At 35.5% G+C, this 124,969-nt stretch overlaps 1 protein-coding gene across 2 annotated transcripts; it reads right to left on the bottom strand.

Annotated features, from left to right (window-relative positions):
- Nucleotides 1–3,700: 3,700 nt before the first annotated feature.
- Nucleotides 3,701–119,664, bottom strand: RSPO3 (R-spondin 3). 2 transcript variants are annotated; one of them, XM_056818732.1, is made up of 6 exons: nt 118,355–119,664; nt 68,466–68,657; nt 64,872–65,018; nt 55,900–56,097; nt 7,482–7,651; nt 3,701–5,886 (listed from the first exon to the last, which is right to left on the bottom strand). In XM_056818732.1, the coding sequence occupies exons 1-6, from the start codon at nt 118,449–118,451 to the stop codon at nt 5,851–5,853; spliced, it is 840 nt and encodes a 279-aa protein (XP_056674710.1). In that variant the 5' UTR covers nt 118,452–119,664; the 3' UTR covers nt 3,701–5,850. The 2 variants fall into 2 exon arrangements, with proteins under 2 accessions (XP_056674710.1, XP_007484579.1); XM_007484517.3 differs by lacking the exon at nt 3,701–5,886 and having other exon boundaries at nt 6,322–7,651; nt 118,355–119,656.
- Between the last annotated feature and the right edge of the window lie 5,305 nt (nt 119,665–124,969).

Below are 124,969 nucleotides of genomic sequence, written 5' to 3'. Positions count from 1 at the left end.
TTCTAGATAATTGGTATTTTTATTTTTGTATTTTATTTCATTTTTTAACTTAACCATTGCTTGAAAGATAATTAAGACAAAGACAGATGTCCTTCAAATAGGGAGTGAAGAAAAACCTAAAGGTCTCTCTCTCTCTCTCTCTCTCTCTCTCTCTCTCTCTCTCTCTCTCTCTCTCTCTCTCTACATATATATATATATATATATATACATATATATATATATATATGTAGATAGATAGATATAGATATATATCTTTGTTCTATGGTGACCACCATTTCTTTTGAAGCCTACTTTCTCTCATCTTCCTGCTTTGCGCCAACCAACTCTTTCCCCTCTTCAGTCATTTCATGTTCTCTTGTACTAATATTATTGATAATCTAGAACAGCCACCAAAAGCTATTTGGAATTGTAAGGTATACTTCTAACACATTTCATGCTTCATTATGATGCTTATATTTTCAAAAGGTACACTAATGTCTTTGGCAGAACCTACCAAACTGGAAGTGGTTTGGTTATAGTTCCAGCATGAATTCTTTGTCTATCATTTGACTAACAGCTAAGTGAAATTTAGGGTGATCTATGACTAAATTAGCTTGCAGTTGATTTTTATTGTGGTGGTTGTTCTTAACACCCTTAAAGTCCAACTATTAGAAATTTGTACATCTATACTGGCAGCTGAATAGTCCACACAGATGATATCAAAGATCTTTGAGGTGCTAATAAAGTATCTAAGAAAATCTTGGAACAGCAGAGGTGAATGACCATCGTGAGAGACTTCTCTGTACAACTGAACATTCTTTGTGGTTGAACAATTCTTTTTCAAGGTTCTTCTTTGACTGTACTTTGTAAGCCTAGTCTAGTGAAAAGAATACTGAATGGGAGATAGAAATACAAATCCCATCTCTGACAAGGAACTCTATGACATAAGTGAGCTACATCACTTGTGGAAGCTGTCATTTTCTCAACCTTGGAATAAGAATAATATTCTTGCTATATGCCACAAAATGATGCTGAAATAAAGCACTTTTAAATTTTTACAAGACTGTACCAATGTGAGCTCTATGATCCCATGACCTCTTAAGAGAGGGGAGCATTAAGCTGAAAGATTTAGGTCCTTAAATGAAGGGAAGATAAACAAAAATTACAGAAGTTTTCACCAAATTATAATATAGCATTGACAGTTGGTTTCATTGTCTATATGATTGACTGTCACAATGCCTAATAGCTATATATGATAGCAAATAGTTAATTCCTGAGTCAAAGAACCTGGGAACATAAACAGTATTAGGAAACCCCAATAGAGGAGAAATTGGGATGAAGAACAGAGTTTCTCTGTGAAGGTAGGACTGATTTTATCTGGTCATTAACATTGTGTCTCTGCAGAGAGGTATTCTTTTTCCCATGAAGAGTCAGACCCAGGAGAATGAATGAGAGATAATGAAGGCTTGGTGCCTAATGAAATGATAATTGATTTTCATGGTCAATCCATGAAAGATTACAAGTTATACTGAGGAGTGCTGGCTGAGGGGGGCTGGGAGGAAAGGAAGTGCCATTGCAAAGTAATGATTATTTTCCTATGTTAATAATAAAAATTAAAACTTGTTTTTAATATGAATTTAATATGAATCCTGCTGTACATGTTGTATCCCCTTGTTAAGAACATAAGCTTCTAAAAGACAGGGAGTGCTTCATTTTTGTTCTTGTATACTAAATGAACAAGACAGATCTCTAAGACTTTGGGTGCCAAGTAGATGGTGACTTACAATGGTGGAAGGAAGTTCTCTATTCTAATGAAATCAGAGTGCTAGTCCCTCTTCCCAGGTATATTTGGATATATATATATATATATATATATATCCAAAGCATGTGTGTCTGACTAGACGTAGATGTGGGTTTTGATGAATGTGGCTACAAGGAGGCATGCATGTGAGCTTGAGGGCAGGGTTTATGTTTGGTGGGAGTTGTATGCTTCTTGGCTATTGGTGTCCTGACATGGATCTAGAAAGGTCTCTCAAATGTTGGGCATCTTCTTTATGGAGGATTTATGAGAGGACATGGACAAGAATTAAATAGGATGAAAAAAGTTTAATTGATTTGATTTCTGCACTATTGGCCACCTCACCTGAATGAGAATATATCAAAGTATGAGACTTGGGATTGTTGAAATCAGAAGATTAAACTGTGTCATCACTGGATGTGAGGTAGATGGAAACATGTGAATGTCATTAAGAGAGATTTGTTTTTAGCAAGACTTCTTTTCTAGATAGGCTCATGACTTTTTGCTTAAAACCCTTACCCTCTGTCTTAGAATCAATTAGTTCTGACAGAAGAGTGGCAAGGGTTAGGCAATGGTGACTCAGTGTCTTGCCCAGGGTCACACAGTTAGGAAGTATCTGAGGTCACATTTGAACCCAAGACTTCTCATCTCTGGGCTTGACTCTATCTACTGAGCCACCTAGTTGCTTCCCCCATGAATTTTTAATAATAATAGTAGCTAAAGTTGATTCAACACCTTAGAATTTACATATATGATATATCACATATGTGATATATCATCATAATCCTCTGCTTTAGGCACTGTTATCATTATTATTATTCCTATTTTACAGATGAAAGAGGATCTGAGACTCACGAGGGTCACATAGCTCATAAATGCCAGAGGCAGGATTTGAACTAATATGTTCTTGCCTTCAAGTCCAACACTTTAATTACTCCATATCCCATCTATCTTGATGTCTTTTGCTTCTTGGGCAGTGGTAGAACAGATTTTCTATGAGAGAATTAGTTAGTGGTGAGGAAGATAGTGGTGGTGATGGCCCCAGCCAAGTTTGCTATTGTTTCCCTTTTACTTGCAAATAAAAGGTTTGCATAAACAATTTCCTTTCCAGCTCCCCTCCTTCCTTACCTCCCTTTACCTTCATGGAAATACTATCTCTCAGACGATAGGAAACAGAAGGTAGAAGAGGAGAATGCTGGAGTTTTAGGCAGATCCAGAACTAAAACCTTACCCAGAATTGGATGTCCATTATAATTGCTCCTGTAGCTATGCATTATAGTTGACTGATTCAAAGAACTGTCACATAATTAGGGGGTGATTTGATTATCTCTGGCCACACAACTAATCAATGTAAAGAGGAGCAGGAAAATATAGCATACAATAAAATAATAATTCATTGTCTATGGAGTGAGAACTGTTATTAATTTCCTGAATCAACAAACATTCAATGAATACCTACTATGTGCCGCATCTGAAAACACTGAAAGATCATTCTTAAATTGGTTTCAATGACGCTGTCACAGATAACAATTCCTATCAATAATTACATATATATGATCATATGTCACGTATAGCAATAAGACTAGCTCTTTTGTGTGACTTGTGGAATCAGTCTGATTGTTTTATATCCACATCTTATGTATGCCTGCATTCATATATGATAAAGTTAGACCTGAAACCTAGTTGAGATCAGTCTTCCTTAATATTAGCCATAGTTCTTGGTTCATATCCAACCATTGTTCAGTAATCATGAGTTTCCTGTTTAGCTGATCCTAGTATTAGGAAGTTTTGCTTTAACATAGAATTACGTATACTTTATGATAGAACTTGAGTCCATAATTGACAATAACAAATTAATAAAGTCTACATGTGTGAACATTTTAATTCTCAAACTAATAGTTTGTTTATTTAAATGAAAATGAATGTCAACAAACAATGGTGTTTATTGAGTCTACTAAAGCGATAAATGATGTTTTTATTTACCCTTTTGTTCCCAATGCTAATTGTATTTTTTAAACACCCTTTTGATGTGCTAAGGATTTCCAAGAAGAACAACAGCTGTTATTTAAAGAGCTTCAAGAAACAGTCAAACTGAAAGCCTAGGATTTTTTTTTTTTATGGAGAAACTGATTGACTAAGCTTGGAGGTAGCTTTAGTGTCTTGGCTAAAGACACTTGGTTTTGGAGTTAGAGAACCCTAAGGTTTGAATTCTATCTCTGCTCTGCTAAATTTGTGAACTTGGATAGGCTATTTCATCCATTAGGACAGTAGAGTAGATAATCACCAAGATGCTTTCCAACTTGAAATCCTGACATCTTTTGAAGAAGTGCCATCTTTACACTCTTGACATCATAAAGTAGGAACAGGGTAGAATGACAAGTAAAGGAAGAAAAAACAACTTTATTCCCTGCCTCTATCACTGAAAGACTTTAGTCAATTGCTAGATTTTAGGAACTGGGTAGAAGACTAGTGTGGACAAGCATGGTAACTGCAGCTGAAGTCAAAGGGGTAGGTACAGAGAGCAATATCTGACCTTTATTAGCATCTGGTCCAATCAGGAAAAATCAAGGGCAGGAATATAGTTGAAGGGCACAGTAGACAATGGCCAGCAAATTAAAACATATTTATCAATGGCTTATAGCAGATTATTGATTGAGATTAATTTGAGACCTCATCCATGAATAGGCACATATTATATAGGGAGAAGAGAGAGGAAGTAGAAGTAGGAAGAAAGAAAAAGATGCAGTATTTACAAATTTATCTTACTTGGAAATCCATATTTTACTTAATATTTTTACAAAATAGTGTTAGATTTTTCTTTGTTCAGCTTTAATGAGAGTAAGATTATTAAACTGCCTTTGATTATAAGCATCTTGGAGACAGTAATTTTTAAATTTATCTCTTGGTATGCCTTGTGTCTAGCAGATAGTGGGTATACTTAATAAATACTTGTTGATTGATAGAATCCAATTTCAATTGAAAAAGCAAACTGCCTTGAAAGACATAGAGAATGAGCCAAACTACTTGTCTGAGAGAAAAAGCATTAATGTTTGCCAAGATAATGTTCAGTTTTATCTTACTAATCTATTCCAATCCAACGAGCATTTATCAGGTGCTTTCTATGTGTAAGGTATTATACCATAGACTAGAGGACACAAAGACAAAAATGATATACTCACTGCTTGCATTCAGTTCACCTATACTATAGAGTAACTGAATAAGGCTAGGAAACTAGCAGATATTCAGTGCAGGCTTATTGAAAGTCTAAATAAATCTGTGGATAAAGAAAGGAACCTAACTCATTTGAGAAATGATACTAAAGTAATAGAACAGCTAGAAGAGGGTATCATGTGAGACCAAGCTAAAGTGCTAAACTTGGGGCCATAGTCCTTTTCCATATGCTTCTTTAGAGCAATGCTATATTCTCCCTCAGAGTTAGCATAGAAATCTTCTTTGGAGATAAAAGAGGTATTATATTTTGAATATCGATTATAATTAATAGTGACACCTGTAAGACAATGGATGAACATGCTGAAATAAGAAAGAAGTAAAGCATTTTAAAGTTTTATGCCTTGGTAATGGAAACATAATATACATGCATGATATATAGGTACATGTATGTATGCATATAAAATACACAAATGTATTTTATATGTATAGTTATATACACATGTATTTATATGCAATATCTACATATGTGGATAGTATATACATATTATGCCTATATACACATGTCATGTATATGATATAGGTGTACTCCACAAATATATTATGCATGTGTATATGCACATGTTTACATCTGTATTACATACACATATGTGTGAAACACATTATATGGGCAGAACAGATGGAGAAGTGCCTTGGTACTAACAACCAAAAGCCAAATTTATTTTAAAGTCTTCCGAAAGCAGCAACCTTGACAGGGTTAAGAAGAATGATTGAGCAGGTATTTTATCCCATCTATTACAAAAAGAAGGTCAATATAGATGAGTATAATTCTGTGCTCCATACTCAGTGATGTTCCATCCTGGAGTTGGCTGTCTCCTCTCAATAACACTGGCTGATTCCTTCAGTTATGGTGATGTCAATCCCCCAAAGAGATCCATAGACTGAGAAAATATGGAGAAGAAAAGGCCAAATGATGAAGCAATAGAAAGAGTTGGCATATGAGGAAAGATACTAAGTTAAGAAGCAACTTTAAGTCATCTAAGAAAGGAGAGGAAATACATAGTGGGCTTAGTAGTCATTATTTAGAATAATTTTGTAATTAGGATTTATACCTGGGCTAGTATAACTTGGATTAATGAAATGAAATTAAGAAAAAACCTTAATAAATACTTCTTAACAAATTATAAAACTTTAGATGTCTAAATGAAAATAGTTTTTTTTTTTTTTAAGAAAAGGAGGCAGTAATGCATTCTAGATTGGAGAGGAAATAGATTAGTTGACTTGGCAGGGATACATGAATGAAAGAATACATTTTCCCTTAATGAAACCAATGGTTAATATTACATTTTAAAATAAAACAAAAAAATAAGCAGAACTTGAAAAACTATCAACAAATATATTTATTATGGTGGCTTTTACCCCCCACTAGATATACCTTGTTAAAGAATTAATATCCTTGGATTCCTCATGGGTCATAAAGCTGATAAGGAAGCATTTTCCCCCCAATGTGAGAGGGAAAAAAGACACAACTGCAAAAACATGTTACAATTTTCTGTGCTCTATTTTCTGTTCTTTATTAATTCAGCCTTTTCTCCTACAAATATGGGTTTGTTTGTTGTAAGTAAGGTTTGTAGTGTAGATACATTTCGCAGTTTATATGACTCCGGGGACAGCCCAGACAGGAGCCCTGATGAAGGAGAAACCCGTCATATATCCTTAGAGATTAGAGTGCTGCTCCACTGGAGCAGAACCACTGGTCCTTCACAGTTTTGTGAAGCACAAAAATACTCTCCATCCCAGCAGTTTCTTCCACTTTTTTCCTCTCCCCATTTCCACATAATTGTTACTATCCACTCTAGGGTTTCTTGCAGTCAAGAGTACAGGATAAGTACAAGGGAACCAATTTTAAAACAGTTCAGTTCTGATAAACCACAGGACAGAAAATATCAGGGCCTAATTCTGAATATCTTTTTCAAGAAAACAACAAAGAGCTGTTGAACTTTAGATTTCCACTGTCCTTTGATAGTTTTTGTCTCTTCCTTCTCTGATCCCCAACTCCCATTTTTGTGGTACACCATTTATTTTGAAGGGATACTGTGCCTTGACTTAGTAGACATCTCTTTTGCTTCTTACTTAAAACAATAGCCTGAAAATTATTTTACAAAGAAAAAATGTTGCTTCTCCAGATGCCATCATTATAATGTTATATCTTTTAGCCTGTTAATAATTATGTACAAAAAATTCTTAGGTCTCTTTTACAAATGCACAGAAGCGTATAGGATAATCCCTTGAAAGTATCCCTTCTTTAGATTTCTTTGTACTCATGGCTCATGAATGTCTTGGTTATTAACTATGTTTGTATGGAGAGTATAGGAACTATCTGGAATGTTGTTTAGATGTAACAGTAATTGGTAACATTTTCCACTTGTGGTTCTAATGGCTAGAGCACCTGTCCTGGGAATCTGGTGGAGATAGCAGCATCATAAGTCTAAAACAATCACATGAGACCTTTTTAGTGTACAGTGCTGACTAATACCGATTTCTGTTGTTTATCTTGGACTTTTCGTTTCTTCTGCTGCTGTTTGTCTTTATTTTCCCGTTGATCTCGGGATTCTGAACTGGGATCCTGGCCTTTGTTCTCAGGTCTTGTTTCCTTATTTTCTTCTTTATTTAGCTTTTTTCTTTTTCTCTCTCTTCCTTTCTTTCCTAAAAACAAAAGATATACAAGTCCATTTAAAAAATAAAAAAGCAAACCCACATACACATTTATATTTACTTAATAGTTCAGCTATGTTAAGTTTTACAAAATCCAATTAACTCAGTGGGTTATGTGCAATGAATCTTCTGTATCAGATGTTTCCCTAGTTGTAAAGATATTCACTATTTCACCAAAAAAAAAAAATAGCTGGTTAATCTAAGGCAAGTCAAAAGGCATTTACTGAAGACTTTGTTGTTCCGTTGTTTCAATCATGTCTGATTCAACATGACCTTGCTTGGGTTTTTCTTGGCAAAAATATTGGAGTGGTTTCCTTTTCTAGCTCATTTTATAGATGGGGAAACTGAGGCAAAAAGGGTGACTTACCCAGAGTCACACAGCTAGTATGTGTCTGAGGGCAGAATGAAACAAAGAAAGCTGAGTCTTTCCGACTCCATCCCTAGCACTCTGTCCACTATGCTACCTAACTGCTTATTTTGTGGCCACTAGGCACTGTGCTAAACTCTTTTTTTAAACCCTTACCTTCCATCTTAGAATCAATACTGGGCATTTGTTCCAAGGCAGAAAAGTGGTAAGAGCGAGGCAATGGAAATCACACAGCTGGTAAGTGTCTGAGGTCAGATTTGAACCCAGGACCTCAAGTCTCTGGGTCTGGCTCTCAATCCACTGAGCCACCCAGCTGCCCCCACTGTGGTAAACCCTTGAAAGATTCAATATTCTTGACCCTCAAGGCGTTCACATTCCAATGGGGTAGAGAACATATAAATTGCTTTGGACATATAATATCTTTCTTATATCTCATTATTCAATCCTCGTCATTGTCTGTCTCTCTATTTTTATATGTAAAGAAGGATCAATAGTTAACCAAGTTCTTCTTCCTGAAAGCATTTCTCCCTTCATGGTTTAGGTTAGTTTTTCTTAAAAAGAGGCAAAACTGTCCCCAGGACTTGATTAGTCTTTTTGTCTACTTTGGCTTGTCTTTCTTATTGTATCTGGTTGTATTGATGTGGCTTCCTATTCACCTAAGTACCTAAAAGGCCCATTCACATTAATGGTTTGCTCTTAGCAACAGGTAAATTGGAAATAATCTTGGAGGGGAAGCACTAGCATGGAGAGGGCTTGAGAAGGTCTTTTGTGGAAAGTAGAGTGTGAGCTGAGACATGAAGGAAGTTAGGAAGCTGAAAGGTAGAGATGATGCTGACACTGAATATTGGCAGTTTTTCCTGATCTTTTGAACCTGATGTTATAGGACTTCATTCAAGTGTATCTAGTTTATGGAAAATGTCACATTTTAATATAACCGTTTAAAAAAATACTTCTTAAAAAAACACAAATCTAAAGAATATATGGATATTTGCTTGCCAATTCTGAGGGAAAACTGTTATCCTATTTCTTAAAATTACATCTGTAATACCATTAGCAATTTACATTTTCTAACTTATTCATTATGTGCATATGTAACATGCTTCTGGATAAGAATTTATTCATATGCTGAAAGCCTGAAAGTAGAAATAACAGTGAATATAAGTATGTTTTTATTATATAAACTTGTGTTGATATTATTTTCTCTTATCATTTTAACTTAAGTTAACATTTCTCCATTTATGATCTTTTAAATAATCCCTAATTCTCTTCTTGCAATACTAGTCAAAAATGTATCCCATAAGACTCATCTTTCTGTTATCAATCAGCAAATCTTGACTGAGTTCATTCTATATGCAAAGCAATGAGGGATAGGGTGTTTTGGGTAGAGAAGAATAAAGAGATAAAAGATATGATCCTTGCCCTGAATAAAGAAGACAGGTACACATGAAAAGATAGTTAACAGTACTAGGTAGCTTGATGATGGAACACTTTTGTTAAAGGTATCCAGAAGAAGCAAAGCTTACTCTAGACTGGAGTGTACAGGGATAGATGACTTGAATTGATGGAGAATTTTGTACTTGAACCAGGCTTTTAAAAATGGGCAAGTGTACAAGAAATCATAAGCAGGATGATTTCAGAAAAAGCTAGAAAGATCCACATGACCTGACACAAAGCAAAATAAGTAGAACTCAGAGAGCATTATACACAGTAACAGCTATATTGTATGATGATTAACTGTGAACAATTTAGTTACTCTCAACAATACAGTGATCTGGGATAATTCTGAAGGACTTATGTCAAAGAATGCTATCCACCTACAGAGAAAGAACTCTTGGAGTCAGATGCAGATGAAAACATACTATCTTCTACATTAGATTATTTGTAGTTTTATTTCGGAGTTTTGGCTTTATGTCAGTATTCTCTTATAACAATGACCAATATGGAAATATATTTTGCATGGTAATACATGTATAATCCTAATACTATCACTTACCTCATCTCCAAGAGGTGGGGAGAGAAGGGAAGAAGGGAGACAATTTGGATCTTATAATTTTGGGAAATGTATGTGGAAAATTGTTATTGCATATAATTGGGAAAATAAAATCTTTGAATAAAAATGTTATGGGGAATAATTAATAAAATCAATAAAAATATAAAAAATAAAAAAAGAATAGTCAAGGGGCAAGTAAGTGGCTCAGTGGATAGAGATTCAGGCCAGGAGATGCAAGGCCTTTGGTTCAAATCTGGCTTCAGACATTTCTTAGCAATGTGACCTGGGCAAGTCACATCCTCAATTATCTAGCTTTTACTGTTCTTTTGTTTAGAACTGATACTTAGTATTGATTCTAAGACTTAAGGTAAGGTATATATATATAAAAGAATGGACAAGAGTCAGATAAATGTAAAGGAAAGAAATTCCTGTCAGAAGGAACTTTATAAGCAAAGATATAGAGATGTGTATACCCTGGGAAGATGTATTTTGACAAGTGGATCCATGAAAGTGAGTAGAACAAGTTGGAGAGCTAGGTCAAGGCCTTGATTTCTGTATCTAGGATTTTAGATTATATACAGTTTGATGCATTTAATTTATATGAATAGTAACAAAGTTTTAGTTCTGACTACCACTTAATAGTTGACTGACTTTAGGCAAGTCACTTAATCCCTCTGATCCCATTCCCTTTTCTATAAAATGCAGACCATAGTGACTGTCCTTAACTCATAAGTATTTTTCAAATCTGAAGGTGGCATGTAATTGAGAATTATTACTATCATTATGCAGTATGGTAGGACCAATATTTACTAATGTCTCTGCCATATAGGCTAGAGTAGTTTCCCCCTAAATCTTAATGAATCCATACTTTATATTTCATTAGACCAGGCATCTAAGGTTTTCAGTCCATGAGGAATGGGAGATTCAGCTGTGCTGACCTGGTACCAGTGAGGCAAATGTGGAGGGCAAGGAGTTTTGCCCACTTAATTCAGTGCTATATCTTTGATGAATATTCTTTCCATGTTATTGTTGAGTAAACTTCCTTTGATCAAATATTACATGGCCTATGAACGTCCCATTTTGTTCTAAACTCTAATGAACCTATGGAACGACCAAAGTCAGGCTGGACCAGAACATGTAGCTAATGGAGTCTATTTAATTCTTTTCAATGTGATTAAAATTATAGCCAAATATTTCTGTGGTCTATGAAGCACTTAATATAACTGACTTTCCCCACTTAGTTGGATTTATTGTTATGTAGATAGTTTTTGAGAACATCAAAATAAAAATGTAGCATTGATATAGCTTATGAGTCTTTTGATTTAATATTTATTTCAGACTAAACACTAGCTAAGTATATATTCTGGGTTCTGAAAGTAAAATAGCATGGCATAAGAGGTAGGGGAGAATTGGTAAGGAAAGCTATATACTATCAGATTTGGTTAATGTTTTAGTTAATTTTAGTGAACTTTTTTCTTCTTTGTTATAGGGGATGGCTTTCTGGGTAGAGGAGGAAAGATAGAAAAGATACTTGGAAACAAAGGTGAAAAACCAAAAAATAAAATTAAAAAGCTTTAAAAAATTACAACATACAGATCTATCTAAATATTAATTTAGTTTTTTCTACATGAAGTCATTGTCTCAAATGTTTTGACAAGTATTGCTGTATAGCAGTAATACATTTTATTAAAATGAAATATTTGTATATGCTGAAAAATGTCAAATAGTCTTGCCTTAGTTGATGAGTGTGAGTCAGCAATGTTAATACTGTGTACACTGCCATCTTTAGAGATACATACCACTTTCTATGTGGATACAACTTCTCTTCCTGACTCCATGACTTATAATAATGAAGAGCTACTTTTCCATTGTGTTTTTAGTAATATACTCCATTTCAGAAGGATTTTCTTTTCTTTATTAAAACCTACTCCAGTAAGTTTGTCTTATCTCTCACTGAGTTTCGAGCTGCAGCAAACTAGTTAGGAGGTTTGGGAATATGGGGCTGGACCATAAATAAAACCAAGTCTACTGGTTTCACTATCTTACTGAATTGAAACATTTTGTTCACTGAATATCAACTCTACCATTCTTATAAAGGTATAAAGGATGTTAGTTTATTAATGTAAAATATATAAAATAATGTAAAAGTATCTTAGATGAATAACCAGTAGGAAATAAGCACATTGTCCATTGTTGTTGTTCAATAATTCGCAAAATATAGATGAAACACTTAAATTTTTCCTAAAGAAATATCTCTTTGATGACATGTAAAATCCCTCAATAAAAGAAAAATGTCTGAAGTGACCTTCTGACTCATATTTATGGCTAGTTCACACTTTAGTTTAAACTTTTACTTTAAAATGGTGCTGGTGAGGGGCATACAGGTGCAAGAGGGATGTGGATAAAGAAAATAGAAAAGAGAAGTAATACACATAATCATTGACATTTCCCTTTCAGAGAATGACATATCCTTAGGAATTGCAGTCCATAACTCCAGAATAGCTGGCTCAACTTGGGAGCTATAGTAATGTATATTATCAATAGTGAAGGAACAGCAAAAGAAAAAAATGGAAGTATTCTAGGATTAAATAGAGGCATACTAGGACTGATTCAAGGACTTTGGTCCAAACAGGGAACTATGGAAGTGAGAATCAGTGAGCAAAAGGGGCTCAAAGAATTATGAGAAGGCACAAATAAAGACTAGCTTTTTATTGCTACTGTGACTAATTGTTATATATGACTAAGAGACATTGGAAGACCACATTTTATTCAGAATTGGAAATAAATATCCTATAGAAGGTAATAGAGCAGTATATGGGGGGAAACAGGCTACTAAATATAACCAACAGAAAATTTGAAAGAAGAATAGGAGTTAGTTATACCATTAGTATGATAGAAAAAGAAGATGGATTAATCATATGTCAAGGGCGAGAGAGGATAGGTAGATAACCCAAGTGTTCAACTGGTATCCTCATCATACCTAGAGAAATCAAGAAAGGCCCTAGTAGATTGGGAGGACACCAGCAAGAACCATAAAAGATGGGCAGGCATGGATGAGTAGTGATCTGCATTTTGGAAGGCATATTCTAGTTGCTGAGAGCATTTACATGAGCCCTGCGGGTTGTGCTAGTTCAGAACAGAGGTTCAACTTTAGTGATACAGAATTCTTTCTCTATGCAAAAGGACTCAGTCAGGATAGTACTAATTGGCTGGAGGACTGAATAAGTCCATGGAGAAGACTAATGATCACTAGAGGGAAAAGTTTAATTGTTTATAGGCTATGGAATTATTCCTTTGAATTATCTGTTGTGTGAAATAAAAATCTTTCTTTTGAAATAATCTTGAAGTACTACAAAAATGTCAGCTATCTTGTTACAACTATAATCATATTTGTGATTTTGTTAGCCTGAGTGCTTGCATAGGATCTGAGGGCATTTTTTTTTTGGCAAAAACATAAACATGATCCAAATTCTGATTTTCCAGGAGGAAATCTGAGTGGAACATGGCCTAAAGACTGATCATTCAGAAAACTCTCATGATTAAACTAAGTTAATATGAGCAAATTACATAAATATAGGATTTTTCTAAAAATATGGTTAGTGTTATAGGCTGGAAATACTAAATGCAAATGCTCTTTTGCATAAATTCTATGTTTTAGTGCTTCAGGGATAGTGGAATTTGTAACATAAAGACCTATATTTGAATCCTAATTCAAATGAATGCCTATATGATCCTGGACAATTCATACAATCTTTCTGGTGGTTCTCTATAAAATAAGGTTGTATTTGATGACCAATTAGTTTATTTGAAGCTCTAAAACCCATGAGGACTTCACATTTAGAACTTTTAAAATATTAAAGTAGAATGTAAACTCCTCAAGGGCAATAAGCGGTTTGCATCTTTGTATCACTGGCTTCTAGCTTAGGGCCTGGCACATAGTAGGTATTTAAAAAATATTTTTCCAATTGAATTGAACCTGGGAACCAGATGTAATGAGATTAACACCCTTTGTCTTCCTAGAAATTTAGCATTACTTGGACTCTACAAACTTGTACCCAACTGTGGTAATAATCAAAATAAGGAAGTGTTCAATATGTAGTCTGTTTTAAGAGAGATGAAAAGGTTAAATTATTTAACATTTATATTCTGAAGAACTTATTAGAGGTGTTCAAATTTGATTCTAAAGAAAGAAAAAATGTCAGCAAAAATCTTATTCCTAAGTTCTGTAAAAACTATTGACCCCAAACGAAATGTTATTTTGATGGAAATCATCCAGAAGTTTAGTGTTTGACATTGTTCTCTTGATGATAGTCCAACATCTTACAGCTGTGAGCCCAACCATCATGTTTTGGACACATTAGAAATGTACTTTTTTCATTCTTTGCTCACAGATTGATTTATATTTTTCTTAGCCACTTGTGACAACATACTCAACATGTAATGGATTTCTGCTTATTAGCAAACTGATATGATTATTCTTTAAGACAGGCAGATACATTTTTGGAAGTTGCCTGAAACTCAGTATTATTGCTCTATTATCCAAGGAATAACTATTTAGTCTAAGAGGTGGTTGGGGGGAGGGAAGGGGCTGAATTTAAGTAACAGGAAACTAGCACATTGGATAGAGTTACTGTTGAGCAGACAGCTATTGCACAATATAGAAATAGGATTTTATTTTTCCTGATAGTCTGTGCATTAGTTGTGGGAAATATCAAATTCCCTTTTGCACTGATACATCCAAGAATGTAAAATCAAATAAAAGTGCTTAATAGTAGAAATATAGCTGTAGTAGATTAAACATCACATTTAATTTAGGTTAATTTAGCCAATATAAAACTGGTAGACTAAAAGGGGGGCATCTCTACTATTTATTGATGTAGTAAATTTTCATTGATAGGCAAGTGGTATTTCTAAACATTTTTGTAGTTTTGCAAATGAGGCATCTACTTTTTCTTAAAGCATTATTTGTATATATGTACCATTCCAGTAACTGTGGGTTGATGTTATTGTTGTTGTTGTTGTTTTGCCAGAGATAGGGGTGTGGGGTCCTCTGACAATTGAGATAATCTTCATCTTTGCCTTGGTTTTCCAGCAATAGGGTGGAGTTTGAGCAAAATCCCATAAAAGGGGAAACTCCCCTTAGCACTGAAATAATATTTAATCATGTGGTCAGTGAAAGGGATTTCTCTTTCAGCTTTAGTTTTTAAAACATTACTTGGGAGACCAACCTTTCTCCATTTGCTAAGATTAGATTCTAAAATTATTTATTATACTCTTACCATGTGACCATCCCTGAATGAGGCCCTAGAGATGCAAGGATAAAAAAATCCAAAACAGTTCTTAATCTGAAGGAGTTTATAATTCTACTGGCTTAGACTAGAATTGTAAACCAGCATAATAGGACATAGAAGCAGCAGAAAAAACAACAACAACAACAACAAAAACCCAACAAAAACTTGAAAATAAATAAAATATTTCAGACTATGAATCTATTTTCTAAGTACTTAAACACACATAGACTCTCCATTCTGTATCCTCAAATTAGACACCATTAAGACAACAAGAAGGCATAACCAGGTGATATAGGATTATTTCATCTCACAAGGTTGCATAGTTAATTTCAATAGTTTTATTTCTATGAGAAAGACATTCTTTACTAAAGAAAGTAAAATATGTTTACTGATTTACCAGCAACTGGAGACTTAACTTTCAAGAAATCACTTTAAAAACAGTGAGGGTTTTGAAGAGACCTATTTGGAATAATCGCCAAGCAATGATTTTGTGGGTTTTAAAATAATTGACAATGTGTATGATGCTCTGAATTATAGTTAACAATGTTTGTATCCTAATCCCTTGCTATGTATGAAAGTAGACAGAACAAAGACTTGCTCTTAGCTCAACTTTGTTATCTCCATCAGCCCTTGAAATCGTGCCTGATACCTAGTAGGCAATAAATGTTTTCCAATAAATGTATGAAATAAGAGCATAATGAGGGACTCACTCTACAAAATGTATACCCTTATTTTCTCCATCCCATCATGCTGAGATCTACATATGGTATAAAAATCTCAAATGAGGGAAAAGACTCATCAGAATAAAAAGTAGAACTTGATTAATTTCCTAGTTTATAATAGCAAGTGTTCATAAAATGTAAGTGTTTCACTTAGAACTCAATCCCAGACCAGTTGAATTAGAAAGAAACCTATTATTTTAGAAAAAAGAAGCTGTCCTTAAGGTTATCTAAGTCACTTATTGAGAATGACAGAATTATGAATATAAATTAATATTTTTTTCTTTATGTTTACAAGTATTTGTATTGAAACTGATGGAGCTTTGAGTATTTCTATGACCAGACTTTTGTTGATTACCACTAGGGGGAGCCTTGGAACTTTAGCCATTCTGGAGTAAATTGGGAAACATCTATTTTGCTCCAAAAGAAAAAAAAATCCCTAAACTCAAAATATATTCCACATGCCAGAAATCCCAGTGAGTAAACAGTATCAAATCTGTGACTCAAACCAATTAAAGCTGGCTTCGTTAAAAAGCCAAAATGTGCTGCTAAGTCTTTTCTCTTCACTGTTACCAGTAATATCACATCCCAGGCCTGTGGTCCCTTCCTGAAATGCCCAAACAGAGCAAAGTGGGAGGAGGGCTTAGCATAAGGACTTCAGTTGTATGTGTACATGCAGGAAAGTTTTCTTTCTTTCTCTCATCCTTCCTTCCTTCCTTCCTTCCTTCCTTCCTTCTTCTTTTTCTTTCTTTCTTTCTCTTTCTTTCTTTCTTTCTTTCTTTCTTTCTTTCTTTCTTTCTTTCTTTCTTTCTTTCTTTCTTTCTTTCTTTCTTTCTTTCTTTCTTTCTTTCTTTCTTTCTTTCTTTCTTTCTTTCTTTCTTTCTTTCTTTCTTTCTTTCTTTCTTTCTCTCTCTTTCTTTCTTTCTTTCTTTCTTTCTTTCTTTCTTTCTTTCTTTCTTTCTTTCTTTCTTTCTTTCTTTCTTTCTTTCTTTCTTTCTTTCTTTCTTTCTTTCTTTCTTTCTTTCTTTCTTTCTTTCTTTCTTTCTTTCTTTCTTTCTTTCTTTCTTTCTTTCTTTCTTTCTTTTCTCAGTAGAAAGAATTTATAACCAAGGGTTATAACTGTGGTTGTCTCTTTAGTGGTTATGATCTATTGTGCAGATACATATTTAAAGTCATGGACTAAAGAAACATAGGGCAGCTTGACCTAGTAGTTAGATCAGACAGCTGAGAGCCAACAATGCTAAATTCTCTTCTCAGCCATATTATTATGTTGTGGAATTTAATTCAACAAAGCTTTGTTAAGGCCTACTAGGTGCATAACTAGAAGAGTTAAAATGTCTAGCTAAGATGTGACCCTGTTGTCTTGGAGTTTATAATCTAGTAAGAAGATACGACAATTATAAAAGATTTATTGCAAAAAAAAAAAAGGCCAACATAAATCTACCAGAGAAGTACATAATGCAGTTATATGTGTTTTGGGGGTAGGATAAATAGACTGGAAGGAGGAAGATCAAGGAGGACTTCCTGAGAGCTTTGACATTTACTCCCAACTAACTTGATTTCAATAGTTCCCTTTTGATCTTTAGGATAAAATAAAACTACATATAAAGTTCTAATTGATATTTCAAGGCTGATTATACATGACTCCCTTTCAGATACTCTCTTCATTTTAGTAAAAATGGCCCATTAAATACACTATCCCCATACTAAGATATAGTGAATATAGTTTGTTTCCTATCTCCAAGCTTTTGTACAAGCTGTGTCTCATGCCTGGAAGGTGCTCCCTTTTTTACTTCTGATTCTTGAAACCCCTCTAGTTCCCTTCAATTTTCAGCTAGAGTTACTTCCCATGAGAAACCTTTCCTTAATCCACCAGACATTAGTGCTCTCTGCCTCCATCTATTACTTTTTCTATATTTTGTATTTATACTGCCTCCATCTATTACTTTTTCTATATTTTGTATTTATATATATATATATATACATATATATATATAGTTATGTCCAAGAAGAATTTAGCTCTCTATGTGCAATGACTTTCTTTTTATTTTTCTTTTGTCTTTTATCTCATAGCTAGTATAGTGGCTTGGCACATGATAGGTGTTTAATAAACTCGTGTCAAATGGAATTTAAATACCAAATACCTGCTCCACCATTTTATTTTAACTAAAGTTTTCCCAGCATGTGAAGTGTTAACATAATGAATTAGGATGGTTGCTTCCAATGGGGTGGGTTATTCTGAAACCCAGTATGTAAAATGCTAGTAATCATTGGCTACTCTTTTAGTTGGTACTCAATGTAGTCAGCATTCAACAAACACCTACTATGTGCAAGGTCCTGATGATTGAAAGGCAAAAATAAAAGTCTGTCCTCAAGAAGCTTATATTCTCCTACATATTAATTATTTAACCTCACAGGTAGTTCTAGTTGTACATAGAAAAGTAATTTCATTCATAGAATTATCAGTTCTTGTAAACAGCAAATAAATGGTTGCTAATGAAAGACAGAGAGAGTCAGAGACACAGAGATACAGATGGAGACAGAGACAGAAAGAATGAAAAGTATTTGAGGCATAGGGAGAGGCAACCTGGCTTAGAGAGCTAGCCTCTTTAGGAAAGATCAACTTTTTACTTCTCATGCATACTTGTTGTTTGACAGTGGGTAAGTCACTTAAAGTCTCTGTGCTCCAGAAAGCTCTCTAATCAAGGCTGTCATTTATTTTTTCCAAGTAAAAGTATTTATATTTTATTTCTTCAATTGCATGCAAAAACAACTTTTACTATTCATTAAAATTTTTTTGAGTTCCAAATTTTTAACTGAAGAGAAAGTAGTAGAGTACATCTTGACAAATTATTTTTTATTTATTATTAACAAATTTTATTTATTAACAAATTACTTTTATTCATTTTGTTAAACATTTACCAATTATGGTTTAATTTTCTTCAAGCTGTACTTGAAAGTGTCATTGGAATGTGACCCTTGGGCCATGCATGAGTTTGACACCTTGGTATAGATTATGGAGAAATTCAGAAAAATGAAGGATCATTGAGGGTGATGGTAGTCCTATTAGGTTTCCTGGAGGAGATCAATCTTGAAGGGAGATAGAGGATTTGGTCTGGCCAAAAGTGTATTGGAGGACCTCCCTTAAGCAAAAGCCCAGAGCTGAATGTGCATGCACAGTAAGAAAACCAGCCTATGTATGACTGTGCTCTTGTAACAATGACTAATATGGATAGTTCCAAATTGCCCTCCAGAATGGTTGGATCAATTCAGAACTTCACCAGCAATGCATTAATGTCCCAACTTTGCCACATCCCCTCCAGCATTCATTACTTTCCTTAGGTCTGACTTCTTGACTCCAGACCAGGCACTCTATCCAGTGCACCATTTATCTGCACCACATTATAGGTTACTATATGATGTTAATATACATTAAAATTATTATTTTGTTTAGGATTTTGCTTGAATTTTATAATTTTTTAATATAAGTTCCTTGGAAGTAACCTCTTTAGCAGTTATCAAGACCTACCATCTTATTGTTTAGATGAGAAATCTGAGCTCTAGATAAGTCTTCAGTATATTAGAGTGGAAAATATTAGATTCTGAACCAAGGACCTAGATTTGAATCTCTACTCTGTTTCTTTAATACCTGTGAGACCTTAGGAGAGATATTTAGTTTTTCTTTGCCTAACTTTCCTTTTCGAAAAATAATAGAGTTGGACTAGATGGATTTCCAGCTCTAAATTTACTTCTATTTCTAATTCACCCAGGTCTCAGGATAGTAAGTAACAAAATCAAGACTGGAAACCAGGTCTTTTGACTCCAGATGCAGCCTTCCCCCAATCCCCCCTACAATATGCTGATTCATTTAGAATTAGAATATTTTCCTTTTTCCGACTATCTGGGCTGTGTGCCCAAGCATTGTCCCAAGTTTGTTCTGCCACTGAAGATATTTCCCTATACAAGGTTCAACCATCTCTATTCACATCATATTCCAGGATGATTGATTGATTTATGGCTAATTATACACTTGAGCCATATCTTTGGACTTGTGCTTTAAAGGGGAGAATATACTCACAGAGAGGGAAGAACAAGAGCTGAGAAATGCAGCTGCTTTAGGATCCAGATGTACAGCCTCCAGGGAACTAGTCTGAGTCACTGGGTATACCCTGTTTCTAACTGTGATTCAGAATTGCAGTTTTCTTCTAGTCTTTTTGTCTGTACTCTTTTAAGGGTCAAGACCAAGAGTGAGGTTTAGGTGTTATGACTCAAATTCAATTGAATTGAATCCGACTGTATGCAAAGCACCATAGAGTAAGACATCAGGGATCCAAAGACAAAAAGGAAATAGATTCTTCCCTCAAGGGCATCATATTTTACTGGAGAGATACAAAATATAGACAGGTAAATATAATTTCTATATTAACAAGAGATTGGCCAGTGACCCCAATTCTTATGAACAATGCATAAAATTGCCTGAATTTTGGAAAATGCATGTGCATTATTTTTAATCAAGGCTGTTATTTATTTTTTCCAAGTAAAAGTATTTATATTTTATTTCTTCAATTGCATGCAAAAACAACTTTTACTATTCATTTAAAATTTTTTTGAGTTCCAAATTCTCTTCTCTTCTCTTCTCTTCTCTTCTCTTCTCTTCTCTTCTCTTCTCTTCTCTTCTCTTCTCTTCTCTTCTCTTCTCTTCTCTTCTCTTCTCTTCTCTTCTCTCTCTCTCTCTCTCTCTCTCTCTCTCTCTCTCTCTCTCTCTCTGCTACACACTTTTAAAGAAGGAAAGCATTTTGGTACAAATTATACATGTTGATTCAGTTGCAGATATATCTTATCTGGTGCTGGTCTGCTAACAAAGTATGAAGAGATGTCTCCTTGACTGTCTGGGGGCTAGAACAAGGTAATGGGGCATTCAAAGACACTAGTTGACAAGAACTTCCTTGTTTCCTCCTGATGGTGTTATTTTCTTCCTCGTAACCTTCCAATTAAAGAAGAGATAATGATTTAAGGGCTTCACTATCCCAGGTCAACATAGAACCTCTAAATAAAGGTCTTCATTCTTTGCCTCATTATTTGTTCTTTGGTTTGGGGTGAAGGAATTTGGAGATGGAGGTTTGGGAGTAGAATCTCCAGGAGAGGTTTGCAGTCAGAAAAATCCTCAACAGCCATGGCACATTTGGAAATAAACTCGATGGACCAATACTATGTGGAAACTGTATTGTCCGAGACTTCTTAGATAATGAAATTGTATACAGGAGTGTTCCTCAGATGTATTTGGGGGGAAATATTTATACATTGGAGCCTGCTCTGTCTTTGAAGTAAATATTATTTGTAAAAAGCTGAACAGTATTAATTGTCTAATTAAAATTAGAGTGCTAGGAATTGATGGCTAATAGTGGGAAGGTCACATTGGAATGGGGAATTAAGACTATAGCATTGAAGAAAAGATACCCTAACACCTTAGAGGTAACTCTCTTCAAATAATGAAGAGGTAGTGAAGCCAACCTTACTTGGTGAGCCTCTCCAGAGTAACTGCTACTTATACAAATATAACAAATTAATTTTGAGAGAGAGACAAGGAGAGTGAGAAAGTGAGAGAAAGTAAGAGAGAGTGAGAGACAGAGATAGAAACAGAGACAGAAAAATACTAATAACTGAGGAAAATCAGAAATGGCTTCATATAAGGGGATGGTATCTGTGATTTTTCTTTGAAGAAACCTAGAGATTTCATGAGAACATGAAGAAGTATATTCCAGATACTTAGATTATAGATTTAGAACTGGAGAGGACCTTAAGAGTCATCAAATCCAACCTTCTCATTTTAAAGATGAGAAAACTGAGGCCTAGAGAAATAAAGTTAATTGTTTATAGTCACATAGGTTGTTAAGTGGCAGTCAGGATTCAAACACACTTCCTCTCACTATAAATACAGTATTATTTCCCATTGTGTTATGCTGTCTGTTCCACAGCTTTGTGAAGGATCCATTGGGAAAAGACTAGCCAGGACTCAATCTTCAAATGTTAATGGTGATATTTCCACCTCATGTGGAAAGGTTATTTGAATGCCTGGACAAAGTCCTCATGAGTATATGACCATGAGGACAAATTTTTGTGCATGGCCTCTAGGTCTACAAAACTCCTTAATATGTTTATGATCCTCCGGGATCTAACTACACTTTATTAAATTTATTAAAACTTAATTAAATATTTTCCCAAGATAAATATTAGATTTTGTGATGAAAATATCTTTAGTCTTGTTAGTTAATATCTTCAGCAAGACATTAATATGTTCTGAGTGAGTCACTGAGATTTTGAGTAATTATCTCCAGTGTAAAACTATATCAATTTATTTTGAATTTCCATTTGAAGTCAGGGGTTGATCACAATATGTTCTCCATTAATTTCACAAGGATCATGTTCACATTTATGTTAATAAGACTTTTTACCATAAGATAATTAAATTTAGCAGCAAGTTCTTAACTGGCCTTGCAATGAGGACTTGTATTCTACAAAGAAATTAAATTCTTTAGTTTCTGAATATAATATTTTATTTTAGAAACTGAAGCTTAAATACTTTGGCCACATAATGAGAAGATAAGACTCATTGGCAAAGATCCTGATGTTGGGAAAGATCGAAGGCAAAAGGAGAAGAAAATGGCATAGGATGAGATGGCTAGATAGTGACATGGAAACAATAATATGAACTTGGACAGAATTTGAGAGAAGTGGAGGACAGAAGAAGCCTGATGTTCATGGTCCATGGGAGTCATAAAAAGTCAGCTGTAACTGAAGGATTGAACACCACCACCATCACTCCCTGGAACTACTCTAGGCTCTAGTAGTCCAGCTTTGGCCTTATCTTGAGATATCAAGGTTACACAGCACTTCCAGGCCATTTTCATATCATACTGTGTCTTCCTCCCACTACCCTCCAATTCTGCTTCATATGTATTGTTTTCTCTTAAAATGTAAGCCTCTTGAGGACAGTAAATATCTATCTTGCTTGTATTTTTGTCTCCAGTGCTTAATATAGTACCTGGCACTTAATAAATGTGACTGACTTAATAAGTGTTTGGTCTATCTGACCTATAACTCAATCTGTATTTCTGTCTGTCTGTCTGTCTGTCTGTCTGTCTGTCTATCTATCTATCTATCTATCTATCTATCTATCTATCTATCTACCTATCATTTTAAGGCCCCAAACTAATCTGTCATAATTAACTGCATATGTTTTAAAAATGATATAGCTTATCTAAACATTTTAAAATATATAGATTGGCCTTGAAATGGTACTCAAAATTCTAAGTACAATGACAATCTAATCAAAAACAATCACCCCTGTATTTCATTTTCTTCATCTATAAAAATGAAAGGTGTTGGACTGGGTCACCTTTAAGTACTCTAATAGATCATAAATCTGTGACTCCATGATTCTAAGACTGTTTTCCATTAATTTGCTTTCCCTGTTTATCATGTATCAAGGTAGGATAACATAGATTTTTTCTCTAAATACAAGGATTCCCAGAAATATCCTGAAGTTCATTTATTTATATCTAATTCATTGACCTTTTTCATAACTCAAGTTTAAATGCCATCCATAATTAATTATAAGCCAAATCTTTTTTGATTTATTCTTACTTATACATTACCATTGCCAGGGAAAGAGAGTCTAACAATGTTCCACCTGACAACTATCATTAGAAAGCATCCAGCTTAGTAGACCTAGAGGTACCTTTGTCATTCTTCCTTCTCCATAGATATGCATTCTTCCAGTCTCTTGTGATTGAAGTACACTATCCGGCACCTGTTTGTTTATGCTCAACATCCCTCAAAAGTTTGCTCTGCTGAGAGTCTGTAAGTCTCAGATATTATTTTCATCTTTGATGAAATGGGGCCTTCCAATTAAAAGGGAAATCCTTCATTTTGAAAGGTTGAACAGGATGCTACTTGAAAATTCTTCTAGCTGGATAAATTGGCTGAAAAAAAAAGGCTAAAGGAAGACAATTTTCTGGGCATTTTTTTTTCATTTGATTGTTATACTGCTACATTTCCACTTACTCCAAGTCCTTGTCTCTTAAGATTGTTCTTTCTACTTGGGAAAAGGAATAGTGTTAGCCCTCCTTTTCTTTGTATTTCTGTCCCTCAGATGTCTTAACTGCCATATTTGCAGAGAATCCTTCTGTAAGAAATGGCGATGTTTTTCTATGCTTTTTTTTTTGCCTTTTTTAATGAATCATTTGACTTGGCTTTCTTTTCTCAATCCTGCAGTCCACTGTTTCTTTTCTTTGAAGTAAATATATATTCTATGGGAAAAATAATTGAATCCTAAATTAATTTATGAGAGGGAAGGGAAGAGAAGACTAATAAACCCCAAATTCAGAGTGTTTAATGTCATCCTAGGATCCTTGATTTTGAACTAGAAGGAGACTTAAAGAACTAGCTTAAGGCTCTTATTTTGTATGTGGGGAAACTGAAGCTCAGATTTGATTTGTCAAAAGCCACAGGCGTATTAAGTGAGAGAATCTGGATTTGAACCCTGTTCCTCTGATTTAAGTACTAGCGCATGCCGTTGCATTGTTTTTCTGTTTGGCTGAAACTATTGTATCCCTTCTGAGTAATGCCTCTTAAAGACATTTCCTAATATTTATTTTTTTTAGTTACAGGTTGTGTTTCCTGCCTAAAAAGGAGAGCTACTATTTTTTTTGGTTGTCCGACTAGGATTTATTCCAAAGCCTGTTTTCACTTTGCTTTTGTGGAATTCCCTTGAATTGTTTTCTCTTGGCTGAGTTCTACTACAGGTTCTATTGTGTCATTGATTAGGCTTTAAAAAACAAGTGCTTTGAAAATCTAAGCAGAGTGAACCATAAAATCTCATTAATTGGAAATTTTATAAGAAAATCAACTAAGGAAAGTGTTTACTAGGTGACTGTGAACAAGGTTGCAAGTGGGTCATCTTTAATCTTCAGAAGATAACATTGCTTTTAAAGGAGTTCAACACAATAGCTCATAGAATTAGAATAATAGACCTGGTAAAGAACCAAGAGATCATATGGCTCACCTCCTTAATTTCTTTCTAGTCAAATGATTATTGTTCATTTATGTCTGTGTCTTCTTTTTTTTTTAATTTACACAAGATTAGCAGGACATCTGGTTAACAGTTTGTTGGCATTGTTTCTACTCAAAGAATCTCAGATTGGGAAGAGGGCTTCAAAAACCATTTTTCCAAACCATACCTCAACACAAATCTCCTTGATAATGTCTCTGGCAAGTGATCTCTTCCATAGAACTAGCCTTTAATTGAAGACTTATAGTGAGTAGAACTCACTATCTCTGAAAGCAACAAATTTTTTTAGATGGCATTAATTATTAGAGAAAATTTCCTTAGATCAAATTGAAATTTGCCTCTTCCAATGTCTTCTTATTGATCTTAGCTCTATACCCACTTCCTGCTTCTAATATTGTTCTACTTTTTCCCGATCCCCAAAATGGACTTGGGGTAGGAGGAAGCAATATCTCAAGTCCAATTACTTTTTCACATGAGAGTCCTATGGTGATTGAATATAGTTTTTATGTCTAGTCCCTTAAGTCTTGGTTTCTCCTTTGTAAATATTTTTATTTCCTTCATTCAGTTCTCAAAGAGCAAGATCACAAGACCCTTCAATATTCTGGTTACCCTCTTATAGATGCTCTTCACCTTATGAATGGCCTTCCTAAAATATGTGGCCCAGAACTGAACATAGTATTCCAGGTGTGGTTTAACCAGAGCAGAATATAGTGGGACAAGCACTTCATTATAATTTAATTCAGATTGTCTATGAATACAAAACACTTTTCCTCATGAGTACACCAGACCAGCATGATTTCACTGGGCTTTTCCTTTTAGCATGTGTGTATGTATGAATGAGGATTGGCAGTTTGGGGTGGTGGAGGGGTAAGGGATGGTGGGACATGTGCAACAAATGTGTGTGTACAAATGTATGCATATATAAACATATATGCATGTGTTATTTATAGCATTGTCCCCTACTACAGATGGAAAATCTCTTCTGCTTGATTTTAAAATATTAATTCAAAAATAGATCCTTCCTTCTGATTCAGTTTTGAATGATATAGAAGGGAGTTTAAGTCCTGCCCACAGCTTTCTGCCAAATGAGTCCCAGCCAACATTGTCCTTTCTGTTATTCTTCAAATGGAGACTAGCTGTACAGAGGCCAATTTGCCTGCCTGTCAGAGATGGTCCCAGAAATAACTGAGTATATAAAAATTTATTATCTTCCCAACCCCATTTCTGGGTACTTCCCAACTTCATTTAGTGTCATTATCTCTATCCTCAATCACCCCTTCCTATCAATGTTCAATGTCCTCTCAAAATCTGAGCTAAAATGAACACCCTAATTTGGGAAACTAGAATCTAGGACAATACTAAATAACTAGAGGCTCTAAAGATGCTCTGAGATTTGGGATCCAGGTCAAAGGAGCCCTTTATTGAAAAATTACTTTAAAAAACAACTAATTTTTGTGATGTCAAAAAACTGGAAAATGACGAGTTGTCCCTTGATTGGGGAATGACTGAATAAATTGCGGTATATGATGGTGATGGAGTACTATTGTGCTGAAAGGAATGATGAACTGGAGGATCTCCATATGAACTGGGAGAACCTCAATGAACTTATGCAGAGTGAAATGAGAAGAACCAGAAGAACATTGTACACAGAAAGTAAAACACTGCAGAACAATTCAACGCAATGGACTTTGCTATTAGTAGCAAGGCAACAAGCCAGGACACTCCTGAAGGACTTATGCAAAAGAATGCTATCTGCACTGAAAGAACTATGGGAGTAGAAATGCAGAAGCAAAAAAAAAAATGACATCACTTATCACACGTATATATGGGTATATGATTTGGGATTTAGGCTTTTAAAAAAATAGCTCTATAGCAAAAATGAATAATATGGAAATAGGTACCAAGAGATAACATTTGTACAACCCAGCGGAATTGCTTGATGGATATTGGGAGTGGGGAGGGAAAAGGGAAGAGTAAAGAAAATGAATCATGGAAATATGGGAAAATATTTTTAAATAAATAAATAAAATAAAGCTATAAAAAACAACTCATTTTCCTCTGGCACTTTGAAAATATGTACTTGTTTTTGTGTGTAAATGCATATGCTTCTGTGAACATTCTGGTTTAATTCACAGTGATAATGTCACTGCGAAAAGATAAATTTCTCCTTTAGGGTTTCAACTCAGTCATTGAACAGAGATTGAATCATTCTAATAACGATGAATTCTTGTCTCTAGATTTTCTAATAGCATCCTCTTTCTTCTTTTCCACCTCTCCAACTTGGTCACTGTGAAAGTGGAAAGAGATAATTGGGCACTGAAGATTATTTTGTATTTCTGTCCATTTCTTGGATTTCTGTGATTAGCAACAACAAAAACTTCTATCACCCATTGGCCAACTTTGTGGTAATGAACCTTGATATTCTTATCTGAGACAGTTTTTGAAGGGCAGATTCATGGTCTGTTACTAGATTCAAATAAAAGCCTTCCCATACTGGTAATCTATGGCAGAAATTCTATTTACATATCCTTGTGGACCCAGTGATTACCTCTATGGCATGAAGAGGCATCAGGCTAAGACTTTCATATCATCAGTAATAATTAGTGTCTGAGAAACAGTATAAAAGCAATATACAACCAGAAAAAGAAATGACTCATACAGTAAGAATGACAGACAATAGAAGGATAGCCCTGAAATGGTGTGGAGAAGAGAATGGAGAAGGGGAGAGAGGAGCAGGGAGGGGAGGAAGGGTAAAGGAAAGCTCAAATAAGATGATGTGGGTAAAGCATTTTGAAAACATTTAAATCCCAACATAAATGCCAACTAACAATATTATCATTGGTCAAAAAATATGTATAATTATCCAGTATGAGAAGAAATAAAGTGATTTCTGTGCAGGCAATATGGTATAGTGCCAAGGTGTTGGCTTTACTCAATCACTAGGAAAACAAATAAATATTCATTACTTAATTGATATCTGTAACTAAGGATCAAGTGCAATTATGCTAGGAATAGGAAGCATATTTAGAGTGATCTGAGAGAAAGCATGCTTTAATGGCATAATTAACAGAATAATAACCAGAAATAGATTGGGAGAGAGGAATGTTGGTGTACTGAGGAGAAGTCTCATCCTGAAGTCAAGAAGACCTAGGTTTGAATTTTGTCTCTGGTAATTATTAGTAGCTTTATGACCCTGGGAAAGTCCCTTAACCTTTCAATGTTCCCAGGCAGTGGACTAAGATTCTAAATTACAGAATGAGTGTAGATTTGCATCAGTGGGCAGGAGTCTTCACAATGGAATTTCTCTACGCTGATGAAATCACCAATGTGGTGCTAAGACTTTAACTCTATTTTTTGCCCACCTCCATCCCCCAGTTGAAAAACTTGGGAGTTTTGGGTTTTAATTTTTTTAGATGTGCAATCTTTTCAGATGAAGACTATCTAGAATGGATAGCACATCTGGTTTTTATTTATTTCCCTCTTTTAATAAAGTACCTTCCTTCTGTGCAGGTTTCTTAGATAAGTGGAATGTGAAGCAGTAGAGGATAAGAAAGAAAGCAAAACAATTGAAGGCAGAGAAAGGGCTTTAAAGCAAGATAGACAAATTCTGAATTTCATAGATTCTTGTCTTTGTTGTAACTCTTTGATTCCATACTCTTTTGGGGGCCCCTTTTTGATCAGCGGAACCTGAACAACCTTAGTCTGGTTCTTGGGTGCTGTAATTTGGGTTAGGTTTATGTTATCCTGACAAATACTTAGCAAGGAGCATTGTTACAGAGGGACAGGGAAAAGTCATATGTCTGCATACATTTCTAGAATAAAGAGTGTGAAAGCAGAACTTGTACAGGACTGTTGTTGCTTCTACTATCCCTTGTAGTTTACTAATGGCACAAATGGAGTGTGGATGGGGAGTGGTGAGGGCTATGTTCCTGCCAACACTTGAAGCTATTGATCTTTCAACCCTTTCATGACACACAGAATGAATATTGGAATATTGTGAACCAGCAAAGAAGACTTTCCTTTCCTCTATCCAAATCCTAAGTTTTCTTCAAAGTTCAGCTTGAAAGCTACATCCCACGGTACTTGATCTGAGTCTTAAAGGGAGCAAGGAGTTCCGAAAGGTAGAATTGAGGAGGCAGTACCTTTCAGATATGGAGGATAGAGTACTCAAAAGCACAGAGGCAAAGGTTGAGATGCTGAGTTGGGAACAGCAGTTAGGTTTGCACAATTACTGCAAATGTAGAGTACACAAAGAAAAGCAATATGAACTAAGTCAGGAAAAATAGTCTAAAGCTAGATTGGCCTTAAATGCCAAATACAGGTGTTGCGAATTTTATATGGAAGGCAATAAGGAACCATTGAAGATTCTTGCTCAATTATGCAGCCAGACCCATGTTTTTTAGGAATATTGTTTCAATAGCTGTGTGAGAGGCTGAGAGAATAAAAATAAAGCTTTCTATTATATAAATGAATTATATGTATATTTTAATAGATGAATTATATTTTAAAAAGCCACCTCCCACGTGAAACCTTTCTTGATTATCTCTAGCTGATAATGCCCATGAAATTACTTTATTTTGTGTACAATTGAACTATGTATATATGTACCCCCCCCACAATATAATGTGGGTTCTTTCAAGGCAAGGACTGGTTCATCTTTGTCTTTGTTATCTTTGTTAATGTTTTTGGAAATTTTCTGAGTCTCATTTTTCTCATTTATAAAATGGAAAGAATAATAACATCTTTCTTCTTACCATATGATTGCTGTTTGGAGCTAATATTTTAAGTAAAAGCAATTTGAAAATTTTAAATTACTATACAAATGTATGAGGAGAAAAAGGACATATTTGGAGAGAAGTCCTATTAGCTGAGAAATAGGGCACCTATTTGGTCAAAGCAGACACTCTCAAAACTATTAGTCCCTTGAAGTGTTTTAGAAGAATTTTCCCATTTAGTCATTTTTGTCATGTTCTGAAACAGATATGTATATACAAAGTAAGATTTTAAAGGAGCCATATACTATTATAACATTTTAAATACTTTTATAATTTGATACTTATTTAAGGACAATTTAGTTAATAAAAAAGTAGTGTAGTAGTAGGTAACTCATCAACAACTTCTATTTTCTCTTGCTAGATTTTCCTTAGTCACTGTTAAATTACTTTGTCAGTCTCCTTTCATTGTTCTTGTTAAAATAATCTTTGTTTCTGTTGGTGATATAATTCAGTAAATAAAATCATTCCATATGAGGTACTGGGCTATGATATCACCACAGCTGCTAAGCAGTAAGGGGATGAAATTTACCCATGTTTCTGTTGCATTTAGTTTCACATTTACAGCATTTACTTTCTTCTTTGATTAATGTACATTATCCACTGTCCAAAAGGTATAAACGCTAGATTTAGTTTGTGTTTGCCTTTATTGTACTTTTAAGAAAAATGAACTTTCCTGATTTGGTAAGGGGAAAATAGTAATGAGAGGAATCAAACAGTGCTGGGAAGACTCAGCAGAATTTATCAGTTATACTTCATAGAAAGAGTCACAATTTCATGGGGCCAATTGCTAAAAATCAGCAATGTCAAGTGATGCTCATCTGTGGGCAAGCCTTGAGTCACCTAGAGTACATTAATAGTTCTTATGTAAATTTTGAGGAGTCAACTAATTTCCAAGAAGCATGATCCATTTTCTGGAATGGTTCTGACTTAGTAATGCTCTCAGATTTCAGTTCATAAACATATGTCAAAAACGGTCTTAAAGATATCTATCCTAATGCTCCAGTGTAATATGAGTGAGATCATCCTGCTCATTTACAGCACCAAACTCATCCCTCCATTCTTTTAGGAACATCAATACTTCAACCCCTTCTCTGGAAACATTCCTGAAGTGAAGGTGGAGAAATGAACTCTTTTGATGATCCAGATTTATAAATGATGTATTGTTCACAGTCAATTGTTAGAAATTATTCACAGTCCACCTTTTAAATAGCTATACATTCCCTATCAAGTAATACTGAACCAGAACCTGGAATAGGTTTTACTTATCAAAGGTCTACCTAATTTAGACACAAATTGTCAGCTAATTTTGGAAACATAGTATTGAATAGGTGCCTGGGTTTTCTTGCTACTTTTCTGCATATGTGAAGCAGATTGAGGGAGGGTGTGTATTATCAGTGCCAGTTTGTAAATTGGAATTCTTATTAAGCAGAAATACATCTGGAATATATCATCAGCATTACCAGCTTTAAGACAAATAGAAGAATGTGAAAACATGAAGTCTTTTTTTTTAATGGAATTATGCCTTTGTAGTGGTAGAAAAAAAGAAATTAAATAAACACTCATCCTCTTTATATCCAAGACAGGATATCATTGTAGAATAGCAGAAATTCATATTAGCTTGCCTACCCCCCTACTCCTTGCATGCATAGCCATTATCATTCTAGTCCTCCCAATAGTCTTTCTTGAGGTCAGAGAGTTTTGCCCTTTTCAGAGAATTTGTTCAGTTACTTCAGCTTTTTGAGTTCACCAGAAATGAAGACGTGATGCTGTATAATGTCAGAATTGTATGTTTAGTCTGCCTTTCTAGAAATAATCAAGAAAAGTTATACGTGAAAAGACACAGATGTCAGTTACCTTTTTAGTCACTATCACAAAAGTTTCTAGTGTAACATTTAGAGAAAATAGCAGACATCTTGAAATAGTTCATTTTTACACATATATGTATATTAGTGATCACATTTCTAAAAAGTGCTACAACAGCAGTATCATACTCAAATAGAGAAAGATCCATGTAACAGCAGACTGATTTATAAAACCAGAAATTAACATTTTCTGTGTTTTATCATCTTTCTATTTATTGTGTTAAAATTTCTTGAAGACATTTTAATCTGGTTCCAGCTGCACTCAGAGTTTTCTGTCCCTTTCAGATAGACATTTGGACACCTCTGATTTACATCTAATATCTAAGGCTCTTGATAATGAACACTTATAAAGCATAGAAGCTAAAGATTCTCTCTCTGAAATCAACTATTAACATAGATCTCTCTGCTATGTTCTTTTTAAAAATTCAGAAAAAAAATGTTATTCTCACAATCTATTCAAGGTTCCACTTAAGCATTTTGCAATGAAGACTGTTATTTTCTTGAGGGCTCAGAATGGTTTCAATCACTTCCTGAAAGGTGGTTAAAATCTAACTGCAGTATGCCACAATGTTTATCTTGGGATGCTGACCCCTATTTCTTATGATATACAAGAATAATGGCTCAAACGCAAGCTGTCATAAGATACTCTTCCACTGTGATTCTAGTAACAAAGATATTGGCATGTTCAATCTTGAGACTTCATTATTTCCCAGCCTAAAGTAACTTTTTTCTTTTCTTTCTCAAATAAAATGCAAAATCCATGATTAGTTTAAATATGGTAACTTCTGGTATTTATCACTGTGATATAACTAGTTAATCACTCATTATTTGGAATCAAGATTACTGGGAATAAAAGATCTCCTGGAATATGAGCTAAATTCTCGTTAGAAGCCTAGGGAATGTTGTTTAGCCATTTGACATACTTTCATTTGAGCAGGACTGTGTCATACAAATAACGAGATTAATCATCAATGCTTTCAAAGTTATGTCATTACTCTATTTTAGGGATTAATTTTAGGACCTAATATTTACCACCCTTCTAGAATTCCTTCTTCGTGCCAGGGATTACAAAGTGACTTTTTAGGGAAAATACTATACTTTTTTTTGAAGGTCATATTCTTTTTTGGGTCCTATATCACTCTGCTTTTTCTTAGTTTTATTTTATTTCTAACAAATGAGATGCAAAGAGGATATCTATTTCTTTTATTTTCCTTATTACATTTCCTTTTTTAAAAAAAATTTTGGTCACTTTGTCTTTTCTGCCTTTAAAGTCTATTTCTAACAAACCACCAGTCCTATCTTTTATGATCACCTTTCTCCACTTTTCATTTGCTTTTACTGTCAACCCTAATAGAAGCTAGTTCTTGTGCCTAGTATTTCTTACTGGTATCAAAACACATTCTTTTTCCAAAGAGAACAGCTATATATTGTAGTTATCTTGATGCATCACTGCCCCCTGCTGTCCCAGAGGATAAACTGTATGCATTCATGTGCCCATAGATGCCAACCTGTGTGTGTGTAAACCGAGGCCTTTACAGCTTAAGAACACGTATGCCTGTTAATCAAATATAAATGAAATGATACCCAGAATTTCCTCTGTCAATTAAAGATGGATGTGGAGTTGAGATCTGTATGCCATAACTGGAACTTGGTACCCTGAGATGAGTAGGGCTTTACATTCATAAGTAGATTTTGGTTTTGTTAGCTTATATTTTTTTCTCCCCAAGAGCTAACTGACAAATTAGAATCATTTTGTGACTTTTTTTGGCTGTCACATAATGAGCAATTGGATCCATTACGAGTTTGGGATCCAAGCACCCAAATAAGCATCCTTTTCATGAGCAAGAAATTACTGAAATTGTTTCTCAGTTTACAGACTACCTGCAAAAGGTCATAGGCTTTAGATCTGAAAAGGACCTTTAAATCATTTAGTATCATATATTCATTTTGCAGATGAGGTGAAATAATTCAATCAAGGTCATATAGCTCTTAAGTCAAATTGCAGAGTAAGAGTTCAAAGCCAAGTCCTCTGACTCTACATTCAATTCTCTTTCATTTCATAGGGCATTATGTGAATATGTGCTCTACTTCCTAGGCTTTCAGAGGCAGATCCCCTCTTTTTTGGACTATTGCAATTGCTTTCTAATATCTTCCTTCTTTTTCTCCTTCCAAGTTTTCATTCACACAGATCCTAGAATAATCTTCCTTCTGGTTAGATGTAGACTTGTCACTAGATCTCTATTGTTTTTCAGAAAATCTTCTAAGACTTTTGCCTAATGTTTAAGGTGCTTCACAATCTGAAAAATAAATGCCTTTCTAGTCTTTTCATATTAATACGTCCATGCATTTTATCAGCCAAACTAATCTAATATCTCTTGCCAAGAATATATCAAAGATATATTCTTTATATATATATATATGTATATATATATATATACACACACTTTTGCTCACTTTCCCCTGTGAACGAAATGCCTTTTCTTATTTTCTTTGCTTTTTGAATTCCCCTACTCATTCTTTTAAAGTTCATTTATACAGAATCATTTGTGTAGTGGAAAGAGAACTAACTTTGGAATGAGAGAATCAGGGTTTGATTTTTAATGATCGTTTGCAACTCACAACATCTTAGGGCCTCTTTTTCATGAGCTGAAAAATGATGGAGTTCAATTGACTGATTTCTAAAGCCTTCCTGATCAAAAATCCTAACTACCACTTCCTACAGAAATCCTTGAAATCTTCATTGATTGTTCCGCTTTCCATTTTGATGCTTAAATATTACATAATGATTTGTTAGATAAATAGCTAATAGAGTTTTAATGTAAAATTGTATACTATAATTATCTTTTAATGTCTTTTTTCTCACTAGATTGCAGACTCCATGATGGCAAGGATCATGCCTTTTATTCAAACTTCATAATTCTTTTTTTTTGCTTAAATTTTTTTTAGAATATTTTTCCACAGTTACATGATTCATGATTTTTGCCACCCCTCTTCTTTCCCCCTTCCTGGAGCTGACAAGCAATTCCACTGGGTTATACATGTATCATTGTTCAAAACCTATTTCCATGTTATTCATATTTGCAATAGAGTGATCATTTAAAGCCAAACCCCCATAAAACCACATGAAAAACATATGATCGATCACAAGGTTCAATGAGGATATGATTGGAGTTTGGGCTTTAAAAAACTTCATAATTCTTCCATAGCATAGTGCCTTGGTCAGAGTAGGCACTCAATAAGTATTTGTTAGATGCTTATTGTTAAAGCTTGTTGACTATTAAAGAAAGAGCAATTCCATGGAATTTCTAGTAAAAAAAATGGAGCCTATGAAACTCATGGTGGAGGATAATTTAGTATGTGAATGAATTAATAAATTGTTGTTTTTGAGGATTCTTAGTGATTAGCAAGAACTTGTAAAAAAAAGCATTTTCTTTCCCATAATGCCACTTTGGAAAAAGGAAAATACTTTCAACACCATCTTTCCTCTGTGATTCAAAGAAGTCAATTTAAATCTTGTGTCAAATTTAATAGATAAAATCTAAAGCATGACATTTCTTCTTTAATGTATAGTTTTTATAATGAATAGTTTATACTACAAATACTCTATCATCATAAATGTTTTAAATGCTTTTTTGTGAACTTCCAAACAAAGAGAAGTGATGATGAAATGGAAAGATTACTGAACATGGAGAAGAGGGTTATATTCTAGTTTCAACTCCATTATTAAAACATTGAGTGACCTTAGACTAGTCCTGTTACTTGGCTGAGCTTGAGTTATCTTATCCAAAAAATGATAGGGTTGGGCTAGGTCATCTGTAAAGATCTCTTCCAGTTCTAATATTCTGTGGTTCTAAGCATCTTTCCCCTGTTTAGAGGCATGAGAGTACATAATGTTCTTTAAAAATTCTATTGTCTAAATCTGTCTGGCTACATTAATAGAGTCCTGAAAAATAGCTAAGCCAAACAAGCAGAGTTGCAGGACAGAAGGAAAAGGGGCAAGGCAATGGACATTTAAAGACTATTCACAAGAAAGAAAAGCACATGTCCCCCAATTTCAATTCTCTCCACTTTCCTTTTCTGCTTAGTCACTGCTCTGCCTCCCACTCAGGGATTAGCTGCGTGACCCCTGGAGATGAATGGTATTCCACTTAATTTCAGCCAACACAATCTGGACAAGCTCAGGTTTAGTGAACTTCCTCTTGGGTGGTTTTAATTTGTTTTAGCAACATTAAAGTAGCTCATAAATCTATATTTATTATATCAATGCATAACATACTGTAATTAAATATGAAATGCTAAAGACCAAGTTAAGGTGATATAAGGGTTTATTACAAACTTATTTTTTGCCAGTTCCATAGCTGCAAAAATCATTCTAGATCTCACTTTTGCCTTTCTCAAGGTCTGCAGTAACTTAGTTTGCACTATACAAAATCTAGTTAGCAATATTTGCATGTGGCTATTTGATAAATAATTTTAATGATGATGATGAAGATGATGTGTATGATATTCTTTTCCATGAACCAAGAGACTCAGGTAAATGGTAGAGAAAGCCCTAATTTGGACAATAATGGACAATTGGGCATTTGCCATGTGGAAAGCATCTGTCTGCATTAGAACTTCTGGCAAGGTATTATGTATGAATCCACTCATTAGAAATATCCAAGTTTTACATTGAAAAGAAATCATGTTGGTATCCATGGGTTAGTTTTTTTTCTCCTAAATATGCATTTTATTTAAAGAGATATCTGGGGGCAGCCCAGGTAGCACAGTGGATTGAGAGGCAGGCCTAGAGATGGGAGGTCCTGGGTTCAAGTCGGGCCTCAGATACTTCCCAGCTGTGTGACCCTGGGCAAGTCACTTGACCCCCATTGCCTAGCCCTTAACACTCTTCTGCCTTGGAGCCAATACATGGTATTGACTCCAAGATGAAAGGTAAGGATTAAAAAAAAAGTAACAGAAATTCAAAGGACTTTTATTTGAGGAAAGCTTTCTTTCTTTAGCAGGCCTTACATTCCCCAAAGACATGTACTATGTTCAGCCTTAGAGTATAATCCTAAATGGGACACAATAAGGGAAAAGAACTCATAGCTAATAGGAAATCAAATAGTACTACCCTATAGTAAGCCTTCCTTCCCCAGGAATTTATATAGTCCTCCAGCATTTGCCTGCTACGAATATAATAGAGTCTGAATATAATAAATGTTTGTTCGATTGATTTGAATTTAGGTGAATTGCCATCAACACTCTTCTAAGCACCAGAGCAGACCCTCTAACTCTTGGAAGTAAGCCTTCCACTCTCACCTATTTTTCTAGAGAAGTGATGTAAGTGCCAGTATTGAGTAAAGATTTGAGGCCTGTCTCTTACTTGGCCAGGACCATGTAATAACAATCTTAAAAGAACAGAGGAATTAAAAAAAATAACAGACAAAAACCTAGTTGTTCTAAGGTCTTATTTGGTCTGGAAATGAGATTGTTGGTTGTTAAATGGTAGATTGATAGCCTGAAGAAGGATCTTGAATGGAATAAGAGCAAGTTAAATGTGATGTTTTTATTCAATTTTATTTCCCTTAGCTATTACTCAGTAAATCTACAATCACTTGTCAAAGGTCCAAGAAGGCAGAAGTTTGGCATGGTAAGACCACCTGGATAATGAGTTTGTGAATTTGGAACTTGTGATAATTCATGTAGGGATGGACTGAATTTGATTTTGTACTATCTGGAGGAAAAGAATTTGTTAAGAAAATTAACAACAGAAATGGGAACTAAGGGAACTGGTTAACCCATGCAAAAGGGAAAAAAATGACCAAGAACTTTATAAGCATCACAGTTTTATTAATTATTGGTCATACTTATTCATTTATTAAATCAACTTGACAACAATTTATTAGATTAGCTTGAGTTACTATTTGAATGTAAAGGTATTAAAATACTACTCCTTTAAACAATATTTCAATTTGCAGACTGCCTTTCAGATCTTCCCCAATTAACTTTATGAATGAGATTTTGCAATACTTCAGCAATCCCCAAATAAATAAAGGAATAAATACTGAAAGCTTTGGACTTTTATCATTAATGAAAGACTCAATATTCTCTATTCTTGTGGTGGAAAGAACAAGAGTGAAATAGGCTTTTGCCGAAGATGAAGGCATGAAGAAAAGAGAAATTTTACCCAAGTACATGAATAAATTAAGTAAGGTACTGATTGTCTGAAAAGAAAAGTTCATATACTGGTACTGAGAAGAAAAAGATAGTGGAAATCATATGTTTGGGGTGGTATAGTATTAAATTACATTGTACTTATGTTGTGTGTGTGTATATATATATATTACATATATATATACATATATATATATCAATTGAATGCAAACTTCTTGAAATTAGGACTTTTTTCTGTCTTTGTATCCCTCACTCTGAGGACAGTGATCCACAAATAGTAGGTGCTTAATAAATGCATGTTGATTAATTAATGGGTTTGAGAAAAAAATTACTTCCTCTTACTGGAGAAGCAATGAAACATTGGAGTAAGTTTTTTTGCAGAAGATTCTGAAATCATTTTTTTGGTTGAACTTTAAAAATAGGAGGAATGATTTTTATGATTTAACTGTGGTCCTTTTTGAAGTGCAGGAAATTGACAACATAGCCTCTAAAAGTCTTTTACAATTACTGGTCTGCAGTTCTGTGTTGTTTGTGAATTAAAAATAAGCTAAGTGCAAAAAAAAAAACAATAAAAGAAACCCTTCATAGAACTATAAGCCACTTGTACTATATATTCCTCAAAACTAGCCAAGTAAAATTCAATAAAATGCTTCAAAATAAAATCCAACATGGGGTTAAGAAAAAATATAAACAATCTACAAAATAAGCTCTGACAAAAGAAAAATATAGTAGCTCCTGTGTTTCTGATTCTCTGGCTCTACACTGGACACATTCCATTACTGAGTAGCAAAAATGACTAAAGTAGCTGAGGATGGAATGGGGTGGTGCTGAATAATGGCGTCAAGTTGTCAAGACTATGGTGGCATTGTGGCAATCTGAAAAGTTACAGCTGTCATCTTCCTACAGGACAGTGAAATGAAATTTGGGTCCAGGGCAGTAGCAGCTCTGTAGTGGATTTGGCTCTGACCCTTACTTTTTGATATGCTTATTCTTCCAGTGTCTCCTTAATACCTATTGGGTCTCTGTGAACAGGAGGGTAATTCACCACACCAAAACTGCCACAAGTACCACATTTTTTAAAACAAACACAAAGGCAAGGCCAAAATTGCAACCACAAATTTGTACTTTGTTTCCATTAGGACATCTCTGAATGTGCAAATCTCTAATTATTTTTTCAGTGCTTTGGAGGATTTTATAAGCTCCTAGAAGGTTTTTGCAACATATTTAATTCTGAAAATCTGTGTGTAATTTAAGGAAAACATGTCCATGTGTTTCTGACTAACTCGCCATTAAGTTTCTTTTGTAAACTCAATTGCATGTCCAAGAAGGATTTAAAACCCAATCTAGCTTTTGACTTTTCCCAAGAGCAAGGTAACATAACACATGCCCTATAATGTTTGGGCTCATCTCTAAGATTTCAATCTCATAATTACTACAAGGTTAAATCTAATAGGAGGAGAAGAAAACACTTCCATTTAAGCCACTTTTCTTTCGACACCAAGTATTTCCATGAATGCCATGCACCCAGGTGGATGAGAGATGCCATGTTCAGATTAAACTATTTGTATGCATAGCCCCCTTTCTTCCCATCCTAATGCCCCCTAAAGCTAAAAAATTCCTGGTGAAAATTTGTACTGCACCCTAACCTCAACCTAGTGTGCCTTTAGCAGATGTCTGCAGCATCTGAAATCAGCATGTGATTTGTACCATATATTCGTGCGTTCCCACTACACAGACTAAAAGTCATTCTGCATTTCTTTGCTTGCACATGTACACTGTGTTCTGTCTTGGAACTCTACCCACTTACAGCATGCCTCGAGCTTGTAAGCCTCTTGGGGTACAGCTTTTGCTCCTCATCTGGCATATTTACTTATTGTTTAACACTTAGGATAGCAAAGAGGACTTGTGAGTACAGTTGAAAATCCCAGGCTTGGAAATGGAGCTTTATGAAGGTCGACACCCCTGTCTTACAGTAGTAGGATGAAGTGTTCAGTTTCTTTGTTTTTTTTTTTAAGAAAATAGTTTGTTTTTCTAAAACAATAAGAATCCTGTTAAAATATAGCCCTGTGAGAAACTGTGGAGGCATTTCCAGCTTTATAGACTGATTCTAAGTCTTTGTTTAGATGAACAGATACCATGGAGCTTGGTTATTTACTGCATTTGAATATGACAGGGACTTATGAAAACCCTTTGTCTTTAATAGCAGCAGGAATTAAGGCATTGCTTAGTCACTGGACTGACTCCTTGAATGACAAAATGGGCGCAAACAATCCTACGTGTCAACCTAGGATAGAAATAGAAACATTTTTAAGTTCTAACTTAGTCATATTTCCCCTAGTTAGGATCCTCTCCTCTCTCCTTTAAAATATTTTGCATTTGTCATTTTATTTATTTTTAAAACTCTTGTGACATTTTAAAATCAATACTAAGCATTGGTTTCAAGGCAGAAGAATGGTAAGGGTTAGGCAATTGACGTTAAGTAACTTGCAAAGGGTCACACAGGCAGGCAGTGTCTGAGGCTAGATTTGAAACCAGGACCTCTTGTTTCCAGACCTGGCTCTCTATCTACTGAGACACCTCTATATACAAAGTTGTCACTTCTTAACCTCATTTTCTCATCTGAGGTTGGACTCAATGGCATCTAATGTTTCTTTCCAGCAACATGTCCACCATCTTTTAAGTTGTTATGTTTATTGTATTTAGCTTAGCCAAACTCATAAATTTGTTTAAGTTAGGGAAAGGAACTGACATAATTCAAACATTAGTCTTGCTGATGTGGAAATGTCTAATTTTTTTTAATGACTCCATGAAACCAACATCACCATTTAAAATGCCTGACAGCCTTTGTATTACATTTATGTTAATAGGTGGTGATTGCAAAGCTATATTATTTTCTAGGTTTTCTTTTTCCTCCATTGGATTTCTTTTAACTTTCCTATACAATCCTTCTGTTCTTTTTCCCCCCTAGAGAATCCTAGAAATATTTTACTTCCTATAAGCTTCATACCATGTTCTCTGGCTAACACGACCATTGAGATCAGAGAGGAAAGCTGGTCCTCAGAAATTAGTTGAGTCAATGAAAAATTTTCAGAACTGAAATGCAAAACTTTTCTTCTCTCCTTTATGTCAATTGTTATACCATTTGCTGGGGCCCCATGGACAAGGGATCTTAAAGCAAATGAGTCTTAATCTGTGAGATCCAAAATTAAGGGACTCTATGCACATGATTCTTCAACCTTTGTCCCTAAGAAATTTTAGACTGTATTTCTAATTTTCCAATGTAAATTAATTGCCTTTCAATATCAATCAACAATTTTAACATATTGGGCTCCTTATTTTATGAAAAGAATGCCTGCTTTTCCTAAGGAATACTGAAGATTCACAGTTAGAGGAACATGGATCACACACTGGTAGTTTTATTATTTTTATTACTGTACTGAATATATTCAAGTCTTTTGGGTCTTGATATAACCCCTTTTGGATTTAGCAATATATGTTTCTAGTTAAGCAATAAACATCTGTCATCTGCCATTCATTAATATAAATTACAAATGGTTATTGGCTTAAAGGATCCACGTCTAGAGGCTGAGATTTTTCTAAATTTGTCCTCCTTAGGGTTTGTATAAAAAGTGTTTGGAGTAGTTCTTGTCAGTTCTTCCCCAACTAGAAGTATAGCATACAGTCTAACATTTTAGATTATATACTTAGTCATTCAAAGAGGATAGAAAAGGAAATTATAGCAATCCTGAGAACATTATGTTAAGGAGGTCAGGCAAGCTAATAAAAAGGAAAGATGCTATCTGAAATGATATGGAACTATCCATTAGATATGACTGCCAATGAAAGATGGTGCAATTTATGTTTCTGGAATGTTGTAACATTTCATTTCCGGAAGCCTGTTTTTCTTTTTAATTTGACATTGGAAGGGGACTTTCAGCAAATGGGTAGCTACATGTATGAGCTTATGAAGAAAATCAACCAATACTTAAATATGCCTAGATCTCTACAGGTTATTCTTCCCAGTTTTGCTTCTTTCTCCAACATGATATATCACAAATAGTGTATTAATTTCATAAATTCATTAAGCATCACCACACAATGTGATAGGGCATTCCTATTTGATTTATCTTCTGTCAAAAGAGGCTGAACTTTGCTAATAAAGGCCTACTGTCCATAACTTTATAACTACTGCAATTTCTGATCTTAGTATGAATTTAGGTAGAGAACCTAGGTAGACTCCACTTATGGAACTTATGTGCCAGCCCTTCAAAAATGGCATCCTGAAATGTCTCCTCCATGTAATTTTCTCTCTCTGTCCTTAGCATTCTATTTTGGTACCTCTTTCTTTACTACCCTATTCAGTACCCTCTTTTGGCCACCTGCCTAAAGTTACTTCCTCTCCCAATTTTAAACTCTTCCTTTCATTCTTCCTAACCCATAAGTGAAAAAAAAAGCCTTACCATTTCAGTAAACAAAAGTCAAATTTCCATTGAAAGGAAGAATTTTGGCACCCATTTGTGAGACTTCTTTTTGTCTTTATGATAAAATAAGTATTCTCCATCTTTGAAGGCATTCAAAAACTCTTCACAAGCAGATTTCAAACCTCATTTCAAAGCTTATTTTACATTATTTTTCTTAATGTACTTTATGTTCTAGTCAAACTGAGCTACTTGCCATTCCTTGAATATGGCATTCATTTTTTTTTTGGCTCCATGCCTTTATACAGGCTATCTCCTCTGCATGGAATGTACTTTTTCCTCAATTATGCCTCTAAGTGTCCCTAGTTTCTTTCAAGGCTAAGGATTATAGCTCCTTATTGAAAAGTCCTCCCTGGGCTACCTAGTAGCTGATGATTGGAATGCAGAAGACACTTAATATGACTATGACTTCCCTCCTCAAATTTTTATTTATTTATCCTTTCAACATGCTATATTCTCTATACTTAACCTGCATTCACTACACTTGCTTTTAAAAGTAGTCTGACAACTATATTTCAATAATTGATTTGCCTTGTAATCTTATGGATTTCATATTTTATACATTTAAAAACATTTTTTTGAAGAGAGGTCAATAGTCTTCACCAGAGTGTCATAGGGATCTATGAAACACAAAAGTCAAGAATTCCTGCAAATGTAAGCTCCTTGAGGGCAGGAATTATTCTTTCTTTCTCTGGCACTTTGAATGGTATCTTGCACATATTAGTTGAATTAAATTGCTATACTGTTACTTTACCAAATGGTTACCAGTAACCTTGAATAGCACTTTGGAAAAAATTAAACACTGAAAATAAAATGCCATTCAAATAAGAATTTTAAAGAAAAAGATTCTCAAAATCAAAGCCACATATGTTGATGACAGTGAGAGAGTAAGAATGGGAAAAGGGTGAGTGAAGAACTACATTATGAAGAGAAACTAGAGGAGGTGGGATTGAATTTATGCTTTACTATTTACTATCATTGTGAATTTAGGTAAATGAATATGTGGGTCTAGACAATCTCTGAAATCCCTTTTAAAGCAGTAAATCTATGGGACTTTATATTGCCTTGTTTATGATGGTCAGTTGAATGGCTAACTGATGGAGTCAGTTCATCTATTGATTAATTAACCATTAATCTTGGTCAAGTGATGTAGTTGGATAGTGAACTGGAGTAATAATTATTGGAGAGGAGGAAGAACATGGGCTTCTTTGAGAAGTTGCAGTGCTTTTGATAAACTCAAGCTTTTCCCTGACATTAAAGTCTATTTTTAAAAAATGTCAATAGTCTCTACATGATTCTATAGGGCTACAAATCATGAAACTATAATCCAAGATGAATCTAAGTTGTAGGTTTCCCAAAGGGGAATTGGAAGACACTGGTGAGTATAAGTAGGATCCAGCATATTACCAGTGATGACTTCCAACAATAAGTGGCATGAGAAATCTTCAAGAATGTGTTTGTCTAGCACTAAAGCATTGCTTGTGGAGTTGTGAATTGATCCAACCATTCTGGAAGACAATTTAGAATTATTCCCAAAAAGCTTTAAAAAATGCATGTCCTTTGATCCAGTAATACCACTACTGGGTTTGTATCCCAAAGAGATAAAAGATGGGAAAGGTTCTGTTTATACAAAAATATTTATAGTTGCACTTTTTATGATGGCAGAAAATTGGAAAGTGAGGGAATGTCCCTTGATTGGGGAATGGCTAAACAAATTGTACTATATGATGGTGATGGAATACTATTATGATATAAGGAATGATGAACTGCTTGATTTCTATATGAACTAAAAAGATGTACATGAACTGATACAGAGTGAAATAAGCAGAACCAGAAGAACATTGTACACAGTAACTGAAACATCATGAGGATCAAATGTAATTGACTTTGCTACTAAAAGCAATGCAATGATCCAGGACAACTCTGAGGGACTTATACGTCCCTCAAGAAAGAATGCTATCTGCATCTAGAGAAAGAACTGTGGGAGTAGAAATCCAGAAGAAAAAATTTGATTGATCACTTGTTTTTATGGGTATACTTGGGGTTTTGGTTTTAAAAATTACTCTGTTACAATGAATAATATTAAAATGAATAATATGGAAATAGAATTTGAGTGATAATGTATGTATAACCCAATGAAACTGCTTGTCAACTCTGGGAGGTGAAAGGGAAGAGGAGAGGGAGACTACAAGAATCATGTAATCATGGGAAAATTTTTTAAAATTAAAATTAAAATAAAAAAAGACTACTCACCTAAAAACAAACAAACAAAAAGAATTTGTCTGTCTAGGACAGGAGATAGTATGAAGAGAATTTAAAAGGATATAGAAGGTCTTCAGGATTTGGGATAGATGTTTTGTGAATGAATGAATTAAAAACATTTATTAAGTATTTAATATGTTTCAGGTATTTCACTAAGCACTAGGAATACAAAAATGAAAGTAAGACAGCTCCCGCCTTTAAGGAGCTTATAGTTTAATAGGGGAAGATATAGAAAAATGGTATCCTGAAAAAGGGGTTTTGTTTGAGGATTTTTGAAGATGGTGAATTGATCCATAGGGTAGCCAACTGATAATATCCTTTAAAGAAGCAATGTTGATTTGATTATGAGATGTGGTTTGGTCTGGGGTCAGCCTGATATAGTGGGCTAGGTGAGTTTTATATTCATTTATTCACCAATCAAGATCGCTCAGCACTGGGGTTAGGGGTAAATTCCAAAGTTGAATAGATCAACTACTCCAGGAACTATAGTAACATTTTCTAGCAGTATTATTGAGAAGGTGTTGTTCCCCAGAGTAGTGAAAAAGGTGATGGAAAAATTACTTGGTTAAATGACTAAATAGGATGTAAGTCTATGAACTACTAACATTAGTGAGTTTGTAAAGAGTTTATGGAAAGAGGTGGTCAACAACTAAGATGGATGGAAGAAATCATTGGTTTTCAACCTATACCACCAAAAGGAGTCATTCTTATTAGAGAAATCATGGATCCATCTAGATTGATGAATCATACATGCAATACTTCTATATCAATAATTTCCTATAAATGGAATTCTAATAAAGCTTATTAATTGATGAGAATCCAGGTTATACATTCTGTATGATAATAGAGCTATTTCTTGTTTACAAGTTGCAAACAGATGTAGAATTACTACTGGTCTCTATTGTATATATGTTTCTACATCTGTTTTACTTTGGGAATTAAGAATTGTTCTTCCCCCTCTCCCCCCAAGAATCAGAATGCAGTATTATGGAAAAGATACTATATTTGGAATCAGGAGACCTGGGCTCAAGTCCTAGTTACAACACTAGTTGTGTGACCACAAGCAATTTTCTTAACTTTTTCAAACCCCAACTTCCTTATCAGCAAGAGGGAGATAAAAATTCATGTACAGATATTACCTTTGTCATGTGATTTTTTGAAGAAGGTACTTAACAAACCTTAAAGTGCAAACATATTATTCATGCACTGATCTAAGTATTTATCTATTGATCTCAACCAAACTTTTATTTCATTGATGTATAAATCTCACTGTGAGTCAACTTCCTTTACCAATATAGATTGGTTAAACATTTCCCTGGTGGTGGCAGAGGCACTCAGAGATTAAGGGACTTGCTAAAGGGCTTCTATCAAGACAGATCAAATGCCATTCTCTTCTAAAGGCATTTCTATTCTCTTTCCTTTTTATCTTCTTTCAGTAATAAGTGTTTCCCACTCTGAGATTAGTTGCCATCTACACTGAATGTACTCTATATGTATCTATCTATTATATCCACCATTAGAATGTGAACTTCTTGAATACAGGTACTATTTTTTTCTTTGTATTCCTAGCGCTTAACATAGTTATCTGGCATAAAATAAGAGCTTGATCCTTGCTTGTTGATTGACTCAGGATGTAAACTCATCCATAAGCTCACTGAAGGTGTGAAGTATAACTCCATAGCAGATGGGATATCTATATAATATTTCATCATCATCAATAATAACAGGAATGATCATAAGGATAAATAAATTATGATTTTTTTTGTTTGTGAAATATCAATCAGAAATAAAAGTTAAGTAAGTGGGCCAACTGACAAGGAGATGAGATGTTAAGAAAGCTAAGACTAATGATTATTTTACTTGGGAAAAGGAGATCATATTATCTAGTCTAACACTCTTATTTGACAGATTAAAAAACTGAGGCTTGAAGAATTGAAGAAATTTGTCCAAAGTCACACAGATAGTAGGATTCAAAGCCAGGCCATCTGACTCCAAAGGCAGCACTCATGTTACTGCAATGTGTCCTGCAGTGATGTAGAAAATGGTAATTATCCAGTCAATTCAGAAAATTTTCACCCAATCAGATCTCATGTAGAGATAGAGACTGCAGGCTCTCTTTTGGAAGAAAAGAACAACAAATAAACAGAACAATCCTTCACAAGACAGATTCCTCAATTACGGAGCCTGAGCTCTGAGAAGCTGAAGTTATGACCCAGCAGCGTATGTAAAATGTAAACATGAGGACACAGTAATTAGCTTTGAGTTAAATTTGAAGTCTCAGTGGCCTGGTGAGTAATCAAGTAAGAGGTCATTAACCACAGTGGTGTCTCTTACAGGGAACACACTCACACAGCTGCTATTGAACCAGAATGGATATGTCTTGACTCATTCATGCATCAATCAGTCTTGTTTATAGTTCCTCTCATCACCGTACCTATGAGGATTAGAGCAAGTAAAGGATCCTCTATTGATTTAGAAATCATTTTTCCTACTGGCCACATTCTAGTGAAGAAAAACATTTTTTTTAGAATTCAAAGACTATGAGGAAGGTTTATTTAAATGAAAATATCTCATGCCAAAGTGGCACATTCTGGTTAAATGATATGGATAACACCCTTAAAAATATATCAGTATATTTAAAATAATTTTGATTTTTTTTTCTTTCCCTTCATGATTGTCAGCTAACAAGATTGGTGAGAGATTAAATCTAGCAGAATTTCATAAAATTAGTGGATATGTATGTATATATAGGTATACAAACATTTTTATGAACATACATATGCACAAACCACAAATATGCATAGGCAAGTATATATGAATATATCCCAAATGTATAAAGAGCATAATAATTAGAAAGTTTTATGCCTAGGGTAAATGGCATAAAATGTGCCCTCAATTAATTTGAATGGGAAGGAGGAGGGACAGAACTTAAAATACTACAAAGCTGCTGCTGTGGAAGTTCTACTGCTGGTATAGGGAAACAGGTTGGGGATCAGATTGGGAAAGCACTTATCTGGGGTATAACTATCAGGAAGCTTCTTATTTTAACTTGTTTTTCTTGCTAACTCTTAATGAAACTCAGTTGTTTTATGAATTTGAAGGACTTAAAGTGCTATTGACACTGCTCTAAATGTTTATCTCTTGAAGCAAAGCATCAGTTGCCTCATCCTAGTTATATCTCTGATGTGTGTGCAACCACATATATAGGTACACACAAGCCCATCTAAAATTGTGGTGATTGATTGCTACATCTTTAACTGATAAGATTAGAGAGTTAGCAAGTTGAAGGAAGGACATTTCTGAAATAGTATAACAGAAGAAGAGGAGAACCTGAGGGAAAAAGTTTATCCAGTAGAATAAGCAGTACAAAAGTTTAAGGTGGAAAAAAAAGGAGATTCATGGTAAAACAAGTAATAGAGAATAGGATAGATTAAAGGACTCTAAAGATGATATTGAATTCCATTCTTCCTGGTACAGGTATAGGAGCCAATTGAGCATGCCTATTGTGTTTATAAATAGAATATATATTCGATTATGTTACATGAATGTATTTGACAGAACCTACAACTATTAATCTTTGGAAGAAACATCTATATTTATTGTGTGAAAAATTTAAGCTACCTCTCTGATACTTGAACACTTACAAATTAATTAAGAGAATTTTTCTATTCTCATGATATCACAAAGAAATTGATCATTTAATATAAATAAACTGTGTAGTCAGGAAATATGATTTAAATCCTGAATTTAGCTATTTACTAAGTACATGGGGAAGCCACTTAAGCTTTCTGAGCCCCAGTTTCCTAGGATTATTGTGAAGAAAGTGTTCTATACACTATAAATCACTCTATAAATGTTAGCTATGATTATTATTTTAGTTGTCTAGATTGCACATAGTGGGAAGTCTAGGGAAAACTGGCTTTTTCTCATAGAGATTTTGTCCTCCAATAGGTGGTGAGGGAGTTGTTAGAGAAGAGGAACTCCACAACTTGATCTAGTATTGATTTTGTCCCAAGGGTCTTTGGAATGTGATAATCTGGAATGAGAATACTCTGACATGGCAATAAGCATCTCAAGTGGTCCCTTCTTTACTCTGAAAAGAATGGGAAAGAAGAATCATGAGATGAAGGAAACCATCTCTTCTAGAGATTTGCTTTTTTCTAAATTGGCAAAGATCAATAAATCTTTTTTATTAAAAATTTTTAAATAAATTTTTATTTTAAAATTATTTTAATTAAAATTAAATTAAATTAATTAAATTTAAATTAAATAAATAAAAAAATAAAATTAAATAAATTAAATTAAAATAATTAAAATTATTTAAAAAATAATATTTATATTTTTAAAAATATGAATTTTTGTGTAGGGCAGGAGAGGTAGTCACTTCTAACTGATATTGATACTCTCCAGGTTTCCGTTTTGAAATTTCGTTTCATTGATAGAATATTCAGCTACTAAGTAGGCTACAAATGAAGTCATGGTTGTGGGTCAATCTTCAAGTGGACCCGTTAACTTATGCCTGCCCCATGGTCCACAGCTAAAAAATTAACTTTCTTCAGTCATTTCTCAGACATATCTTAACATATCAAAATGGTGGCCAAAAATAAAACCCATCAATTAGCCTTAAGGATTACATACACAATTTATAATTTCCTCAGCCTAAACAAATACCATTATTCTGGGCTAACTGACCCTAATGAAGATAGCAGCTATCAGCTAAATGAATAAACCATTAGGATGAAAACAGAAATATCAACATAGGCAGACTACTAATTAGCAGACTGTAGACCTTCTTAGCTGGTTGTCCCACTTTTTCTATGATATAAAAATCTTGACTTGTTTTTTAATCAAAACTTTTGATTCTGCCTCATATGAAATTATAAAGTTAAATTGCATTAGCCTCTCATGGCAAGAATGCAAACATTGCATTCTTGCTACTGGCAAACCAACAAACAAAAAAATCACCAACTGTACCCAGGATCTAAAAAAGGACATATTAATTCTTTTATCATTTTCCATATAAGACTTAAAGGTGTTTTAGATAATACAGGTATTATCATACTACCTGATAAGTTCCACAGTGTACCTATTGATATGGCAATCACAACAGACTCCCAGAGAAGGACACCCCTTGCATAGAATTTTTCTGTGGTAGTGATTTCAAAACAGGGAGATTGGAACAGGGACCAATGTGACCACTGAGCATAATATGGGAGTGAGGAAATGGTTTCACCTCCATCACAGTAACTCCCAAGAAGTTTGTAAAGTCATTTCCAGACTTGCAAGCCTTAATGGAATGGTTAACTCCATGTTCTTTAGGGCTTTTTAAAACTCTTACAAATTTTAGTTCATGATATAGTATGCTAAAAGAAATGTTCCCACTGGCATTTTCTAAAGGTAAATCAAGTAAGTTAGTGCTCTTACTGCAATGGGGAAAAGTGGGTAGTGGAAAGAACATTGGACCATCAGTTATAAGACCTGGATTTGAATCTGAGCTCTAATGACTGTTTGTCTAACTTTGGGCAAGTCTGTAAGCCTTGGTTTACTCATCTTTAAAATGAGGTATTTGGACTAAATGATTTCTGAGGCCTCTTACAAACTCTAATGTGCTATTTCTATTATTTCAAGCTATAATATCTTTGCCAACCTCTTCTTTAGCCTCTGAAAAATGATGGGGTAGAATTTGTTGATTTCTAAGGTCACTCCCAGTTTTAAATTCTCTGCTCATAATATCCACTCCTGAAAAGATAATTATTTGACTACTTGTTGTTGAGTTGTTTCAGTCATGTCAGATTCTTTGTGGCCCTACTTAGGGTTTTCTTGGCAAAGACAATGGAGTAGTTTGCCATTTCTTTCTTAAGCTCATTTGACATATGAGGAAACCAAGGCAAATCGGATTAAGTGACTTGTCCAAGGTCACAGAATTAGTAGGTGTCTGCGGTCAGATCTGCACTAAGGAAGATGAGTCTTCCTGACTCCAGACCCAGCCCTCTATTGCACCATCTAGCTGTGATTTGACCACACAAGATAGCTGACACTGTACTCTCAGAATCTTTGTGGGGGGATTCAGTTAAAACATGGAAGAGCAGATAATATCTTTGCAAAGAAGAATGCATGATCCAATGTTAATTTAAGTGGAAAATAATGGGTTTCCTAAAGGATTGTCCTGATAATGCTATTCAACTTTTTCATTATTTGAATAATGTTTTCAAAAATATTTTCACTAAGTTTGCAAGGTGGTAGAAGCCTTTGGCACCTTTAAAAGTAGGATCCAGGATGACTGACCAGTGCCTACAGAAGTGACCAGATACAATGTAGGGTCTAGTGAGGGCAAGAGCTTGAAGAGAGAAAACAACCAGCACAAGTGCAATATGGGAAATAATCCTTGGGTGAATAACAAAGAAAAGGTAAATCCTTCACAGCAGAAAAACAAAGGACAGCTATGACTGAATATTTTCAGAACATTGTCAGTCATGCTATAATGAATGTTTTTGTTTAAATATTTTTCTTTGAAACAAGGGAGACAGTAGGTAGGCAATAATTTTGTATAATGACAAAAATCAATAAAACATTTTTAAAAAGAAATATTTATTATTATCTACATGCAGAACACATCACTAGGGATTGATATAAATATAAACAAAAAAATGTGGCTTCTGTCCTCAATAGAGATAGTATTATCAGAAATAGCTTATCCTTAACATAATGCCATATTGTAGTTTCAGATCCATTATCTCACTTTTATCTTTGCACATATTGTTTATTCCTATTTTGTGGATATGGAAACTAAAGGTGAGAGAGGTGTACTTGCCCAAGGTCATGCAGCTAGTAGGTGTCAGAACTGTGGACTTGAATGATTAGAAATATGGCATTTCAGTTATCTATGTTTGCAGTAGGTACAATTTGGGATTGCAAAAAAGGGATACCCAAGCAGTTCTTTTCTTGTCAATAGAGATCTGATAAGAGAATCTCAGAAGTCAATCTAAAAATTGCATGATAGGAAAATGTTTCAAAAGTGAATAAAATGAAATGCCTAAATAAACAAAGGTAAATGGAGCCTTTATTTCAAGATTAACAGTATTTTTTTTCAGAATTCTTTTCTTGAATTGTTTACTTCTATGTGGCAAAATGAAATGAAATATATTGAAGAAGACTTGTATGCTACAATAAGCTCAATTTTTGTGTACATCCTCAGGCTGACATAACAGAGCCACTTTTGCTTTATTTCTGCACATTTCTCTTCATGAAACATTGTCCCAGCACAAACCTGATTTTGCATTATCTAGATTTACCTAAGGACTCTGCACTTGCTTTAAGCAGCAGCCCACTCAAATTGCCTTGGCCCCAAACAAACATTCACTCTGGATATATAAAGATAGACAGTCTTAGATTTGAACATGGAGAGGGGGAGTTAGAAGGTGAGATAGAGTTCATTGTTGTAGAACACATTCCCCTAATCTCACTCTTGCCCTCATTCTATCTTTCATCATACTTTATCTTCTTATGATTCTTGGTTGGGAGTAGAAAACTATTTATTGTGTACCTCGTGGAGTAAATTATAAAATGTGGATTGTATATAAAGCTGATTGGGGATTCACTCTTTATAGTTCTTTGTGGGGAGATGAGCTGACTTACAGTATACTCAAATTTTCTTGGCATGATGTCCAAAATGGAATCTCTTTATGCTGAATTCCACACTTTATATTGTTGGGAGAGAGATTCCAAGGTATTAATTATGAATTGAAAATGGCTATGGAAATTAGAAACTAGTGACCTCTGTTATAATTGGTAACATTATTTATTAAACATTTTCTATAAATTAAAAAACATAAGTTCTTAACAGAATACAATATATATAATATAATAAAATATATAAAGGAGATGTATATTCTCTAAAGATTTTCCACCTTTGTTTCTTCTGCCTTCAGAATTAGGATGATGTCTTTAATAATGGTTTTGTAATTTTAAGTATTCCTGCTTTAATTTTTCATTCCACTTTGGGAGAAAGATTAGGCCTTGCCCTGTGTCCCTTACCCATTTTAACTCACTCCCCAAATGAAAACAAAACAACGATCCCTGGTCTCCTAGGATTTGATCCTTCTCTATGACAATACTATATTAGTTGGGAGAGAATTTGACTAAAGATGCCTGGTTTAACCCTGTTCTTAGCTGCTCATGAGTCAGGATAAAAGTTTTTGAGGGGCAAAATGATGTAGAAGGGGAAAAATTGGATTTGGAGTCAGGGGACATAGCTTTGCATCCTAACTTGCCATGTGACTGTTGGACAGTTGATTTAGTCTCTTTTAGCCTCTGCTCTTCTTTAAAATGTGAACAATAATACTATCTGCCCCATAGTCCTTTTGTAGGGAAAGTACTTTGTGAATTGTGAAACACTTTGTAAGCTAAAAAGTACTATATATAAACCTTTACAGGATAATAGTTCACTTCTTCAGACTGACAAACAGCCTACCATTCAGTCACTGGAAATTTGTATCATTCATCAAACTGTTCTAAGCTTATTATGTTGCTTTTCATATGTGATATATGATTGTTTGCATCTCTGTCTCAGTCTCCCTTTCTCTAATTTGGTTCTGTATCAGCCTATTCCATTATCTCTTACCTCTGTAATTTTAGTTCCTTGTGGACTGAAGCACATTTCTGCTATTTTGTAACCCCAACCCCCAGAAAACCTAGAAATATGGCCCAGCATGGTGGTGCACACCTGTAATCCTATCTACTTGGAGTTGGGGGCTGATGCATCTCTTGAGTTCTCAGTTCCAAGCTGCAGTATGACCTAAATTGATGAGGTGTCCACATTCAATTTGGCATTGATGTGGTCAACCTCTTGGAATGGGAAACCCCCAGAATTGTCAAAAGCAGGGTGAACTAGGCCAGGTTTGAAATGCAGCAGGTCAAAACTCCATAGTGATGGGTCTATCATAATGGATCTGGACCTGTGAGAAGCCCCTGTACTTCCACCTTGTATGAAACTGGGAGACCTAGTCTTCAGGAAAAGAAAAGAAAGACCTAGAAAAATACCAGTTACCTTTTTAGTGCACAAGGAATATAAATTGATGATGAGGTAGAGTTCATCATCTCTCATTTCTGTTATTTCAATTTAGTGTTTGGATTTTAGCTTTTATGATTCCTCAGATTATATGGTACTTTCCCAAAGTTCATTTTAGACATTACAGAAGTATTATTCAATAGGAATAGGCTCTGGATGGAAACAGCTGCAAACAGCTGAGAAGTAATATAACAAGACTTTTAAAAATTAAAGACAGGAACCAAGGGAAAAGCAAGTTCTGATAGAAAACTAAATCTCATGTCAGACTAAGAGCAACATTCCCAAATGGTCAATGAATAAAATAAGAAGCACATCAAGTGTCAGACAGGAAATCAGATTTAGCTTGGAGACTAAAGAATTATATTTGTAATTCTTAGAAATATTCTAGGCATTAATAGGATATAGACTGACATTTTACAATCTACTTTTCCAAAATACTATTCAAATAGAAGGCAACCACTTCATGTTGGAACAATATGGTCCATGCATAGCTTTTATTATTTGCATTCCTTAAATGCATTTTGAGGCCCATTTGAGGGTCTATACTGGTTCTATTTTATCTTTGACACATGGTGGTGATTGTAATAAGAACCCAGCTGATAGTGCCATGTCCATGATTTCTGTGTATTCCTTGTACGAACTCTTCTATATACCAATAACCTCTTATGATTCAGTGAAATACAATGAAATTCCATCTTCCAAGATAAATTTTTTAAGTTTTCTTCTTCCCTTCTTCCCCACTGATAGAAGTAGCATTTTATCAATCTCAAGGAATCTCCTTCAAGAGCATAAAGAGCTGCTTTTGTGGCTGATAAATCCATTTTGGTTCCATTCTTTTCCTTGCAACTGATATATTTTTGTGATTGGTTTAGGATAGGACATTTGATTTAATTGGTATAGGGAACATCCAATATGGAAATTTCTTCTATTAATGCAGCTTCACACCTACTTTGCACATTTTGTCTTAGAGAGTTGCATGGATGCACTGAGGGACTAAGAGATGTTTTCAGGACCATATAGCTAGTATGTCAGAGGTAAGACTGGACATAGGCCCTCTCAATTCTGAGGCAGGTTTTTTTTTATCACAACTCTAAATTGCTTCTTATAAAGATACTTTACATTTTTTCTAATGTCAATACTACTACTAATAACAAAAGATAACTTATCTAGACTAAAAATATGTTCCATCTTTAATTAGATGGAGTCAAAGGAGGAAAGTATTTCTTTTTATTTGCTAATGCACTTTTCTGTTTACGTGTATCATTTCTGGCATCACAAACTAATTGATAATAATAATTGTCTTTTAGATACTTCATTGAAAAAATCTAAGCCCACCGATATATTCTGTGTAAAAGTTAACATACTATGATGCATTATTACCAATGATATAGAGTATCATGGTCTTCGTGTATAAATGTTTTGAGAAAGCTTTAAAAAATATTGTTAAAAGATCAACAACATTAATACTTCCAAACCAGAGATCTCTCAAACAAAATAATGTGGAAGAGCCTATTTTTATATGGTAATATGGACCACTGAGATTCTATATCTTATATAGAATCATTTAATATTGTCTTAATAGGAACCTTAAATATATGAAAATTACTTGAAGTTATGTTTATTTGTAACCGTATTCATAAAACATCAAAATAATGAGTTATTTCAGACATATATGTGACAGGATTCTCCAGAGATATCATTGTTGAGACACCATTGTAGGAGAATATTTCAATTGGACATAAAACTCCTTTACTTTTTGGGAAAAACCACTGGGAGGCTCAGGGAAGTAGGAAGTATAGGAATGCACTGTCATAATTTCTTCTTCAGTTTCGGAAGAGATTTGTGATTTCATTGTTGGAGGGAAAAAGGGAAACATTTATTAAGCCCCTACTATGTGCCAGTCACTGCTCTAAGGGCTTTACAAATTTTTCATTTGTTTTTCCCAACAACTCTGGATGGCAGGTACTATGATTATTTTCATTTTACTGGTGAGAAAACTGAGTCAGGCAAAGGTTAAGTGAACTGACAAGAGTCCTATATCTAACATATATTGGAGTTTGGAGTTGAACTAGATCTTACTTCAGGCCCAGCTTTTGCACTGTGCCACCTAGTTTCCTTTGAAGCTAGAACTCTTAGAGATACGCAATGCCCAATGATGAGAGCCGAAAACACAAACAAGACATTTAATTTCTATGACTGTACCTCGTTCTCCCTTTGGACACTTCTTTCTTTGCACCATACACTTTCTTGTCTCACTTGTAGGTGGACACAGGTTGCCCTTTGCAGAAGGAAGTTGTATGATTTCTCTGAACCGTGTTTCAGTCCCTCTTTTGAAACCACATGTTTTCCCTTTTTTCGTACACGGGCTCCATGGACTCCACTCGCTAGCTTCACAGTGCACTGTAAGGGAACAACAGAAACATCTTGAGCTGACTAATAACCATTTTACTGTTATTAAGTAAATGATAAGTTGTCTGTTTTTTAATAATCAGAACTTCAAAAGGGAAGCATTTAATTTTGAAAGTGGGTGCAATGATTTGAAGTAAATAAGAAAAAGTAAGGGATGGGGTGGATGGATGGAGAAAGGAAAATAATGGCATATATATGTAGGTGTAGGTTTACATGTCTATGTAACACTATAAACTACAGAGAAAGTGGCTGACTTGCATAGATAGGGGGAGTTTTATTTCCTGTATACCATCCCCTGGTTAAACAAACAAATGAATAAATAACTATATATGTATATATATATACACACATATATATGATCCATGTGCATATATATACATATACATATATGCACATGGACCTAAATTTAATGGACATATGCACATGCACATTTATGTATACATATACACATGTACACCTTTATGCATACACACCTACATTTATATACATCACATCATGCATATGTATATATGTATATGCACACCCACATTATATACACTATGTGTGTGTATGTATACATATATATATATATAGTATAAATATAAATACACACACATATCTGCAGAGCCTGGAGTAAGGAAAAGTTGTCTTTGTGAGATCAAACCTGACTTCAGACACTTCCTAGCAGTGTGATCCTGGGCAAGTCACTTAACCATATTTGCCTCAGGTTCTTCATCTGTAAAACGATATGGAGAAGGAAATGACAAACCACTCAAGTATCTCTGACAAGAAAACCCCAAATGGGGTCATAAAGAGTCGGACAACAACAGTCTGTGACCCTATTTTTCTATTAAACCAGACTTGTGATTTTTTGTCATAGAGAACTCCCTAATGAAACTCCTTCTCAGTTGCCTGAGCCAGGGAGACTTTAAATGACTTGCTCAGGGTAACAACCATTATATGTCAGAGGTAGTACTTGAGTCTAGGTTGTCATGGTTCCAATCTGCTTATCTTTCCCTCTTCTTCTCCGTTTCTGCCTCTTTCTCTCTGTCTCTGTCTGTCTGTCTCTTTGTCTTTCTGTCTTTGTCTCTGTCTGTCTGTCTCTGTTTCTCTTGTATTCATGCTTGCCTGGCAGATTTACTCCTCTTTGAGCCAGCTTCATTTGTTCAAGTCACTAAGGACTTTCTGGGTGCTTGAGCAACAGTACTGAAATGAATCTGGATGATCTCTTAGAGGAACCCTTAAAGGTTCTCTTGAGAGCTAATTCCTGCCCTTTGCAAACATCAGCTCTTTCTTTGCAGTTGTATTCCATTTCTGTTCTTTCAGAAAGAGATTTGTGTCCTATTGATGAAGAGAAACATCTGGAAGAAGACATTTCTCTATATATTTTCACAAAAACTCTTTAGCTTCCAACACCTGGGGCAGCCCAAGACATTAACTCTTTCTGACTGTTTCAACCACTCCTCCTACCAAGAGGCTTTGCCAAATAATCTTTCTTGTTGTCTCATGGCCTAATAAATCCTTAGTGCTGAACAGAATACCATTCCTCATAATAACCTTAAGAAGATTGTGGCTCTTAAAAGTTTCTTGGAAATTAAATCCAATGCATAATACATTTTTCATGTGCTTTTTTGCAGCCATTTTTTAGACATCTAAATGTATCAAAGGAGTAAATGGAACTGAATTACTGAAGTGAATGTAATCTATCAAGACCATTAAAGAGATCCATTCAACTCCTTTTAGAATCATCTTCAACACTGACTTCCTTATCATCATCTTTTTTCCTTCTATTTATCAAATGATGGCACTTCACTTTGATAGCCCTTAGTTTCTTCATCTATAAAAGGAGAGGTTGGACAAAGCTACTTTTAAGGTCTCTTCTAGACTGAAAGCCCAGAGAGTCTTACCCATTGAAAAACAAACACAATTTCTTCTTTCCATTTAAGAGAACATTTCCCAGCTTCATAATATATAAGTTCCTTGAGGTCAGGGTCTATCTTTTGCCTCTTTTTGTACTTAAAACAGTGTGTGGCACATGGTAGGTGCCTAATAAACTTTTATTGATAGACCAATAATGATAAATACAAAAATTATGTATTCTATCCACCCTACAGTGGCCCACAGAACAAAAAATATGAGAATAAATTGTTCCACCAGTAAACATTTGTTAAGAATGTACTATGTTAGTTACTATGCTAATGGCAGAACAGCAACTTGTCCCCATTTCTAACTGAATTCAATTGAACAAGATGAGAAGACTCAAATAATAATAATAATAATTTATACTTATATAGCACTCTAAAGCTTGAAAAACATTCTATACAATATCTCAGGTAATACTCACTAAAATCCTGTGAGGTAGGTGGCTACTATTATTCCCATTTTTTATCTGAGAAAACAGGTACAAAAAAAATTAAGTGACTTCCCCATGGTCACACAGCTAGTATGTATCTAATGAGAGATTAGAATCTGTAACTTCCTCACAATCAGTTTAGTACTCTAATCCATATCCTTTGCTTCCCCTAAGATGGAATCTTTTTAAAAAAGAAATCCTGTTTTAGTAAAAGTTCTAAAATAGAATAGCAGCAAAAGCTTGACAATTGGAGTTAAATGACTTGCCCAGAGGCACACGGTTAGGAAGTATCTGAAGCCATATTTGAACCCAGATCCTCCCAATTTGGTGTTATATCTACTTTGCTACCTAGCTGCCCCTGAAAATTTTAATAAACAACATTAACAACAACCCACCCTCCAAAATCTTCTAAGAGTAGCTACAACAACAAAATACAAAAAGAAATCAACTTCTGATTTAAGAAGGAATAAAATTAAAAATCAAAATGATTGTGTCAAATTAAGTGGTCAAATTCTGACCAACAGTAACAATTGCCTAGTAATTTGGGAACAGTGAGAGCCTCCAGAAGACATGAAAAATATCATCCAAGAGTTTGTTGTGAAAAAAAAAAAGAATACAGGGCATAGTTAATGAAAGTAGATTTCTCACAAAAAAAGTAAAGTTAAAATAATGCTATGTTCAGATTTACTATATTCATGAAACTATATTCAGAGAAGCTAAAAAAATATAGTTTGAGAGAGGTGGTATGCCCCAGTAAGTGAAATTACAACTATACAATCTTGAATATTCTTAGTTATCAATGGAATGGGAATCATATAAAAAGAGTGCTGTGGTTCTTAAGAGCTCACATTTTTTTAAACCCTTACCTTCAGAGTTAGAATCAATACTGTGTATTGGTTCCAAAGCAAGAATGCATTAAGGGCTAGACAATGGAGGTTAAGTGACTTGCCCAGGATCACACAGCTAGGAAGTCTCTGAGGCCAGATCTCTAGGCCTGGCTTTCAATCCACTGAGCTATCCAGCTACCCCAAGAGCTCACATTTTTAAGGAGATGCATTGAAAAGATTGAAAGAGGCCACAGTAAGCAAAGATGAGTATAAGACATTGGTACAAACCAACTAGAGTACTGTCAAGAAGGGCCAAGACTAGGATGAACTAAAGCTTTTGGAAAATGCTAAAGATAGTAAAAGTATTTTTGTCATTTTTGTTCATATTTAACATTTAGAGTGAAGTATCAAGCAAGGAAAGGGAAGGTCAATTGTTTGGGGAAGATAACAGAGAGAACAGAACTCCTCAGCTTCTAGTCTGTTTCTTTTGCTCTGCCAAAAATAATCTTCCTATTGTCAAGAGTGAGTTAAATCCCCAAATAGGAGAGAAGATAGTAAGAGCACATGGCTGTTTTAAATGAGCTCATGTCTCCAGAGCTGTGCAAATAAAATTCCCAAGTACTGAAAGAACTTGGAGAAGTGATCATGGAACCATTGTCAGCAACATCTAAAAAATAAGAGAATAGGGAGGGTGCCAGAAGAAGGAAAAGGAGTAAATATTATTCATCACTTCAAAAAATGAAAAAGGAAGATTTTTTGAAACTAACTAAATTTCAATCAACACCTAGAAAAACTATGATTAAACAAATAGTTGGTGAAAACTTATAAAATAGCGATCACTGCATCAACTTGAGTTCACCAAGACTAGAATAAATGACTCCAAACCTACTTCACATCTCTTAATAGATTTATTAGAGTAATAGCTCAGGGGCCCGTAGAGATTGTGTGTGAAGACAGAAGTTTCCCATGATATCCTTGGCTACAACCTACATGAATTGAAACTGGATCTCGAGTGTTGTTTAATGAATGAATAGCATTTTGGAAGGAAAACTGTCCTGATATAATTCAGGGGTTATTACTTTACCCTGGGTTGTTTGACATTTTTATCAGTGACTTGGGTGGATAATGATAGTAATAAATATGTGTATAGAGCTTTAAGGATTGGGAAGAGTCTTCCATATCTTATCTCATTTGTTCTTTGGCAACCCTGGGATATAGGTATTATTATTATTATCATTCCCATTTCACAGATGAGAAAACTGAAATAAGGAGTCAGTGGCATATATGCTATACTTATCAAGTTGCCAGATAACATGAAGTTGGAGTTACCTAACATTTTTTGCAACAGAATCAAGATTTTAAAAGATATTGGTATACTAAGATATGCCCAAACTAACAGAATAAATTAAAATAGGATAAATGTAAAGTCCAGGATTTAGGCTTAATAATAAAATAATCAGCTACATAAATGAGGAATGAATTCATGGTGTTGTAGTTGATTACAAGCTAAATAATTATCTTAACAACTAATATTTATAAAGTGCTTTAAGATTTGTCAAGAGTTTTATTTATATCTTTCATCTCATTTTTTCCTTAAAGCAAACTTGAAAGTTAGGTACTATTATCATCCCCATTTTATAGATGTGGAACATTAGAGTGAGAGATTAAGTGATGTGTCCAGGGTCACATAGCTAATTAATATTTGAGTCAAGATTAGAACTTGGGAATCCCTGATTCCAAGTTCAATATCGGCCACATAGCTTCCCCGTGTGAGTCAATATTGTGATGCAGTTGCTTTTAAAAAAAATGCTACATGATCTAGTACTAATTTAATAGCTATAAGGTGTCCAAGTCCAAGATACTTAAGAAACCCATTGTCCTCTGTAGTGGTGAGAGTACATTTAGAATAACATATCTCATTTTGAGAATGACAATTTAAGAAAGACATTAACAAACTAGATTGTGACAAGGAGATAACAGAATAGTGTGGAAAAGAGAAGACCTAAAGTGAGGATGTGATCACTGCTGTAAAGATAGTCAAATGGCTATCATCTGTAGATGGCAGCAGATTTGTTTTATGTGACCCCAGAAGAATCTGTAGGAAGAAGCTATAGGTAGATAGCTAAATATAAATAAGAATTTCCTAGCAATTGGGGCTGTCCAACAATAAAATGAGCCATCTCCTTAATTCTATGACCTTCCCTCTGTTTATTGCAAATTTGTCCTTTGTATGACTTATTTGTACAAAGTTGCTTGCAAGTTATCTCCTTCTTAGACTATGAGGTCTTGAGAGCAGAGATTGTCTTTTTTTGTCTTTACTTGTATCCCCAGCACAGTATCTGGCACATAGTAGATAGGAATAAATGTTTAATTGCCTGTTTGACTGGCTACCTCATGAGTATTGAGTTTCTTATCACTAAGTTCAAGCAGAGACAGAATCTTCAGGGTTGTTGTAAGAAAGGAATTCTTTTTGAGTTGTAGATTGAACTAGATAAAGCACAATGGTATGGCAGAAACCTCTAATTTACTAATGTTTCCCTTCAATTCCAGAGGGACTAGTTGGGATTGAAATAATTGTATAGTGAAAGGCAAGAATACACACTCTTCAGGTCATTTACTTTAAAAGAAATCCATGAGTTGTTTTGTCTGATGAGAGAAAAGTGATGTGAACAATGCAGCAAAAGCTGTATTCATCAGGAAGTATAGTAGGAAGAGGGTGCAAGGCAGCATCTTGTACAATGCCTGGGAAGTGTTCTTGTGATGATTCCATGGTGCTGGGGCTGAAGGAAAGAGATGAATTGCGTGGAACCTGGGAGTCCACATATGTCTGCTAGAGTGGAAAGCAAAGGAGAGACAATGAGTAGAATGGAAGCTGGTGTATGGTTAGTACCTAGCCCATAGCTGGCATTTATATAGTGATTAAAAATTTATAAAATGATATATGTGTATTTATATAAACTCATTTGATCCTTATAGCAATGCTGCAAAGTAGGTATTATTATCATGCATATTTTATAGATGATGAAACTGAAGTTTACTAAATGACTTTCCCACAGTCACATAACAAGTAAGTGTCTGAGACAGGATCTGAATTCAGAAGTTCTTGTCTCCATTTTAAATATTCTATTTGCAACGCTATTTAGTTGCTTTATCTGGATGATTTGTATGTAGTGATGAACAGAGTGAAGGAAGGAAGTAGAGGTAGAGAAACTGGGTAGTTCTGGCACTTTTCAACAAGCTTATAGCATTTCTTCCTTTTATTGATTGTGCAGAAGAATATTAATGTATTCTGGTATTTCATTTATGTGTTGTTTATGCTTTTCCAGGGGCTATCCATAGAAAGTATGGAAATAGAGGAGTAGGGATTTCTGCATAGTGTTTCACCTCTACCTTGAAATACTTTTCTGAATTATGTTACTTGACATTACTCTCTAAAAAAAGATCTTGGGTGGATAGTATTAGACATACGACAAGAGCCAAACTCTAGTTTAGGCCAGATTCCACTTATGCCCTGTTTCTGGGTATAGGACAATAGATAAAGTCTCGGCCTGAGTTGCAGTTGAGATTTTACCATCTGGGTTCTTGTCTTTTGAGCCAGTTAAATGGGCATTAGAATCAGATCAGAGGCAAATGTTCTGAAATGGGGTCAAGTACTTGATTATGACATGCATTATAATTGCAACTTGGCTTTCCCTGCTATGGTCATCAGTTGGAAATGGTCATTGAAAACTATCTTCCATTTAATGGGCCAGATTTGGTAGGTAGATTTTATTTTATTGCCTCATTTGAAAAGATCATAAGATTTTTAATAAATACTTTCTGAACAGCATCAAATCATTTATCCAATGACTAAACCTGCCATGTAAAACATATGAAATAGTCCCTCTTGGAATGACAGTATTTTCACAATTTCATTATTATTATTGGATATTTAGAGTAAAAAGTCAAAAAAGGAAGAGAAAAGTCTATTATTTGGGGAAGATGACACAATGTTTTTTTTTAGAAAATTTTTATTTAATAAGATGTTAACAGATGACTGGGGGAGCAGAGCAATCTTTCAAGAGATGGACCTTCTCTATGTAAGGAACCCTTTAAATTGCTGTCTTTTTCCAGGTACAGAAAATGAAGAAATAAAAAAGTTATTCATCCTAAACTTTTGGTAAATCATCTTAAAATTTCTGGCTGTGGGTATTTTGGGGCAGCTTTTTTCCCCTAGCTTTACCTCTTGTTGGAAATTGTTGTCTCTTTTCATTATTCTCCAGAATCTACAGTGAAAATAACATTCTCCTGTGTAGTTTCCCTCTATTTCTAAGTTCTTTTATATTTTTCTTTTCTAGAGAGAACGAGATGAAAGCTGCTTTAAATTATAACAAAACATATGTGGCTTTGAGATTATTTTCCAGAAGACTGTTAGCTTATCTCAGTAATTTCATCTATTTTATCCTACTCCAGATAGTTTTTTTAAAGAAGGCTCCTTAACAGATTTGAAATGGTTAAAAAAAAAGTGCATCCTATCTATTATCTCCAGCACTTGAAAATGGAATGGATCAGCAGTGAAGGGACCTCAGTGAAGAGTCCTGGAGACTATCATAGACTGGATCAGGAAGATGCTTATGTGCACATGTCAATAACATCTCAGCATCAAAGATCTTAGAGGTTTTGCCCAGGGGATCTTGAGATTTAATATGCCCTTCTCCCATTTGGGTCACCATCTGCTCCCCAAGTGTTCACCAAACTTGTGGCAGTAGTAGCTGCACATTGTTTAAAGGAGAAAAAAATAGGGACTGACAGCAATCCCTTATTTAGACAAACAGCTTGTCTGGGGACCCTCCCTCTGGGAAGCTCAGCCTGTAATTAATCAGACACTAGAACTGTCTCATTCTGTCAAAGTAAATACCAAAGTCTCCTTTCTTTTAGTCAACAACCTGTGTGACTTGAAGATTTCAGCAAAGCAGTTTGAGGGCAGGATCACAAAATCAAGAACTATGTCAGGTCTAGTTTCATGGCCTTTGAGAGATGCCCTTTGGGGCAATCGTCCTAAATTATCTTGATTATTCTCCTCAGTTGGTCCTGGTCACCACTTGGCCCAATACAGAATTCAAGCCTCTAGTAGCCCCAAGAAATTGCCAACAGCTGTATCACAGTCCTTGTATGAGATTAGATCTAGTTTTTTTTTAAATTGTTGTTGTTCTTTGATACTACAACATGGTGTATTTGCTTGAAATGTATAAAAAGAAAAGAAGACTCTCTTGGATTATCCAAATAAAATGCAACTCAGGAGTGAGCATCATGAAAAGGAATACAACATGATGTTGCTATTATTTTAAAAGATATAAATACATGTAAACTGACTCCTAGATGCATATTACAGAACTTTTCAATGTTATGTTATATTCCAACATATTCTGAGTTTGGAATGTGGAAAAGAAAATTTTTATGTTCATAAAAAAGGATAAAGGGAGCACTACTGAAATATTTCACCAGGGTTTTTAAAGAAAATTTAATTTTAATTTTTTAACCAAGACTTGAAGTCCTTCTTAAGGACAGAGTCTTTGGTCAAATGGATTTCTTATTAATTTCTACGTGAGCTCAGAGATTCTCCTCACCAATACTGGCGCACTCCATGGTGTGATTGTTGGCTTCCAACCCCTCAGGGCAGGTGTCAAGGCACTTTCCAAGGTGTAAATAAAATCCATTTTTACACTTTGTGCAGAAATTTTTGTTGAAACAGGTATCACAGTCAGCTTTGCATTCTGAAATAAAAGAAAAAATGTATTAGGCTTTCATTTTCTTCACTGGATTATTATGGGGTCCCTAATACCAATTGTGTATAAACAATAAATCAAATATTTTGGGATCTCAATGATTTTAACCAGATTTAGTGATTACTTTCTATATGATTAGAAAGACTGGCTTGTAACAAGTATATTTTTAAGGTAGCCCCAAATGTCAATTTACTGCTTTATTTAAATATCGTTTTTCTTTGGAAGTGATCAATGAAGAGATTTTAAGACATGTAATGTATGCTTAATTGACAGGGAAAATGGGAGGTATTGTTGTCTGTGATTTCTTTTAAGAAGTTAGTTAAAATATTTTAATGGAGGTTCATAGATTTAGAGATAGAAGTGGATGGACTCTTCATTTTACAGTTCCAGAGTCAGAGGACAGAGAATTAAGTGATTTGTCCAAAGACCAACAACCAGCAAATGGCAGACCTGGGATTCAAACTCAAGTCCTCTGTCTTCAAATCTAGCACATTTTGCATTACATCCTACTACAACTACATAGAACTGGATAGAAACAGGTGAGAGATGGAGAAGAGATGAGATAATGCAACTCCCTTCTTTGCTAAGGTGGTGACTTTGGATATTGTCTGACTTGGTTAATATGCTAGTTTTGTGTAACTGCTTTTCTTTTTTGCTTTTTTTTTCATTCTTTGTTGCAAGATATAGTCTGATGGGAAAGGAATAGAAAATGAATATATTCAGAAATGAACATGATATAAAAATAAAAGATATCAATAATTTTAAAAGAAATAAGTGGGAACCTTGATATAATAGTGTCTGGGGCACAGAAATGCCTATAAGATAAAAATAGCATAATGAGATCCCATCAGCAGTTCTGTGTGTAAAATAACTATTAGGGAGTTCAGAACCAAACAGTAGTAATAGCTGTCTTTTTAGTATGATTCATAAATCCATCTTATAAATTCAGGAGCGCTACTTTTATTCTTTTTCACTTATTTTTGGTCTAGACTTAGGATTTCATCACTGTAGTAAAATCTCAGTAGAAAAATTACCTCCATGGATACATCAGCAATTCTTTGTAAATCTGAGTCTCAGAGAGTTGCCCAGGAAGCTTAAAAGGGATAAGTTGCTCATGGTTCCCCAGGTATATGTGTCAGAAATAGCACTCGAACCTGATTCCTGGACAGCTCTCTATCCATGAAACAACTCTACCTACTCATTACTATTTTACATATAAAAAAACTGAGTTTTTGAGAAGTTAAATAACAAGTCAAAGGGCACACAGCTAATAATAACAACAGGTCTTGACCTCATTGATTCTTCACTCTAGATTCAATACTTACTGCTGTAGTATCCTGCCTTACTGAATTCCTGTTTGTTTTTAGTGGTGTTATAGTGATATCTTAATATTTCACATTTTTAATTTTTATTAACCTGAAATTCTATTTATTTGGCTAAGATGAGCACATTGGGATTTTTATCTTTCACAAGAAGAAAAACAAGTATAGAATGAGTCATTTTTTGACATCACAAATTAATGTATTTTAACATATATAAATTTTAGTGCTTATTTCATTGTGCCTCTTAATAAACAGCTCAGTCACATTTTTGTGAAGATGCCAGTAGATAGAAATGTATGCATATAATTATTTTTATCTTTAGAAGTCAAAGAGCTCAGCTTCAGCATGCACCTTTCCAGAGAAATTTATGACTGAGGGGAAAAGGAAAGTTGCTGAGTTATCTATGTATTTCATATACTTATTAAATGGAAAGTTGAAAATACATACTTGTAAACACTACCCCTTTCCAAACCCTTCCTCCCTAAGAATCCAATTTGTCATTATAGGAATTAAACTAAACCAAACATGAAATAAATCTATTTTGTTTTGAAGCTGAAAATAAAAAAGGAATGTAATTTATTTCATATTTGTGGAATGTTAATTCATTTTAACATTCCTTTGCAATTTTTTTTTACTTTCAAAAGGAACAAAACATTTCATGTTAGAAAGCCATGTCCAGTTACCCCAGTATTTCAAGGAATCTATGACATTCCTTTATAGTTTATTTCATTGGATAGTTTTTGTTTTAGCTGATGACAATTTTACATTTAGAAGAAAAAGATAGCGTCTGGATATAAAAAAAGAAGCAACACAGAGTAGTGGAAAATAACTGATTTGGAATTTGATTTGAATTAGGTTCAAGTCTCTCTTCTGACACATATTGTACAACCCTAGACAAGTCACTTAATCTCTTAGTTCCCCAGGCACCTAAGATTCATAATTGCTGATCAGTAACTATTTTACATTAATAGAGGGATTTTCCTCACCTGAAAGTTGCATACACTGCTGAATTTATCCATCTAGACTTGTCTCTCCCTTTCCTCTGAAAATATTCCCTGATTAGTATGTAGATGTAATACTTTTCTTGAAACATTTTTGTAACAAAAATCTACCAAGAATTTGGGTCCTCTGAAACCTTTCCAACAAGCAGATCAGGATCGGACTAGAAATGTATTCTTTTATGTTGACAGATTTCTAGCTCAGGTTGGGGGTTGGGGGGATGGGGAATAACAATATGGAGAAATATAATGAAAATCTCAACATGAAAAGGATTGCTGTTGGCAAAGATTGTAGGATTGGTATTGGGTAAAAATTGCATCTAATAATTTTCATTATGCTTATACTAGTTATATTCTATTAATCCAAGTAACTTGTTTGCAGAACTATTCCTTCTTATGGGTATCTCTCCATTATTGCTATAAACGACAATGCTGAATTTGGTGGTTAGAGTTCTTGTTATATACATGGTTGGTTGTGAAATGAAGCATTTTCTCTAAGAGAAAGAGAAAATCTGAGATAGATGTTAAGTGGAAAAGTTAATCAGAAGCAACTTGACACATGCCAATCATTTGCTTGTTGATCCACATACTATTACTCTAAAGAAATGTCTGTCTGCTTTGAGGTTGGAGTAGGGGAAAAAACAGAATGGCCAGAATGACATTTTGTTATCTAGAAGTAAATTTTCCATTTACTTTATTGTAAATCCCCCTTAGAGCAAAAACAAACAGACAAGAAAATTAACATGTTCCTTAATTCTTTTAAAATGTGCAGAGTGGTAGTGGTAAAGGAAAACTAGGACACATGAGTTGAGTCTCGGGGCACTATTCACTCAATTCAAAGAGAAACAATCATTGATTTAGATTAATTTTGCTTTATTATTGCATGTATTATTAAAGAAATGACAGATTTCATGGAAGTAAGCAATGAAGAGAATTCCTATAAACTAATGCTCATTGGATTGGATTGGATTCCCAGCCTAAAGGGAACGTGCAAATGGAGCTTGGTTAATTCTCAGAGAAACACTACTATTTATTTCATGCTAATGCCAAAAGTGTGTTAGAGGATCTGCCAATTTGACAAAGTCCCTGAGGTGAAATGAACCGGAGGCACTTACTTGTACACTTATTTATATCTGGAGATCGTGTTCCATAGTATCCACTTGGACATGAAGAGAGACACACTCCAATCTGCTTCATGCCATTCCTCTCCAGGACAAAAAATAGCCGGGGCTTACATGACAAACATCCATTGTAATCCGAACATGTTGCACAGCCTCCTTGGCAGCCTTGACTGACATTAGGATGCACTGAAGAAATAGATTTAGAAAAAACAAAAACAACCATTGAGCCAGAGGTAGGGAAGAGAATTGATGCCTTGTGGAGAGTATCTAAGTGTCTAAATTGTTTTTCTTAAAAATTAGGAGGGAACTTTTGGGGGTACAATTTTCTCCATCTGCTTTTTCTTAAAATCTCTAATCTCATTCAAGGATCAGCTCAAATATTTCTCCCACTTGATACTTTTGCTTATCACTCCAGTTTCTAGTTCTATTTTACTTCAGAAATTGCTTTTTAGTTATTTCATATTGTATGCATGTTCCATAGGCTTGTCTCTGTTAACATCTTTATTTTTTGTATTTACTTTTCTGGATACATGTATCCTCTCAAGTGGGAAGTAAGTTTCTTTTCAGCAGGGGCTAATTTTTGCCTTTAGATATCTAGTATCTAACATAATACTCTGCACATAGTAGGTACTTAAGAAGTGATTGCTGAATCAAGTTTTATGATTGTTTTTTAATATATAAAACTGCTTTCAGTTTCATTTTCTTCATTTTTTCTTTTAATTTTATTTATATAAAAATCCTTACTTTCAGTCTTAGAATCAATACTGTGTATTGGTTCTAAGGCAAGAAAGCATTAACGGCTAGGCAATGGGGGTCAAGTGACTTGCCCAGGGTCATATAAATAAGAAGTGACTAAGACAAAATTTGAACTGTGCAGATGGAAAATTTGCAGCACCTGAGCTACATTCACAGCATCCTTTTAATTTACATTCTCATTTTATGTTAGGATGCTTAGGAGATGAATTTGACTGAGATCCATGCTGCCAGGCTCTTTTTTCAGAGCTTATGCTTTTGGTAGAGTGCTGAAGATGTGAATTTCTGTCTCTATTTATTCTGCTCATGTTTTTTTTTTCTTTCCCCTCTCTTTTAATTATTATTAAAAGTCCTACAAATTTTTGGAGACCACAAAAGGATTAAGAACTAGAGGAACCAGATTCTTTCTCCTGCCATGGTTTTCCCTCTCTCCTTTTCCTTCTCCCTTCTGAAAACCTTCAAAGCCTTCTCAGGCTCATTGCCTACACCTGCCCACCAGGAGAGCCAGATAGCCAGGTCTCTCCCTCACAGAGGCTGTTCCTGCTAACTCCTTCTGCTGTCACTGCTGCTTGCTGCTCCTGATACTGGTAAGCTTTAAATTCCCTGCCCCCAAAACCGCAGTCCAGAGGAGAGGCATTCATTTTCCCTTTTCAGGGGATACTGTCCTCTCTCCTAACTAAACCCTGTTTAAAAAAAACAAAACACCCCACCCAGCCTCCTATACTCTCTCTTAAAAAAAAAAAACTCTTCCCACTCCAGCTAAAAGAAGTCCTTACTCTTAAAACCAGCCTATAATCCTTGATTTAAACCTCCTCACCTCTGCCACTAGAGGCTAATATTGAGCACTAAGTTTTTGTTTTATTTTGTTTTTCCCCCTTTTCTGCTGACCTGCAGTGCTAGCTTTCTGCCCCCTAAAGGCAGAGCCAGAGAATAAAAACAGAACATTTTGGCCTTTTGGCTTTTGTCAAAATGGAAACCATTAAGGTTCCGGAATGGCTCCTTTTCCTAATGCTGCTAGGAATTCCTCTTTTCCTACTTATTAATATTAAGAATCAAAAGGCTGAAAATTGGAACTTTCCATCAAAAATACAAGCAGTAGAAATTCAATTAGAAAATTTTATACACTCTTCATATGATCCAGTAGAATAGGAGGATCCTATTTCTCCTGAAATACCAATGGACTCTTCTCATATGTCTCAGATGGAAAACATCCTCTCTTGTTTTGAGCAACTCTTGGCTAAAACTCCCTCTCCTTCTCCTTCTCCTGATGCCTCTTCCTGCTCTGTCCTTTATCCCACCCCACTACCAATTCCAGCCCCCAAAAACTTTTGTCCCTCTACCATACAGGTTCCTACTTGTACTATCTTAGTATCCACACAGACACCTCCTAGAAAATCACAAGCCCTTACTGATTCTTATGAATTTCTTTTCCCTTTAAGGGAAGTGCCCACATTAGTACCAAATGGGGATGTCTGAACATTAAGACAACATAGAACTTTCACACCACAGGAGAGTAAAGAATTTAAACAAGATGTTCCCAATTATGAAGATGAACCTATCCTTGTCATAAAAAAGATCACTGAAATATTCTTTCATTTTGATCCTTCTTATAAGGATGTTGAACAATTACTCCATGCCTTTTTGACAGAAGGTGAGAGGGATAAGATCATCTCTCACGTCAATAAGGCCCAAGGGAATAATGTACCACACTGGCTACCTCATTGGAACTATAAAGATCATGATGAACATATGCAATACAACATTCTAGGGATGCCATTTTAAAAGCAATGAGGGAATGTTCAGAAAGACCTGATGGTTGGACTAAATGTGAATGCTTGAAACAATCTGAAGATGAGACACCCTCCCAATTTATAGATAGGCTCATTGAACTGGGAGATAGGTACCTAGACCTTGATATTTCTACAGAAAATGGTATTAGACACATAAAAAGACATTTTATAAACAGCTGTTCCACAGTACTCCAAGATTATTTTAAAACAAATTGCCCAATTTGGAACTATACCGAAAGAGCTGTCTAAAAGACTGTCTGTACTTTGATCCAACCATAGCACTGCTGGGTTTATACCCCAACGAGCTAATAAAGAAAAAGACTGTATAAGAATATTCATAGTTGTGCTCTTTGTGGTGGCAAAAAATGGAAAATATGGGGATGCCCTTCAATTGGGGAATTGCTGAAAAAATTGTGGTATATGTTGGTAATGGAATACTATTATACTCAAAGGAATAATAAAATGGAGGAATTCCATGGGAACTGGAATGACCTCCAGGAATGATGCAGAGTGAGAGAAGCAGAACCAGGAGAACATTATACACAGAGAGTGATATACTGTTGTACAATTGAATATAATGGGCTTCTCCATTAGTGGCAATGTAGTGATCCTGAACAACTTGGAGGGATTTACGAGAAAAAACACTATCCATATTCAGAAGAAAAATGGTGGAAGTAGAAACACCAAGAAAAACAACTGCTTGATTACATTGGTCAAGGGGGATATGATTGGGGATGTAGACTCTAAATGATCATCCTAGTGCAAACATCAACAACATTGAAATAGGTTCTGATCAAGGATACATGTAAAACCCAGGGAATTGTGTGTTGGCTACAGGAAGGGGAGTGGGGAGGGGAAGGAGGGAAAGAATATGATTCTTGTAACTAAGTAATAATGTTCCAAATTGACTAAATAAAATTTTCAAAAAAAATAATAAAACCATGAATTAACATTAAAAAAAATCTAATTGCCCAAAGTAGCCTGAAATGGACATTGATGAGTTAAGGCAAACTCCTGCTTATGTCTTCAAAAGCAGTAAAGAAAAAGAATAAAAAACTAATGATTTACTAAAAAAGATCCAGAAAATTAAAATATTTAACAAAAAGAATTGATAAACAAGACTAATGGCATATACTCAACCAATGCCACTTGCCCCTCTCCAAGAACCTAATTTTTGATCCCTTGCCTGCCACTTCTGTGGAAAGAAGGGCTACATAATGATGAATTGTAGAAATTTCTTCCAAGTAATCAGAAACAATAATCAATGGAATAATAGATATATAAATTATAATTACAATAATGAATTTAGAAATCATAATTTTAGAACTGATAGCTTTTCTAGAAATGTAAATGAAATAAGAGATAACTCAAACCAAATGACACCACAACAATATCTCTTAAATGGAGCTCATCCACGAACTGCTCAGGGTGCTAATGCCTCTCCACATGGGGAAGAAGGTGTTGTGCCTTAAACTCTATTGCTTTTGTTGTTTTGTTGCTATTAAACCTTTTTAGTTTTGTCTCCCCTTAAATATAGCAAAGAAGAAGAACCTGTTTACCCCCTTACTTTATTTGTGCCATCCTAGATTTGACCCCTTTATCTTTATTTGTGCCTTTATGGAAGTCTATAACAACTGGAATTTGGAAAACTTGTGTTTTGTGAATTTTGAATATTTGGTATTTTCTTTGTACCCATATTACATCACAGAAAAACTATATTAGTGACTTCTATTAGTGACCTGTACTGACATGATTTGCATTTTATATTTTTTGTGTGAAAATTTTGTATCTTCTTCAATGTATTATTGGTTTTATAACTCATTTGCACTCACACTGTGGTCCATGGCTAAGGTAAGAAAAAAATGCATCTAAATTCTTGGGTAAGAACCTTTATATTCTACCCCTCCTTAAGTGACACTGATTGTAATATGTATATATATTTATTGTCACTGATTATAGGAGATGTATATTTTTGAATTTTTAGCACATTTTTTATAATTGCATGTGCAATTTAATTTTCCCAAGTACTTCCTCTCCCTAAATTGAAATATTTTAGATGATCAAATTAGTGTAGATTTTCTATGTCCATTAGTTCTTAATGTAACTGCCTGCCCAAACAGCCTTAGACTACTGAAACTACCATTAGTATTTAAATATTATGAGGCTTGGTACATATGTCTGATTTGAAGAAATGGGAACAAAAAGGAGCACAGACATGATCTACCCAGTTCCACAGAAGTACATATTTAACCTGAATGGTGCCAAAAGAGCACACAAGTAAAAAAAAAAAAAAGAGGGAGAGAGAAACCAATCCTGCCAGGATTGCTGAGACTTTGACACCAATTTTGATTTTGACACCAATAAAAAAGGACTTGAACCTAGTGTAAGACTCAAAGTTGCAGTGTTTAACATATGTTAAGACTCGGGACTCTTTACACTACACTCCTTGTGAAATTTATATCAGGTACTTAACAACTGGCTATTCTGACTCCATATTCAACTGCTGAGAAGAAACAATGAAAGAAAAAATATATCAGATTAAAAAAACAAATCTAGTCCCTTTTCCTAACTTTCTTGCTGTGGTGGTTGACTGTGGTCCTGGCTGCTGAGTGTGTAAGTGCATGCTGTTGGATATGGATTACTTTAATTGGACATTATTCAAAGTCCTGTTGTAATTTTGTATTTAGAATTTTTCATATAAAATTTAGGATTGGATACTTAGAAATTTCATCCAAAAAATTATTTAGCTTTTTTTATGCTATTTTTTTCTGATGATTTTAATTGACAGTGATTCATAGGCCTCATGCCACAGACATGTTTCCCTGTGTGATTTCCTTGTTTTGTTGATATCCTTCTCAGGGGGGAAATGTGTTTTTATTTTGTAATGAAAAGTTTTAAGTTCCTTTTGAGAGGAAAAAAAATTTAAGGATAAGAAATTTGCTGCCTCCCAGAATTCAGAGACTGATTTCCTTGTGGAAGATGCCATGGAAATGCCCATGGAGACCATATGCTGCTTCAGGAGTTCCTGAGCAAAACTGAATGTGCAGAACTGAACTTTGGGAGGGTTGAATACATTTGTTTATATGTACTTCGTTGTACCAAAGCAGACTGCCCTCTAATTGGTTTTGTTCTTGATTCCCTTTTGTTTACTTATCCTGAAGTTGTTGTATTTTCCCTGTGTAAAATTGTATGTACCTTAATTATGTTTAAAATGATCCATTGGGGAGACTAGTGTCAAAAAGGATCACAGGGAGGAAATTTGCAGAAGGAAAATTTGCAACACCTGAGCTACATACCCAGCATCCTTTTATGTTACTTCCTCATTTTACATAAGGATGCTTAGGATATAAATTTGGCTAAGACCCACACTGGCCTCTTTTTTCAGAGCTTGTGGTTTTAGTAAAGTGTTGCAGGAATGAGTTTCTGTCTCTCTTTGCTCTGCTTACTTGACTGAAAGAACCTTTTTTTTTTCTTTCCCCTCTCTTTAATTATTACTAAAAATTCTACAGAACTCAGAACCTTCCTTCTCTAGGCCTGTCTCTCAATCCACTGAGCCACCTAGAAACCCTTCTCAAACAGTTTCAAAGCCATCTTTGACCTGTTTCTAGTTTGTAGAAATGTTAAACTCTGGGAAATTAATTGCCCTAGAATCCATGGCAACTTAGAGATTGCTTTTGTGGTGTTGATGTCCAAAAAAAATTGGAATATATGAATTATTTCCATAGTTTCATGTCTATTTTCTTAAGTAATTTTTTAAAAATGGGTATTATTTTTGTTCATAATTGAACTGGCAAAACCACCATACTTCCAGTCATTCAAGATTCATAATATCAGTGCCTAAATTCTTCAAGTCTTCATTCCACTCATCCACATATCCAATCAGTTGCCACATCTTTTCATTTCTACCTCTACAGCATTTCTTACAAATATAATCATCTCCCCTCCTGAACAATTATCACCTTTATTCAGACCTTCATCACCTCTCACCTAGACTATTGTAATAGTCTTCTAATTGTTCTAATATGTTTTTTCAAGTCTCTTTCCACTCCACTTCATCCTTCATAGAAGTGGTGTTAAACATGCAACCTGCAACACTCCCAAATACTGCTGAACTAGATTAAATACAATAGGGAAATATTTAACAAAATAAGGAAGAATACAATAAAACAGAGATAATATTAATTTTTGTTTTCTAAGTCAACATGGGCCCATAGAAATGCTTATGTATGATTTAATAATCCTATTTCTATTTGAATTGCCACTCTTGCTTTATACCATTGCCAAAGTGGTTTTCTTTTTTAATTTATATATTGTTTTTCACATTATTTAACAAAATTTTTAAATTCCAAATTCTCTCCCTTCTTCTAGTTCCTTTCTCGCCCATTGAGAAGGCAAGCAACATGATATTGATTATTCATATGAAATCATACAAAACATATTTCTATATTACCTATATAAAAAGTGAAAAAATTAAGCTTCAGTTTGCACTCAGAATTCATCAGTTGTCCCTCTGGAGGTGGATAGTTCTTTTTCATAATGAATCCTTCAGAATGGTCTGGTATCATTATATTGATCAGATAATGATCAAATAATTAATCAGATATGCAAATCAGATTGATCAGAAAAATCTCTCACAGTTGATCATAATTACAATATAGCTGTTATTATAAACAATTATTTCTTTGTTCTGTTTATTTCACTTTGGGACATAGATGCATTTTCACATTTTTCAGTTCATATAGGTCTTCTCAGGTTTTTCTGAAACCCCACCTCCTTTGTCACTTCTTATTGCACAATAGTATTCTTTCAGAATCATATAACACAACTTATTCAGTTTTTCCCCATGGATGGGCATCCCTTCAATGTCCAACTTTTTTGACACCACAAAAAGAACCCCTATCAATATTTTTGTACATATGGGTTCAAAGCAATTTTCTTAAAGTGAATGTCTCCCATCCCCTTTCTTTGCGCAATAACTCTAGTGCTCCCCTGTCAGCTCTAGAATAAAATATAAACTCTTATTTGACATTTAAAATTATTCACAATCTAATTTTTACCTTGCCAGTCTTTTTTACCTATCCCCATCCCTAAACACTCCAAGATCAAACCATACCAATTTTTGTTGTTCCTCATGCATAGAGATCCCATCTTTGTCTTTGCACTGGAAGTCTTCCATGCCTGGGATAGTTTCTCTCCACATCTGACCCACCTGAAATTCCTATTTTCTTTCAAGATATCTCAAGTGCTTCCCTTTTCCTGAAGCCTTTCCTAATCCCTTCAGCTGCTAATGTTCTCCTGCTCACTCAGTACCTTAAATCTGCTCTCTATGTGATCTGTATATGCCCATGTATGTGATTGTTGTTCCTCTCTTCCCCATCATCCCTTATTATGTCATCAACTTGGGTTTAAGGAGTATTTTCAATTAGACTCTGTTGTGCCAGGCCAGCTGATTATGTGAATCCAATGCAAGGTTGTCCTAAAGAGATGGCTCTTTCTTGATCATCCTGATGTTTTTTTTCTTGGAACATTACCTCAGGTATGTGTTTGTTATCATTGTTAAATTATTTCAGTGCTGCTGCATGAGTCCATTTGAGATTTTTTTGGCAAAGATACTGGAATTATTTTCCATTTCCTTCTCCAGCTTATGAGGAAATTGAGGCAAAGAGGGTTAAATGACTTACCCAATATCACACAGCTAGTGTCTAAGGCCAGATTTGAACTCATGAAGTTTTTTGACTTCCTGATTCTAAGTCAAGTACTCTATCCACTTCCACCTAGCTGCCCAATCTCTCTTAATTACATCCTGATGTTGAGAATAAAGTGTGGAATTTTCTCCTCATTATCTCATTATTCCAAAATAGAGCATATGTAGGAGTCTACAAGAATCTACCTTGTATTATATGATTTTATCTTCTACAGGACAGGGTTATTTGCTGCTCTTTCCTTTTGTACTATGTCATCTTATCCTCTGAAGTGAAGAGGTGCCCCCAGTGGATTTGTCCAGTTCCCCAAAAAGAGAAAGTCAGAGTTTATCCTTGACTACTCAGTAGCCTAAAAGGCTGATTCCATCCAGATTCTGAGATGACAATTGCTTGTCAGACAGCCTGAACAAGTACACTTTTAAAATACATTAGTTCAGACTATTCCTGTCTATTTGACATCTTTAACATTTTCAGATTTCCTTACAGCTATTAACTTGATATTGACCATTGTTCTATAGGTTGTATATATATATATCGGGTAAGGGTGGTGGTGGGAGGTTGAGTTGGCTGAATTTAAGTTATTTCCTGTCTCTGTTATCTTCTGTTATCTTAAGTGGCTTCTTTTCCACAATGTTGTATCCATTAAAATATCTCAATTCCTTTCTTACTCTTGTCTGGAATTCCAAAGAAAAATTTTTCATCTTTGTAAAGTGCAGGTTTTGTGTCAAATCCAGTCAATTCTGGAAGTCCAACTCTAGATGAGCTATTTCATTTGGTGAATGAGTGAAAACACACCAGGTCTACCATATATGTTACCAGGCCCAGACTGTACCATCCAGTCACATCATCCCTGCTCTGCCATAGGCAAAACATAGCTTAGTTCAAAGTTCTTGCTCTAAGCACAAGAATCAAATTACTACTCTTATTGCTTCTGAAAAGGCACAGCATTATAATTCTTTTTGAGAATTATAGAAATCCTCTTTCCATGTAGACATATAAATATTTTAACCTTAATGAGTCCCTTAAATTTTCTCTTTTTTATTTACCTTTTTGGGCTTTTCTTATGTTTCATGTCTGGGCTTCAAATTTTTTGTTTAGGTCTGGCTTATTCCTCAGGATGCTTGGAAATCTTCTATCTTATTGAATGGCTATTTTCCCCTTGAAAGAATATACTCAGTTTTGCTCGATAGATGACTCAGAGTTGTAAACCCAAATATTTTGCTTTCCTAAATACCATATACCATGTCTTTTGATCCTTTAATTTAGAAGCCACTAGGTCTTGTGTGATCCTGATTGTAGCTCCATGGTATTTCAATGGTTTCTTTCTGGCTGCTTGAAGTATTTTTTTTCCCTTACCTTGATGGCTCTTGAATCTAGCTATTACATTCCTGAAAGTTGTCAATTGAGGATTTCTTTCTGGAGACAATCTGTGAATTCTTTTCATTTCAATTTTATTTTCTTGTTTGAGAATCTCTGGGTAGTTATCTTTGATGATTTCTTATAATATGATGTCCAAGGTTTTTTCTTCATCATGACTTTCAGGTAGTTCAATAATTCTCAAATTGTCTCTCCTAGATCTATTTTCTATGTCAGTTTTTAAAAAATTAAGATATTTCATGTTTTCCTCTGTTTTTTTTTTCCATTCCTTTGATTCTGCTTTATTGTTTCTTGATTTCTCATGAAATCATTAGTTTCTAAGTTGTTAAATTCTGATTTTTAAGATCTGGTTTTCCGCTTAGTTTCTGGTTCTCCTTTTTCAATTGGCCCATTTCCATTTCTTCTTTCATCACTTTCCTTTCTCCTTGCATCACTTTCATTTCTTCTTGTATCTCTTTCATTTCTTTTCCCTACTTGTCCTCTGCCTCTCTTAATTGGTATTTGAAGTCTTTTTTGACTCTGTGTCCAATCCATATTTTTCTTTTGGACTTTGTGTGTATTTCCTTTGCTTTTGCTGTCCCCCTCTGTGTCTGTACTATGATCTCCATAAAAAACTTTAGAGTTAAGTGCTTTTTATTGTTTATTCATTTTTCCTATCTAATTATAGGTAGGCTCTGTTTTCTGGGAAGTTGAGTTACCCTCTTAAACTTCAGTCCTTAATGCTATTTTCAGATTATTTTCTGGGTTGTTACTAGTTTACCAGATAGTCTGAGGGCTGATAGCTCTGAGATCCCTCTTCCCCTGCTGATTCAATTGACCCTTAAGATGCTGAGAGCTTAAAACTTTCCTCAGGATTGGGGGTAAGCTTTTGATCTCACTCTGAACTTGATCAGTTCAGGGGCTGATCAAATTCTAGCCCCAGGCTTAGGCTCAAGTTTTGGTCTTACTGTATACTTGATCTAATCAGGCACACCCGTGATTGTCCTGTCTAGTAGTTCCATCTTTAGTTTTGGTCAAAAAAATTCAGGTTGGGGCTCCCTCTGAGAACTGTGTCCTTAACCCAAACCATGAATTATGTCCTCATCCAAACCTAGACTCAGATTCCTGGCTTCTCTCTGGGCCCACATGGAATATCCCCCTTTACCCCAGATTGCCCTGGGCTGGTACTCCTCCAGACTACTCTACAGGTTTGAAATTTCAAGGGGTATGAGTTTGCTTGTACCACTATTTGCCCATCAGGGTCTGCATGTTAGCTAGGACTTAAATTCAGAACCTGTGAGAGCAGATATGGAGTGAAGGCTACAAGGGTTGTGGCTTGCTCTTGGCTTGCTCTTCATTTCCTGCTATAGCTTCCGACTAGCTCTGCTCCCTTCTCACTTCAGTTCCCCAGATGGTCTTTGCCTACCCTTTGGGTTTTTATTTTCTTTGAATGTCCTTTCACTCTGTCTCCTTATTTGTTTTTTTTTATTCCTGTATTTATTTTATGGTGATATTTTAATCTTTGTCAGAAAGGATCTTTATGGTGAAACAGAGGTGCCATTCTAGTTATTCTTCCACTTTGGCTTTACCCATGGAAGTCTCCACATCACTGTAATTCATTATTCCTGTGGCTTTCTATATGAAGACTATATTCCTTGGCCTCCACTCCCTGATATGGGTTATGTTTCCTAGTAGCCTATAAGGTCCTTGAAGATAGGAATGACCTCATTATTGTATTCCCAGTACTCAGCATAGTGTCTGACATATAGTATTTTTTTCATTCATTTATGCTCTTATTCATTCATTCATCTATTATAGTTTCAGGCTAGAAGACTTTGAGAATGTTAGAACTTATAGGAACCTATTAAACCATTCAACTCAATTTTTTTTCCATTTTACAAATGAGGATACTGAAGCTGAGAAAGTTTAAGTGATATATACTACCCCCCATATCTATGATGTATTTAATGATAAATACCTAAAGGGCTTATGGCTTCATCAACTTGGCACTTTCTACATTAGCTGTGACTTTGTAGATGCTAGACATCAAATGATTTATTCAGGGTCCCACAGCTAATACATGTCAGAGGCAGTATTTGAACCCAGATCTTCCTGATTCCAAACCTGACCAATCTAACCACTATCTTATGCTGTCTCTATTAGTGATAGATAAATCATTCTATTATGCCACCACAACAATCTCACTCTGATGCCTCACTCTAGAATGGGGCTGGGCTAAGTGGCACAGTAGATAGATCTGGAAGACAAGAAGTCTGGACCTGGAATCAGGAAATTGAGTTAAAATCTAGTCTCAAGAAGAGTTTTGTGACCCTGTGTATCTTGCTTTCCTTATCTGCAAAATGGGAATTATATTAGGGCCTTCTTCTTAGGGTTGTTGTGAAGATCAAATGAAATTAATAAATATAAAGCACTTAGGGTAATGCCTGGCACAAAATAAATGATATATAAATGTTCTTTATTATAATTACTGGAGTTAATGCCCGTGGAGTGAGAGGTCTGGAAGATTATACAGTTATATATCATTTATTATATGACAGGTACGATCCTAAGTGTTAAACCATTCCAGACCTCTCACTCTATTGGTATTAACTTCAATAATTATTCAAGGAAGGTTTTGAATATCAGCCTGGGGCCTGTACTAAAGTACTCTATAATGGGACATAGTCACTTCTGTGGGCCAGTCTTATCTCACTCAATGAATCAATGATTGATCAACATTTATTAAACACCTGACCTACATCAGGCACTAGGCTAAATAGAGAGATACAAAAAGAGGCAAAAGACAGTTCCTGACCTGAAGAAACTTACGATATCATTGGAGGAGGCAAAATGCAAACAATTCTATACAAAATAAGCTATTTACAGTATAAATAGGGCTACTAGAAGGCACAGGGGATAATGTCTGGATATAGTTTGAAGAAGAACTGACAAATCCAGGTTCAAATGCTTCCTATCTGTGTGACCCTCAGTAAGTCACAATCCTTTTTGCCTCAATTTCCTGGAGTTGAAGAAAGAAATGGCAAACCACCCTGGTATCTTTGCCAAGAAAACTCCAAATGGAATCATGAAGAGTCAGACATTTAGTTGAAAACAACTAAACAATGACACAGAATAAATAGCAAATATTTAACAGAGGAAAAGCAATAGAATTGACGGTCTAGGAAAGGCTTCTTGTAAAAGATAGGATTTTATTTGTAACTTAAAAGAAGCCAGAAAAGACAATAGTCAAGCTGAGGGCAGAAGCACTGCAAGCATAGGGGAATAGCTAGAGAAAATACCCAGAGCCAAGAGCTGGATTTTGTGTGTGTGTGTGTGCTTGAAATGACCAGGTGACCAGTATCATTGGATTGAAGTGTAAGTGATGGTGGCAGGGTAAGGAAACTGGAAAATTAGGAGAGGGTTAGGTTATAAAGAGGTTTGAAAGCCAAAAAGAGCATTAAATATTTGATTCTGGAGATAACAGAGCCACTGAAGATTACTGAGTTGGAAGCGGGGGTAGTGGTAGTAGTGGATGGTAGTGATGGTTGGTGGTGACATGTTTGCACTTGTATTTTAGGAAAAACATTTTAGTGGCTGAACAGAGGATGGTTGGAGTGGGAAGAGGCTTGAGGCAAACTGACTCACTAACAGCCTATTGCAGTAATCAAATGTGAAGTGATCAGGGCCTGCACTAGAGTGGGGGCAGTGTCAGAGGCCAGAAGGGGGAGTTTCAGAGAACTATTATAAAGGTACAATTTACAGGACTTGGCAACAGCTTGGATGTGGGACAGGGGAGTGGAGGAGAGAAGTGAGACATAATGAGGAGTTGAGGATGACACATAAGATAGAAGCCTGAGGGACAGATGGGACAGTGTTGTTCTCAGTGTATTAAGATATCCAGTATAAAAAGACCTCCTCCTCATCACTATCTTTTATTAGTATCAATGCAAATGGTTTCAATGGGTGAACTGTTACTCATAGATGAACAATTTATCCTCATTAAATAAAACTCTTTTCAAATAATTCTGGTGACTAGAGAGTTTTTTTTTTTTTAACCAAGGCCATAAATCCTGCTAGTCTTACTGAGGAATAGAACCAGTAAGACTGAACAGTGTGACCACAAGGGAGCATGGTTTAGATGTAGAGAGGTCATTCGGTTGACCAGCATCCTCTGCTTGGAGGAAAAAAACCCTTGAAAAAGCCACAGGAACCACAAGCAGCTCATTCTCATTCCAAGAAGTTTTGTAAATAAACTGAGGAAATCTTTTTTTTTTTCTTTTGGAATTAGTAAGGAGAAAGGGGGAGAAAGGAAGTAATTTTCCTGTGCATAAATTCATAGAATTTTGCAGCTGAAAAAGGCTTAAACAATTATTTCAGTATAGAAAGCATCTAGGTGGTACAGTGGATAGAGTTCTAGGTCTGGAGAAAAGGAAACTGAGGATCAAGTCTGACCCCAAATATTTTCTGGTTCTGTATGATCCTGGGCAAGTCACTTAAGCTATTTTCTCAACTGTGAAATGGGATAACAATAATAGCAGGGTTCTTGTGGGGATCAAATTAGATAATATTTGTAAAGCAAATTAGCATTGTACCTCACATATATAAATGCTCATTCCCTTTCAGCTCTTCTAATATTTTCATTTTACAGAGGAAGAAACTGAGGCCCAAAGTAGGTGCTTCATTGTTGGGGAAGATGGAATGGGATGGGTTGGATATATATGGAAAGTTTAGATGCCTAGGACTCTAAGAGTGTTGGAAGTGAATATTGCTTGGCAAGGAATAAGATTATTTTCCATGATAAGACCAAAGATTTAGAGACTTTAGAGAAATTAAAAAGATAGCTGAGGAAGTATATATGATGCAATAGGAATATCACTGAAGTGGAAATGAAAACCTTAGGTCTAGCCCTAGGTCTGCCAGTTGTGTTAAGCTGGGCAAGATCATTGTCCTCTCTAAATTTCATTATCTAAAGTAAAGGAGTTCAGTAATTTAATGGAATCTCAGATTTGGTAGGAATCTCATGGACTGAGTCCAACTCAGATCTCAACAAGAGTTCCCCAATAGGGGGCAGCTAGATGGCTAAGTGGATAGAGATCCAGGCCCAGATACCAGAGGTCCTGGATTCAGATCTGACTTCAGACACTTCCTAACTGTAACTCTGGGAAAGTCACTTAACTCCAATTGCCTTCCTTTTACTGCTCTTTTGCCTTGGAACCTATACTTAGCATCAATTTCAAGAGAGAAGGTAAGAGTTTAAAAAAAAAAAGAACTCTCTGATAATAAACCCAACAAGTAATTATCTAGCCTTAACTGAATGACCCCTAGGGAAGGGGAATCCACTACCTGCTAAAGGAACCTATTATACTTTGGGATACTACTAATTATTAAAAAATTAAACTTTAGATCAAGCCTTGATTTGAATCTTTTCAGCTCCCATGTGTTGTGCTTAGGTTTGTCCTCTGGGGCCAAGCAAAGAAGTCTAACCCCTCACCCACATGACAGCTCTTGGAATACTTAAAGACAACAATCATATCTCTCATCACTCAAATTTCTTTTGGCTAAACATCTCTGGTTCTTTAGCCAATCCTTATATGGAATGAACTCCAGGCCCATCCTGCTTGTCCCTTTCTAGATGTTATTTAGCTTATTATTGCTCTTTCTAAAACTTCAGATCTGGCCTGTCCAGGGTACCCTATAGAAGGACTGTCACCTCCATAGGAATTTCCTAAGATAGTTATTAACTTTTGTGGCTACCATTATACATCATTGACTTTTATCAAGTTTGTAGTCTGCTAAGATCCCCTGGACCCTTCCATATACATGTAAACAAACGTATGCCTTTTCCATATTGTACTTAGGGATTTTGTTTTTTAATTCATTTATCCTTTCTAGGTCTCTTATTCTATTCTCTGATTTGGGGTCAGAGTCCAATCTCTTTATATTATAGGACTCTGGCTGCTAAATGAGCACATGAAGTTCTGAAAATATATTTGTAATATTAAATGTCCAAAAAGATTTTCCAGTTATAATTATTGATTTAATTGGTCAATAATATTATCAATCTCATCAATAATCATGGGTTCAAAAGTATAGAGCTGGAAAAAAATATTTCTTCTTTTTAAATTTACCTTCTGTCTTAATATCAATCAACATTATGTGACTTGCCCAAGGTCACATAGCTAGAAAGGGTCTGAGGCCATATTTTTACCTGGATCCTCCCGCCTCCAAACCTGACTTTATATCTACTTTATTACCTAAAAGCTCAATGATATTTAGTATAAGTTTGAAAATTCTACCAGGGAGAAATTTGAACACATTATCAATAAACAAAAATCATTTAAATCATTGGTTTTTGATATATCTTCTAATTCCATTTTTCTTGAAAATGCTTAGCTGATAGAAGAAGCTAATAGGTATGTATATACTATGTATTTGTTTGGATCTAGGATTCCATCCATGCAGAAAATCCCCAGCATGGAAACTTCTACCAATGCATATCAACAACTGCTGCAACTTCAAGTCCTGAAGAATGGCTTGTGTTACTGATAGGTTAAGTGAATTGTGCAGAAACAGATGAGCCTTATGTGTCAGAAGTGATGCTTGAACTCAGGTCTTCTTGATTCTATTATCCATCTTCTAGAATAGATTCACAATGCCATTTTTTATCTAGATAGAAATATATGTATGCACATATAGTACATACAAAAGTGTACATAAGCTTATGAATATATACACATGCGTATTCACATACATACTCATAGAAAAATGTGTATTTCAACAATTCCAGTGATGTGGGGATCCCCTACACTGATGCCCATAGCAACCCATCCATGATTTCTGATTCTGTAGAATTCATCCATCTACTCCCATATTGCTTTATTCTCTTCCTTAAAAAAAAACAACAAAAACAAAAACAACCCTTACCTTCTGTCTTAGTAACAATTACAAGATAGAAGAAAGGCAAGAGTTAGAGAATTGGATCTAAGTGCCCTCCTTAGGGTCACTCAGCTTGAAAGTGTTTGAGGTCCAATTTGAATCCAAATCCTCCCAACTCCAGGCTTGGTTCTCTCTCCACTGTGCCACCTGGCTGCCTCTCTTCCATAGATATCCCACAAAAGGCCTATCCATCATGTTGGAGGCTTTTCTCTCCCAGGATCGCATGTATATTTATCAACACTATATGCATAATCTTGAGACAAAACATAACATAGTAAATATAGAGATGACCTACAATTTAGGATGACTTAAATTCAAGTTGTAACACAGACAATAATTTCTCTAAATCACAATTTGATTCAAATTAAAAGGAAAGGCAGCTGTAGAGACAAAGTGATATAATACATCTGATAGAGGACGTAGAAATTTGGCCAAGATGCCAATAGGACACAAGTTCAAGTTCTAACTCCAATACATACTGCCCATGAGATTTTGGATAAGTCACTTAACATTTCAGGCTTCTATGTGACTCTTTAAGACTAATTTTCAGAGATGGTGCTGATCTCCAAGGTCAGTTTGAGGGAATTTCTTTTTCTTTCACCAGGGAATACTTATAGCAATTAAATCACAAGTCTAGCTCTAATTCTTTTCTCTGTCTATCTGTCTGTCTGTCTGTCTGTCTCTCTCTCTCTCTCCACATATTTATATATATATATATATACACATATATATGTTCTCTCATGCATAGTTATATATGTCACTAGTCATTTTTTAGTCATGTCAAACTCTTTGTGACCTCTTTTCTTGTTTGTTTGTTTGTTTTTTTGTCAGAGATACCTGAGTGGCTTGCCATTTCCATCTCTAGCTCATTTTATAGATGAATAAACTGAGGCAAACAAGGTTTAGTAACATGCCCAGGATTGCAGAGCTAGTAAATGTCTGAGGCTGGATTTGCACTCCAGTCTTTGTGACTCTAGGTCCTAGCATTCTATCCACTGTGCCACTTAGCTGCCATTGGCCATACATAATCAATAATTACAAATAATTATCATACCTTATTTCTCCCAAGTTTGCTCCTATTATAGGAAAAAATTTTTTTAAAATACTCATGATTATAGAATATGGAAAAAAATTTGCTCAATCTCAAGACAAATGTATTCTAAGATTTAAAAAAAATAAGACATTTCAACATACTGTTGAGAGAATTGTTACTGCTGGAAAGATGATGAGATTCTTATCCATTTGAAATTGTTTCTGGTTAGACATGATCTAGAAACAGGGAGTTGATTAAGATCCTTTTCTACCTTAAGGTTCTATAAACCCTCAGTTTCATGATCTCAGGGGTCATCGTTGGGTATCATTCAGCTTGCTCACTTGCAGGCTGTACAGGGATCACTCAGATTAGGCTTAGTATTACACAACTAGACATTCTAAATTTCCCACACTTTCCTTTGAGGCCAGACTTTCTGCTTTATTTTATTTTTTAAATCAGAAACCACAGGAAACAGCTGGCCCAGATGATTTCTGAAGGCCCTTTGCTCTACAATGCCATGGTTCTTACTTCAATACTTTACAGCCTATGATTTCATCTCTATGAATATATCCCCCACTGACAGAGAATACCACCCCTGCACAACTTTGTAGACTCTGCTTAAGAGCCATTGAAGCTGAATAATTAATCACTCTGTGACCAACTTGGTGATGGAGCTCACCAAATTAAGGAAGGCTGGTCACTGAATGGCAGATATCCAGTCTATTGGCCTGTACACAAAGCATTCATGGCTTGATAGGATCTGTTGTAGTTTGTATTATACTGGCATAGTCTTCAAGAACCAATGTTATGGCACAATGAGTCACCAGGGGAGGAATTTAGTGAGGCTGATTGTTCTATGGGAGAAAATAGTTACTTCTACATGGTTTCTCTCTGTCTTCCCATTGTAACAGAATTAATTTTGTATTTTTATAGTATTTTAGTTCATGATTGTGAAATTTATTTGTTGAAATAAAACATAAACATTATATTTATTTCTATTAACTTTTATCTTATAAAGTGTTGTCCAAAGTTCTAGCCTATGAGATCTTTATAGATTCTATTATTGAACATTCTAGGGATTAATTTCATGTCATTTATAAATTTGATAAGAACGCTAGCTATGCTTTCATCCAGACACAGATAAAAGTGTTGAGTATAGTTAGCTAAGACATTCTATTAGAGATCTCTTTTCCAAGTTGACAGAAATATAACTACTCTAAGTCTAATCACTTAATCATTTCCAAATAGGAATGACTACTATCTAGTCCACATTTCTCCAACCCTTCCATGAAAATAGATTAAGAGTCTTTGTCAAGTGCTTTACAAACAAATCTAGGCATGCTATGTCTACAGCACTGCCTTAATTTATCACTATAATAATCTTATCAAAAAACAAGTGAGGTTAGTTTTGCAGGGAATATTCTTGATAATATCATAACTCGAAGGAATTAGAGATACTTAGCCTAGAGAAGAGAAGACCATGGTAACAGGAGGTAGGTGGGGGGGGGACATCATAGTTATCTTCAAGTATTTAAATTCTATTATAACACAAGAGAAAAAACTATGAGACTATAGAAGGTTCAAACAGACTAATCTAGGTTTGACATAAACATACATTTTCCATCAATGAGAGCTATCTTAAAGTTGAATGAACTACCTTGGTATGTGATGGGCTTTCAATAGAGGCACTATGACTACTTGACAAGCATGTTGTCATACCTTTTTTAGGTATGTGTTGAACTCAATGACTTCTCTTTGATTTTGTAAAAAAATTATATATATATATGTATATCTACATATACATATATATATATAAGGGAAAGCTAGAGAAGAGTTTTGAGGTAACAAACAAACAAATGTATGATTACATGACAGAGAATATATGTGGAGGGAATTCCAAGGCCAAGTTTATTTTGTGAGGCAGTTTTTTTTTTTCCCTTGAGAATGTTCTGAAGAAGATAATAGTTTATTGTAAAGGTAGAATAAACTTGGTGGTGAGAAAAGATTTATGAGGAAAATAGAATTTTTTCTTTCAATGCATTCATCTCTGATAGTACTTCATTTTTTTCTTCACACCACCCTTAAAAGGTAGGCAATGGTAAAGCTTATTATCTTCATTTTATAGATAGAGGAACCACAGAGACATAAAAAGTTATGAAGTCAACCTACTCAATAAACAAGTAGCAACAAGGAAAGGTAAGGATTAGAATCTAGATCTCTTTTCACATAAATAAACCATGGCTCAACAAGGTAAGCAATCACCAGGAAAAGAGAAAGGGGACTGTATTGGATTTTACACTTGGCTTTGGATACTCATTAATTGGGTCAACATAAGCAAATCACAACCCATTTTATACCTCATTTTCCTCTTCTAAAAAAGGAGTGGAGTAGGTTGAACTGGATCTCCTGAGTCATTTTGACTTATGAAAATTGAGAATAGGAACCTAACCTATTAAATAAATGGGCATGTGAAAAATATGCATTTGCATACATTATAGAATTTTTCACCTACTTAAAATTTTCAAAAATAAAACTTTTAAAATAAAATATAATTTAAAAAATTAAAATTGAGTACATAAAAAGAATTTATTATATAGTATATGATATGATTTTTATACCATATATAAACTTACATACACACACATATATAACATATCAAATTATGCAAATTGAACTGTCACTTGGTCAGATTTCTCAGAATAAATGGTTTCCATCTCTCCCATTGTTATAGAGTGAAACTTCATTCCCTTACCCCTTTATAAATTGATATCTTTCCACAAGTGACATATTGCTGATGCAAGACTTCCCAAAAACAATCTCTAGGAAGATAGAAATAATGACTATCTCTCCTGCTCTGATAAATAATCCAGAGCATAAAGATGTTTTAATTAGTGGTTAGAAAGTGCTTGGTAGACAAAGATTATTTAAAAAACTCAAATTTTAAATACTTAACACACATTATGATATTAGAAATGAGTTCTATTTTGTGATTATTTAAGTAAATTTCAATGACCTAATTTAATATATCCCTTCCTATACTCAAAACATATAGCAGAGACAGATGTGTTGTGTGAACTGTGTGCTTCTTTTTTGAATATTCACTAAAGCAAAGTGCTAATTACCCCTCCAAGATATATATTTGAAGCTCAGGACATTATATTTCATTTTCAAAATAGTGTCCATGAGTTTATGTTTCAGGTTTAGAAAATATCCATTGTGCTTCAACAAAAGTCACAGGAGGTGAGGTAAAAAGGATCTCATTGATCATCTAATCCAGTGTTGGGAAAGGTTTTCGCATTACCAGAGGGAAAATTCAAGCTGTCTATGACCCCTCTGCCCCCATTACCAGAGAGAGAGAGAGGAGGGAGCAAGTGCCTGCTTTGGGTGGCTGAACAGAGGGACAGGACATGCAAAAAAATGTCCTTGGGTGCTGGGAAGATGGGGAACAAAGTAGCTCCCCCATGCCAGGGTTGACATGTGTGCCAATTCTTTTACCAAATCCTAACTGAATTCAAAGCTGAACAAAAATACCCTAAACAATATATCCAAATAATCAGAGATATAGCCATTACTTGATACAACCAGTGTAATGAATCCGCTACTTCTTGATGCAACTCATTCCACTTTGGAAGAACTCTAAATGTTTGGAAAGTTTTCCTTAACATGGGAAAAAGGAAAGCTTAGGCTACCCATTTAGTTAGTTTTTAAAGTTTCACAAAAATTTTTTCCATCTACAAAATGTGCTTTGATCCATGCAATGATATTGCCATTAGTGTCATATTTGCTGTCCTGCTAGACATGTTGTTGGACTTAGAGGTCATCTTAGAGATAGTAGAAGCAATGTAGTAGCTTCAAAAAATCAGCCTCTTTTGTATCTATGTTTTCTTCCTATTTGTCTTTCTTTTCTATTTATCAGGGAAGGTGAAGGGAAAGAAGCATTTATTGAGCATTTTCTATGGGCCAGACATTTTTCTAAGTGTTTTACAAATATTACATTATTTAATCCTTACAACAACCCTCCGAGGTAGGTGTATGACTATTCTACTCATTTCACAGATAAGAGAACTGAGGCAAACTGGAGCTAAGTAAATTGCATTGAGTTACACAGATAGTGAATGTCTTATTCTGGATTTGAACTCAGATCTCCCTAATCTCAAGCCCAGTATTCTATTCACTGAAGTTGTCCCATAGTATTGGCTCACCTTTTATGTACATTAATTAGTTTAGGTTATTCATGAAAAATAGAAGATATTTCTTAGGTTACATAAGAAGCAATGAACAAAAATCTGAAAGTTGATAAATATTTCATTGAAAGTGGCCTATGTGTGATAATTAATTACATGCCAATTTGGGAATTGTTGATAAGGGAATCATACCAAAATGATGACAATACAGGAATATTTCATTATGATATCACTTTTACAAAATGAAACTTCAAAAATGTTCATGTGTAGTTTATGTTTTGTCTTCTACTTAACTTGAAATAAAATAATGCAACTAGGTTTCATGTTCATTATCTTATCAGGTCCAGTTCTATTATGACTCAGAACTCCATTATTTCAAAAGAATTCCTTAGATTAAGGTGACGTTAGAGTGGCTTAAAGTTAGAAGTTAGAAGATATTTTCATGTCTCTTCTAGAATGCTGGGCATTGATCACTTTAAAACAAGTCTGACATTAAAGCTTACTACTTTTCGGTCTACTTCACATTGAATTTTATATTCAAGATAGTATTGGGGTTTGGAGGTCCTCCTTTTTGCCTTTCTGTGAGTTCTGAACTGATCCAAATGCTAGGTAGAATGCCTGGTTTCAGAGGCAAAGATATCTCTTTCCAGGGCTATGCAATTAGACAGAAAGAATGGCATAGAAAGTTTGACACAATGGAGACAACCAAACTCAAGTAAGAATTTTCTACTGATTATCAAACTTGTTCATCCCATTGCATCAACTCTTTTAAACCTCCAAGGCATCAGTTCATACCCAAGTGGTATAATTTTCTAGATGCTATCCTAGTCCTGTGGTTCTCAAAGCGTGTTTCAGGGACCAGTAGTGGTCAGTGAGGGTTCTCCAGGTGGTCTGTGGGCTAGTTCCTTATAGTATCGATGCTTTCAAGGATGTCTATTCTTTGGGTTTGGACATATATTCAAACTGACATGCAATTTCCTAAAAACCAAATCTCACCTAATTGGCAACTTACAAAAATGCCAAAGCCTCATAAATTCTTTGATAACATTATTATATTCATTTAGGTGAGGGATTTACATGTATGTCATATTCATGGGGGTGGGGATACCATCTCTTGCCTCTGACACAGACCAGAAAAGAATAAGAATCATTGTCTGGCAATCCTAAGGAGCATATTATTCCATAGCTGGTTTGGTAGTCTACCATTATTCTGTGGTAGAACATGCTGTTTTAAACGAGAAATTTTTTGAGAACTTGGAACATTTTTTTTCATACTGAATAATAATCTTCTGAAGGGAATCTAATATTTTTATTCTATAAATACTTTAAAATGAAACCACAGCAGTAAAACAGATTTAACATTAACCGGCAATTAGATGGGTACTCCACTAAAATCAAAATCAGCCGATCATAGTAACTACAGTATTCTTAAAATCTCAAGTATGACAAATATTTGACTGCCAATCTTTTGTTGGATTGTTTGGGGAGGGGCTGTGCTTTGTCTCTCTCTGGAGTAGAATTAGGCCTAGAAATAGGCAGTCAAATAAGGGATAAGTTTCTTGATACTTAGATGCCTTGTGAAGATCATTTATTTTATTCTATGTCAATGATTTAAAAAAATTCCTCATCTTCCATCTTAGAATCAATACTGTGTATTGGTTCCAAGGCAAAAGGGCTAGGCATTAGCAATTAATTGATTTGCCAAAGTTAAGAAATGTCTGAGGCCAGATTTGAATCTAGGACTGCCCATCTTTAGGCCTGACTCTCAATCTACTGAGCCACCTTGCTGCCCCATACATCAATGATCTTGAGAATACAAGAATAGCATAGATATCTTCATTTACTTATCCAAGTGTAAATGTATGGGTCTTGGAATAGGCCAAGCGTTTTATGCTTTAGGTATATACACTTGGTATTTATCATATTCAAACATTTCAAAAAGGAAAGCATTTGAAATCGTGTTCTTGCAAGTAAATAAGAAAATGTGCAAAATATATTCTGTTCAATGGGGAGCATCAACTTTGGATTCCACTCCTCTCTCTCCAGCTACCAGTAGTTTAAGACTGTCTGAGCTGGCAAAGGAACTCTTGAACAGTTACATTTGACATTTTGTCAAGGAGGCTGATTCAGACATAAAGATTTGCAAGGCCCATGTTGGGGATAAGGGAAAAATTACATGTCTTGCATATGTGCTTTCCTTACATCTTACTGATGTTCAAATTTAATAGTCAATGAGTCAATTGAAAATGTATTGCTATTATTTGTTTTTTTTTAAATAAATGAATAGGAATAAAGTTAGAATAGAATAAAATCCTTATGTCTGCCAGAAAGTCATGCTGATTCTTTTCTGGTTTATTTCAGTGAGGAAAGAAATGCAACCTCCACTTCCCTGACCATGACATACCCACAAACCTTTCACCTAAAAAAACAAGCCAATGATATAAAAGAATCTATAGTGCTTCACTGAGCCACCACTTAAATAAGATTCAGTTTTTAATAAATTTATTTCTTTATTGCTATTGCTTTGAATTGTGACTATGCTTTTCAATTTTGTTGTAATCCCTTCTCTATATTTTCAGTATCATGCATTTTATTATTCAGAATGAACTAATTAATTCTCTACTCCCCCAGGAAATCAAGATTCATTAATGAGGATTTTTCTGTAATGTATCAATTGTTCTGTCATCTCACAGCTTCTGCTAGTGACACTTTAACAACATACCCTCTAATAATGATACAAAAATTAAGGTTTGGAGGCAGTGATTTTTCACCTGTTGTGATGAGTATCCAGTACAGTTAAGGCAAAATTTTCCCTTCTTCAATCAGCTTTTCTTCCAAGGAGAGGTGAAAGGAGAACAGACTGGTGGGGAAAAGGATAAAATAGACCTACATTTTGTAAAGAGAGTCTGGACTAATTGAGGACTTAGTGGGTGGTATTAATAGCATTTTGCATGAGACAATTCTAACAGTGCTCATATGACAGCTGGATTAATTATGAGCATTCACATGACTGAGAAAAGTCCCTTTTAAAGGCAGAGATTATTATAAATAAGCACAAACAAAAAATGAGGTAGTTGTTGCATTTATAAGATTATTTATGCTTAAAAAGTACTCAGATCACAAATATTTTCTTTCATTGGTTGTACTTTTTCTTAAAGCAAACTCTATTGTAGTCCTACAAACAACCATCTATCTTTATGTTTCATAAGATTTTAATATGCCATATAAAAATGGCAGAAACCTCAGTGAAAACAGTAGATGGCACTTATTTTTTAAGACAAAACAAAACACCATTGGAACAAACATGGAGTAAAAAATTTAGTAACTACTGAATTAAGTGGTTTCGGATATTTCTCCCATTCCTGAAATTATGATTCTGTGAACTTCTTCTTTGAGCTATAATAATCTTAAAGACCAAAGCTACAGCTCTGAAGGCTGAATCAGACCTTTGGGGTAGAGAATCTCCCCTCTTGTTTTAAAGGCAAATCCTTTCCTGACACCCCAAGTTAATATTGAAGAAAACTGTTTTAAGAGAGGCATGGCATCCTACTTAGAAAGCAGTAAGTCCTTCCATATATTTCAATGACCATATTACATCTGGAGTATTGTGGTCAGCCCTATTACCACTTTTGCACAAGGGCACTAACAAGTTGTCACAGAATCTCTTCCATCAGGTCCCCCATTTCCACTTACACCATGACCACTGCGGCTCAGGACATTTTCATCCCTTTGCTAGATTATTCCTTCTAATTGGTGATCCTCAATTCAATCTATCTTTATTACAGCTGCAAAACTGATTCTCCTACTGCACAAGTCTAACTATATCTCTCATTTTCTCAAGCAGCTTCAGTGGCTGGGATGTTGGTGGAACTTTATCCTTTGTCAACTTGGACATTTTTGTAGTTGTTGCTGCCATTATATACAACACATTAAAATCATGTGTAATGTAAAGATAGATAGTTGCTTATAATGCCACAATAGAGTTTACTTTAAGAAAACCAGTGCAGTAAATGAAAGAAAAGGTTTTTGACATTGGTAGTTTTTAATCATAAATAAAAAGACAACATGGTGCCCAGCAGAAGAATAGAGAGATAGCCTCAAAGACAAGAGGACATGGGTTCAAGTGCCTCAGACATCCTGATTTTTGACATGAGGTAAATCACTTCATCTCCCAGTGCTCTAGCCCACTTTCCAAGACTAAATTATAGAGAAGGTACCTCTCTTCATCAGTAGAGGCAGTTGCTTCATTTGAAATGTATGAAATCTGACAAAAGAAAAATTAAAGAATTTAATCACATCAAGACAATCCCTATGTTTTTAGTAACAAACTCTAACTTCAGGACTATGACAACCAACTAATACTTATTAATCACTAGTTCAATCCCTCTCTCAATGTTAAGGCATCATAGGGTAGCACAGAGAGTATTGGATTTATTGATTAATGACCCCATAGACTGCCTCTATGGGAAAGGACTCAACCAAATTACTTTCTAGGTCTCTGAACTTGAGGGGGACTATATCCTTTAAAGGAATTCACTGTTGTTGAGGAAAGCTCCTAATTGTCTTTTAGGTTACTTGCCTAAGAAACTCATTTTGAAATGGCTCATTGGCATGATTGGTAAGGTAGTGCCTAGAGAAGATCAAATTGGCTTTCTCATAAAGTGTGGATTTAGCGTCAGGGGAACTTAGTGGTTATCTAGTGGAACCTTTTTATTTTACATATGAAGAGATTGAGGAATAGATTAGTAAGTGATGAGTCTTATGTCACACAGGTAATTACACTCCAGAGCCAGGAATAAAACCCAAGTCCTTTACCCATTGCTTCCCAGGAGCAGACAATGGGCTTATGAAGCAAGGTTTGAAAAATATTTTGGAGAGATGGCCAATGATGAACTATTTGAAAAAAATACAGCTTTAGGGAATTTCCACAATTTCAAAATGAATTTTAATCAATGAACTGATGTTCTACTCCAAAATTAAAGCCAGCATGTTGAAGATGGAAAAGAACAAGGCAAGGCTGAAGTATTGCCTCATTATTGTCTAGCAATGCTAATTACATTGATGGTATATATGGCTTACTTCCTATGATTGTCATAAACCTTGTGCTCGATGATGATTTCAATTCATTTGTCAGAAACTTTAAGACAGGAAGGTACCAGGAGAGCTAATAAATGCCAGCCTTTTCCGTTATCTGAAGCCCACATTCCTGCTTCGTCTCCTTATGCTTTTCAGTTTTTCAAAGAAAAAAGTAAGTGTGCATTTGGGCATTTATTCTTTAATCTCCACTTTATTTTAATACAATTCAAGTGAAAAAGTTCTGAATTACATTTTAGGGATAAATTTATAATACTTCAAATTCTCTCCTAAATGTAATTTGTTAATAAATTTATAACAATTTAAACTCTCCTTCAAATGTTAATTCTTAACCACTGGAAAATGTATTATTGAAAAATATGTTTATATTTATATACATATATAGTTAAATCTATATAACTGATAATAATAACTTTTATGTGTAGCACTTTCTTTGTTCCAGGCATTGTGCCAAGTACTTTACAATTATTATCTTATTTGATCCTTGTAACAGTCCTGGGAGGTGTGAGGCAGAGTCAAGGGACTTGCCTAGGTTCACACAGCTGTAAGTATCTAGGGCTAGATTTGAATCCAAGTCCTCCTGACTCTAGGTCTAGTGCTATTTCTACTTAGTTGCCTAATTCTAAGTTTTTGATATGTTTAGAGGATCCCAAGTCAAAATTTTGCCACTTTTGTATAAAAATTATAGTTTCCTAGATGAGCACAGTACAAACGAGATGGTCAGGAATCATTTGTTTTAGAGGCAGGCATGTAGTGGAGGACATACTGAGCAGGGAATCAGGAAGATCTGAACCCAAAATAAACCTCTGACACTTGTTAGCTGTGTGACTCTGAGCAAACCATGTAACCTCTCTGGACCTCAATTTATTAAATATAAAACTGATATGTGGGGATAATAATAGTACTTACAGGGTTGTATAAAGATGAAATTAGATAATATCTATAAAGTATTTGAAAACTTTAAAGCTCTGAAATGTGGGCTATTTGTTAATAACAATAATAATGATAATAAATTTCTAGGCACTTAGATGTCAGAGTATATAGAGCTCTGGACCTGGAGTTGAGAAGACTTGAATTCAAATCCAACCTAAGATACTAAGTAATTGTGTGATTCTGGGCAAATGACTTACTTTCTGCCTGCCTCAGTTTCTTCAACCATAAAATGGAGATGAAAATAGCACCTACATCCTGGCTTTGTTATGAGGATTAAACAAGACATTTCTAAAGCATTCAATGAGCTTAAATTCTAGCTATTGTTATTTTTTTGTTCAGTTACTTTGGTCATGTCTGACTTTTTGTGACCTCATTTGGGATTCTCTTGGAATAGATATTTGAACAGAGTTTGCCATTTCCTTGTCCAGCTCATTTTAAAGATGATGAAAATGAGGCAAATCAGATTAAATGACTTCCCAGGGTCACATAGCTGGTAAGTGTCTGAAGCTGGATTTGAACTTAGAAAGATAAATCTTCCTGACTTCAGGCCTTGCACTGTATGTATTGTGCCACCTAGCTGCCCACTAATTATTATTTTAATTATCTTATTTATTAATTATGCTTATTATTGATTTTATTCTTTTTTAAGTCTTCTAGTTGGTGACAATATTATTCTAACTCAATGAATCATATATGCTTTAATATAATGAAATCATATTCTTTCAAATATTCCCTAATTCAGAATACTTTTCATTAGTAAATTTAAATTAGTCTTTTAAATAGTTTCCAAATTTCTAAATATTTTTCAGATAACTTTGAAATAAAATCTACTGAACATTATTACTATGTATGATACCTAGCACAGAACCTAAAACATATTTAATGATAATAATGAATAAATTCTGGGTCTTTTGATCAGTGGTTCAAAGATGGTTTTATTTTTGTCTTGTTTCATCTATTCTAAACAGAACTAAAATAGAGAAAAATTAGTCACTTTACTGTTGAATCCTGGTTAGGAATTACCTTTTTGCGTTGATCCTCGGATTTCTAGCCAACCATACTTTCCACTAGGACCAAGTTCAAATTTTTGTTGTTTTGTTATGTTTTTTCCATACCCCATAAGAACTTATTGCTTAAAGGGGATAATGGTTTAAGGAACTTGTACAGAGCTCTATGGGGAATCATGAAAATTTGGTCCAAAGTACTACCTCTAGCATTCTTTATGCTATTATTCAAGGCAAGAATCTAGTGCTCAGGGTCCTGTCTGAAGGAAGCAAAAATGGAGAATCATAGATCTGAAAGGGGCTTTAAGAAATCATTTGGTCCTGCCCCTAGCCTTTAGACAAATAAAGTAATAGTATTCCCATTTGCTAAATAAGGCAACTGAGAAGCAGAGAGATTAAGTTAACCAAATAATAACACTAGTAAGACAAAGAAAGGGGTGTTTGAAATCCAGTTCTCCTTCACCACTTCGCCTGTTAGTTTTTAAGAAAAGGAAAGTTAATTCAAAGCAAGTTAGAGGTATGTTCTATTCAGTTCAATTCTATTCACATTTATTTCTTCCCTCCTTCATGACATCTTTCTAGTTTTCATTTCCAATTCTCAAATTGAAATAGAAACACGTAAGGTACATTGTTGGAATAATTAACATGAGAGGTCATCTAAGGTCTAGGTGAATCTGTGTGAAGTTGAAATTATGTAGCATTAAAATATGATTGCTGCTATTTTTATGATCAATACTTCTGCAGTCTCTTCCTGTCAGAGTTTCACCACTCCTTAAAGAAAAACACTGGAGAAATCTCAGACTTGAGAGATCCCTGTTGTAAAAGCAAAAATGCAGGGCCAGATAAGAGACCAATTTTGAGTTTTCAAAAGGGAGATTAGATCAAAACTTATTCTACTCCCTCATATGCTTATAAATCCATGGTTTTAGCCAGAAGATCTATGGAGTGGGGGGAAATTTCTGCATGTAATTATTTTATTTTGTTCAGTCGCTTCAGTCATGTCTGAAACTTTGTGACCCCATTTGGAATTTTCTTGGCAGAGATACTAGAGTGGTTTGCATTTCTCCAGCTCACTTACAGATGAGGAAAATGAGGCAAACAGGATTAAACAACTTGTCCAGAGTCACACAGCTAGCAGAGAGAGGACAAACTATTATGCTTAATTATTTTATAGGAGACACATAAAAAATTTCAAGTACCAGTAGGTGCCATAGAATTCAACAGCTGGAAAGGACTTTGGAGATCATCTAATACAACCTGTCATTTTACACGTGACTGGTACCGATTAGATTTCCATCAGATGTTTATCTGTGGTCTTGGGCTATGGCTGGGTTTACATTTCTAGGAATGTAAAGGGAACTTTCTTGTGTTCTCCAGAATGGTGCCTATCTCTGGGTTATTCCTATGCTCATGAATCCTTTTTAAAAAACAAATCAATTTGGATTTCGGCCAGTGATTGTATCAGTGCCTTTAGTTACTTTGCCATGCAATTCCCTGCACAATAAATACTTCAGAACTCTGTGAACAGGAGAGGATTGATTAGAATGTAGTGTGTGAGCTCCTCTAACCTCTGTTAGGTTGATGGATTCTTTGAAAGTATGATATCTTATCACACTATCATAGAAGCATTATTGTTTAGCTTTTATTCTTTTTATGATTTCACAGATAATAATATAGTAACCAGATCTTTCATTCATCTTGACTCTAGAGCTATGACTCTTATTTGACGAGTACATGAAGGAGTGTTTGAGAATGATTTTCCAAACTGAATCCTGGGTAGAGAGTTAATCTGGTGGCTCTCTTTCTAAATCAGGAGGACACCAATGAGAACTTTTGACTGTTTCCAATGGAAATGAATTCATTTGCATGCCAATTCCAGTCTATAAGTCTAACAGGCAATGTCTACAGTGACTCCTTGTGCTATCAAACTGCAATTCAGACCATAGTGCACCCAAAAGCTCTATTTGATGCTGTCCTTCTTCTCTCCTTCTTCTGGAATCAAGGCAGGATTCTCTGAGTCAGATAGCAGAGGGCCTGCTGGTGCAAACATTAATAAGATCCATCATTTAGAACCAGTTACTTACACTTTGTTTAATCTCTAATGGAAAGGATTTTTCCAAATATTTACATCAGAGCAGTTGTCAGAATGAATCCTGCAAATTACTGGCCTCCTCCCAGGAGGAAGGGGGTTGACTTGGGCTGGAGGATGAGGAAGAGGACAGAGAGAGAGAAAGGAGAGAGAGGAATGAGAACGAAAGGAGGAAAGAGAGGGGGAAGGGAAAAGAAGGAAAGGAAGTGGATGAGGAGAATGAGAGGGAGAGGAGGAAGAGAAAGGAGAGAAAAGGATGCAGGAAAAATGAGAAGGAAAAGGAGAATAAGGAAAAAGTGAGGAAATGGAAGGAGTGGTGGAAGAAAGGAAATATAGGAAAGTGGGGAGAGAGGGAGATTCTTGGGATGTGCTTGTAGGAAGTCTGTGGGCTTGAAGATGCATGAATAAAAAGATACTTCAGCGCTCTAGAGCTATCAGTGTAAAGTAGTTGAGGAGCCACTTTAATTTTATTGCTCTTGTAAAAATGACTCTCCATTGCTTCAGGTTTTGAAAGAGATGGGGATTGTTTGGGTTACTGAGACCCTGTAAAAACATGGTCCACAATGCAGACAGCTTGCACCAAAAGTGTGAGGAGGCTAAGAACTTGATCCAGGCCACCAGCTCCTTTGCTAGTTGGGATAAGGAAAGGGCTTGTTGCTTCTGGGAGTTTCTGAGAGCCCAACAAGCATGTGAGAGCTGGGGAGGGAGAGGCAAAATCTCAGCTCCTGAGGCGCCGCTGCCAAGATAAATGCTTCAGTATTTTATAAATTAACATTGCTGTCTGCATGTTTGTTTTTGCTTTGGGAGCCTCTAAAAGGAGGCTGTTCAGCTCATCTTATTAGTGGCCTCTGGGTTTGGGGGTGGAGTGGGGTGAACAGATTGCTAAATAGGGCAAGGAATAGGGGGAATAAATGTATCACACTAGGAAATATTGACAATTTAAAGTTCCAGAATATTCTTTACAGCTAACCCAAGGTACTCCTCCAGATCATGTGAATTAGGTAGTTAAGCCATAAACCATTATATTAAGCTTTCTGGGGCTATAAAGTCTCCATTTACAGCATGAGGAATACATTAAGTGTAGAGGCAAAAGGTTTATTATGAAGCATTGGAATGTCAATGGGGGTGTATATGTGAGGAGCTGAAGATGGTGGATGCCTCTGGAAATGGTTACTTGTTCATTTGATTAGCAATCCCCTTTTGCTGTCTGAAATTAAGGGTTGAAGTTTGGGGTTTAATTCTTTGTTTTGTCTTCCCCTGTTAGAATGTGAACTCATTGAGGACAGGGTCCCATCTTTCTTTTGCATCCCCACTACTTGGCAGTGTGCCAGGTATACGCGCGTGCACACACACACACACACACACACACACACACACACACACACACACACACAGGTGTGTATTGTATTGATTGAATCATTCAGTGACCAGACAACTATGAAGGATCTCATGATCTCATGAAGTTGACTGTTCTATAAAAAACACGATTGATTATTATACCTGCCCCTTTTGCATTACTATGATGACAGGAACTATGTACTACTGAAAAGCAGAAGGAGAAACAAATATGGAGTCCGCTATGTTTTTCTAAAGTCTTAAGCTCCCAATATCCCAACATCATCCTATTCGCAAGTTTTTAAATTCATAGTAAATAAAAGATAAATGTTGTTCAATGGAATAAGTCATACAAGACCTCCCACAACTTAATTGCAGGTAATCCAGATTATTAAGTATCCAGTGTATGTGTACAGGAGCAGGGTTTGTTTGTCAGAATGCTATCTGGAGACTGCCAGTAACCAATGAAGACTGGCCAAAGAACAAGAGATCTGACTGACTGGTTTGCAGTATGAGTATTTGAAAACATAAATATTATCCAGTGAATGGTTATACAGAGCCCATGGTCTGAACACAAGTTTCCCTAAATAGAAAGGAAGATGTGCTGAACCCACCTTGAAAGCACTCAGGGTATAAACCCTTGGATAAATTGATGTAGCTCTCTAACACTTAGAGACAAAAAATGAAATACTCATCCTAAATCTTTTCTGGATAGTCACTGTGAGCTTCCAGGAGTTGCAGCCATTAAACCTTCTTTGTACTACTAGTAAACACCTTAAAGGTATATATATATATATATATATATATATATATATAAAGATACGCTTGATTATGTTCATGCTTAAAGTTAGCATGAAAGCCGCAGGAAGTTTCTAGTCGGTTTATTTTGTTCAATATCTTTTGGATTACGATTACACTTGAGTTTTGACAATAGGCATAATGTCCTGCATTTCTGAACAATGTATCTCGATTCAAACAAAATATGTACATTTCTAGTTCAGATTATATTTTGAGAATGACTAATCTGTTGTACAATTTGATTCTTATTTCTTGGTGTTAAAGACAATTACAATTGGTTTCATCTAGGCATACTTACATGAGATTACTTCCCTTCCCTCCCTTGATACTTCTTTTATAGAGAAATGAGACTGAATTCCTCAAGTGCTTTTCATTTGTTTAGGAAGGGAGGAAAAGAAACGGCAACAATGACATCATGGGTGCTCTCTATGTGTATGTGTGTGTTTCCACTAATAGATTCAGACAAGGTAGTTTACAAGATAGAAATGAAAGGAACCAAGCACGTATTGGTGGTCTATATTCATGTGTTACATGCCCTGCGTGAATAAGCCATTGAGGAAAAAAAATTGGTGGAAAAGCCATTGTTTTCTGATGGACTTCCTGTGCTCTGTAGCTTGGATGATTTTATCCAATCCTGAAGGGGAAACAACTAAGTCTGGCAACAGCAGGGCAGTGGCTTCAGCCTGCTGTGACCAGTCTCTCTTCCCAGGAGTTGAGTCTGTGTTTCTCCCAACCTAATTACTTTTTGGCAATTGGGCTCCTGGGATTTTGTCTTATTGTAATTCACTGGGGCCCCCGAATCCTAAAGTGGGGCCTTCTCAGCATTAGGTTTGACCTTTATAGGGAGCTTTTCCTTGTTGGTGACAAGGCATTGAAAATCATTCAAGGACTAAATAAAATAAAATAAAAGACTGAGTTGAGAAGATAAGCATCCAAGGAAGAGTAAATAATGAAGAAAAAAAGGATAGAACCCATGAGAAACCATCTACCCTCAAACAACTCACTGAAATAACTTAAAAGTTAAAACTATGATTTCTACTAGTTCACCTAATTCCCAAATAGGTTTGGAAGCTAGAGACTTTAGAACACACAAAATGGAATAAATACCCTTTTCTTTGAGAAGTCCTGGCATCCCTTTGAAGGGTATATTTGTAGCATATCACTATTCTCTTGGATAAGATAAAATAAGAAACACTGATTTTCCTTAAATACACAGATTTAAAAAAAACAATAGATGTTGTTTATAGTCTTTATAGTAATAGCTGAAATATGTTCATATTCCACATCCACAATGGCCCCCTTTCCTCCCACTCTTTCCTTTGTCTCATTAAATATAAAGCACAATCCATCCCATGTCATCTACTCCCCTATCCCAAGCTTGTATTTTTCCAGTGAAACTCAATCTGTTCCATCCACTATCATGCTGTTCTATGTATTCTTTGCTCTTTCTCCCCCTCCTCACCTATTTTTCAGACTATGGAACTGAGATCAATCTATCAGTTTGAGTGTGTGCTAGGAAATGCCATATGGATAAGCAATGCTCTTTTAATACATAAGGGTGTCCTCTATTATAGCTTTATATTTTAAACTTCTCTTTGTCCACATCATATCTCTTGGCACAATAGCCTACGCCCTCTCTTGTTGTCTGATCCTTGAACAATCTTAATGATTGTCAACAATTGTCATTTTACAACAGCCATGCTTAAATTTGAGATATTATCTTATTGGCTCAGTAAGGATGAGCTTTGAGTGAAAGTTACCATTACCAGTGTGTTAGTCAGAAATAATCTGCTACTTATTTGGTCAGACATCACGAAGACATAAACTTAGCTTCTCTGGACAAAAGTAGGTAGTCTACTGTGGTGGTAAATTTATGTAGAGGAATTTTAATTTTTAACTTAAAAAAATAAAACGGGCTTTTCCCACATGCTAAATCCTAAATGAAATATTCTCTTTTAAGTTACACCTTGGAGTAAGTGGAGTTACTGCAATCTTAAAGTTTCATTTAAATTATGTAATTCTATAGCAATTCTGAAGTAAGGGTCAATAACTTCCTTATCCATGAGTATTACCCAATGGAGCTGAATGAAAACTAAGATTAAATCTTATAGGAGAAGGACCTAGATTGGATCATGGCTGCTGAGGTGCCTGAAAACTCTCAAACTTTGTTGATTCTATGACAAGAGAAAGTGGAAGAAGAGGGCAAAAGGAGTGATAAGAAGATAAATATGCAACACAGTGTTTTGACTATAGCAGAGAGATGAAAAACATATATAGATTGTTGATTGAAGAGGAAAGGAGGAGAAAGAGGGAAAAGGGACACGGCATATGTTAAAATGGGAAAGAATAGAATGATCCTCTCATCTTTTTCAGATTCTATCAGGGCATTCGTGCAGCACTGGTTCCTTATCCTAAGTCTAATGCATGGAGTTTCCAAATCATTAACCTTTATAACAACTATAATTAAAAGCTAATGAATGTAACAACAGCAATATGTGGACCATGACATTCTGATTTTAACAGTGAAGCATAGGCTCTTGAGGGCTTTTTCAGATGGTTAGTCTTCTAGTGTTATGATGTTACTTATAATAGTGTTGTGATGAACAGGCAGAGATGGGAGATGGAAGGTAGGAAAGATGATAACCTACATAATGAAGAATGGCATCATTACCAATCAGCTTTACTTAAAAGTGAGTCATTTTGATAAATTATAATAATGGTTCCTTAAGGTTTCCAAAGTGCTTGACACACCTTATCTCATTTGACCATAAAACAAAACTGTGAGTTAGACTTCAGTTATTATTTTTAATGTACAAATAAGGAATCTGAAACAGAGAAATAAAGTTACTTATACCTATTAGTAACAAAGAAATTGGTTGAGATTCAAACTCATGTCTTTATGACTCCAAGGTTAGCTCTATATATTTGTAGTGTCATCAAGTGTCTTTTTTTGTCATCAAGTGTCTTTATGTATATTGTGGGTCTGAGTATATATAAGTATTGTATGAAACATAAGAATTGGAAGGGGGGCAGCTGGGTGGCTCAGTGGATTGAAAGCCAGGCCTGGAGACGGGAGGTCCAGGGTTCAAATCTGGCCTCAGACACTTCCCAGCTGTGTGACTCTGGGCAAGTCACTTGACCCCCATTGCCTAGCCCTTACCACTCTTCTGCCTTGGAGCCCATACACAGTATTGATTCCAAGATGGAAGGTAAGGATTTAAATTAATAAAAAAAGAATTGGAAGGGAATTTGGACTAGATGATATTAGAGATCTCTTCTGAAGCCAAATCCTAAAATTTTAAACACATAGGGGGCACTGACTATTGTTATTTTAAAAATCTACTTCCTGAGGGGGCAGCTGGGTAGCTCAGTGGATTGAGAGCCAGGCCTAGACATGGGATGTCCTAAGTTCAAATCTGACCTCAGTCAATTCTAGGCTGGGTGACCCTGGGCAAGTCACTTGACCCCCTTTGCCTAGCCCTTACCACTCTTCTGCCTTGGAACCAATACACAGTATTGATTCCAAGACAGAAGGTAAGGGTTTTAAAAAAATTCTACTTCCTGACATGTCCCCTTTCTAAAAACTTCTGTGATGATTCCAATCAAAAGTGGTCTAAATTACTATATGTCTTAAATGATATGAACTATTCATTTATCATATACTATCTTATTCTGAGGCTGTATGTTTATTTTAGTTGTTGTTTTTTTTTTGCAAGTGGACCTATAATTTTTATATATCCCAAAATCATGACTGATTAGGAGAAGAGATGATTGGGATAGGTAGCCCAAAGTGTTGCATTCATATCCACATGATTAAAAAAATATCTAGAGGAAGGTAACTAGGATATTGGATAGATCCTCTATGGAGAATTTGTGGGACAATGTGACAAAGTGATAAAGTACACAAGGTGGCCCAAAAGTCTTATTGCAGTTTTATGCTATTAAATCTATAATGCTTAAAATTGTATGGATACCCTGTATGTGGATTTTGATTTATAGGGTGGGAATGAATAACGTATTGATTGATGTGATCATTAAGAATGAGCTCTGACAAAGCTACAGGCATCAGTGCTTCAATCAGAATACTCTAACTTAAAGATTTCAGAGGGTGACTAGATAAAGCAGTGGATAGCGTACTAGGCCTAAAGTCAGGGAGATTCATCTTTCTGAGTTCAAATCCAGTCTTGGTTTCTTCATTTGTAAAATAAACTAGAAAAAGAAATGGCACACCACTCCAGTATCTTTGCCAAGAAAAACCCAAATGGAATCAGGAACAACTGAAATGACTGAATAACAACACAGATGTCAGGAATCATCAAAATATCTTCTCTGGATAAAGTAAAAACCTAGTAGTCTACTCTAGTGGTAAATTTATATAGAAGAGTTTTGTTTCCTGTTCCTAAAAGGAGATTCACCCCCCCATGCCAGTTCCTAAGTCAGATATTCTCTTTTAGAGCACCCTTCAGAGTAGGTGGAATTAGTATGATTATAAAGTTTCAATGAGGACAAAAAATTAAATAGTTCCTGCCCTCCAGGAACTTATATTTGATCAGGGCCCTTGGTCCAAGTGAATGAAGAGGATTTCTTGTTCCAAATTCATATTAATAAGAATCTAAAGTCTAGGACCTTGAATTCTCCTAGCCTGTAAGATTCAATTTCACATTTAATAATGCTTCAACAATATTTCAATTTTATCACATTCATTTTATTCAATTAGTCAATGTACATTGTGGTTCAAGAAGATAAGTTGAGAGCTAAGAGAGATAACTGAGTTTTGGTCTTGTCTAAACTATCTATTAACCCTCTTTGTCATGTTGGACAAGCCATTTAATTTCACTGATGTTTTAATATCTTCATATATAAAACTAAAACAATGTTCATCCTTTAATGTATATATGTATAAATATACATATGTGTACATATGCATATATACACATACCTACTCATACATATTTACACAAATATGTGAGCCAGATACAGACATGGAGATAGAAAGAGTTGTGTTAGATAAAGAGGTGATCTCAGAGCCAAGAAAATGTGAGTTAAGCCTTCCCTCTCAAACACACTGTGTGTATGATCCTGAGCAAGTCATTTAATCTCTCAGCACTCTAGGCATTTCTCTAAGATTATAAATTTCAGAGTACATGTTAGTCTAAACTGGTTGAAGAATTTGTTCTTACCTGGAAATTCTACACATATAAAAGAAATTATAGGCCCAGGCCATCTATCTATCTATCTATCTATCTATCTATCTATCTATCTATCTATCTATCTATCTATCTTCTACCTGTCTGTCTATATGTCTGTCTGTCATCTATCTACTTATCTGTCTGTCCATCATCTATCTACCTATCTACCTGTCCATCAGTCTATCATCTATTTACCTACATACCTATGTCTTGTCTGTCTCTCTACCTACCTACCTGTCTATCTGTCTGTCTATCATCTACCTCCCTACATACCTATGTCTGTTTATCTATCTATCTATCTATCTATCTATCTATCTATCTATCTATCTGTCTGTCTGTCTGTCTGTCTGTCTGTCTGTGTCTATCATCTATCTACCTACATACCTATGTCTATCTCTCTATTTATCTATCTAAACTATTTATCGTTTAGTTATCTCTCTGCCTCTCATCTATCCATTTGTCTTCTATCTATCCATATATCTATCTATTCTCTATCTATACTTTGATGAAATAAACAGTACATAAATAATCATTATTGGTTTCAAATATAAACTCCTTAAAGGTAAGGATAGTATCTAGTGAAATGGTTAAGGTAAAGTACAAATAATTTAAGCATGTTTATTGAAAAGGACTGAATTAGAAAAACAAAATTTAAAGAACATTGGGCATCTTTTATTATATATTTGAAAGAAATCATTAGTATAGACTTTTGAATAATTTTGCAACCAATATGTAAAGGTGGATGAGAAGACAAGCCATAATGGGAAAGAAACTTGCTGCTCTTTTCTTTGCCAATCTATTAAGCATATGTTAAGAAAATAATGTTCTAAAAAAAGCAGCTTGCAACTTCTGTTATTTTATATTGTGTGGTAGTGGTTTATGTCATGTGGTTATAAAACGGGGCTCCGTGCTACCATTTACTCTGAGGAATGTGCTTTGTATTGGGGTATAATTATAAATATGCTTACCAGCTAGTTTTCTGTAGACATTTCTATGTGTGAGAGAGAATTTAGTATATAACTGCAGTTTATATTCACATGTAGTAATGTGTTTTAGGGTGATTCTATATTTGTTCTATGGTGTGAAATCCAAATCCAAGTCAAACTCTTAGAAGAAGTTAGGTAAAGAAAAAGGCAAGTTTTGAAAATATGGTTTCTTTTGGATAGAAGGAGTGAAATGGTAGGACATCTATAAGACTGGAAAGGAATTGGGGTTAGACAAAATCAACAAAGAGGAGGTGGGGCACAGGTGCTGGAGAAATAGATAGACCCATTTTGTGACCCCTCTACTTTTGGAAGTAGAATCCTTCTTATTTTGAAGGCTAAAGACCTGGGTCTGAATCCTGGCCCAACTCCTTTCTAGGTATGTAATCTTAATCATATTATTTCCCTTCTCTATGTCTTTGTTTTCTTACTTGAAAAAATGAGAGGATTGAATTGATTTTGAATATCTCTAAGACTCCATTCCAACATTAAGTCAAAGTTCCTCTTCAAAACAGGAAAAGGCCATTTGTCCTATATCCAAGTGAAATGATTTTTAAAAAATGTACCAGTATCTGTAGTTTATGCAAGCTTGTGCTTTATCATCTCATTTTTTCAAATATCTTGTACGATGAAAATACTGTAAAATACTTGATTGGAAATGCCTGGAAGGAATAGATGACATATGAGAAAAATAATAGGGGGTCTGACTATCTTTCTTATCTTCCTACCCTAGCCCTGCCTCAAGCAGCTAGAATTATTTTTGTATAAAACTCTCTCAATAAATGAATTTCATATAATGGCTCCCTGTTAACAGGAAACTTTGAATGATAATCTTCATTTTCTTAGGACTTGGTAGATGATATTGTGACTCAAAATCCTAGCAAGCATCATTTTTCCATCTTTCTATCATTTAGATAACCCAAAAGCATAAAAGTTAAAAGGAACATTAAGTAGTAAATAAGTCAAGATAGAGTCCTGCTTGCTATAATTAATTATTTGACTTGCTATAATTAATTATTATAATTAATAATTATATGAAGAGTGGTTCTTTCTGAAAGTTTCACAAAGTCTTTCTCATTGCTTAGACATATAACCTAAGGTTCAGAAAACAGATGTGTTCCTTCCTGGATTAGAAACCTGCTATAGATTCTTACTGATGATAGGTAAGTCACTCGACTTTCCTGAGGCTTAATTTTCTATTTGTAAACTGGGGATAATAACATTCATAGTAACCAACCTCACAAAATTATTGTGAAGATAGATGCAACAGTTTATATAAAGTGATTTCCAATCTTAAACACATTATGTAATCTCAATTTTCCTCATCATTTGTATAATCTATGACAAATGATTCAGCAGTTCTTTGTTACTCAGTCATTTTTCAGTCATGACCTTATTTGGAGTTTTCTTGGCAAAGATAATGAAGTGGTTTGCCATTTCCTTCTCTGGTTCATTTTACAGATGAGTAAACCGAGGTAAACTTAAATATTTGCCCAGGGTCACATAGCTAATAAGTGCCTGAAGCCAGATTTAAACATTGAAATGTGAGTCTTCCTAACTCCCAGTCTAGAACTCTATGTAATGCACAGCCTAATTTATTAAATTCAATTGGGTTTTTCGCTAGTCTTTCTCTCTCCCCTCTTCTTTCCATTTATTTACTAAAGATGACAATATCCTTCTTTTCCCCTTGCCCAGCCAGGAAACAGCAACAGGCTGAGGTGTGGGACCTCTTCTTTCACCAATTCCAAATTCATGGATAGTCGGTCTGGAATATCAAGTGTTTCCTGAGGGTTTGTGGGTAGAGTGGTTTATAACAGAGTGTAAAGGACAGAAATAATCCAAGGGGCTGTTTTAGCTGTTCTTGTTTAAATTGATTGCCTCATATCATTCAGAAAGAACATTATTTTAGGAGTTAAGAAATATAGATTGAGATAACTTATATCACCACTCTGCCTCAGTTTCTTTATCTGTCATATGAAGAAGATGGAATAGATGAACTCAAAAGTCACTTCCTGTAAGTATTGATTCAAGTTATTATAATTAGCTAACTGAATTATAAAGTTCTAGGATAGAATTAATTATATGGACCACTAGAGGACAAGAGGTAAGATCAGAGAACAGTTGCAGTGGGATTACAAAAAAGGCAAATTATGACTTAGATCTCTAGCTGCCATAGTGGTTAGAGCACAGGCCTGGAGTCAGGTTCAAATCCAGACTCAGATACATACTAGTGGTATCAACCTAGACAAGTCACTTAACCTCTGCCTGCTTCGTTTTCTCATCTGTAAAATGGGAATAATAAAAGCACCTACCTCCCAAAGTTGCTGTGAGGATCAAATTGAGATGTTATCTGTAAAGCACTTAACCTAATGCCTGGCATATACTAAGGATTTATAGATGATTGTTTTCCTTCTTTTCTTCCTCCAGTTGGTGGCTAGATCCATGGGCAGTGGTTATAGGAAAAAGATGAATACTTCCTCTTTCTGCCTTTAATTTTTGTGTGACCTAGGGTAAGTGTCATAACCTCTCTGGTTTATTCATCTATAAAATGAAGGCATTGAATTAGACCTTTAAGGTTCCTTCTAATTCTCTTATTCCAGGTTTTGGTGATTTTATGATTAATCATGGTTGGTGATTCGAATTCTATTTCCTTGAGAGTTTTGTATTAAAACTCAATGAGAGAAGGGGAGAGTCCCCATGCTGGGCATTTTAGTACTTCTTGAGTATAGATTTATTTCTTGGGAGTTGTATTTCCCAAAGGTAAGAAGGCAAGTAGCTCTATTACCCTTCATGGGAATATAGAGTCAGTGTTCTCACAGATGAGGGCAAGTTCTTCTTTAATCTGAAACAGTCCTATGATTTCTCCTTCTCCTTCTGCTGGGGTAGGAAGGTGAGGAGGGTAGGGATAGAAGAAACAGGTCTCAAAGCACCTATGGGATCACAAAAACCAGGAATAGTAGCTCCTATTAACATGAATATAGGATGGCCTTCCCTACAAATAACATATAGGATATATATATACAGATATGTGTGTGTGTGTGTATATATATATATATATATATATATATTTAAAGACAAATAGTATGAGAAGATAAAAGGGATCATGATGTTCTTGGAAACCAAAGATCTTTCAAAGTACCAAATTAAATGCTCATTGATGTTAGCTAATTAAGATTTAATATTTGACTTCTCTCTGGTATATTTACATTGTAAAAGGGGAGACTCAAGAACAATCTTTGGTAGAATGGAAAGAAGTAAGGTTTGATAATTTGCATTCTCATAAGGTTGATCAGATCATTGTAGTGGTGAGTGCAGGGTGGTGATGGTAGAGGGGGAAGAAGTAAACCTCCTTGCTCCTTCTCAGTTGGTTTCCAGCCATTGTGGTCTCTAAGGATCAGGGAAGTGTTCTCCAGATTGTGCATTTCCTAAGGACAGGTTTGCCTCTTGGTGGCTTCTTCTGTTTGTCACTGTATAGAAGAGGAGGGTCAAGGTTGACTTACTCAACCCCATTCCTAAGAAAGTGAATAAATGAACACTAGTTCTGGAACACATTTCTAACAGGTGTTTAACTCTACTTTCATAGAACTAAACTCCAGATTGGAGCTGAGGCAAAATGCCACCACTGTCATACTTTTGCCACTTGATAGTCATACTAACTCTCATTAAGGGATGAGCTAGTGAATAATGAATGTGCTTTGTACACATACACATTTCATAAAAATAAGTAATCTTCAGTTACACTGTTAAATGGGTCTAGGTATGTTGGATAGGGAAATTGGATAAGGATCATTTTATTCTCTTTTTCAATGCTTATGGATCACTAAGAAATTAGAATCATCAGCTTTTGGATTTTGAAGACAGGAGATGCTATAGACTAAACCTCTTATTTTATTGACCAGTTAACAGATCAAAGAGTGATTTAATTTGATCTAGTTTTTATAGTTAGTAGCAGAGCTAAGACCAGAACTCTGGTCTCCTTGTTCACAGTTCTGAGCTATTTTGATGACACAAAGCATTCTCTCAATTAACTTCTCTATGGTCTAATGTCTTCAGTAAAGCAGAGACAGATGCTTGATCTACATCAGTGTCTTAAAGGCAATATGGGACTTCACACTAACAAGATAACATTTTATGAGAGCTGGTTGCCTCTTATATTAAACCTATGTATGAGTTTCAAAGCATTGTTGTAATTGGGCATGTGTGCTGTTCAGAACCACTGAAATTTTCTGGAATAATTTTCAGCAGAATTCCTTGTAGTAACAGCAGATGGTGACTAGGTTCAATGCCAAGATTACAAATAAGACAGAAATGTTCTTATCAGATAAGAGGCACCTGCAACCATACTTTAAAAATTGAATTTTTGAAATTATTCAAGCTCTTCTTATGTGAAAAGAATTCAGGTATTTTGCTTGACAGTCTCATGTAGATGAAACCTTTGAAGCAGAAAACAGGATTTCCTAGCACTCAATGGCAATCAGAGGTTAAACATTCAGAACACCCCCACAATGTCCCAGAATGGAACATTCCATTCTTCTCAGTATGACTGGTTGATGGTCAGAGAGTAAGAATGCCTGAAATATTCCTGAATGGAAAGATCCCATAGGCTGAATACATTAAATAGGGAAAGAAGTAGCACCTTTTTTTTCAAATGTGTATTTTATATATTCTCAATTTCCTCAAGGTATATTTGCAAGATGATAAAGCAAGGCATTTCAAAACACACACATATGCATATTATATATATATATATATATATATATATACATATCCCAACAGATGTTCATTTTAAAATAATGTAATTTGAAATTTTGCAAACTAGTCACAAGGAAAGAAGATCACATTCTTTCTCCAGTATTAACTGGCAAAAGCAATTTCTTTTTATGCATTTTTACAATGCTCCCCTAGAAGTTAATCCTTGGCAAATTTTAGAAAACTGGAGTGCTATTAGACAAAGAATGTCAGTATAGAATGCAGTGTTAATCAAGGAAACCATCCTAACCAAGTGTAATATGTAATTTCAACACACTGTCCTGCCTGATCCTTACCATGCTCTCAAAATTGAATGATGTTTTCCTAATGGTAACTAAAGTTGACTCTTGCATTTCATGAAACTCAATACCCACCCTGATGGTATTTCAAGAATTCACTATTTGGGAAAGGATATTTGATGGATTTTTTTTTTTTTTTTTGGTGTATGTGTGTGGGGAGGTGAGTGGGAAGGAGGTGGGGAAATAGAATGAGTAGTGAATTAGGGGGGAGGGAGAAGTCAGTTCATTGTCCAATATGCAATATTTAGATGGAGGAAAACTGCAAAAGTGGAAAGATCCTACTTAGTAGTGCACTGTATCCAGAATAGTTTGATTTTGACAGATACCTTACATTATATTTAGTCACAAATTTGGAGATGGTGAATGGTCTTTCAAAGACTCCTGTGCCCTCTGCTTAGGGTCAAAAATAACTCTGGTACTTTTTGTAAGATTAAGCATTTGGCTACATATCCTGTTAGATTTTAAGAATGTCGAAACAAGCTGGAGGTCTCTCTATGGGCTCAAATTGTCTAAAGCGATGAACTGCCCAATAAATTCATTTTATGGAACCATTGTAGCTAGAGTTTTCCTATGCTAATCTTAAAATTAAATTTTATTATATAGTGAAATTTCTTTGCCATGTTTTCTGGGGGCCAAATTTGTTGAATGTTACAGATGGGAAACTTTTGATGGAAGAATGTTGTAACAAGCTTTACCACATGCTAATGGAAATACTGTTCATATTTCATCCTTAAAGAAATGTTGAAATGTTAATAGTAAATCTGTTTCACATTCTTTCCTGTATTCCCCATTGGTTTACTTACAGTAACGTGGGACTAAAATGGCAGCACCATCACCATTTCTGATATTTTAAGTAGAGAGTTTATATAAAAGTAATAAACAAAAGATAAAAAATGATGGAAGAAAGCAATAACTCAGAAATGACCCAAATATTAGAATGATGATTAAGATATGATTCAAACAATTAAATGTCTTTTGTCTATTGCTTTTATGGATATTGCAACATATAAAATTGGTTTTGTGGGTTTGATTTACAAAATTTATAAAATATGCCAAAATGTGCTTTTTCCTAGAACAGTTTGCACTTGACTCTGTCACTAAATCCAGTTCCCTCTAGAACTGGACTATGATTGAAGGTAGAAACATTTAGTAATAGAATTATATTATCAAACAACATTCAAACTGATTCTGGAAAAAGAAAAGGCACAAGAATAAAAATACATGATGGGTACATTTATGATTCACATGAATTGTTAGAAAAACCTTTTAGCAACCTAATCACCAAAAAATTTATTAGGTGTATATAAACTATTCAATACCTAGAACAATGACAGAGCATAATTCTTACACACTAGTATGAAGTTACTTAATGATTATACAAAATTATTTCCTCAATATTAAAATGAATTGTCCTTTAATTCAGATTTTCCTTTTTTAAATGTGTTTTTCATTCTATAAATTGGGCTAGACAAGATGGGAACATTAAAATGATTATCTTCTATTTGATGAAAACCTATATAATTTCCAAAATGTTATTGAGTATGAGAAATTTTTGCTTTTCTGGAATCCAGGTAACTGATTGGTAATCAAAAAAATTTTTCTGCACTATTACTTAAACATGGCAGCATCCTACAATAATATCTGAATTATGAAAGTAAGATCACTATGTATATTATATATTTTAGTGTTAATGTTTTTTCTTTGACCAAGTTCTTTAAAAAGTCATCACTGATCTATTAATTATTCTGCTTAATTGATTAGTAATACTTGTTTTGTATTACTAATTATTTAATTACTTGTTCTGTATTACTAATTCCGATTATCATCGGAATATTGGAATAAATGGGAGTTTGTACATTTTCTCTTTTTTCCTTCCTGATAAGACCATCAAATTTCTTTCTTAATAATCCTCACAGCTTATGTCTTGGGTAAAAAACTGAAACAGAGAGAAGCCAAGTGATTTATCCAAGCTGAAATATTGGAATTGTTGTATAGGACCTTTGAATTGCAAACCAAAGCTTTGGAATCTGCAACCAGTGCCTAAAATCATTTTATAAATCAATATTAATTATTTTATTGAGACTTAAGAATGGTATTGTTATTAATTTTTAGATTAAATCCAAGTTGTCATTTCTTCCTGGCAAATAAATCCAAACAGATAAAAAGAAAGAAATCACTTATATGTTTACTTATAACTCACTGCGCTTTTACCAAACTTCTTAGCTCTTGTTAAAATGATAATATTTTAAAAGGAGGAAATCAGGTTATTCTTTTGTATTAGGTGGGGGTGGGGAGTAAAATGGATGTTTTCCAATAAAGCTCACATTTATTAGATTTTATATTTTTATAATATTCCTTGTTAAAGTTGCTTGGAAATATTTAATACTTAGAAGGAGCCATTTTGTAAGTGAGTTGACTGAGAAGATGCTAGACAATTGGAAGAGAAATAAAAAGAAAAATTGAATAAAAGAAATTATCTTTACTCTCATTTTTCTATTCACAACTCTCCTTATCTGAGGGTGACTTGGGCTGAATGCTAATAATCTTACCGAAAGAGTAACTCTTTTATCTCGAAGCTGGAGAAAACAGGCCTGAATGTTATACTTTGGCTATCTTTAGGATGACTGTCTGGTCAACCTGTGTCTTTTCTTTGTTCACTTCCTCGGGGTCCATTGTTTAAAATGGGCAAATCTTTTCCAAGACCCTAACTAGGGGAAAGGCAGACACCAACTTGTTTCCAAATAATACGCTTGTTTGTTAAGATGTCGCCACTAAAATTTGTATACAGTATTTGGCTTTGGGTTTCCTTATTTCCAAAAGGTGTCTTCCCTTTCTTCTCTCACCCTTTCTTTGCTCATCCTCCAAAGTTCTGTACTGCACCTGCATACAGCATCTTGTCTGTCTCCGCAGAGAACACAAGGGGTCGCACCTTCCACAGTATTGGAGCCCAGCAAACAGTCACGCAAAAGCAGAATAAGGTGCGGAGAGGGAATTGGAAACAGCAGAGTATGGAAGTTTTCTGAGCGAGTTTTTCCCTCTGTCTCCCCACCCGCACCTCCCAATTCCCAAGGACCATATCACACATAAAAATTTCGTCTTCTAGCCTCTTGCATAGCCTGCTCAGCGGAACACGAACTGTACCTTAAGCAGAAGATGCTAGTCAGGTGAAATTACCTTGTGGAAAAACAGTCGCACTTTGTAATTCCTGGAATGATAGAAGGGTTGCCTCGACCCAGTTTGTGAAGCCGGAGTGGACATCATATTGTTTCTACGAACTCCACCTTCCCTCATTTTCCTATCTAAGTTAGTGACCTGAGGCAGCCCTAGGAGAAACCCCCATGTGTTTCAAGGCTACTGACTGACTGGTCCCCTCCAAGAACCCTTTTTCGAGATTGGAGCTAATTGTTCAGCATGCAAGTTGGGACTCTAGACTGCTACTCAGTTTACTAGTGCTTACTTTCAGTGGGTGGGATGGAATTGGTTGGGTGGTGATGGGTGTTCCATAGAAGCACAAGTAGCCCTGTACCCGCTTTCCTTTACTTATCAAGCTCAGACTAAACTCGACTTTGCTTGCTTTCTTTGGGGGAAGGGAGGGTGGTGATTGACAGCGGTGAGAGGGCACTGCTGGAGCCCTGAGCCGCCGCCTCTCCTGTTCGTCTGCCGCCGGGCCAGGGGTTAAAAGGAGTGGGTGGGAAGCTATGAAGAATACAAACCATTCAGTGGCCAAGGATAATAAATCGGATGCCCTGACATGTTTAACTTAGTCCCTCCTGCCCCCTGCTAAGTGAGCCGAGAGCCTAGAAGGCAGGGCCCAAGCCCCTGGCGTTCTTGCTGAGCTGTTTCTTAAAAGGCAATTTCGAGGTGAATCAAACCTTGTGTGCCCGAGGCAAACGATACAAAGGAAGCTTTCAGGGGGACCGTTAGGCACTGTGGAAGGGGTAGAGACAAACATTGGTCCATGAAGCGATTTCCAAATCCGAATTAAAAAACAAGTCAGTATTTTCTCTTCCACGTTGACCTCCTCCAGCCCTCTCTTAGAGATTCTCAGGGCAAAAATACTAGAGGAGAAGTGTTCCTGAAGGGAGACAGGAACTCAGGGAGAGGAGGAGGAGGGGGATGCGGAGAAGGAGGAGAGGTTGGTAACTACATCCTATTGGTTCTACCCTCCAGGGAAAATGGATTCAATGAGCATGGGGAAGTCGGGAGAAAAGGGTAGATTTTGGGCTCAGGGGCAAAAGTCTCCATCTACCTAAACTACAGATGAAAATATTTAGTAGATTTCTTTCTTTCATCTCTCTTCTTTCTGCTCTCTTCTTCCTTCCAACTCCTAGTCTGGAGAGAGAAGTACTGAGGACTTGAAACTGGCCCGTTTGCAGAAATGCTATTAACCTGGTCGGGGTAAAGGGAGGAGGAATTAAGAGAAGGCATGACTGTTCTCTCTCATATTCTTTCTAACTCTGGGAAGGCGTCACCTTTCAGACCCCAGACGGATTGACTTTATGGAATGCTCCTAGTCACAGTGAGCTTGGCTCTCAGTGTTGGAACCTTCGCAAAGCTGAGGCTTTAAGCAATCTAGAGCTGGGACTGCCCGGCAAAGTGGCCAGCCTAGGAAGTTTTTAAGGAGGAAAGAAAGGAGTAGGGTCAGAACAAGCAGTGGAGATAAGGTGCTGGGGGTTGCTTCTGGGTTAAAAATCCTCTGTCAGTTTTACTGTGCTTGGAAGGGCTGGGGAAAACTAAGGAAAGCTTGATTTGCTCCTGGTTCAGAGTTAAAAAGAGAATGGTTTAAAGGCATAGCTCTGACTAGAGTGTATCAATGTTTGTCCCAGACCCCACTGGACTGTCCCAAGCCCTTTCTTAAGGTCTTTCTATTTACCCAGAAGGACGTTTGGATTTAGTGGAAACTGTATTACCAATACTCTGAATGATCTTTCTGGATTTTTCTCACTCCTAGTTTCCATTTCTGAGGCCAGCGGGAAAGGTTCTATCCTCACAATTGATCGAAGGCAAAGAACTCCATTGCCCGCTATAGCCTCTTATTCTCGGCCCTGCTGCGTTCTAACATCCTCCTAAGGCAGCAGTAGGCAATAATAGTTGTAAATGCTCAGGACAAGATGAAGTTCAAGGGCAATCGGGATTTTGGGAAGACGAGCATTTCAGGGGGCTCTAAGAAATTTACTCACCAGTCTTGGAGAGCAGCAAGAGGGGCCAAGTTGCCTGGGGTTGAAGGATCCAATAAAAATTATTCTCTCAGAGAAAGGCCAAAGACCCTCTGTCCAAGAGGGGGCGAACAAATGTGTAGGCTCCCCAGCTTTAAAGAATGGCGAGTTTTATGAGGAGGTGAAACTTGCTGGAGAAGTGAATGTTAAGATGGGGGCGGGGGAAACCGCAGTAGAAATCTCTCACCCCCAGCTCCGTTATCTCTGGGGTCAGAGTGTACCCCACTGAAAGGAAGAGAAAGGAAAGGGAAAGGAGGGCGAAAGCAAGTCACAGTTATACGTTTAAAACACTGTCTGCTACCTCTTCAAGCAGGTATGGTGTGGGCGGGGGCGGGAGCGGGAGGTGGGGGGGAAGGATGGAAAGATTCATTTCAGAGCAGCCCGACAGGTGAACAGCCAGGCTTGGCACAAGTACATACATACAATAAAGTCACACTTACTTCTTCGCTGTCGCCTTCCCCTGGAGGCGTTTTGGCTGCCGATGTATTCCATAAAGTTCAAAATGATAAAAAACCAAGAAATCAGTCGCAAGTGCATAGTAACCCGGTAATAGTGTCTCTTCCTTTCCCCCCTTGTCTTTTTGGTTGTTAATTTTGTTGTTGATTATTAAATATAGATAAAGATATACTATAGATAAGCACGCATATAACCAAAACAGCTGAGTGACTTCTCAGCTCAGATCCGACAGTGGCGATGATGATTAAGGGAGATGAAGAAAATGAAGCGAAGTGGGTGGGAAGGAGAGATATCAATTATTGCACTTTCAAATTGTCCGAGCAATTAAGTCCGGCGAATCTTAGAGGAGAGCTGTCATGAAGGCGGGAGAGGGGTCCAAAAGAGGAGAGCGGCCACGCTGAGGCAGCTGCAGGTAGCATGTTGCGAGGAGGCGGCGATCCCAAGGGCTGAGGTCTGGGGGCTGAGGTCTGGGGGCAGGACGAGGCGGCGGCTTCAGCGGCTGCGGCGGCGCTTCAGGCTCTGTATCCACGGCTGAGAGTGTTCTGCCTGGCGCGGTGGTGGCTGTTGCTTCCTCTGCTTCCAGCACTTGCCTTCAGCACCTCGGTCACAGCCCTAGTTGCCATAAGGCGCTCTTGGCGTGAAGATCTTAAACTCCTACTGCTGCTCGCTTGCAGGAGCCTCACCAGTCTTCTGCAGGGCTCCCGGGAGTACCCCATAGGGGAGGGGGAGTGGAGGGGGAGGGGGGGAGCAAGGGGGGCGGGGAAGGAAACTGCTGGAGCAACAACCCTGAGCGACCTCAAGAACTTTCAATTTCAAGAGGGAAAGAGGGATCTGGAAAAGTACAGGCGATGTTACTTGGCAGAAGGAAGGGAAGAGGCGCCTTTGGGGCTCTGGGGCTCCGGGCTCCGGTGGAGCATCCCTGGATTGACTGAGACGCGCTACAAATTAAATAACAGTAAAAATTCAAAGGAGAGGGTGGAGAGTGGATGCGAAACAAAGTCCCACCCCAGATGGAGGGCAGCCTCCGCCAGTGGGGTGAGAGGTGGGAGAATCTGGGGGCCAAGACCGCCTGGGTTACTGGTCACAGCTGACTGAGGCTCCTACGCTGGAACTAGATAACGCATCTCATCCTCTCATCGCAACAGCCTAGAGTTGGGCTGCATTCCACATTTAACCCACGCCCATCCCATCCCGTTCCCGATTAGTGCCCAAGGCAGCCACGGAGCTGTGAGAGGAGCTAAACCCTTCTCCGGGAAGTCAATACTGAGGCCAGGGGTCCTTCTGCTTGCGTACTCCCTCTCTTCCTGCTTCTTCAAACTCTCTGTCTCTCTCTGTGTGTGTCTGTCCTTTTTCTTTTTTTTCCCTCTCCCTCTCTCCCTTTTCTTTTTTCTCCCACAAAAGTGAATATAAGCCTGCAATAGGACGTAGGGCTGGTACTCCTGAGTGGCTTGCTTACTCTGCCTTGAAATATCAGGAGAGGGGAGGGAGTGGGGGTGGGAGTTAAAGGACACTGATAGGTGTGTTCTCAAGATATTCCTTTTGGAATTACTATCATGCCATGTGTTCTCCCCCCACCCCATCCCCCAAAAAGAGACACCCAAACTTAGCCTTTTTTTCCCTTCTAGTAGTTTTCTCTAATCATCTCACTCTCACTCCAAGCAATTCCTTCCACATTCTTTTGAATCTCGGTTGCTGTCCCTGTACCTTTCTCTATCTCTATTGCCCTCACTTCTCTTTGTTTCTGGATCATTCTTTCTGTCTTCTGTCTCTGACTACTTGTCTGCTTGCTAGTTTGTCTGCAGGTCTCCCCTACCCCCAACTACTATTCAGAAACTCTTTAGGGAGGATTTTTCCTTGTGCGTGAGTGGTAATAAAAGTTTGGAAAGCTGCTCCCAGTATGTGGAGATCTATAATCCTTTCCTCTGTCATTCAGGAAAGTCTAGGAAAGGAGGAGATAGGGAAGGAAAGGGGAATTGAGGAGTCCTGTAGTGACTGAGAATAAGTTTCCTTACCTTTGACTGTGGTGAGGGAAATGAAAGACTTGCATGTAACCACATAACCACAGTCCTGGGTTATCTTCTCACCTCTTTTCTCAGAAGCACAGATCTATTTGTTAGCTTTCCAGGTTAATTGATGAGGTCTGGAGGTGTAGGTCAAGAACCCTAAAGCCCCTTTAAACTAATTTACAGAATAATATAATTTTATGTGCTTTGTAATGAAAGTAGGGAATATCTGTTGGACTTTTTAAAAAATCCATTCTTGCAGATTCCTATTGATTTTAATGGGACTATGCTTTTTTTGGAGATTGCCCAAATTATTTAGGTTTAAAAGGAATGCCAGAGCCAAAGTTTCCCATGAAAACAATGTGAGATTCATAATTCTTCTGTCTTCCCTTTATGTATAATCTCTCCTAGTCTTAGGGTTTATTAAATTTGTTTCAAAAAGGCTGGCAATGAGACAGAGAAGAAAGGACACCTCCCCATCCAGTCCATTTTGCAAGCTTGTAATACTAGAAATTATCATGAGTCTCAGGAGTCCATTTAATGAACTAGCTGTGTTTTAGTAATGTCCCCAAAGCTCAAAGTGAAGACACTCCAAAATGACTAGGGTGTAACAGGGTGCACACATGGAATATGAATTCTTGTCAAGCTGACAAAAGATAGAATGTGAGAGAAGAGTAGTTCTCGGCTGTTTCCTTAACAGAATATTATTTATGATTGCATATTTCTGGTATAGTCTTATTAGTCAAGGTGGACATCACACTTGTTTTTATTGACTATTTGAGGAATCTTTACTAAAGCTGTCATAATAAGATTTATTTGGGGGATTCTAATAATTCCCATTCCTGTCATTTGGCAAAACTTATCTTTTCGTGATTGAAATATTTTTCTCTTTCTTCAAAAAGAAATGATAGCAAAGCATCACTTTGAAAAAAAAAACTTTCAAAACTGCCCATTTGTACATCCATGATTATATGAACAAATAAAAGATGATTTCAGATGGGTTATCCCATTAAGAAGCCAATCTACCTTTCTGGGTCTGATTGTTATCAATCTTCCCCTCTTATTTAACAGCTCTGATCTTGAATATCTGTACCATAAAATGTAGGGGATTTAAAGGACTGTGGGAGGCTCCCTTTGAAAAGGAATCTTAGGGAGAGCCTTTCTAATCCAGGATACTTGAGCCGGATGGGATGAGATTGCAAAAGGGACATAAAAAAGCAATTCAGTGAACAACTTTAGGTATCCAAACATGTAGAAAAACATTTACTTCTCCATATTTGTTGTACAGACACATGGAGGTTTCAAATGTGAGCCAGACTGGCAAAGTAAATAAATAAAGGAAAATAGGGGTTGTTGGAGGAAGAGTTATATCTACTAAAGCAGTATAGGGAAAGGAATTCTAGGTCTAGGATAGAAACTAAATGCTATTTAGAGAAAACATCAGGAAAGTATTAAATAAACTTTGGGTATATTATTTCTTTCTTGACGATGTGCTTTAGAATAGGGTGTTTTTTTGTTTTGTTTTGTTTCTTCATGATCAATGGTGGCATACTGCTACTAAGTTTGTTTATTTGCTTGTCTGAACCTTATGTTTCCTCATCTCTCTATTCAGAATGTGGAAAGATTACTTAGTCTACTTTGTACAACAGAATGCAAATTATTTATGTAGAATGCAATTCTCATATAAGCATCATAGGCTGCAGCCTACTCTACAGTCCAAGTCCAAGTGTGTTTAATGTAAGAGATCTGCCTTCAAAAGTGCAATTTGTGTTCATTTCTCACTAGAAATCAATAATGACCCCTGGAGTTGTTTTATAAGAGAGAACCAGAAGATGGTAGAGAGATGGTGAGATAGGGGCCATCATATGTACAGCTCGTTATCTCATTTTCCTTCCATCCTTTCCTCTTTCCTCTCTGCCCACTTAATTCCAGGCAATGACAAGCTATTTTTGTCCTTTGCAACAGTGACATTATAAAAAAAGAAAATGACTGTCATATTGTTGAATCCATACTACAAATATGTGCATGTGGGGAGGGGTTGGGTGGTTTTGCTCTCGAAAGTGTATGAGCCCAGTATTTTGGAAGGGATGTAACTACTTGTGATGCGAGATTGTTGGCAAGGTTTAGGCTGACATCAGTCATTATACCACAAAGCTAACATGCATTGCCTGAAAAAGCTGAACTCTCTCTCTCTCTCTTTTTTTTTTTTTTGCTTCTTAATGCCTGCAGAGGCTAGAGTTGGTAGATTTGGAGGCATCTGGGTGAATCAGTTAAATAGGGCACTAGTGCAAGGTTCCCATGAAGTAGATACAGATACAAGCATCCTTAAACAAAAACAAAACAAAACAATAACAACAAAATGCTGAAACCAGGGCATCAAGTACAAATACCATTTTTTGAGAGGAAGGAGAGGCTGAATTACTGTTGCTATTAAAAAAACAAAACAAAACACATGGCTTTGGAAGAAGTCAGATTTTATGGGATATTAATTTACATCCAGAAAGATTTTTGCATTCTCATGAACAAATGATGAGATATAAAAACATGACCAATATACCCCAATATACTTCATTTCAAGAAAATCTAATAGCTAAACCCTAGGTTCCATACTTCATGGTATGATGGCCTCTGAAATCCTTTCAGATTAAAATTTATGATTTTGGTATCCTAAAATTTACATTAAACATTGTAAAGTTTGTAAAAGGAACTTGTGAAGGGTTCCCTTTACAAAATAATTCTCAGTAAGTTACTTATAAAAGAGACTTTATATAGTACACTGAATATTTTCTCAACATTTGCTTTAGATACAACTTTTCAGGAATGTCTAAAAAAAGGAAGCCTGGTGGGAAAAGCATAAAACTAGGTAATCAAGGAAACTCATGTGTTAGTCCTAGTTCTTCACTTAATAACTACATGCTCTTGGATAAATCATTCAACTTCTCTAGTCAATAAATTCCTATTTTTATCCCTCAATGTAGCATCAATGTGACTCTGGTTTCTTAAAGTTTATGTCAGAGAAGCATAAACTCTGGGGAGTCTAACCAAGTCTGAATATGGACTTTAGTTATGAAGAAACTCCTTTCTAATATTAAAAACTATACATATAGTCTTCTTTCTAGTACGCCATACTGTCTAGCCTCTATTCATTCCCCTGTCCATTGAACATAATTTTCAAGGTATAGAAGAAAGAACATTAGATCCAGGGCAGCTAGGTTGCACAGTTGGTAGAGCTCCAGGCCTGGAGTTTGGAGGACATGGGTTCAAATTTAGACTTAGACACATCCCAGCTGTGTAACCTTTGCTAAATCACTTAACCCTGATTTCCTAGCCTTTATCAAACTTTTCTGTCTTGGGATTTATCCTAAAATATAAGGTAAGGGTTTTTTTTTTAAAGAGTACAAGTCCCACCTTAAGTCAAGAAACAAGAGTTCAAATCATGATTCTACAATTTGCCACCTGTATGATCTTAGGTGTGCCATTTCATTTCTTTTGGCCTATTCTATAAAACGAAAGGATCAGACTCAATGTCTTCTAAAGTCTCTTCCAACTCTAAACCTTTGAACTTATGATATTAATAAATGACTTCACTATGACTAAAGAAAACTAATCATCTGCATGAGCTTGATAGAACCTGTTAGAGTTTGTAGTCCCTTAGTCTGTGAGAACTTAGACCACCATCATATTAAGGTAAAATATGAAAATTGTTGTTGTTGAGCCATGTTTGACTCTTTGTGACTCCATTTGAGATTTTCTTAGTAAAGAAACTAATGGTTTGTCATTTCCTTCTTCAGCTCATTTTACAGATGAGGAAACTGAGACAAACAATATTAAGTGACCTACACAGAATCATACAGTTAGTAACTTAGACCAGACTTGAATTCAGGAAAATGAAACTTCCTAACTTCAGGCCTGACACTCCAATACACTACACCTATTTTGTTGTTCTTTTGCTTCCAATTCTTCCTAACTCCATTTGGGGTTTTCTTGCTGGCATGGTTTGATATATCCTTCTCTAATTCATTTAATAGATGAGGAAACTGAAGCAAAAGGGGTTAAGCAACTTGCTTAGAGCTGTAGAACTAGTGCCTGGGGTCACATTTGAACTCAGATGTTTTCTTGACTCCAGTGGCACTCAATCCACTTCACCACCTGCATACTCTGTATAGAGACCAATTAGGAGACTGTTATGCAAATCTAGCTGAGAAGTAATGAGGGCCTAAACCAGTGCTATAGTTGTGTGAGTAAAGAGAAGTCAGATGTGAGAAGAAATAGCATGATTTGGCAATGCTCTTATATGTGAGGGAAAGAAAAGGGGGATTGAAGGGAATGCCAAGATTAAGAATCCATGAGAATGAACAGAACCAAACAATATTTTAGTGAAGAAGCAGCTCATAGAAACTGTCAGTAAGTAGTTGAACTAGAGAGAAAAATAATACATGAAGCCCATTCATCAGAGAGATGCTTCATGTGTAAGGACTCCATGAAAATATAAAGTTTCTATGGAATTTGGAAGAACCAAGAACATGAATTGCTTGGCCACATTTCTACCTCATTACCAGCATCTTCTAAGTTTGCACGCAATCTTCCCAAAGATAT

Source organism: Monodelphis domestica, chromosome 2 (genome assembly GCF_027887165.1).
Source record: "Monodelphis domestica isolate mMonDom1 chromosome 2, mMonDom1.pri, whole genome shotgun sequence".
NCBI classification, from domain to species: Eukaryota; Metazoa; Chordata; class Mammalia; order Didelphimorphia; family Didelphidae; genus Monodelphis; species Monodelphis domestica.
This window is presented reverse-complemented; position numbering and strand designations above follow the sequence as displayed.

Bases quoted from the DNA above. Each gene is read 5' to 3' on its own strand.
- RSPO3 (XM_056818732.1), bottom strand. From the start codon at position 118,451: ATGCACTTGCGACTGATTTCTTGGTTTTTTATCATTTTGAACTTTATG. The intron at 68,658-118,354 runs GTAAGTGTGACT...CTATTTCTTCAG, and splicing joins GGGAAGGCGACAGCGAAGAA to TGCATCCTAATGTCAGTCAA. The intron at 7,652-55,899 runs GTACAGTCATAG...TTTTGTTTTTAG, and splicing joins GTGTCCAAAGGGAGAACGAG to GAAAGAAAGGAAGAGAGAGA.